This window comes from Schistocerca cancellata, chromosome 1 (assembly GCF_023864275.1).
Source record: "Schistocerca cancellata isolate TAMUIC-IGC-003103 chromosome 1, iqSchCanc2.1, whole genome shotgun sequence".
NCBI classification, from domain to species: domain Eukaryota; kingdom Metazoa; phylum Arthropoda; class Insecta; order Orthoptera; family Acrididae; genus Schistocerca; species Schistocerca cancellata.
The window spans coordinates 176,717,888-176,862,066 of NC_064626.1; the positions used below are offsets into that span (position 1 = coordinate 176,717,888).

General features: G+C 42.8%; 1 protein-coding gene across 1 annotated transcript; it reads left to right on the plus strand.

The window, feature by feature from the left end:
• Positions 1-11,031: 11,031 nt before the first annotated feature.
• LOC126161796 (neuropeptide SIFamide receptor-like) lies at positions 11,032-118,569 on the plus strand. Its single transcript, XM_049917926.1, has 3 exons — positions 11,032-11,226; positions 116,189-116,272; positions 118,198-118,569. Exons 1-3 carry the CDS (start codon positions 11,032-11,034, stop codon positions 118,567-118,569), a joined length of 651 nt encoding a protein of 216 aa, XP_049773883.1.
• The last annotated feature ends 25,610 nt before the right edge of the window (positions 118,570-144,179 follow it).

Sequence of the window (144,179 nt, forward strand, 5' to 3'; positions counted from 1 at the left end):
TAACTGCATAAATGATCTTTTGGATAGGGTGGATAGCAATGTGCGGCTGTTTGCTGATGATGCTGTGGTGTACGGGAAGGTGTCGTCGTTGAGTGACTGTAGGAAGTATACAAGATGACTTGGACAGGATTTCTGATTGGTGTAAAGAATGGCAGCTAACTCTAAATATAGATAAATGTAAATTAATGCAGATGAATAGGAAAAAGAATCCTGTAATGTTTGAATACTCCATTAGTAGTGTAGCACTTGACACAGTCACGTCGATTAAATATTTGGACGTAACATTGGAGGGTGATATGAAGTGGGACAGGCATGTAAAGGCAGTTATGGGGAAGGCGGATAGTCGTTTTCGGTTCATTGGTAGAATTTTGGGAAGATGTGGTTCATCTGTAAAGGAGACCGCTTATAAAACAGTAATACGACCTATTCTTAAGTACTGCTAGAGCATTTGGGATCAATATTATGTCGGATTGATGGAGGACATAGAAGCAAGTCAGAGGCGGACTGCTAGATTTGTTACTGGTAGATCTGATCATCACGCGAGTGTTACGGAAATGCTTCAGGAACTCGGGTCGGAGTCTCTAGAGGAAAGGAGGCGTTCTTTTCATGAATCGCTACTGAGGAAATTTAGAGAACCAGCAATTGAGGCTGACTGCAGTACAATTTTACGGCCGCCAACTTACATTTCGCGGAAAGACCACAAAGATAAGATAAGAGAGATTAGGGCTCGTACAGAGGCACATAGGCAGTCATTTTTCCCTCGTCCTGTTTGGAACAGGGAGAGAAGATGCTAGTTGTGGTACGAGGTATCCTCCACCACGCACCGTATAGTGGATTGCGGAGTATGTATGTAGATGTAGATGTATGTGGGGACTGGATAGGAGTGGAAGAGGAAGGTGACTGATACAGGAAATAAATATGCACTCCCACACTGCGTTTCCCTTCTCGAGACATAAGGACAAAGAAAACAATCTGTAGTATTTATTTATATCACAATTAACCAGCAGAGTGTCTGGCCAAGGTACGTATTTATTTAAATTTCTTCCCCCTCTTTCTGCCAGTCTCGTCTGCCTCTCTCGTTGTCGCCCTTCCCTCTATCCCTCTCAACCGCCCCCATTCTCTGTCCGTCTGCTAGTTTCACATCTTCGTCCATTCCCTCCTCCCCTCTCTCTGTCCATCTCCTCCTCTTTGCTATGTTCATCTCCTCTTCTCTCTCTACCTGTACACCACCACCTCTTTCTCTTCTCTGTGCATATCATCCTCTCCCTCTCTCTGTGCCTACAATGATATGATTTTGTAGGTACTTGCAGCGTCATACACTACCCTCCATAAGTTTGGAAACACCTAGACAATGGAAATAATAGACAGGAAGCTGCAACAGTTAAATTTTCAATTCCTCAAAATAGCCACCCTTTGCTTTCATCACTGCCCTGTACGCTCTCGGCATGCGCTGCGTCAGTTTTGCCAAGGTTTCAATTGGAATTAATCTCCATTCTTGCTGCAGGACCTCCCACAATTGTGACCCACTCATGATTTCCCGTTTTCAGATCCTCCGGTCCAATTCATCCCATAGCAGCTCAATTGGGTTACAGTCAAGGGATTGGGACGGCCATTCCATGTTTTTCAATATTTTACGAACCTCTAGAGACTTCACATATTTTTAACACAAGCGAGACGTATGTTTCGGGTCGTTGTCTTGCTGCAGGACAAACCCTTTCCCAATGACGCAAACCAGATGTCTTAGCATGTCACTGGAGAATGGCATGATAATCCTTTTGGTTCAGTTTTCCATCTATTTCACCAAATCTCCGACTTTATTCCCTCCAAAGGATCCCATAACATCACAGAACCCCCTCCATACTTTACAGTTGGAATTACGCACTGCGGAGTCAAGCGTTCATGGGGTAAACGGCATACAAACTAACGGCGTTTATTTCCAAATATTTCAGTGAACAGTGAACAAGACTCTCCCAATCCCCCGTTGTCCAATGTCGGTGTGTCTTAGCCCACTGAAGCCTTTTCTTCTTGTTAACAGGGTGCAACAGTGGTTTCCTTGTTTACCTAACCTCGGAGGTTGTTGTCCGCCAAGCGTCATATCACTGTTGACTCACTCACCGGTGTATCCCTCGTTGCGTTTAGTTCAGCAGTCAATTGACGGACAGTTTTTAATCTGTTATGTTTACTGTTCACTACCAAATACTTTTCCAGGCGTTCTGACATTTTCCTGGGTGCTCATGAGCGAGGACGATCTACATAGGAGGCTGTTTCTCGATGCCGGTGTATGGTTTTGACAACTCCGCTGATGGAAATCATCAGTTTCTTTGCTATTTGTCGGACACTGTTGCGTTCTTGGTGCAAAGTGATTATCATTACCCGTGACTCATAAGGAATCTGGCACTTTGGGGCCATATTCAATTACTTTTGCGACGTGTTATACCTTTATGCAAACGCAAATACAAGTGAACAGAAATGTAAACATCGTACCTCTAGATAGCCATGCAGCCTACTCGCGCCACCTGGCGTGTTTAGTAGAACTGCATAGACAGGTAACGTCGGCTTACATAAAACAGAGCAATACTAGTATGTCACTATATGTATGTAGATGTAAAATAATTAAGTGTACGTTACTGTACGCGTCATTATTAACCGTTATTTGAGCTTGCTATTCCGTATTCTAAGCAATAATTCACATAGATCACTTCCATCTCGCTCCGTTGTAATACGCAGCTTTGTGTTTCCAAACTTATGGAGGGCAGTGTATGTGGATATTATCTGCAAAATGCAGTGATAATAGATTTAGTACCAGAGAAGTAATAAATTCAACGTCACGCACAATGTGGAGTTTGGAGTTTTTCACGCATCTCAGTGTTTATAACGTCTTATTTTCCGAACTGTGTGCGGCATAATGATATAGTTTTGCACGTATATTCAGTGCTACATGTGAACACTGTCTGCAAAACGTTTCGTGAACGGAGTTAGTAGTAAAAAATAAGTTAATTAAAATTTTATGCCTGATGCCATAATTAACAGCGAAAATGTAGTACGCGATAGATCTTTTTCCTTTCATCATTATGTGGGGGCCGATGGATTTGTTAGCTAGAAAAATCTTTGTGAATGTTTGAAATAGTGTATAAAGTTTGTTGCAAGTCACTGTGCTCTCGTTCTCAAATACTGGGTGAATAAAATCTGGGTAGTCTCGAATCGTGGGCTACAGTTCTTTTACCCCTTTGAAAGATAGGTGGTTCTTACTCCCACAGCGATTCTTTCCAGACAATGAGTGAAATGTATACTAAGTTTGGCTGCAATCGTTCGAATGGTTTCACAGAATATGTGGAACACACACACACACACATACATTTTTTATAATATGTACTATTATCTCCCTTTTCGTGATCCGATTTTTATGAAATATGCTGTAATCGGTGCCCGTAATTACGCTGAAGGTATGAGTAAAAACCCCATATAATCTGTCTGGTAAGTTCGGAGATTAGCGTGTTCAGATAGACAGACAGACAAGAAAGTTTTAGTAGACCTTTAAATCACGATATCTTTTTTTCTCGTTATCCGATTTTGATGAAATAAGGCCTATACTGTGCCCCAGATGGTGTGCAAGTTACCTGCGAAAGCCCCATGGAAGCTCGTGCAGAAGTTTCGGAGGCGAAGGTGTTCAAAGACAGACAGACACGACGGTTTTAAAGATTTATTATTAGTATAGGTATGAATAAATCAGTAATGAAAGTCTGCTTGTACAGAGGTCTTTCAGTAGTTCCTGTAGTTCCCGAACAGGAGACAGTAGCCCGGGCTGCGGCGCCCTCGAGGCCCCTGCCTCTGGCCTCTGCTCGGCGCGCCCCTCCCCGTCCCTCCGTGTCCAGCGCTGCTCGCAGGCTTAACGAGAAAGTGAGCAAAGGGGAGGCGCCGGCCGCCGTGGCCCCGTTCACTTTGTTTAGCGCTTCGGCAGCCGCCCCGCTACAATAAAGAGAAGCACTCCCTGTAGTGGTCGGACGCCTGACTTCTCACCGGAGGATCATCGATCTCACCCGGCGTAGAGCAAAGCTCCTTTTTCTAGCTAGGCATTCAGTTTTTCTTAGTGCCTCCCTGATCGATACCCAGAGTATCGATCGTCCGCCGCGCTCAGTGTCGATAGAGACGCGCTGCAAGGCGCAATAGTGTCGGTAATGCTGAAAAAGAACAATTTCTGAACAAATTCCCGCTGTGGCCTTCTGCAGTATCCATTTGCTACACCCATGACGAAGCAGTTAAGATACGCCATCCCCAATACATCCAGAAGGAGCCAAACCGTCTAGGTTTGATTTTCGCTAAGTTATAGTGAACAACACGGTGTGATTGTACAGAGTAATTCTTGGTAGGAAGGACGCAGCTGTTCTTTTGGATGACGAGTCGTCCGCTGATTTGAATGTAGCGTCACGCGTGTCACACGGAAGTGTGTCGGGATCCTTGCTGTTCATGTTGTACATTAAAGACCACCGAGCGAGGTGAAAGATACTGCGAGATCAAAAAGTCAGTATAAATTTGAAAACTTAATAAACCACGGAATAATGTAGATAGAAACGTAAAAATTGACACACATGCTTGGAATGACATGGGGTTTTATTAGAACCACCCCATATTGCTAGACGCGTGAAAGATCTCTTGCGCGCGTCGTTTGGTGATGATCGTATGCTCAGCCGCCACTTTCGTCATGCTTGGCCTCCCAGGTCTCCAGAACTCAGTCCGTGCGATTATTGGCTTTGCGGTTACCTAAAGTCGCTAGTGTATCGTGATCGACCGACATCTCTAGGGATGCTGAAAGACAACATCCGCCGGCCGCGGTGGCCGTGCGGTTCTAGTCGCTGCAGTCCGGAACCGCGGGACTGCTACGGCCGCAGGTTCGAATCCTGCCTCGGGCATGGATGTGTGTGATGTCCTTAGGTTAGTTAGGTTTAAGTAGTTCTAAGTTCTAGGGGACTGATGACCTAAGATGTCAAGTCCCATAGTGCTCAGAGCCATTTGAACCATTTGAACAACATCCGACGCCAATGCCTCACCATAACTCCGGATAAGCTTTACAGTGCTGTTCAAAACATTATTCCTCGACTACAGCTATTGTTGAGGAATGATGGTGGACATATTGAGCATTTCCTGTAAAGAACATCATCTTTGCTTTGTCTTACTTTGTTACGCTAATTATTGCTATGCTGATCAGATGAAGCGCTATCTGTCGGACATTTTTGGAACTTTTGTATTGTTTTGGTTCTAATAAAATCCCATGTCATTCCAGGCATGTGTATCAATTTGTACCTCTCTATCTACATTATTCCGTGATTTATTCAGTTTTTAAACTTATACTGACTTTTTGATCACCCAGTATATGGAAAAGCGTAGAGAAATCTTTGCTGTTTTTATAGACTAAGAAAAGGCTTTTGACAGAGTTCAGTGGAACAAGCTGATGGATATCTTGAAGAGGAAAGGAGTAGATTGGAAAGAGAGACGACTGATACCGAATCTATATTTACACCAGAAAGTAAGGATAAGGATTGGAAATGAAATGTCAGAAGGAAGCAGCATTGGACGAGGTGTTAGACAAGGTTGTTGCCTTTCCCCACTGTTGTTTAACATATACCTTGAAGAGATTATAGCGAAAAGCTTAGATGGGAAAAGAGGAATATGTATTGGTGGTAGGAGAATAGAATGTATAAGATTTGCTGATGACGTGGTATTAGTGGCAGAAAGTGAGCGAACAGTGAATAACATGCTCAAAGATCTGAATGAAGCTTGTGTGGAATATGGGATGCAAATAAACACAGGAAAGCAAAGAGTATGGTCATCAGTACAAGACGCAGACTGTCCAACATTAAAATAGGACGATCTACCATTAGCCAAGTAAGTGAACTTAAATATCTCGGAAGCACAATAACTGAAAACTTGAGATGTCACCAGGAGGTGAAAACACGAATTGCCATAGCGAAGGAAGAATTCAACAGAAAGAGCAGACTCTCATGTGGCAAATAAGATAAAGGACTAAGGAAAAGGCTTGGCAAATGTTTTGTCTGTAGTGTGGCACTATATGGGGCAGAAACATGGACACTGAGACGAGGGGATGAAAAAAGATTAGAAGCATTTGAGATGTAGATGTGGAGGAGAATGGAGAGAATAATCTGGATGGAAAGAGTGAGTAATGAAAGAGTATTGGAAAGGGTTGGTGAGAGAAGATGTCTGCTGAAGGTTGTAAGAGAAAGGAAAAAGAACTGGTTGGGACATTCATTGAGAAGGGAGTGCTTGCTAGTAGATGCTTTGGAAGGATTGGTTTGTGGGAAAAGACTGAGAGGAAGAAGTAGATACAAGATTATAGGCGACATAAAGGGAAGAGGAAATTATGCAGACCTCAAGAGGATGGCAGAAGACCGGGCAGCCTGGAGAACTACCATGTGAAAACCTGCCTTTAAGCAGAACACTGATGATGAGGTGGCGCAGTGGCTAGCACACTGGACTCGCATTCGGGAGGACAACGGTTCAATCCCGTGTCCGGCCATCCTTATTTAGGTTTTCCGTGATTTCCTTAAATAGCTCCACGCAAATGCCGGGATGGTTCCTTTGAAAGGGCACAGCCGAATTCCTTCCACGTCCTTGCCTAATCCGATGAGACCGATGACCTCGCAGTTTAGTCTCCTCCCCCTAAATCCCATTAAAGACCTCTCAGAAGGTAGTAACCTCACACCTTTCGCACATGACATGGTCTTAAAAAAGCTGCGGAAGAAAAGCTGCACAAATATTCCGTCAGATCTTGATAAAATTTCGAAGTGGTGCAGGAATTGTCTATTTGCTTGGAATGTTCAGGAACGTAAAACTGTGCAATTTTAAAAACGAAAAATCATTTTATCCTATGATTACCATATGAGTGAGTCACGATTAGAATAAGACAACTCATACAAATATCCGGGTGTAATAATTCGTAAGAATATAAAATGGAAAGATCTCATCGACTCAGTCGTAGGAAAACCAGATGGTAGGCTTCGATTCAGTGGTAGGATACCAGAAAATTAGAATAAGTCTATAAAGGAAACAGCTTTGCAAAACCCTCATGCAACCGTCCTAGAACATTTCTCAACTGTGTGACACCCGCATAAAACAGGGCTAACAGGCGGCATTTAGCGAATACAAAGATGGAAAATTTTAAGGGACAGAGTTTCACAAATGGGAGGGTGTCGCGGAGATGCTGAAAATACTGAAATTCGAGGCGCGTGAAAATCTGAGAACGAAAGTAACTTTCGCATAATGTGTCACCGACATGTAACATAGCTCGATGAAACTTGGACCTTACATTGAAAGAACTGGTACAATATAGTAAAAGCACTCCGTCTTCAGGCCACGAGTGGCCTACCGGGACCATCCGACCGCCATGTCATCCTCAGTGGAGGATGCGGATAGGAGGGGCATAGGGTCAGCACACTGCTCTCCCGGTCGTTATGATGGTATTCTTGACCGAAGCCGCTACTGTTCGGTCGAGTACCTCCTTAATTGGCATCACGAGACTGAGTGCACCCCGAAAAGTGGCAACAGCGCATGGCGGCCTGGATGGTCACCCATCCAAGTGCCATCCACGCCCGAAAGCGCTTAACTTCGGTGATCTCACAGGAACCGGTGTATCCACTGCGGCAAGGTCGTTGTACATATCAAAAGGTAATTGAAAAAAATACGCAATGACTGAAAAAAGTACGCTATGAGACAAAAAAAGACTGAAATTTTTGCCGGCCACGGTGGCCGAGTGGTTCTAGGCGCTTCAGTTCGGAACCGCGAGACTGCTACGGTCGCAGGTTCGAATCCTGCCGCGGGCATGGATGTGTGTGATGTCCTTAGGTTAGTTAGGTTTAAGTAGTTCTCTAAGTTCTAGGGGACTGATGACCTCAGATTTTAAGTCCCATAATGCTCAGAGCCATTTGAACTGAAACATTTGTTCAAAGGCAATCATGCACGTAATACAGGGTAATTCTGATGTCCGCTGAACAATACAAAAGGTGGGGAATGGTCCTTAACGCTCTGGAAGATGGTCTCATGCTGTCCATAAGGTTGATACTAGTTCGTGTGGTACTGCGTTCCATTCCTCCACGAGTGCGGCTGACAGCTGCTGGATGGTCGATGGTGCATGTGGCGTGCTGCAATACGCATCCCCAAGCTTCCGACAAGTACTCGACTGGATTTATGTCGGTTGAACGGCCGGGCCAGCCCCTTCGCGGAGTATCCTCTCGTTACAAAAGTTCCTCCACTTTCGCAGCTTGACACAGTCGCTCATTTTCGTCTATAAAAATGAAGGTTGAATACACCCCTGCCAAGACGCATATGGAGGCGGAGTACTGTGTCACAGCAACATTGACCAGTGAGTGTGATGTGTTAGAAGATTTGGTCGTCAGTACCGCCTTACAACAACTCTCCCAAAGGAACTTCAACCTTTTCCCTCTGCCAGATCATGAACTCTGAAATGACATTTACTCGTGCTACCAGCTATAAGTCCACCCCACCCATTCCACCTCATCAGAGCTTCCTCTCACTCCCCTCCACACATTTCCTTAACCTCCTTTTTCCAATATATGGCTTTCTTTCCTCATCCCCTGCCCATTTTCCCAACAGATGTTGGCCCCAGTCTACTCGACCATTTCTTCTGTCCCATAAGCCACTCCTACTCTATCGCTGCTATGCCCAAGTCCTCCATCCTTATACCACCACCAGTTCCCTACCTTCCACACTGCCCAATAGTTCCCACTTTAACTACAGCCTCCCTGTACCTGGGCAGATCCTTCAGGTTCTTAATGACAGAAAAGGCTTCTTTTAAATGTCAGTACACCGGCATCAGCTTATAAATGTCTTTAAATATGCGGTTCTTGTGTTTCGTTGTACCTTTTATTCTCATTATTTATTACCTACTAATGCAAGAGGTCGTATCTCTCTTATACAGACAGGGTGGTCCATTGATAGTGATTGGGCCAAATATCTCGCGAAATAAGCATCAAACGAAAAACTACAAAGAACGAAACTCGTCTAGCTTGAAGGGGGAAACCAGATAACGCTTTGGTTGGCCCGCTAGATGGCGCTGCCATAGGTCAAACGGATATCAACTGCGTTTTTTTTAAAATAGGAACCCCCATTTTTATTACATATTCGTCTAGTACGTAAAGAAATATGAATGTTTTAGTTGGACCACGTTTTTCGTTTTGTGATAGATGGCGCTGTAATAGTCACAAAGGTATAAGTACGTGGTATCACGTAACATTCCGCCAGTGCGGACGGTATTTGCTTCGTGATACATTATCCGTGTTAAAATGGACCGTTTACCAATTGCGGAAAAGGTCGATATCGTGTTGATGTATGGCTATTGTGATCAAAATGCCCAACGGGCGTGTGCTATGTATGATGCTCGGTATCCTGGACGACATCATCCAAGTGTCCGGACCGTTCGCCGGATAGTTACGTTATTTAAGGAAACAGGGACTGTTCAAAAATGGTTCAAATGGTTCTGAGCACTATGGGACTTAACATCTGAGGTCATCAGTCCCCTAGAACTTAGAACTACTTAAACCTAACCAAGCTAAGGACATCACACACATCCATGCCCGAGGGTCCGCCGCTCGTGGCCTCGCGGTAGCGTTCTCGCTTCCCGAGCACGGGGTCCCGGGTTCGATTCCCGGCGGGGTCAGGGATTTTCACCTGCCTCGAGATGACTGGGTGTTTGTGTTGTCCTCATCCTTTCATCATCATCCAGGAAAGTGGCGAAATTGGACTGAGCAAAGATTGGGTAATTGTACGGGCGCTGATAACCACGCAGTTGAGCGCCCCACAAACCAAACATCATCATCAACATGCCCGAGGCAGGATTCGAACCTGCGACCGTAGCGGTCGCGCGATTCCAGACTGAAGCGCCTAGAACCGCTCGGCCACATAGGCCGGCCAGGAAGTGTTCAACCACATGTGAAACATCAACCACGACCTTGAACAAATGATGATGCCCAAGTAGGTGTTTTAGCTACTGTCGCGGCTAATCCGCACATCAGTAGCAGACAAATTGCGCGAGAATCGGGAATCTCAAAAACATCTGTGTTGAGAATGCTACATCAACGTCGACTGCACCCGTACCATATTTCTACGCACCAGGAATTGCGTGGCGACCACCACCACGTCGTGTACAGTTTTGCCACTGGGCACAAGAGAAATTACGAGACGATGCAGAATTTTTGCACGCGTTCTATTTAGCGACGAAGTGTCATTCACCGACAACGGTAACGTAAACCAGCATAATATGCACCTACATGATAGCAACTGTTCGTCTAAAATTGTGAGCCATATGTTTGTGACTATTACAGCGATATATATCACAAAGCGAAAAAAGTGGTCCAACTAAAACATTCATATTTCTTTACGTACTACACGAATATGTAATAAAAAATGGAGGTTCCTGTTTAAAAAACCGCAGTTGATATCCGTATGACCTATGGCAGCACCATCTAGCGGGCCAACCATAGCGCTATATGGTTTCCCCTTCAAGCTAGAAAAATTTCGTTCTTTGTAGTTTTTTCGTTTGACGCTTATTTCGTCAGATACTTGTCCCGGTCACGGTCAATGGACCACCCTGTATATAAAAACTTCCGTTTTATTTTTCCCCTCAAAAAATTCCTTTGTACCTTGCTTCTTTTTCATGTAATTAAATTTTACTATCAAGACCGGATAACCTGTATCGTTTATAGTTCACCCCTCCCCTCCCCCTTCCCCGTTCCCGTCCATATAGTGCGTGGGGAGATGAAACAAAAACAAGGAAAACGCTGCACTGAAAGCTTGTAGAAAAGTTCGCACACTTTCGACATTTGTTGCAAGTTGTCTTCACAGCGCTGCGCTCTGAATGGCCAGCTGCGCAGTAATCGATCCCCGTCCACGAGCGAGCGTTGCAGCAGGTGTTCCTCTGCCGGCAGGTTCCTGGCGATCTGGTGGCCGCTGAAGTTCCAGATCACGAAGCGGCGCGCGCGGCTGATCATCGCGGCCATCTGGCTGATGGCGCTGACCACGACGCTGCCGTGGGCGCTCTTCTTCGACCTGGTGTCCGTGCTGGACGACGTGCGCGTCTGCGTCGAGGTGTGGCCCGACCCCGCCGACGGCGCGCTCTACTTCCTCTTCGGCAACCTGCTCTTCTTCTACGTCGTGCCCTTCGCCCTCATCTCGCTCTGCTACGTTCTCATCTGGATCAAGGTCAGCCGCGCTTCCACGCGCTACACTCAGTTTCCATTTAAGAGGTTCCGATACTAAGAAGGCTATTTACACATACAGTGAGTATGCACTGCATTCATTAGACAGTAAATTACAGGATATTGCTTTCAAATGATAGAGCAGAGCAATCAGTCGTCCTTTTCTCGCAGGTTATATTCGGAAAAATCTAGATTTCGGCTAGTGCCTCACCATTATCAATGCACCATTTCACAGTATCAATGCACGTTCTAGTTAAGATCAGCCCTCTGTTGTACGTACTAGACCAGGGCTTCACAACATACGTGCTCGCGGAGCAAGCTGTGAGCAGCAAGGCGCGAGCACGGAGCAGCGCGAGCACGCTACCCCCACTACCGGACCAGAGCGGACAGTGGGGAGAGTCACGTGGGGCACACAACAGCTGCCGCCAGTCAATGTAAATCTGCGGCCACCTGCAGGGATATCACTCACGAATTATTACTGCGACAAATGAAACAAATAAAGGAGAATGTACACGTGCCACATAATTTTATTAGCTTAGTGTATGCCTCTACATTTGTATTAATTTGTGAACTGTTACACAATAAAAGATGTCACTGAAGTGTGGGATTCTCGGTTATCTTGTACTTTTTGCTCTTTACAATTGCGTCTATGTTCGGAGTAATTGTTCTTGTGCATTGTAGGCGCAGCGTGCAGTTTAAATTTCGATCAGACAATGCGTTTCTCAGGCGCGTCTTGTTACATTTCATTGCAGAGAACAGTTGTTCACAAACATACGTGGAATCGAACACAGATATTATTGTAGCCGCCAATTTGTGCAAACGAGGAAATCTATCCTGAGGGAAGTGTCTGTAGAATTCCAAAATGTTTTTCTTGTTCTGAAATTTGTCTCTGTATTCTCTTTCACACTGGAGGTCAATAATTTCTAGTTGCAGCTCAGGACGAATCTCTTCAATATTCGCTGAATATGGAGAGGAGAACAGATCAAAAATCACTGTCTAGTGCTGTCAGATCTTGAAAGCGTTGATCAAATTCTTCCTTAAGGGCAACTAAACTATGTGAATAACGTTCAGTCTTTGTGAACATCTTGCACGGATGATAATTTAGGAAAATGAGCTAGATTTTCTGTTTCCAGTTGACTCACCCAAAGCGTCAATTTCATTTTAAAAGCTCGTATTCGATCTATGAAATGAGTAATTAGCAGATCTTTACCTTGTAGTGAAATGTTCAAAGCATTCAGATGGCTAGTTGAATCTGCTAAGAACGCGAGATCACATTTCCATGAAGGCTCTTTCAATTCAGGAACACATATGTTATTTATTTCCATGAACATATTTATCCCATCTAATAGGCAAAAAAATCGATTTAATAATTCGCCACGACTAAGCCAGTGGACCTCGCTGTAATAAGGCAGGCTACCATACTGGCTTTCATGCTCAAGAAACCTTTTAAATTGCCTTTGTCGCCCATGCTTCCTTATATAATTGGTTGTACGAACAACAACACTCATCACATTTTTTAGAGTGATACTCTTTGCACATAAGTTTTCCTGGTGGATCACAAAGTTAACGCCCCTTATTTCATTCGGCACGGTCAGTTTTTGCATTTTATCCTTCAATAGCGCAACGAAATCTGACTTTTTCCCTGTCATCGCTGATGCACCGTCTGTAGACACTGAAACTAAAGAATTCCACGACAATCCTATATTTTCAACACTTTCTTCAACACTACTTAAAATATCACCTCCGGTGGTAGTGTTCTTCATGGCTACTGCATCGAGGAGCTCCTCCCTCACCTGAAGATCTCTATTAACACCTCTAATAAATATGGTAAGCTGCGCTGTTTCAGTGATATCAACACTTTCGTCCAGAGATAGACAATACGCCATAAAATCTTTACAGATGTTTGCAAGCTGGCTCTGGATGTGTCTGCCATGTCCTGTATGCGACGCATAATGGTCATGTTAGATGATGGCACAATCCGAAACTGTTCAACTTGAGATGGACTCAAATGTTCCGCTGCAACTACCAAACATACTTTTATTAAATCACCATAGTGAAGGGGCGCAGGGATTTTGCTAAAAGCAAAGCAATTTTGTAACTCACTCTGAGAGCTGCCTCAGTTGATTTTTCTTCGTCGTCCAGATCTTCTTCGGATAGCTTTCTTTTAAGTTTAATAACTTCCTGTGCACGATCTGGTCCATCGCATTTTCCACTTCCGTAGTCTTTCGCGTGGTACGACATATAATGTCGCTGCAAATTAAATTTCCTAAAAGAATTCAGCGTTTTGTGACATACTAAACATTTTGCAACACCATCTTTTTTCTGTAAACAGATACATTTCCTCCCAACGGGGGTTGAACTGCGAAAGCATGGTTGGGGTTACACAACGGCGACTTGACATGATTCTTAACCAGAGAAGTGACTGTTAGAGCTGATAGTAGTACTTTAAACGTTACACAGTCGGCGCGAATTCAATAGGCACTCTGCGGCCCTACTCGTGCGCGCGCATTTCCCCTCCCTCCCCTCCCTCCCTACTCCGCGACCTTGCACCTGCTCGCGAGCACGTGCCTGAGCAGACGCGAGTACTCGCGCTCAAAACCGGCCAGTTGTTAAGCCCTGTATTAGACGTACTAGAACATGCACTGATACTATGGAATGGCGCACTGATAATGACCAGGCACTAGCCGAAATCTAGACTTGCCGAATAAAACCTGCAAGAAAAGGACGACTGACTGCTGTGCTCTATGATTTGAACGTCATATCACAGTCGTTGGGTGCACCCACGTTCCTAATGGAAGGTACCTTGATACAAGATACTGGTTTATTCTGTGTTCTGTCAAAGGCATTTGACTGTGTAATCTCTTTTAACCCTCCAGCGGAATTTTCGTAAAGCGAGCGGGTGCGCGGCGTACTTTACACAGATGTAAATAATTTCTGTCTTTATGTTACCAAGGTAAATATGTATGAGCAAAATCACAGTGTAATCTTACTTTAATTAAACGAGGATAAAATAAACTTATAATTTATCAGTTAAATCACTGTTTATTTAAACAATAATTAAGTAAACTTTCGCCGAAGCACTCTGTTGCCGCATACAAGTGTTACTCCACATAAATGACCCGCTCGGACCATTTACCAGCGTACTTACTTCAGGTCCCAGCCAAATGCTTATTTGATTACTAATTATCTCGCAGACAGTTGCCTCATTGTGGGATTGTGCTGCTACCTCAGAATCTGGCTAATTTTCTTGCACAGATTGTAAATTTGTTTTGTCCTGGCTCTCTTTTTATTTTATATCATTGCTGCTCACTTGAACATATGACAACACAACTTGTCACTGTATTAGATGAAGCAGTAACGAAGGAATAGATACGGGATCGAAGTTTTAAAACAATAATGGAACTGTACAAGACAGTGTTATTTTTGGTTGGCGTACTTTATAAACAGGTGCGCCCACTCGTGGGTTAAGTAAATTTTTAATATCATGGTATAACAGGAAATGCCATAAATTGGTTCAGATCGTGTCCCTTTGATGGGTAACAAATGGTAATTATAGGAAAGGGTCCTGTAATTAAGCTATCAGTCAGCATCCAACTGGTTAATAATTTACACTTGTTGGCCCACAAAGTTCTATCTTAGAATCCTCACTTTTTCTTGCATATATCAGTGACCTTTCATCAGTAACATTACCAGATGTAAAGTTAGTCTCGTTATCAGATGATACAAACATTGCAATGGATAGCAAATCAAGTTCAGTTTCAAAAATCTTCGTTAATGAAATTCCTAACCAATTATTTGCCGCTGAACTTTGTGGGATTCATAATTTGTAAGATCTCCCCCCCCCCCCCCCCCCTCTGTATAATGCCATGCGAAGGGTAACCTTTTCATTTTGCAAAATACATCAAACAAAGAAGAGAGTCGATAAACCTAGTTCTACTATTTAGAAGAATATTTGTATATTATCTATCTTTCATTTCCTCTCTTATTTACTACATTATTGCTAGATAGATAGGCGCCTTTCTGTGTCTGTTCACTATCGTGATTCTTTACCGATAATCTTGCGTGACACTCACATACCACATAGGAATACGAAAGATCATTGCAAGGGAGTAATAAAAAATAAGTTATCTCTTTAAAAAACCACTAACTAGCCACTTAATGCGTGGGCTGCAATAACTTTTGAAAACTCGATGTACTTATAGGTCTTTAAGATTACCAGTTAAGTTAACATCTCAGTGAGAGCGCTTTCTCACTATTAAATAGACTCTTCCTTTTCTTTTGTTACTACCACCCAACAGTCACGGTACTGAGCGTATAAACTAAATTATAGAAAAAAACTGATACCACTTATTAGCGTGAACCAGAATGAATATGCTTCCCACAATACGGTATAATATTCATCTATCTGACTCTAGAATTAAATTTTCACTCTGCAGATGAATGTGCGCTGGTATGAAACTTCCTAGCAGATTAAAACTGTGTGCCGGACCGAGACTCGAGCTTGAGGCTTTTGCCTTTCGCGGGGAAGTACTTTACCAACTGAGCTACCCAAGCACGACTCATGACCCCTCCTCACAGCTTCAATTCTGCTAGTACCTCGTCTCCCACATTCCAAACTTCACAGAAGCTCTTCTGCGATACTTGCAGATGTAGCACTCCTGGAAGAAAGGGTATTGAGGAGACATGGCTTAGCCACAGCCTGGGGAAGTTTTCAGAATAAAATTTTCACTCTGCGCAGGAGTTTGCGCTGATATGAAACCTCCTGGCAGATTAAAACTGTGTGCCAGGCCTCGACTCGATCTCAGGACCTTTTACCTTTCGTAGGCAAGTGCTCTACCAACTGAGCTACCCAAGCATGCCTCACGACCCGTGCTCACAGCTTCAATTCTGCCAGTACCTCGTCTCCTACCATCCAAACTTCACAGAAGCTCTTCTCCGAACCTTGCAGAACTAGTACTCCTGGAAGAAAGGATATTGCGGAGACTCTGCAGCGGAGTGTGCTAGTTGTGCAAGGTTCGCAGTAGAGCTTCTGTGAAGTTTGGAAGGTGGGAGACGAGGTACTGGCAGAATTGAAGCTGTGAGCAGGGGCCGTGAGGCGTGCTTGAATAGCTCAGTTGGTAGAGCACTCGCCCGCAAAAGGTCCCGCGTTCGTGTCTGGGTTCGGCACACTGTTTTATTCTGCCAGAAAGTTTCATATCTGAGTGTGGTTGCAATTAATACACAAAGTCATCGTTTTAAGAATATTGGTGAATTTATTATGTAATGGGCGCTGATATAAAAAGCCTGATATTGGATTGTAAAGTTATCATTTTAGTTGCCGTACCTCAAATAAAATTATATTGACTCTTAAACCCATGTCAAAAGACACAGGAACCATTAAAATCGATTAAACTAGTAGCGTTATTAACGCTTATTATAATATTAATATGTAAGCACGAAAATTGAAGTAACGATTTTTAATATTAATTCTACAAGGAGACCAATGATCCTTATATATTTCTAAAGGTAGAAGTAAAACTATCGTATGTATGTAGCCGTTAAGAGTGGTAAAAGGAAGTAGAAGCTTTCACATTCATAACACTGATGTTATGTTCTCTATCACCCATCAAAATCTCCAGTAGCTGAACGTCGAAAATTGAAGAGCAACCATCCTTTGCCCTACGCACCATCAAGATGTTATGGTAGAAATGACACACGAAAGTAACAACATTTCGTGAAGTCGAATTCTAGAGGCTTTCAAGTTTACATGCTTCATTTCCAGTAAAACATGCATACAACGTCTACGTCGATGACATTCTCAGTAGTGTAAATCATTATATCGTAATAATTAAGTCTGTAAATAACGTTGTATCGGCGTCATTATTTCGCTTTCTTTTCTCTAAGGGTAACTGTGTGGTCATTTGATGTCTTTATTTTCTTCATTTTGAATAACTACGACTTCCCACTTCTCTTATTATGCGGAAAGTATAGTTTTTTTACGGTATGCCGAGAAGGAAAATGCCAACGAGTCAGAGTGAAAAACGCAGAGCTAGGCAGACAATTTTTGCGTAGAGAAAGTAATAGCAATGTGGACATTCATACTGATAATGCATCTGTTTTATTTAACGATCATAATATTAGTGCAATTAGCACCGAAAACTGAAGTACCGGCTTTTAAAATTAATTATACCATGAGGTCAGTGAAACTTACATAATTCGAAAGAAACTTTGCGCAGATGTGCACAAAAGAAAAAAATCATGTGTGTTCATAGCCATTACGATAGGTAAAAGAACGCAGACAACACATGGGAAAAGTTTTCCTTTGTCTGTGACATTGCGACCCACTTCTACCACGCAAAACGATCGGATGCTGTAATAGAAACGACAGACGAAAATGACAACGTTTCTGCATTCTAGGGACTTTCATGTTTAAACGTTACAGATAGTTCATGTGCAGGGACACACGCATACCAGACAGCTAAAATGCTGCAACTGCTACGGCGTTGATATTGTCGTCAGTGGAAACTGAAACGTAGTGTTCGTTTGCTGCCGTTACAACAAAATTTAGTGAGTTCCTAGTTTTCAGTATCTTTATTTTGAGTAGTTACAATGTCCTTTATTAAAGGGAAACTATATTTGTTTTTGGCTATGCCTCGAAGAAAAATATTAACAGGTTGAACTGAAGGAGTAAGAGTTGGATAGAGAAAATTTTTGTGTAGAAAAAGTAAGAGGAATAATACAAATATTGATAACGATAATTCTATTGTCGTTCTGAAAGACATATTTAAATGTGCACTAAACAAAATTCCAAATAATTTTGAGAACTGTAATTGCGGTTTGATGATTTTACAGTGCAGATTTTGTAATACAAATGATTCCGCGTCTGAGGTGACTTTACGCTCTACAAGGGCATTGAAATTGTGTTTTCATAAGGGAAAAGTTAATGTCCCGCCATTAACACAAAATTTACTTTTCAAAGCTGGGTATCAAAGACTCCCACCAAATGATCGAACAATTAAACAGAAATCTAAGAGGTTTTTCTTTTTCAAGAATACACGTAACTACAATGTAGCGTTTGCCACGAATAAGTTTTGCGGCTAAAATGTTAGACACTTGAAGATACACAATATTTGCTATCACAGATCAGGTTCACTGACGCAACTGGTCGAATTTCAACCACGGGCTATATTAGTAATAATTAATAGTCTGTAGTCATAGGCCATCACTACTTTACGGAACAGCCCTCTCTACAAAAATACATACTTCACAATAACCAAAGTTTTAACCATACATCGGTTTGCAAATATTTTATTGAGCTCCCTGCCGCAGTTGGATGAGCAGCAGCCAGCAGCAAGTCGCACTCTTAGCTCGCTTATTTGTTTTATAGTTTAATTCTTAATTTCTTTGCATGCTTTTTGGTACTTGCATAGTTGAATTAACAAATTTCGGGCGTATTACAGTATTTGAGAGTTGTAGCACCGCGTTTTAGTACCCGTATAGTGTAAATTCGCCTAGTCGTCAGTCATCTGTTTGTTTTGAACGGGTTGTGAGACAAAAGAGAGGAAAAAAAATTATTAGAGACGGGTAGGGACTGCGACTGTTGTGTACGGTTTAATGGGGAATTGGCCACCGTCCGCAAACACCTGGAAGCTGTGTTGGCCGTAGTCGACAGGCTCCAGGCTGTTGTCCTGGGCCGCGGTGACATTGGGACACCCGAGGCGAGCGTTTGGGCGCCTCTGGAACCTGTAGCATCGCCTGGGATCTCTGATGTCACTGCGCCCTCGGATTCGGACGTCCCTGCCGATCGACACTTACCTGACGGTGATTGATGAACCATGTCGGGGTCGCTAGTCCCTGAGCGGAAGGCGAAAGTTGGTGCTGGCCGCAAGGCTTTACCCTTACTCCTCCGTAACAGGTTTGAGGTACTGCCCACTGCTGAAAGAACTTCTGAGCCAGCAAGGGCGGCCTCGACTGTTGCGGCAGTGGCCGGTCTTCCTGAAAGGTCCGGACAAGCGAAGAGGATGGCATTGCTTATCATTGGGAGCTCCAGTGTTAGGCGGGTGATGGAGCCCCTTAGGGATATGGTAGCTAAGGACGGGAAGAAAGCCAATGTGCACTCCGTGTGTATACCGGGGGAAGTCATCCATGATGTGGAAAGGGTCCTTCCGGATGCCACGAAGGGTACAGGGTACCGCCAACTGCAGGCGGTGGCTCATGTCGGCACCAATGACGTGTGTCGCTATGGTTCGGAAGAGATTCTCTCTGGCTTCCGGCGGCGGTCTGAGTTGGTGAAGACTATCAGTCTTGCTAGCGAGATGAATGCAGAGCTCACCATCTGCAGCATCGTCGACAGGAGCGATTGCGGACCTTTGGTACAGAGCCAAGTGGAGGGTCTGATGCAGAGGCTCAGACGGTTCTGCAACCGTGTAGGCTGCAGATTCCTCGACTTGCACCTTAGGGTGGTGGTGTTTCGGGTTCCGCTAAATAGGTCAGGTGTCCACTACACACAGGAAGCGGCTACAGGGGTAGCAGGGGCTGTGTGGCGTGGACTGGGCGGTTTTTTGGGTTAGACACTCTCTGGAAAGATCAAAAAGGGCTCCAGCCTCAAAGGGTACGGGGCAAAGAAACGACTAGAATCGACCAAGCAACAGTCGGTATTGTAGTTGTAAATTGTCGTAGCTGTGTTGGAAAAGTACCAGACCTTCAAACACTGATAGAAAGCACAGAAACTGAAATCGTTATAGGAACAGAAAGCTGGCTAAAGACGGAGACAAATTCTGCCGAAATTTTTACAGAGGCGCAAACCATGTTCAGAAAGGATAGATTAAATAAAGTAGGTGGTGGTGTGTTTGTGTCTGTTAGTAGTAGTTTCTCTTGTAGTGGATTTGAAATAAATAGTTCCTGCTAATTAGTATGGGTAGAGGTTATACTCAACAGCCGTACTAAAATAATAATTGGCTGCTTCTACCGACACCCCGACTTAGACGATATAATAGCTGAACGGTTCAAAGAAAACTTGAATCTCATTACAAGTAAGTAACCCACTCATACAGTTATAATTGGTGGAGACTTCAATCTACCCTCGATTTGTTGGCGAAAATACATGTTCAAAGCTGGTGGAAGACAGAAAACATCTTCCGAAATTGTACTAAATGCTTTCTCTGAGAATTGCTTTGAACAATTAGTTCATGAGCCCACACGAATTGTAAATGGTTGCGAAAACACACTTGACCTCTTCGCCACAAATAATGCTGATCTAATAGAGATCGTCATGATGGATACAGGGATTAGTGAACACAAGGTCATTGTAGCGAGGCTTAAAACCATATCACTCAAAACCACGCAAAATACGTCTATTTAAAACAGCAGATAAAAATTCGCTTGATGCCTTCCTAAGAGAGAGACTCCATTCCTTTCAAGTTTATTACATAAGTGTAGACCAGATATGGCTCAAATTCAAAGATACAGTATCGACAACAATAGATAGATTCATACCGCATATTTTAATAAGAGACGGGACTGATCCACCGTGGTACAAAAAACACGTCAGAACAATGTTGCAGAAGCAACGAAAAAAGCATACCAAATTCAGAAGTACGCAAAATCCCCAAGATTGGCTAAGTTTCAAGGAAGCTCGAAATTTAGTGTGGACGTCAATGCGACATGCTTTTAATAGTTTCCACAATGAAACATTGTCTGAAAATATGGTAGAAAACCCAAAGAGATTCTGGTCGTATGTAAAGTACACCAGTGGCAAAAAACAGTCAATACCGTCACGGCGCGATAACGATGGAAATGTTACCGATGATGGTGTCACTAAAGCGGAGTTACTAAATACAGTTTTCCGTAATTCCTTCACGAAAGAAGACAAAGTAAATATTCCAAAATTCGAAACCAGAAGAGCTGTTAGGTGACATAAAAGTAGATATCTTAGGTGTTGCGAGACAACTCAAATCACTTAAGAAAGGCAAGTCTTCCGGTCCAGATGGTATACCAATCAGGTTCCTTTCAGAGTATGCAGACACAATAGCGCCTTTCTTAGCAATCATATACAACCGCTCACTTGAGGAAAGGTCTGTTCCTAAAGACTGGAAAGTAGCACAGGCACGCCAATATTCAAGAAAGGAAATAAGAGTAACCCACTGAATTACAGACTCATATCACTGACCTCAGTTTGCAGTAGGATTTTGGAGCATATACTGTACTCGGACATTATGAATCACCTTGAAGAAAATGACTTATTAATACATAACCAACACGGATTCAGAAAATACCGTTCTTGTGAAACAGAGCTAGTTCTTTATTCCAATGAAGTAATGAGTGCTATCGACAAGGGATCTCAGATCGACTCCATATTCCTAGATTTCCAGAAGGCTTTTGATACCGTTCCTCACAAGCGATTATTAATCAAATTGCGTGCGTATGGAATATCGTCTCAGTTGTGTGACTGGATTCGTGATTTCTTCTCAACATAGTCACCCTGGCGACGACAAATTTCTCCCAACGAGGGACCTGTTTGTTGATACCTAGAATATTTGACTTTATTGGCGGAGGCACAACCTCACCTCTGCTTGCACCGCCTCATTACTATCGAAGCGAGGTCCTCAAAGGTGTTCTTTCAGTTTTGGAAACAGATGAAAGTTGGATTGGGCCATGTCGGGGCTGCATGAAGGATTATCAATGCCAGTGAGTCCTAGGCGTCGGGTTGTTGCAGATGTCGCAGCCCCCGTGTGTAGTCTCCACTGGCATGCTGAAGGGGCATATACTGTACTCGGACATTATTAATCACCATGAAGAAAATGACTTATTGATACATAACCAACACGGATTCAGAAAATATCGCTCTTGTGCAACACAGCTAGCTCTTTATTCCACATGAAGTAATGAGTGCTGTCGACAAGGGATCTCAGATCGATTCCATATTCCTAGATTTCCAGAAGACTTTTTATACCGTTCCTCACAAGCAATTATTAATAAAATTGCGTGCGTATGGAATATCATCTCAGTTGTGTGACTGGATTCGTCATTTCTTCTCAGAAAGGACACAGTTCGTAGGGATAGACGGCAAATCATCGAGTATAACAGAAGTGATATCTGGCGTTCCGCAAGGTAGTGTCATAGGCCCTCTGCTGTTCCTGATTTACATAAATGATCTAAGTGATAATCTGAGCAGCCCCCTTAGACTGTTTTTAGATGACGCTCTATTTTACCGTCTAGTAAAATCATCAGATGATCAATTTCAATTACAAAATGATTTAGAGAGAATTTCTGTATGGTGCGAAAAGTGGCAATTGGCACTTAACAAAGAACAGTGCGAGGTCATCCACTTGCGTACTAAAAGAAATCTGATAAATCTTTGGTATACGATAAATCACACAAATCTAAGGGCTGTCAATTCGACTAAATACCTAGGAGTTATTACGAGCAGCTTAGATTGGAAAGACCACATAGATAATATTGTGGGGAAGGCGAAACAAGACTGCGCTTTCTTGGAAGAACACTTAGAAGATGCGACAAACCCACGAAAGAGACAGCCTACATTACACTTGTCTGTCCTCTGCTGGAATATTGCTGCGCGGTATGGGATCCTTACCACGTAGGATTGACGAAGGACATGGCAAAAGTGCAAAGAAGGGCAGCTCGTTTCGTGTTATCGCGCAATAGGGGTGAGAGTGTCACGAGTTGGGGTGACAGCCACTGAAACAAAGGTGGTTTTCTTTGCGGCGAGATCTATTTACGAAATTTCAATCACCAACTTTCTCTTCCGAATGCGAAAATATTTTGTTGACACCAACCTACGTAGGGAGAAGTGATCATCATAATAAAATAAGAGATATCAGAGCTCCAGCGGAAAGACTTAGGTGTTCCTTTTTCCCATGCGCCATTCGACAGTGGTATGGTAGAAAAGTAGTATGAAAATGGTTCGATGAACCCTCTGCCAGGCACTTAAGTGTGAATTACAGAGTAACTATGTAGATGAGGCGATACATTTTCCCGTAACGTCTACTCCCACCCCAAGTAGATATCTAAAGTATGACGAAAAGAATAGCAAAAACGTTGAGAGTGTTCAATTCTTTATAGTAAATCCAATTGGGAGGAACATATCATGATAATCTGCTAAAGCGACCAAATAAATATCCGTTTGAAACGCAGACGTTGCTATAAATCGGTAACAAAAAATGAAAAAGTTAATTAGCATGCTTTCACCTCATAACATCCCATGAAATAATTTTTTGGAGAAATTCGTCAAGCCAAAGTAAAGTTTTTCGTGTCCGTGCAGTACTAGGTGCGAATTCAAAAATATCCTGCTGAGGCCTGTTCCTAACTGGGAAACTTAAAATTGCTTTCTTAGTTAACTTTGTCACAAATTTATATGTCTGTTTTCCAAACTTACAACTCCGTTTATGGTAACAATACCAGAAATAGGAATAATATTCACAAAAATATAACGTCACCTACTTTGATCCAGGAGGATACACAATATTTTAATAGTTTCCTAGCCAGCATAAAAAATTTAACTACTCATAAACTCCAGTTTTAGAGGAGCCTGAAGGATTTATTTATTGGTGGCCAACTCGAGCTGCATTGACGCATTTCTTAGTAGAAGCGAGTGACGAGTGTACACACTGTATGGTCAAAAGTATCCGCACAGCTATTACTGGACATTAATATAGAGTGTGTCCACCCTTCGCCCTTTTCAGGGCTTGATATCCGCTTGGAATATGTTCAATGAGGTGTCTGAATATCCATGGAAGAATGGCAACCCATTTCTCCTCAAGAGCCGAAACAAAGGAAGGTAGTGGTTTCGGACACTGGGGTATTGACCGAAGTTACGTTCTAATTCATCGCTTAGATGTTCCTTTGCGTTCAAGTCGGGACACTAGACAACCCAGTTCATTGCAGCAATGTTATTCGCTACAAAAAATTGCCTCACAGATGCTGTTTTATGGTAAGGTGCATTGTCATGTTGGTACTGTCATCGACTCCCAGTACACAGTGTTGTAGCATGTATTCATATTCTTCCGCATTTAGCTTTTTCTTAAGAACAATGAGACCGCACCGTAACGACGAAAGACACATCCCCAAAAAATAACACCATCACTGTCGGCATCACATATAACTGGAGCTAACGTCTTTTCCAGGCGTTCCCCAAACCTAAACACTTCCATTGGATTGCCACAGGGTATAACATCATCACAAGTCATTCGTTTCCAGTCATCCACTGCACAGCGGCGGCGCTGTTTAAACCACCTCAAGCATCGCTTAGCGTTAACTGCAGAAATGTGTGGCCTATGAAGAGCTACTGGTAAGTCTACAGACGACCTCAGCAGTTTGGTCATTAAGGAATTCACACGTATTTGAACATTTGAACTGATTCCTTCTGCTGATTTCATGCAATGTTTTGAAACAACCGTTCGCAACCTTCGACGGTCCTCGTCCAGCATTATATGAGGTCCGACTGGTCTTTGATTAGTTATGGTTGTTTCTCCGCATTTCCCCTTCACAATTAGATCATCAACTGTTGACTTGGGCAGCTTTAAAAGGTGCGAAATGTGCCAGATTGATTTGTTTGTGCAATAGTGGGATCAGTCTAAATAAGTATTGTAACCTCATTGTCTGTTTGATGATACGTGACTGCAACAACTTAAAATCATTTAATGCAGATCACGTTATTTATTTATTTTGCATGTCCAGGAGTTATACATTTTTTTTTTTTTTTTTGGTCATCAGTCTACTGACTGGTTTGATGCGGCCCGCCATGAATTCCTTTCCTGTGCTAACCTCTTCATCTCAGAGTAGCACTTGCAACCTACGTCCTCAATTATTTGCTTGACGTATTCCAATCTCTGTCTTCCTCTACAGTTTTTGCCCTCTACAGCTCCCTCTAGTACCATGGAAGTCATTCCCTCATGTCTTAGCAGATGTCCTATCATCCTGTCCCTTCTCCTTATCAGTGTTTTCCACATACTCCTTTCCTCTCCGATTCTGCGTAGAACCTCCTCATTCCTTACCTTATCAGTTCACCTAATTTTCAACATTCGTCTATAGCACCACATCTCAAATGCTTCGATTCTCTTCTGTTCCGGTATTCCCACAGTCCATGTTTAACTACCATACAACGCTGTACTCCAGACGTACATCCTCAGAAATTTCTTCCTCAAATTAAGGCCGGTATTTGATATTAGTAGACTTCTCTTGGCCAGAAATGCCTTTTTTGCCATAGCGAGTCTGCTTTTGATGTCCTCCTTGCTCCGTCCGTCATTGGTTATTTTACTGCCTAGGTAGCAGAATTCCTTAACTTCATTGACTTCGTGACCATCAATCCTGATGTTAAGTTTCTCGCTGTTCTCATTTCTACTACTTCTGATTACCTTCGTCTTTCTCCGATTTACTCTCAAACCATACTGTGTACTCATTAGACTGTTCATTCCGTTCAGCAGATCATTTAATTCTTCTTCACTTTCACTCAGGATAGCAATGTCATCAGCGAATCGTATCATTGATATCCTTTCACCTTGTATTTTAATTCCACTCCTGAACCTTTCTTTTATTTCCATCATTGCTTCCTCGATGTACAGATTGAAGAGTAGGGGCGAAAGGCTACAGCCTTGTCTTACACCCTTCTTAATACGAGCACTTCGTTCTTGATTGTCCACTCTTATTATTCCCTCTTGGTTGTTGTACATATTGTATATGACCCGTCTCTCCCTATAGCTTACCCCTACATTTTTCAGAATCTCGAACAGCTTGCACCATTTTATATTGTCGAACGCTTTTTCCAGGTCGACAAATCCTATGAAAGTGTCTTGATTTTTCTTTAGCCTTGCTTCCATTATTAGCCGTAACGTCAGAATTGCCTCTCTCGTCCCTTTACTTTTCCTAAAGCCAAACTGATCGTCACCTAGCGCATTCTCAATTTTCTTTTCCATTCTTCTGTATATTATTCTTGTAAGCAGCTTCGATGCATGAGCTGTTAAGCTGATTGTGCGATAATTCTCGCACTTGTCAGCTCTTGCCGTCTTCGGAATTGTGTGGATGATGTTTTTCCGAAAGTCAGATGGTATATCGCCAGACTCATATATTCTACACACCAACGTGAATAGTCGTTTTGTTGCCACTTCCCCCAATGATTTTAGAAAATCTGATGGAATGTTATCTATCCCTTCTGCCTTATTTGACCGTAAGTCCTCCAAAGCTCTTTTAAATTCCGATTCTAATACTGGATCCCGTATCTCTTCTAAATCGACTCCTGTTTCTTCTTCTATCATATCAGACAAATCTTCACCCCCATAGAGGCTTTCAATGTATTCTTTCCACCTATCTGCTCTCTCCTCTGCATTTAACAGTGGAATTCCCATTGCACTCTTAATGTTACCACCGTTGCTTTTAATGTCACCAAAGGTTGTTTTGACTTTCCTGTATGCTGAGTCTGTCCTTCCGACAATCATATCTTTTTCGATGTCTTCACATTTTTCCTGCAGCCATTGCGTCTTAGCTTCCCTGCACGTCCTATTTATTTCATTCCTCAGCGACTTGTATTTCTGTATTCCTGATTTTCCCGGAACATGTTTGTACTTCCTCCTTTCATCAATCAACTGAAGTAGTTCTTCTGTTACCCATGGTTTCTTCGCAACTACCTTCTTTGTACCTATGTTTTCCTTCCCAACTTCTGTGATGGCCCTTTTTAGAGATGTCCATTCCTCTTCAACTGTACTGCCTACTGCGCTATTCCTTATTGTTGTATCTATAGCGTTAGAGAACTTCAAACGTATGTCGTCATTCCTTAGTACTTATACAATAGAAAACAATAAAATTCCAGCAAGCACAGCTGATTTTCTGTTAGATAGATCGTAAGCTCCGGAATTCCCCCGTCTTGATGGTCTTATCACTTGCTGCATGTAGATCTTCTGTTGTACAAGGATCGGGCAGGTTTCTACAGACCAGACGTTGTGGGTCCTGCAGGTTAGCGCACTCACAGGTCCCCTATTCCGTCACGAAGCCGCACTACCTGAGTTGTATTGTACTGTGGATTGTGACAAGCTTGTTAGTGTCTCGTAAATGAAAACCTGATTACAGTTTTTTACTTGTATTCTAGAACCATCAGTACCATTTCACACCGAACCTGTGCCAAGAGCATTAGCGTCTCTCTCATTTTTGTAAATATGTATTATGTACTGTTGTTCTACGACGCTGAAGATCTCCTCGCTATTCTTCCACGGAGCAAAAAGTACGTCTAATCTCTTTCACCAAATAATTGCTACTTCACAAAACAGTTATGTGGACCGCCGACAGAAGATTTGGCAATTTATATTTCCTTCTCGCGTGGTACACATCGTACTCGATGTTAAATCTTAGTTAAATAGTTTGAATTTGACTTTTTAGAATTTCACCTTCTGCAAAACACAATATTTTTCCTTTTCTAATACAGGACATTTAAAAATAATATAGCGACTAGAAACGGCTCTAACTATTTAATTTATAGTGCTGCATCTATAAGAATTACACAGACTGCAAAATTAAAAGAAAAATTTCGGTCGCAAGCACAGTGAATCGGAAGCCAGCGCATTCGCGGTGCTTCATAAATGTCGCAGGATTGCTCGTCCTGAATATGAGGACGCTGTTCTCTGCTCTTGGCCACCTGTCTCTCCTGATCTGACACCTGAGGACTTCATTTTATTCGGTTGTCTGAAATAGTTTGCGTATGTGGCTCCTTCGCTGAGAATAATTTCAGAGCTCAAAAACGCATTTCTAATATTTTCGCTTCGCTGATTCTACATATACCTCAGAATTACGACATGAAATAGATTACCGCTTGGATGTTGCACGTGTGATCAAGGGGAGTCATATACAGAACTCCAACTTTCCTAAACGTGTTTTGACACCTGTGTGGCATCCTCTGAAACACCATTAATTTTAAAGGTGGCATTATACATGTAAGCCCGCTTTGAGTCACTTTTTGACTTGACGACATGTAAAGTAGTGTGACATCTCTTGAAGAATGTTGTGACTAAATTTTTCCTAAATATCAATTATTTTTACTGAAACCTGTTATAACGAGTGAGAGTGAAATGAAAAAGGAGTGCGAAAAACAATGAAAATAATTACAACTGACATGGAAGCACAGTAGAGCTGCACAATGCGACGGTAAACACAACATGATGTGAAGCCGTAAGACTCCTGAAAACAGGGGAGCCTATACAGTCCCATATTTAAAATTCATGTAGTGTCTGACACAATACAAGACTCACTGAAGACGACATATATTCAAAACATATTTGGGTAAAGAGTAAAAGGTAGAACATTTTGTTTTGTGGAACGCTGAGTTTATTCGTCAACGGGTCGCTTACACGATGATATTTGACATCTAATCTTAACAAAAGGAGATAAACAATAGGCAGTTCTATTTATTCTTTCACTAAGATCAGGTTTAGCTGACAAAAGATTTATATGCTGTGTACAATCCTCTTTCGTATATACATATTTATAAACAAATTAACCACTAATCTCAAAGAGTTTAACAGTTCTATTCATTCATGCACTAAGGACAGGTTAAGCTGACAAAGGATTTATATCTTATGTACATTCCTCTTTCGTATATAATATTTATAAACAAATTAACCACAAATCTCAAAGAATTTGTTTTCCCATATGTCTTTCAAAAACTGAGTCACCATCTGTATTCAGTTGAGCAACATCTCGTACGTAGAAAAATCGAAGGAGGGTAGTATCACAGACCTGGGGCACAAGATTTTATAGTGCTCTACACCACATTTGAAACTATTCCTTTAATTATTTTTTTTATTAAGCACTGACCTACAGAATTTTCACTGACAAAGATAACTCAAACTTAACTTACTCACTTGTTGTTGTTGTGGTCTTCAGTCCTGAGACTGGTTTGATGCAGCTCTCCATGCTACCCTATCCTGTGCAAGCTTCTTCATCTCCCAGTACCTACTGCAACCTACATCCTTCTGAATCTGCTTAGTGTATTGATCTCTTGGTCTCCCTCTACGATTTTTACCCTCCACGCTGCCCTCCAATGCTAAATTTGTGATCCCTCGATGCCTCAGAACATGTCCTACCAACCGATCCCTTCTTCTAGTCAAGTTGTGCCACAAACTTCTCTTCTCCCCAATCCTATTCAATACCTCCTCATTAGTTACGTGATCTACCCACCTTATCTTCAGCATTCTTCTGTAGCACCACATTTCGAAAGCTTCTATTCTCTTCTTGTCCAAACTAGTTATCGTCCATGTCTCACTTCCATACATGGCTACACTCCATACAACTACTTTCAGAAACGACTTCCTGACACCTAAATCTATATTCGATGTTAACAAATTTCTCTTCTTGAGAAACGCTTTCCTTGCCATTGCCAGTCTACATTTTATATCCTCTCTACTTCGACCATCATCGGTTATTTTACTCCCTAAATAGCAAAACTCCTTTACTACTTTAAGTGTCTCATTTCCTAATCTAATTCCCTCAGCATCACCCGACTTAATTTGACTACATTCCATTATCCTCGTTTTGCTTTTGTTGATGTTCATCTTATATCCTCCTTTCAAGACACTGTCCATTCCGTTCAACTGCTCTTCCAAGTCCTTTGCTGTCTCTGACAGAATTACAATGTCATCGGCGAACCTCAAAGTTTTTACTTCTTCTCCATGAATTTTAATACCTACTGCGAATTTTTCTTTTGTTTCCTTTACTGCTTGCTCAATATACAGATTGAATAACATCGGGGAGAGGCTACAACCCTGTCTCACTCCTTTCCCAACCACTGCTTCCCTTTCATGCCCCTCGACTCTTATAACTGCCATCTGGTTTCTGTACAAATTGTAAATAGCCTTTCGCTCCCTGTATTTTACCCCTGCCACCTTCAGAATTTGAAAGAGAGTATTCCAGTCAACATTGTCAAAAGCTTTCTCTAAGTCTACAAATGCTAGAAACGTAGGTTTGCCTTTTCTTAATCTTTCTTCCAAGATAAGTCGTAAGGTCAGTATTGCCTCACGTGTTCCAACATTTCTACGGAATCCAAACTGATCTTCCCCGAGGTCGGCTTCTACCAGTTTTTCCATTCGTCTGTAAAGAATGCGCGTTAGTATTTTGCAGCTGTGACTTATTAAACTGATTGTTCGGTAATTTTCACATCTGTCCACACCTGCTTTCTTTGGGATTGGAATTATTATATTCTTCTTGAAGTCTGAGGGTATTTCGCCTGTCTCATACATCGTGCTCACCAGATGGTAGAGTTTTGTCATGACTGGCTCTCCCGAGGCCATCAGTAGTTCTAATGGAATGTTGTCTACTCCCGGGGCCTTGTTTTGACTCAGGTCTTTCAGTGCTCTGTCAAACTCTTCACGCAGTATCTTATCTCCCATTTCGTCTTCATCTACATCCTCTTCCATTTCCATAATATTGCCCTCAAGTACATCGCCCTTGTATAAACCCTCTATATACTCCTTCCACCTTTCTGCTTTCCCTTCTTTGCTTAGAACTGGGTTGCCATCTGAGCTCTTGATATTCATACAAGTCGTTCTCTTTTCTCCAAAGGTCTCTTTAATTTTCCTGTAGGCAGTATCTATCTTACCCCTAGTGAGACAAGCCTCTACATCCTTACATTTGTCCTCTAGCCATCCCTGCTTAGCCATTTTGCACTTCCTGTCGATTTCATTTTTGAGACGTTTGTATTCCTTTTCGCCTGCTTCATTTACTGCATTTTTATATTTTCTCCTTTCATCAATTAAATTCAATATTTCTTCTGTTACCCAAGGATTTCTATTAGCCCGCGTCTTTTTACCTACTTGATCGTCTGCTGCCTTTACCACTTCATCCCTCAGAGCTACCCATTCTTCTTCTACTGTATTTCTTTCCCCCATTCCTGTCAATTGTTCGCTAATGCTCTCCCTGAAACTCTCTACAACCTCTGGTTCTTTCAGTTTATCCAGGTCCCATCTCCTTAAATTCCCACCTTTTTGCAGTTTCTTCAGTTTCAATCTGCAGTTCATAACCAATAGATTGTGGTCAGAATCTACATCTGCCCCAGGAAATGTCTTACAATTTAAAACCTGGTTCCTAAATCTATCTGAAACCTGTCAGTATCTCCAGGCTTCTTCCATGTATACAGCCTCCTTTCATGATTCTTGAACCAAGTGTTAGCTATGATTAAGTTATGCTCTGTGCAAAATTCTACAAGGCGGCTTCCTCTTTCATTCCTTCCCCCCAATCCATATTCACCTACTATGTTTCCTTCTCTCCCTTTTCCTACTGACGAATTCCAGTCACCCATGACTATTAAATTTTCGTCTCCCTTCACTACCTGAATAATTTCTTTTATCTCGTCATACATTTCATCTATTTCTTCATCATCTGCAGAGCTAGTTGGCATATAAACTTGTACTACTGTAGTAGGCATGGGCTTTGTGTCTATCTTGGCCACAATAATGCGTTCACTATGCTGTTTGTAGTAGCTTACCCGCACTCCTATTTTTTTATTCATTATTAAACCTACTCCTGCATTACCCCTATTTGATTTTGTATTTATAACCCTGTAATCACCTGACCAAAAGTCTTGTTCCTCCTGCCACCGAACTTCACTAATTCCCACTATATCTAACATTAACCTATCCATCTCCCTTTTTAAATTTTCTAACCTACCTGCCCGATTAAGGGATCTGACATTCCACGCTCCGATCCGTAGAACACCAGTTTTCTTTCTCCTGATAACGACGTCCTCTTGAGTAGTCCCCGCCCGGAGATCCGAATGGGGGACTATTTTACCTCCGGAATATTTTACCCAAGAGGACGCCATCATCATTTAATCATACAGTAGAGCTGCACTTATTACCCACAATATACAAGCCCAACGCAGTCTGACTGCTATACATTGACAATATGACTTCCCATAATTAAAACAGAAGAATAGCCCGGATAGCAAGAAATCCTAACTATAATACAAATCCAAAAAATATGAAATTAAAGAAATACGAAACTATCTCCAACTCTGTTAATTGCCTAAACTCATTTCAGTCACGAAACCCGATAGTGGAAATCTCTTTCTTTTTCCTAAGTCACTTACCTCACAGAAAATCTTCATAACACGAACTATAGCAATTACAGCAAGTAGCAACAACGGCCAGCTAAATAAAAAAATTCTAACTGCTATAGACGCTAACTAGGAGGCATATGGTTAGCAAAAGAAAGATTTTATTGTAGAGTAAACAATGTGTCTAGAAAATTTTACCTTATCCATGCGACATCCAATACCAAAACCTATATACACTCCTGGAAATGGAAAAAAGAACACATTGACACCGGTGTGTCAGACCCACCATACTTGCTCCGGACACTGCGAGAGGGCTGTACAAGCAATGATCACACGCACGGCACAGCGGACACACCAGGAACTGCGGTGTTGGCCGTCGAATGGCGCTAGCTGCGCAGCATTTGTGCACCGCCGCCGTCAGTGTCAGCCAGTTTGCCGTGACATACGGAGCTCCATCGCAGTCTTTAACACTGGTAGCATGCCGCGACAGCGTGGACGTGAACCGTATGTGCAGTTGACGGACTTTGAGCGAGGGCGTATAGTGGGCATGCGGGAGGCCGGGTGGACGTACCGCCGAATTGCTCAACACGTGGGGCGTGAGGTCTCTACAGTACATCGATGTTGTCGCCAGTGGTCGGCGGAAGGTGCACGTGCCCGTCGACCTGGGACCGGACCGCAGCGACGCACGGATGCACGCCAAGACCGTAGGATCCTACGCAGTGCCGTAGGGGACCGCACCGCCACTTCCCAGCAAATTAGGGACACTGTTGCTCCTGGGGTATCGGCGAGGACCATTCGCAACCGTCTCCATGAAGCTGGGCTACGGTCCCGCACACCGTTAGGCCGTCTTCCGCTCACGCCCCAACATCGTGCAGCCCGCCTCCAGTGGTGTCGCGACAGGCGTGAATGGAGGGACGAATGGAGACGTGTCGTCTTCAGCGATGAGAGTCGCTTCCGCCTTGGTGCCAATGATGGTCGTATGCGTGTTTGGCGCCGTGCAGGTGAGCGCCACAATCAGGACTGCATACGACCGAGGCACTCAGGGCCAACACCCGGCATCATGGTGTGGGGAGCGATCTCCTACACTGGCCGTACACCACTGGTGATCGTCGAGGGGACACTGAATAGTGCACGGTACATCCAAACCGTCATCGAACCCATCGTTCTACCATTCCTAGACCGGCAAGGGAACTTGCTGTTCCAACAGGACAATGCACGTCCGCATGTATCCCGTGCCACCCAACGTGCTCTAGAAGGTGTAAGTCAACTACCCTGGCCAGCAAGATCTCCGGATCTGTCCCCCATTGAGCATGTTTGGGACTGGATGAAGCGTCGTCTCACGCGGTCTGCACGTCCAGCACGAACGCTGGTCCAACTGAGGCGCCAGGTGGAAATGGCATGGCAAGCCGTTCCACAGGACTACATCCAGCATCTCTACGATCGTCTCCATGGGAGAATAGCAGCCTGCATTGCTGCGAAAGGTGGATACACACTGTACTAGTGCCGACATTGTGCATGCTCTGTTGCCTGTGTCTATGTGCCTGTGGTTCTGTCAGTGTGATCATGTGATGTATCTGACCCCAGGAATGTGTCAATAAAGTTTCCCCTTCCTGGGACAATGAATTCACGGTGTTCTTATTTCAATTTCCAGGAGTGTAGTTGTCAATAATTCCACTACTCAAACATTATCAACCATACATCCATTATCATAAATTTCCTTGCGTCTCACCTTACAATACATGTCCTACCGACACACTGTCTCCACTAACAAGGGGAGGCCGGCAATTGTGAAATTCAGATTCGATTCATACTGCGCATAATAAAAGCTCATGGCCAGAGGTGTAATGTGGCAAAGCACCAAGATGCACTTCTCAGCCATTGTCGAGAAAATCGACAGTTAAAAGAAACCGTTGCGGTGAAATACTCTCTAAGAGTATAAATTTTCTGCAGCGTCGTGGTGCAGCGGTAAGCGCTCGGGTTCGTAATCCGAAGGTCGCCGGATCGAATCCCGAGACATTCAACCATTTTTTTTAGTATTTGTTTTTTGTAATTCAAATATATATATATATATATATATATATATATATATATATATATATATATATATATTTTGAATTACAAATACTAATATATATATATATATATATATATATATATATATATATATATATATATATATATATTCCCGGCCATCAGTTGCAACAATTATGCAGATAATAAGTTGTTGAAAGTCGTTTGTCGTGGAAAAACTGGCGACTTCGAACATCATTATGTTTTCCCCAAACAAAGTTGTATTTCACAAAGGTTATTAATTATCTTCATAATGTTAACCACGTATAGTTAACGGAAGACGTAGAAACGATATTCCGAAACGAATACGTATAGCGTAAGTCAAACGTTCGAATTAGAATAGAGACCCCACGAACACAAACTTGCTGTGGCAGGTATGAAATATAAACCCCGTTACTCGCTCGTTACACTTGAAGGACAGATGTTGAATGGGCCGAAACGAGCCGCCGCATAACAGCGTAGTTGCGTGCTAACTTCGAAAGAAGGTAGATGCGGTCCCTAGCGCAATTTATAACATCGTCGAAAATCAGTGCGGACGGGAGAGCTTTGGTACACACTGTAAACAAACGGAAAAATGGAGGCGGTACAATTGGAGAGCGATCCGCCTTCACCAACATGCATAAGCAATACATTAAAAAAAAAAAATATATATATATATATATATATATATATATATATATATATATATATTTGAATTACAAAAAAATAATAATAAAAATAAATTGCATGGCGCGAGATTCGATCCGGCGACCTTCGGATTACGAACTCCAGCGCTTACCGCTGCGCCACGACACTGGAGAAAATCATTAAGCGTAGAGAGTATTTCACCGCAAACGTTTCTTTTAACTGTCGATTTTCTCGACAACGGCTGAGAAGTGCATCTTGGTGCTTTGCCACATTACACCTCTGGCCATGAGCTTTTATTATGCGCAGTATGAATCGAATCTGAATTTCACAATTGCCGGCCTCCCCTTGTAAGAATATCATGTCCATACACTTCCCTGTCCACACGCTAACAGCTAGTCCGTCCAATCACAGAAATTCTTGCCGAGGGCGCAGAGTGCTGTCAGCGATATTAACACCGTCTATAGTGCTGCCGACATACAAACAGGCTACTTACACATTTAGTCTGCATACTCTGTGTTCTCTAAATAAATCATTGACTGTGTGGTAGTATAACATCTGCATCCACATACACACTCTTCAAACCACTGCGAAGTGAATATCAGAGGATATTTAGCTTGGTAGGAGGTGTTTGCTTTTCCTTCCATTCCAATTGCGTCAGGAGCGCGGGAAGAATGACTGCTTGAATTCCTGTGTGCACGTTATAATTACTCTAATTTTGTCTTTGCGATCCCTAGTAAAGTAATACATAGATGGCTGAAGAATATCTCTACATTGTTCATTTACTACTGAAACTTCATAAGTAAGCTTTCATGGACTGGCGGTGGCTATCTTCAAGCGTCTGCCAGTTCAGGTTTCTCGATATTTTCATGGCACTCTCCCGTAAGTCAAACAAACCCGTGACCATTGGCGTTGTCCTTCTTTGTAAGTGACCAATATCCTTGTTAGTTCTATTTTTATGGTCCCCACATACTGGAACAGTAACCTAAGATGTGACACACAAGTGATTTCTAACCAATGTCCTTTGTAGACTAGCTGCATTTCCCAGTATCCTACTAATCAACCAAGGTCTGCTACTACCTTATCTCTTGTAGTGCCTGTGTGGTTATTCCATTTGTCCCGAGTGGTTAGCTCACTGCGCTCGCATTCGGGAGGACGACGGTTCAAATCCGCTTCTGACCATCCAGATTTATGGTTTCTGTGATTTTCCTAAATGGCTCCAGGCAAATGCCGGGATGGTTCTTTTCAAATGGCACAGCCCATTTCCTTCGCCATCTATGAAACATTCTGAGCTATTGACCCGTCTCTAATGACCTACGTGTCGATAGCAGGATGTTAAACCCCAATCTTCCGTCCTTTCTATTCCATTTGAAACCTGTACTAGTTATTACGTCCAGCTATTACTACGAAATGACTGATCCAATTCTGGTAGAGTATTACGCTTTTGACTCTTCCGAACTGCACAATTTTACATTTTTGAAAACTTGAGACAAGAGGTAAGTCTTCTGCACTACGCCTCAAAGTGACACAGACACATGACAGTATTTTTCAACATAGTCGCCATGTCCCTACCTATCGATCAGTTCTTCGGCTATGTATTCCGCTCCATTTTCACAAAACCATTCGATAACCGCTCTGTGAATGTCCTCATCATTCGATAGTCTCTTTCCTCGCCAGATGTTCTTTAAGGCTGCCGAAAGGATAGAAATCGTGTGGTGTGAGGTCTGCACTTGTCGATCATCATCAGCTACGCTTGTGTGACCTTGGTGAAATTGCTGTCAGGCGCAACTTCGCATTTTATGCGAATACCTCCTGAACTGCATGGTGAATCTATGTGCAATTTAGACGTTTTGATCACAAGGATGGTACCGTCCCGCGTACCTCAGCTTTGTAGCACGCTTTCAGTTGCTGCATCATTTCACTCGCGCACTGTGATTCGCCTGTCATCCGTACAGCAGTAGAACTATGTCTACAGAAAGCTCTGAACATGTTGCCTTCTTCTGAAAACGCGCCACTATTGTGCACAATGCTCTTTAAGTGCGACAAATTGTGTAACTTTTTTTAGCGGCCCTATGTATCATTATAGATACCTGCATCATATGGAAAAATTTGACGTTTCTATTAACATCGGTTCCTTGGTTACTAATACACAATATGAAGAATAACGGTCCCAACGTACTTCGCTGAAGCAACTTCTGTCAATGACTATCCATCCAATATCTACTACATACTACCTATCAAAAAATCATCAGTCTGATGAGAAAGTTTCTTTGATATCCAGTTCATAATTATGGGTGTGTTACCGAGTCAAATACTTTTACGGAAGTATAAAAATACTGTATCCACCGTAATGCCTTGGTACATGGTTTTCATAATGTCAGGTGAGAAAAGCGCAAGTTGGGTTTTGCGGTATCCGTTCTGGCTGGCATGGACGAGGTCATTCTGTTCGACATCTCTCACTATGTTTGACCTCATAATATATTCTAGGATTCCACAACAGTGAACGTTAATGAGGCAAGACTGAAGTTTCATGAATCTTTTCCGCTACCCTTGTGATTTCTACCAATCACTGAGCACAGATTTTTGTTTGGGCGATCTAAAGTATATTACAGTTAAAATATGAGCTATCTGAATTGAAAATTTTGTGTAGAATTTGACAGTAATTGCTTCGTGCCCTGGAGCCTTATTTAATTTGTTTTTTATTAACCATTTCCGCTAAAACTTTCTCGTGTTTACCAATTTCAGAAGTGGCGTCTTCAGATAGTTTAAGTCTATTTCTTGTCGCTACATTTGACATACTTCCGTAACGAGTGAGCTTCCTAACGATATGTTACAGGTAGTTTCCAAAAAAGACATTTGCTAATGTTTCACAGGATGTCTTGTCACGCTCATCACTTACTAAACTCTAATTACCCCATTCAATTGTAGAATAACTAAAGTCTCCCCCAATAATGACAATATGATCGAGGAATATTCATCCTAGCATTATGTTTGGAGTGAGTCAGGTGATCGATAAAAAGATCCAGTTACATGTTTATTATCACCCTTGATACTGGCATTTTCCGAGACAACCTCGCATGCAACTTCTATTTTTATCTCTAAGTCTCTGAGTTTCTTGTTTAATGCGACAAATACACTACCTCATTTCTCAGTAGCCTTTCCTTTCGACATACACTTGAATTTATCACAAAACTCTCACAGCTCTCAATTTCACGGTTCAGCCAGCTTTCTGTACTTAGAATTATACGAGCCACACTACTTCTCAGGACTGTTTCAGACTTTAGGAATTTGTTGTAATGTGTTGCCAGTTGATGACTAGGATGTTAATTTGTTTTATCTGTGGCAGCCATTTCTTTGGGTCTTACTCTAATACACTACTATGACTACCAGATCAATTTTATGAGAGAGTAGCAGTTTAGACAAGGCTTCACTTTTAGCACGACTAATACCTTCAATGTTTAGTTGACACATGTGTAGGACAGATCCCAGGATCCTAGTGGTATTTCATCCTTAGAAGGACCCTTTGAGAAATCGTTCGTAATCGTCATAATTCTGTGTTGTATCTTGATCAGGAGGTAAAAAGAGACTTTATGTCTGATCGCCTATTCGTTGTTACTCACTTAGCACCACTCATGGGTCACATGTAGGGTACTTTAAGGTTAGACCTATGGGCATGAGCAACATTGGACCCTCAGTCCTGTGTACTAGGTCAGCTGGACTCCAGACCTCATGGTGAACACACTGAATGGAGCTGTTGCCTCAGATTGTTTAAATAAAGACTGCCGGCATAATAAAGACTTACATTCATTCTATCCAGCACAGGCTGAGTCTTTTTCCTGCCAATTCCTAGGAAGAGGTGACGGTCGGACGACTTAGGTTAGTGGAGGTAGCCCAACTGACCTATTTTCCTGCCATTCTTAGGTTAGTGGAGGTAGCCCAATTGACCTTTTTTCCCTGTCAAAATTTGTACTTCCTGCCATTTTCTGGGCGAGGGGAGGGGGTTAGGTTAGTGGAGGTAGCCCAATTCAACTTCCCACCATGACATAATTGCGACGTTGCCATCTATATCTATCGTCACCGTCTTGGATCCGCCATTTTAAATAAATTTGGCTACAATGGAGAGTGGTGCGACGGCGGCCTTGCCCTACTACTTACATATACACGGCTACTCTGCAATTCACACGTAAGCGACTGACACAGGGTTCATCTAACAACTTTCACGCTATTTATATACCGTTCCATTCTCGAAAAGCACATGGGGATAATGAACGCTTCAGTCTTTCCGTGTGAGCTCCGATTTCTGTTATTTTATTATGGTGATCATTTTTCCATGGGTAGGTGTGCATCAACATAACATTTTCGTATTTGGAATAGAAAGTTGGAGATTGAAATTTTGCGAAAAGATCTCGCCACGTCGAAAACAGGCTTTGCTTCAATGATTGTCACTCAGACTCGCGTATATCCGTGACGCTCTCGCGTTTATTTCGCAGTAGTAAAAAAACGAGTTGCCTTTGTTTGAACTTCTTCGATGTCTTGCGTCAATCCTGTTTGGTAAGGGTACCATAAAACACAACAGTACTCGAGCGGAAGACGGACAAGTGCAGTGTAGGCAGTCTCTTTAGTGGATTTGCTCCATCCTCTCAATGTTATACCAATAAGTGGCAGGATATTGGTTCGCGGTCCGCACAACGTTATCTCTATGATCGTTCCACTTTAAGTTGTTCGTAATTGTTACCGCTAGGTATTTAGTTGAACTGAGCCATTAGATTTGTATGGTTTACCGTGTAATCGGAATATAACGATTGCTTTTACAACTCATGTAAATGACCACACATTTTTGATTATTTAGAGTCAATTGCCGCTTTTCGCATCATACAGATATCTTGTCTAAATCGTTTTGTAATTTGGTTTGATCCTCTAATTACCTAACTGGAGGGTTAATGACAGCATCATCTGCAAGCTATCTAAGAAGGCTCCTCAGACTGTCTCTTAAATCATCTTTATAGATCAGGGACAGCAGAGGTCTTGTAACACCTACGTGGAGAATGCCACATATCACTTCCGTTTTACTCTACGACTTTCCATCGGTTCCTACTTCATTATCACTAAACATAACGATCGTTAACATAGTAACTTGGGGACAGATCTCTGCTTAAGCGAGTACATCAAAGAACTCACACCTCTTATGAGACGCCGGCATCTGAACAACCCTGAACCTGGATTAGAGGTGCATAAAAAGAAGCTGGTGAACCAGATTCATTGACTGCCTGCTGTTTGCAATGGTGACAAACTACCTGTGTACCTGAATTCAATAATGAAAGTATCCTGAGCTTCTAAAGCAACCTCCAAAGACTTGGCAACCCGAAGAATGTCAACAGGACTAGAATCGAATGTGGCTAATGATTTACTCGTCACTTTCCTGTTCGAGGTTATGTGTACAACCACATCACGTATCTATGATTCTGCACAGAAAAGTTTAAAATTCTGAGAAGTGAAACTGCACTGGCGTGCGGGACCTGCAAGTTTGGTACCCCAGGCATCGTAAGCCCATTCCTGTTGTTTACGATACCGATTAAATATCAGCTCAGCTACAACAATTGGTGCATCTAATGGTTGTATTCGGTTAACAGGGAACGTAGTTCATTGACACATAAATCGCTTATGTTCGCGAGTGGTCACAATTTTTGCGTCACTTACAACAAACTACTGGTAAAACAAAAAGAGTAAAGCACATTGTTGCCTATAGGAAATGCTATATGAAAGACAAAGCAGTTTAAAACGTCGGAAGTATGCCTCCCAGCTCTCTAAAGCCTCGTCAAAGCAGGTGAACGGCGGTCGGCCTACAGTCGTGACAACCGTCTTGCTGCTGTTGAGACAAGAGCTATACAATAGTAATTGCAGTTTTTCTTGTTCCTGTTGCTTTTGCTGTTGCTTCTGCTCCTGCTGCAGTGACACCTGTAGTTTGAAAAATTCAAGAAACTTCTGATCCATAGTAACCGCACTGGATGCGAATGTGTCGCAGACTGCGCGATAGGGGAAGTCATCGTCGTCACTTTTCTGTCCACTCCTGATATCAGTGCGTAAATCGAAAAGTGAGCAAAGGCCATCGATAGTTGCGCACTGAATATACACTGGAGCGCCAAAGAAACTGATATAGGCATGCGTATTCAAATAGAGAGATAAGTAACAAGCAGAATGCAGCGCTGCAGGTGGCAACGCCTATATAAGACAACAAATGCCTGGCGCAGTTGTTACATCGGTTACTATTGCTACAATGGCAGGTTATGCACGTGGTGTTATAGTCGGCGCTGGAGCAATGGGACACAGGACCTCCGAGGTAACGATGAAGTGGGGATTTTCCCCTACGACCATTTCAGGAATGTATCGTGAATATCAGGAATCCGGTAAAACGTCAAATCTCCGATATCGCTGTGGCCGGAAAAAGATCCTGCAAAAACGGAACAAACGACGACTGCATTGAATCGTTCAACGTGACAGAACTGCAAACCTTCCGCCTTCAGATTTCAGCAGTGGACCATCAACAAATGTAAGCATGTGAACCATTCAACGAAACATCATCGATATGAGCTCTCGGAGCCGAAGGCTCACTTGTGTACCTTTGATGACTGCACGACACAAACCTTTAGGCCTCGTCCGGGCCCGTCAACACCGACATTGGACTATCGATGACTGAAAACATGAAACTTCCTGGCAGATTAAAACTATGTGCCGCACCGTGACTCGAACTTGTGGCCTAGTTCGCGGAAGAGCCTCTGTGAGGTTTGGAAAGTAGGAAACGAGGTAATGGCAGAACTGAAATTGTGAGGTCGGGTCGTGTCTCGTGCTAGGGTATCTCAGTTGGTAGAGCACTTTCCAGCGGAAGGCAAAGGCTCCGACTTCGAGTCTCGGTTTTAATCTACCACAAAGATTCATATCAGCGCACATTCCGCTGCAGATTGAAAATCTCATTCTGGACTGGAAACATGTTGCCTGATCGGACGAGTCTCGTCTCAGATTGTATCGAGCAGATGGACCTGTATGGGAATGTAGACAATATCATGAATCCATGGACCCTGCATGACAGCAACCTGGTGGAGGCCCTGTAATGGTGTGGGGCGTGTACAGTTGGAGTGGCATGAGATCCCTGACACGTCTATAACGACTCTGACAGGTGAAACGTATGTGAGCATCATGTCTGATCCTTTACATCCATTCATGTCCTTTCCGACGGACTTGGGCAATTCCAGCAAGACAATACGACATCCTGCACGTCCTGAATTGCTAGAGAGCGGCTCTAGGAACACTCTTCTGCGTTTAACCACTTCCGCTGGCCACCAAACTCCCCACACATAAACATTACTGAGCATATCTGGAATGCCTTGCAATCTCACGGATTTATGGACAGGCCTGCAGGATTCATGGTGTCAGTTGCCTCCAGCACTACTTCAGAGATTAGTCCAGTCCATGCCATGTTGTTTTGCGAGGACGAGGGTGCTACACGATATTAGTCAGGTGTACCAGTTTCTTTGGCTCTTCAGTGTATAGGCGTATACCAATAGCGAAAACCAGGCGGTCAGAACAAGAGCAGGATCATTGTGTTGCTTTTGTTGTGTTCAGTTGTAAGACCGGTTTCACGCAGCTCTCCGTACTAGTCTATCCTGTGCAAGTTCTTCATCTGTGCGTCTTCAGTCATTATGCTGCCATAGTAGTAAAACTCATGTACTTCTTTTAGCGTCTCATTTTCTAATCCAGTTCCCTCAGCATCGTGTGATTTTATTCGATTACACTCCATTACTCTTGTTTTACTTTTGTTAATATTCATCGTAAAAACTCTTTTGACGACACTATCCATTCCATTCAACTATTCTTCTTCATGAATTTTAATTTCCTTTCCTAATTACCGTAACTGCTTTCTCCATGTACAGATTAAATACAGTCCAGCACTACTAATGCGATTACCGCCTGTGTTCGACATCAACGTGCAATAACCACTCACAGACGGCAAGTGGCAGCACTAACAGTGGAGGGTATGTAAAGCGTGTCGATGGGCTGCGGACAACAGTGCAGTCCGCGGAGACGGAGCGATTTATCCGACGTCCCAAAGGGCAGCATAATCATTGGCTTTCGAAGCTAGGGTGAAAGCATATCCGAAACGGCTAAGTTTTGAACTGTTCGCGTGCCGCCATTGTTAAAGCATATCGTGCATGGCAAAATGGCACAATCCGAAAGAGGCACAAAGGCAACTGTGATGCACCACAGATCCCAGATGGCAGGGCTGAACGACGGCTGCGGAGATGAGTACGGATGAATAGACGTGCAACTGAAATGCACCTGACCGCCCAGATGAACCAAGAGTCTACCAACAGTGTCTCCTTAACGATTGCTCAACGAACTCTGCCTGATTGATGCACCCTTACTCACTGCTGTTCGTTGGCTACGGAGGCTGTAATGTGCACTAGAGATGGGGGATCCGCTCTTGAACTAATTCATAGAGTTCAATCTTTCAAAGGACTGAACAATCAGTGATTCAGAAAAAAAGAACGGTAGCTCCAAACGTTTCCCACGGCAGAGAGAGAGAGAGAGAGAGAGAGAGACGGAGCATATCAGCAGTGCCTCTGCTGGTCAGAGCACAGTGCACGCCACACAACACAGCCAGCGCCGGCCTCTGCCCTGCTTCTACCTTGTCTGCCTGCATTGTGCAGTGCCCCATTGGATTTTGTGTTTCACATATGCCGTGCCGTCTCTGTGCGTCGTCTGCCACTTGCAGTGTCTGGCGCAGCTTAACTTCGCATCGCACTCTGTCGGCGATCGTTTCAGTCGCACGTCCTGCCCTCTGGGCAGTTTATGCGAGCAACAGGACAGAGAGCCACCTAGCGGATAACATAGGAACTACTTGCAAAAACCTGCTCGCAAGGGAACGGACGATTTGTCTCGGAGCGGGTGAGTTCACCGCTCCCCCCCCACCCTCGGAACTCGCCCGCTCAACGCTCACCCCGCCGTCTCGACTCTAGCCAGAGCGTCGAGCAAAGCGACTCAGGTGTCACTCTGGTCTCTGCGGTCTCAGCTCACGCAGTAATACAGCTCGCGGCTCGACCTGCTCGACCCAGCGCCCCTGCATCGGAGTTCGTCCCCACTGGATATTGTTCTTCGTAGTAATACCGCTATGTATACATCAATTGTTTTTATTTTATTTTTATTTGTTTAAACTGATTAGATTAGGTTCCTGATGACTCCTCTTACTATAGGATTTTTATTATGGACACTCGGATTTACGCTTTAATTATGAGCGAACCGATAAACGTATCACAAAATGTGGTACACCAATATTTTCCTTGTTTTATTCTGCGTAAGGCTATATGCAGCACTTTCGTTTTACAGTCAAATTTATATTTTTTTTCTTATTCTGGTACGGATTTTGCGATTTTAGGCGTCTTCGAAAGGAAACGTTCACTTTAAAAATATATGGCTTGCGATGTATTTGTATGAGGTTAATGAAATTTTAATACATTATAGCCAAATATATTGTTAATGTAAATCTCAAGTTACAACATTTTCCGATCACCCAAAAAACCACGATAGTGCAAAATAAATCAATAATCAAAAACTTTGTCATATCGTGGAAATTTCAATAAGCAATACAAAATTCTTACTCATTATCTGTGTTACTTCAAAATAGGATCAAATAAGATCAAAATACAGGTATAGTACTGGAATAAACAAGTTTAAAGGGCAATGTGCCTTCCATTTAGTTTCTATTGTAAATGAGTGGTGAGTCATGAAAAAGAGCTAATTCATTTCAGGGAGTGAACAGTTCTGATCCAATCTCTGAAAAGAACAGTTTTGCCCATCTCTAATGTGCACGCCAGTAGCGCAGCTGGTCCTCCACTGAGTGGTGACAGGTGGCCTTTTCGAATGAATCATGTTTCATGCTCCTTCGGACAGATGGGAAACACCCTACAACAGTCGTCGAAAGGGTCCAGGACGGAGGAAGCAGCGTTATGGTCTGGGGAATATTTTCGTGGCATTACCTGTATGATGTCATTCTACACTCATGCTCCATAAATTAAGGATAAACAACGCTCTGGTGGGCGGTTTGCGGGTTTAAATCACCTTGGGGTATGACCACGCGGTGCATTTGACCTGCAGTCGTCGCACAGTGGCGCTGGCAGCAGTCCACGCATGCAGAGGTGTGTTGGTGCATGTCAGAATACGGTGCATCGACTAAGTGTGCAGACGGTTTAAGACGTACTAATGGTGACTGTGTGTTGAAAATGGCTCAAAGAACACATATTGATGATGTTATGAGGGGTAGAATACTAAGGCGACTGGAGGCTGGTCAAACACAGCAGGTCGTAGCATGGGCCCTCCTTGTGCCACAAAGTGTGATCTCAAGATTATGGCAACGATTCCAGCAGACAGGAAACCTGTCCAGGCGCTACAGTACGATACGTCCACAGTGTAAAACACCACAATAAGATCGATATCTCACCATCAGTGCCCGCAGACGGCCACAGAGTACTGCAGATAGCCTTGCTCGAGACCTTACCGCAGCCACTGGAACAGTTGTCTCCAGACACACAGTCTGCAGACGACTGAACAGACATGGTTTATTCGCCCAGATACCTACAAGGTGCATCCACTGACCCCTGGTCACAGAAGAGCCCATAAAGCCTGGTGTCAGGCTGAACAGACGTGGTTTATTCGCCCAGAGACCTGCAAGGTTCATTGCACTGACCCTTGGGTACAGGAGAGCCCATAAAGCCTGGTGTCAAGAACAGAGAACACAGTACATGGTCCTTGGAACAGTGGTACCGGGTTATGTTCACGGACGAGTCCAGGTATAGTCTGAACAGTGATTCTCGCCGGGTTTTCATCTGGCGTGAACCAGATACCAACCCTTTAATGTCCTTGAAAGGGACCTGTATGGAGTTCGTGGTTTGATGGTGTGGGGTGGGATTGTGATTGGTGCACGTACACCCCTGAATGTCTTTGACAGAGGAACTGTAACAGGTCAGGTGTATCGGGACGTCATTTTGCACCAGTATGTCCACCTTTTCAGCGTGTAGTGCGTCCCACCTTCCTCCTGATGGATAATAACGCACGGCCCCACCGAGCTGACATCATGGAGGAGTACTTTGAAACAGAAGATATCAGGCGAATGAAGTGGCCTGCCTGTTCAAAATGGCTCTGAGCACTATGCGACTTAACTTCTGAGGGCATCAGTCCCTAGAACTTAGAACTAATTAAACCTAACTAACCTAAGGACATCACACACATCCATGCCCGAGGCAGGATTCGAACCTGCGATCGTAGCGGTCGCTCGGCTGCAGACCGTAGCGCCTAGAACCGCTCGACCACTCCGGCCGGCGCCTGCCTGTTCATCAGACCTAAACACCATTAAGCACGCCTTGGAAGTTCTCGGTCGACGTATCGCTGCACGTCTTCAGACCACTACGACACTTCAGCAGCTCCGACAGGCACTGGTGCAAGAATGGGAGGCTGTACCCCAGCAGCTGCTCGACCATCTGATCCAGAGTATGCCAACCCGTTGTGCATGGTGATCATATGCCATATTGATGTCGGCCTACAAAAAAAATGGTTCAAATGGCTCTGAGCACTATGGGACTCAACATCTTTGGTCATAAGTCCCCTAGAACTTAGAACTACTTAAACCTAACTAACCTAAGGACATCACACATACCCATGCCCGAGGCAGGATTCGAATCTGCGATCGTAGCAGTCCCGCGGTTCCGGACTGCAGCGCCAGAACCGCTGTCGGCTTACATGCGCAGGAAACTGGCGTTTTATAGCACATGTGTTTCGGAACGGTTTTCTCAACTTATCACCAATACCGTGGACTTCAGATCTGTGTCGTGTGTGTTCCCTATGTGCCTATGCTATTAGCGCCAGTTTTGCGTAGTGCCACGTTGTGTGACACCACATTTTGCAGTATCCTTAATTTATGAGCATGAGTGTAGAAGGCAGAAGTGAACAACACAAGTACGTCTACGCGTAAGTGCAGTTTGTTTTTCCTCGGCACGAAGTCATGTGCCAGCAGCACAATGCAACGTGTCACACAGCTCGCAGTATTACGGCGTGGTTCGAAGAGCACCAGGACGAGTTTACCGTTGCCTGAGAAACAGCGTGCTATAATTAAGTTTCGAATTCTAGAGCACGCTCTCCTTCAACACGACTGTGTCAGACCACACACGAGCCCTGCGATATCTTCGAAAACCCGGCGCCGTGTGTTCACTGCCACCGATCGTTCTCCGTACAGTCCTGACTTGGTTCAATCAGATTTTTTTCTGTTTCCAAACCTTAAAGAGCACCTCCGAGGACAGCTATGAATCCGTGTAAGCAGGGTTGAGGTTGTGACTCCATCGTTCTATAGTGACCGCATCAACAAACTGGCCTCTCGTTGGGAGAAATGTATTCGTCGCCAGGATGATTATGTCGAGAAATAAATATGTAAAAGTTAATAAAGCATTTATTTAAAACTTTAAGTCCCTTCACATAATATTTTAAAGGAATTACTTTTCAGCACACCCTCGTAATTATTTCTCAACAATTAAGTTACATTTTTCAGTTTATTAAACGTCAATTCAAAATGACACAGCAATATTCATCACACAGCAATATTTCAGTTCAATAACTCCGAACTACGAATCATAACCAGAACTTCTGTCATGCAGTTCTGGTACAGTCTGAAAAACGCGAATTACACGCAGTGCTCGTTATACTGCTGACTGGTCCTTACGTATTTCAATTAATTCCAGGTTCGATTCAAATAAGTGCAATAAGAGCTTTGGCCAGGCGTAATATAAAAATTCACGCCAATCGAGGAAGTACTGGTGTACAAACGCAAGGCTGACGGTACATAATTAAATTTCAAGCTTCTTGATCAGCAGCGTGGCGACCGACAATGCACGGCTGCCGGTGTATTGTCGCCCTGCCGTCGTCAATCACGTAATCTAGGCCAAGTAATTTTATCTTGCCCAGCACCTCTGAATACTGCCGGGCACCGTGCTATTCTCTTTCTAGAACACATTTTCACACACGTTAACACATGACATGTCCCAATCTTGTGACACTGTCAGGCCGCCTAGCAACCATTTTGACCGCATTCTCCTGCCTTAATTATTTTTACAAGAATTAGATTTACATAGCGACGGTCGCCATAGGCCATAGGCGAACCGTTACAGCTTCCTCTCGGTCGGTTATAGGCTTTTCCATTCTTCCGTAAATAATTCGTGTCAATATTTTGCAACCTTGATTTAAAAAAAAATGGTTCAAATGGCTCTGAGCACTATGGGACTTAACATCTGAGGTCATCAGTCCCCTAGAACTTAGAACTACTTAAACCTAACTAACCTAAGGACATCACACACATCCATGCCCGAGGCAGGATTAGAACCTGCGACCGTAGCAGTCCCGCGGTTCCGGATTGAGCGCCTAGAACCGCTAGACCACCGCGGCCGGCCCTTGATTTTAAATTGATGGTTTGGTGGTATTCATATTTGTCAGCACCCGTGATTTTTTTTTCTTAAATTGGCGCTGTTACATTCTTCTTGAACTGTGGGGAAATTTCGCTTCTCTCATATATCTTACACATCACCAGGTGGAACAGAGTCGTCGTGGGTGGATCTGTCATATTATTAGAAGGTATGCGAAGTGATGACTAAATACTGATCACTTTATACAGCATGGAACAAGTGCACTGGCCGCCCGCCCGGCCTTAAATCCGTGCGAGTGGAGTCGTCCTCGTTACACGAATGTTCTGCCTTTTGCGGCCGGAGGCAGCAGCTATCGTTATAACGAGGTGCGTCATCACTATCGATACACACTGTGGGTGGGGATACTAGAGCCTTAAAGTTCTCAACCCTTTGGCGTGAGTTCACGAATTTACGGCCTAGTAGATCCCTCAAAGCATCTGGTTCAAGCCTGCCACTCTGCTCAAAACCAGAGGGTCCCGCCCAGTTCTGCTGCATTTTGTGTGATCCTCTCCTCGCAGTTCGAATTTTGCACAGGATATTTCGCAAATTTTTGAAGGTCCTCGCCTCCTCTTAATCCATTGGCACTCTCTTCACATACCGTAATGCTGATGGATAGGAGAAAGAAGTAAACCTATTGTCTTTGACAAAACAAAACCACAAATGTAGGCTACATGCGATAAATACCCATTCATTCTTGGGGGAACCACCATTTTCATTCATACTTATTACTGGACACGCTGACGAAGGCAAATTACTCAATGTTGCCGAAGGTACTTTAATCTCATAAACATGTCACAAAAAATCTAAATAACAAACCAAAGTAAGATAAAACTCTGCCGAGGTGTTAGATAAACACATTCACATCTTAATGGAAGGGAAAATGTATTATTACAATATTTCTATGTATTCCTTTCCTTCAAAATTGTTGATGGTCCCAGATATCATGATTCCTTCACTTGCTCCAGCAGATAAAAGCTTGGTGACGTAATATCTAACTATATATACTTTCATACTATCTCATCACTGAATTTTACAGCAACAGTATCTGTAGAACCATTGTTCTTACATCATCGATACATAAAATTATATGATTAAATCCAATGAACAGAATAAGAAATATAATACTTTATAAACACTCTTTACTTGTAGCTGAATGCCGGCCGGTGTGGCCAAGCGGTTAAAGGCGCTACAGTCTGGAACCGCGTGACCGCTCTGGTCGCAGGTTCGAATCCTGCCTCGGGCATGGATGTGTGTGACGTCCTTAGGTTAGTTAGGTTTAAGTAGTTCTAAGTTCTAGGGGACTGATGACCTTAGAAGTTAAGTCCCATAGTGCTCAGAGCCATTTTTGTAGCAGAATATGAAACCTATTTTATATGATTACTGTGTAAGTGTCCGCGTTACTATGGGAGACTAAAACTAATTTAATGAGAACATGATAATAACACAAGCAATAAAGCATTAGTGTGTAATTATGTGCGATACGATGAGTAATTAAGGCAAGCTAAGAATGTAAATGCATATGTAGAACATCTCATCAACCTCTCCTTTCTTAATTACCCAGGTGAAACGAGACTGTTCTGTCTGAGATAGACTGGGGCGAAAGCCTACTGAAAATAATATCTTTCAGTTCTGTGTGTTAACACCCAAATGTTACCCTTATCAATAAAAATCTCTATCACATTTACAGATACAATTAAGCCGGTGTGGGTCTTGGGCAACAAACCTTTATAGGCTAAATATGTCAAACGACTCGATGAGTGAGCAGTTATTACATACAAGCACAAAAGATGACCAGATACGATAAAAATAATATAATTCGTGTCAGTAAGTTCCCTAGAAATCCGCAAGGGCACTGTTTGCAATACATGAAAACGTCCTAGCTGCACCTGGCGTGAGTGACACTTCTGTCCGCTACGCGGTAGTTCTAGCGTTTTCACTTTCGCGTCCGCCAAAGATTCTTCGGCTCTGGAGTGCGACTCAGGATTCACTTTCAGGAGAGGGCAGAATCTTGTCACTCGTCGTCATCTGTGCTCCACGAATCTAGACGTCTCGGCAAGGGGGAGTCATCCTTCCTTCACGGCAATCACCCATCTAGAAGACAGGTTTCCCTCATCTCGTGTATCGGATTCTGGCGGAAGCAAGTGTCCCACAAGTGGTGAACTAGTTCTGATCTTTGCGCCTAAATGACTTTGCAAGAACTGGGTTTCAGTTAGCTTGCTGTCCCTAAATAGTGCAGTGTGACTTTGCGGGAAATCCATCTACACTCTTTGGCCCGTTACAGTTTGCGTCCACATTGCATAAATGCAGGAAGATGCAGAATGGCTCTTAGGAAAGCGAATATCATGTGATAAAGTCAGTGTAGCGCTACCTGGTGCGGTGCTGGTATTCGTGTATTTCTAGGACAGGATATGGGTTGCTATTCAACTGCTCATTGCGCGGTTGAAATCGGGTAATTGGTTCTCACTAGGAGAACGTTTAATCGTAGATACATATCCCTTGACAGTGTGCTAGCATGTGTTGTAGTCTAGGCGACTTGATGTCCTACGAGAAGGGATGGTCCCTGTCACTCCGCTGTGGGAGTTTATCGATGTGTATCTTCTGCCAAGCCGTAGCCTAGTGACAACCTTCTGTGATGGAGTGTCATCAACCCAGGACTTGTGATTCGACCATCTGTTTAGCCAGCTTGTCTACCGATGCTGTCATGCCCCACTCTGGTCCCAACGGTGTGCTTCTGTCTTCCTCTTGTAGCGCTGCGTGTGCCGACCAATAGGACAGTTGACTGCTCACATTTCACTGTGCTCAGGGATCATACAGTGGGCGGCGCCCTACTGTTAAGCCGTCAGCTGTCACTCGATTCGCTTCAATGCGTCCCGCATGTGTCTCTCCCACGTGTGCTTGCCACTGTGGAGCTGTCCTGAACAGGTCACTGACCGTTCTCACCCACGCGTACCTGCACAAGACTCATAACAAAAATTTTACTTATTTATCCGTAGATGGCTATTCTAATATCCGTTACTGCTAATATTTATAACGTTACAATTCATTTGTATTCAGTCTCTGTTTCTCATTCTGTCACTTACATTACATTATAATGACTTGTTTACACAAAATTTTCTAATTTATATCATATCTGTTTGCTTTCCTGTGCACATTTCTAGTATTAGCAGATTAGTAATTAGTACTGTCATTGGTTAATAAATAATGCTGTTGTACAACCCTTCTTTTATGTACATACAGCTTCGCCTTCATGTTTCACAGGTTACTTCCTCTCATTATCTACACTTTCGGTAATTATTACCAGTTCAGACACAGAAAAGATGATACCATCCATCGCCTGATATGAGTTACATGCCAAGATTGGCCCTTCTTTCCTACATTCTGTTCTCCATACTACCACCTCTTTCTTTTTGCATTCCTTTAACAATTCCGTCATTCCCACTCTATTCATGCTACCATGTGTGGGACTTTCCCTATGTCGATGTCGCCATTTCGGTGCAACTAGTTCGTTCCTGTCAACATCTTTCAAAACAAAATAACAATACAATATAACCTCTTACTCGACCTCATTACTTTTTTACCTTCCAGATACGTCCATTAATGGGATATCATTTTCGTCTTTGTTCATCACAATCCCCAATGATTTGTACGGCTTCCAGGGTCGGTTACTCGATACCCTTTTTGTCTTTTTTCATGACGATGATTAATAACCTATGTAGCCTCCCGGGATGGTTATGCCTGTTCTCCTTACATTTCGCATCATACACAACAGCGAGAACCTATTTTCGTATCTAAGAATAATTATTCTGAATTGGAGTTAACAGTTTTGAGGAGAAAGCAATAGGTATGTCTTGCGCACCAATTGCGTGCGAAAGCACAGTGTCGGTGCCGTAGGAAGAAGCTCGACTTGTGAAACTATTGGCTTGGCGAGGTCAAAATGCGCTACACATCTGTCACTAAGCAAAGCATTTTTGAGTTCCAGAAATGCGTCTTGACAGTCTTTCGTCCACACAAAGGGTACATTTTTGCGACGCAAGCGATACAATCGAGCCGCGATCTGAGCAGCATACGGTATGAACCGAATGTAGTGTTTCACTTCGCCTAATACTGACTGCAGTTCAGACACAATGTGAGGAATAGGCAGGGCACGGATTGCAAGCAAATGAGAATGGAGGGGGTGCACACCCTGCTGTTTATCACATCACATAAGTACTGTAGTTCAGTTTGAAGAAACACACTTTTCGAGACGACACTTGAGTCCTGCTTTCTGACAACACTCGGAAAAAAATGGCTCTGAGCACTATGGGACTTAACTTCTGAGGTCATCAGTCCCCTAGAACTTAGAACTACTTAAACCTAGATAACCTAAGGACATTACACACGCCCATGCCCGAGGAAGGATTCGAACCTGCGACCATAGCGGTCGGGCGGTTCCAGACTGTAGCGCCTAGAACCGCTCGGCCACCCGGCCGGCAACAACACTCGAAAAAGCGTACATACATTTGAAATGAGTTCCTCTGGTGCGGTTGGGAATAGTTTTTATATTAACCTGAATACTGGGGACCCCGCAATCGAAAGGAACTATTGTAACTTTACAGTACCTTTAACATGATGAACTTGACAATGTGCTCGGAACTGAGTAAGATAATCAATCCATTCCTCTTCTGTTTCCTTATATTTCCTAACGTTGCTTAAATTTCCTTTACTTCGCGTCTATGGTCACAAATTTTTTGTCGTCAGACTACCTGTTTCGGTCTGTAAGGGCAATCTTCAGATCTGTTCTATGAATGTAATGCAGTGGCTTGGTGGGCCACCAGCCATCCAATAATAGGTCAATCTTGGTACTGTTTTAGGCCTGCTTTCTACAAATGTTATTTGCGCCTGGAACCGACTCTTTTCTGACCCATAGATGCCGAAAGTAATTCTCTGAAATCCCTCATACCAGCGGGAAAGTTTTTCCGTTAACCTGTGAGCACGCAGTATGGCCCGAAAGTTATTCTGGGAGAACAAGGAAAGGTTGCATTTGATCATCATCGCTGCGTCTCTTTTATTTTGTCCCCCAGCACTAGTGGTTCCGTATCCCAGTACCTTCCTGGCAGCTGAAAAAAGTACCATTCTTCCACTCTCCCTTGGTCATCAGTTCACTGTCCAGCTTGAGTGGACACTACCTTCTTCACCCCGAAGGATGATCCCTGGCGCGGTCGTCAGTCTCTCTTCAGTAATCACCCTGCCGTGACAATTTCTTGTATACCCGTCCCCATCATTACTACAGCATGCACGCAATCCAATCAGAATGAGCCGGCTGCTGTGGCCGAGCGGTTCTAGGCGCTTTAGACTGGAACCGCGCGACTGCAACGGTCGCAGATTCGAAACCTGCCCCGCGCATGAATGTATGTGTTGTCCTTAGGTTAGTAGGGTTTAAGTAGTTCTAAGTTCTAGGGGACTGATGACCTGAGACGTTAAGTCCCATCAGAGCCATTTGAACCATTTGAACAAATCAGAATGTATAGCTACAGGATGTACTGCCACTGAAATCAGTGTCGTACCGCTCATGTTTCACTGAAGGACTGACATTATGATATTGGTAACAAATGCTGAACGTTCTACATCTACATACATACTCCGCAAACCACCATACGGTGCGTGACGGAGGGTACCTCGTACCACAACTAGCATCTTCTCTCCACGTTCCACTCCCAAACAGAACGAGGGAAAAATGACTGCCTACATGCCTCTGTACGAGCCCTAATCTCTCTTATCTTACCTTTGTGGTCTTTCCGCGAAATGTAAGTTGGCGGCCGTAAAATTGTACTGCAGTCAGCCTCAATTGCTGGTTCTCTAAATTTCCTCAGTAGCGATTCACGAAAAGAACGCCTCCTTTCCTCTAGAGACTCCCACCCGAGTTCCTGAAGCATTTCCGTAACACTCGCGTGATGATCAAAACTACCAGTAACAAATCTATCAGCCCGCCTCTGAATTGCTTCTATGTCCTCCCTCAATCCGACCTGATAGGGATCCCAAACGCTCGAGCAGTACTCAATAATAGGTCGTATTAGTGTTTTTTAAGCGGTCTCCTTTACAGATGAACCACATCTTCCCAATATTCTACCAATGAACCGAAGTCGACTATCTGCCTTCCCCCACAACTGCCATTACATGCTTGTCCTACTTCATATCGCTCTGCAATGTTACGTCCAAATATTTAATCGACGTGACTGTGTCAAGCGCTGCACTACTATTTGAGTATTCAAACATTACAGGATTGTTTTTCCTATTAATCTGCATTAATTTACATACATCTATGTTTAGAGTTAGCTGCCATTCTTTATACCAGTCACAAATCCTCTCCAAGTCATCTTGTATCCTCCTACAGTCACTCAACGACGACACCTTCCCGTACACCACAGCATCATCAGCAAACAGCCGCACATTGCTAACCACCCTATCCAAAAGGTCATTTATGTAGATAGAAAACAACAGCGGACCTACCACACTTCCCTGCGGCACTCCAGATGATACCCTCACCTCCGATGAACACTCACCATCGAGGACAACGTACTGGGTCCTATTACTTAAGAAAGTCTTCGAGCTACTCACATACTTGGGAAACAGTCCCATATGCTCGTACCTTAGGAGTCTGCAGTGGGGCACCGAGTCAAACGCTTTTCGGAAGTCTTGGAATATGGCATCCGTCTGATACCCTTCATCTATGGTTCGCAAGATATCATGTGAAAAAAAGGGCGAGTTGCGTTTCGCAGGAGCGATGCTTTCTAAAGACGTTTGGAGGCACCTTACAAAGATTTGTACACGACTCATTGAAAAGGGAGATTCAAGGACAGCGCCAGCTCCAAAGAGGCCCTCTCTCGTCCCGAACAGTCAAACCGAGCGAGGTGGCGCAGTGGTACACACTGGACTCGCATTCGGAAGGAGGACGGTTCAGTCCCGCGTCCGGCCATCCTCATTTAGGTTTTCCGTGATTTCCCTAAATCGCTCCAGGCAAATGCTGGGATGGTTCCTTTGAAAGGGCACAGCCGACTTCCTTCCACATCCTTCCCTAATCCGATGAAACCAATGACCTCGATGTTTGGTCTCTTCCCCGAAAGAATCCAAATCCGAACAGTCAATACGCGAACTACCTGGAAAAAATTTTGTCCGAAATCTCTAGCAAACATTCTGTACAGGTACCTCAGTCCCCGCAGCTGTCCGTCATTCGAGTTTTTTTTTTCTTTATTGAATTCGAGTCTCCCCGAAGGGCGCTGGCTGGCAGCAGCTTAGTACGCTGCTCTACAGCCTACAGACTTTTTTTAAAAACGGAAGAAGAAAATAAACAAGAAAACAGACGATAAAACGGTGACCTAAAGTGTAAAATGGCGGAAAATTGCGGAAAGTTAAAACAGAAAACAAAGGGGTTGGCAATGTTAATAAAATACACTGGAATCAGACAAGTAACATAGTAGACACACAATCAAAAAAAAAAACATGGCGACAGTCTGGTTTCTGTTCGCAAGAGATAAAAAATCGCACCCAGCGACAGTATGATGGCCGTTCACAACACTTCCCAAAAGACACACAGCACTGAACACTCACTGTAAAACACTCATTGTAAAACACTGCACGAAAATTTCGGCACAAAGATGACACTCCCTAGCCAAGGGCAGATGGGGGTGGGGGACCTGGAGGAGGGGGAAAACAAGGGGGGAGGAGAGGAAAAAAAAGGAGGGAGAACGTAGAAGGGAGAGGACTCATAAGGGGGGAGAGGGGCAGGGCAGATGCGAGAGGGAATGGGAAAGGCAGAGGTGGGAAATGAAAAAGGACTCGGGGGAGAGAAGGGGGCAGAGAGAGGGGAGGTGGGGAAAAATGAGGATGGAAGGGGGGAGAGGGAGCCCGGGAAAAGGACAAAGGAGGGGGAGTGAGGATTAGAGTTGATAGGAGGGATAAATGAAGGGAGGGGGGGCATCATCCGGGAGGGGGAGTTGATGAAGTGTGTAGGGATGAAGAGTGAGGGGGACACAACAGTGAAGGCATGGCAGGGGGCGGGGACGGGAGAGGGGAGGAGCAACCAGGGGGTGAGGGGGAGTCATTCGAGCACACACAGAAGCTCATGAAGCTTCAGTGAGCAAGAGCAGCAACGAGAATGGAATCCCCGCCAAGGGTCACAGTGTGTCGCTTAGGAGCCAAGAGTGCCGGCCTTGGGCATTTTGCAACTAGTGCGCAGCGCGACTAATCTGGCCATTTTTCCGCCGCCCCAGGCGCCGCGATTGCACCCATTGCGGGCTGCGGGTCCTTCCGCCGCTTTAAGCAGCGTCAGCTCTTCAAGGGCTGCGCTATCCGTCACCCGCGGCGAGCCGACGCTCAGTCCGCGGCGGCCACCTCATAACGGAGAGTGCCTCAAGTAGTATAAATGAGATACCAGCGTCACCGCCGAGGAAAGGTCAGCTCGACTGGCGGGCGCCCGCCCTGCGCCCACACGAGGTAATCCTCCTCGAGTTTCACTCCAAGATTAATGCGCCGCAGAGCCGATGGCCCTTTGTGTCGCTGTACGCTAGTCATGCAAAGCAGCACTTAAAAGTAATGGCCGCGATACGGGTCGCAAACTCGCAGCGGGAAATGATGCTCCCACCGCACAAGGGCGTAAATAAAATTTGTTTACTGTAGAGGAGAGCGCTCAGCGCAGTACAATCCGTAACTTACAGAATTAGCTGTCCAGACGTTATTATTCGAATGCTGTGCTCAGGCTGTTTACTGCACGGGACCAGAAATTCCTCGATGTTTTGACGGTTTCTAGAAGCATTCCATTTCATAATAACTACGCAATCTTTCCGTTACGGTCCGCCTCCGAAGCTCAGTGGTCAACGTGTCTGGTTGTTATAAAGAGGACCCTGGTTCAAATCCCGGTAGTGCTAGATATTTTTCCTTAGAGAGAGGACTGGTACGGTGTGCATTCAGCGTTGTGAGGCCAATTGAGGAGCAGAGGCTCCAAGGTCAAGAAAGCCAACAACGGCTGATCCCATGCCCTTCCAAGCGCATCCAAGTGACGCTGTGGTGAGCGTACTGTAAGACCTTCAGTACACACACCATCAGATTATTTGACTCGTCGCTCTAACGAAGTAGGCGAGTGTCAGCAATATGTCTCGTGGTCTTATCGTGGCATGTTTATCTTCTGCCATTAGGTAAGACGATAGAAATTCCACTTGCACGCTTAGAGTAGCAGATTGACGGTGACCAACTTTAAACAGAACATGATTAATTTTCACACACATTTATTAAAATAATAACAAGCATAAAAATTACTTAACTTGGTTCTGGATGCTATTTACAATTGACAATCTGAAGTTCCTTTGGTATTGGTATGTTAATCTTATTCTCACATATATCTCTGATACTTGACAAAAGTGTCATTACATTCATCTTCATGGCTATGTACAGGAATATGGTAATCTTATTAGGCGCAGACTGAAGCTTGACTAGAGACTGGTACAGACAAATGTAGAACTCGTACAGACTGGTACAGACTAATGCAGACTGGTAATCGGAGATCTGTACACTCGTTATAATACCGTGCATGTTCATGTATCACTGCACGAGTGTGATCCACGAGGAGAAAAGGTTCTACATTAGCAGCAATCTCATTGGCTGCGTTACATACTAATACGCGTATAGGCGGAAGCAGAATTTGGTCCGTCTCTATGGCAGCGCCATCTCATAGTGCAGAGACGGACGAGCGTTGCGCCTGCGCTGTTGTGCTTAGCGGGGCGCGCTCTAGTGGAAAAGTTGTGTACACTCTGACTAGGCGGAACTATGTACGCAACAGACTCAAATGTCAGAAAATGTCATGGCGAGCGGCCGTTTCTCATTCAGCTATAAGGGCCAGAATGCGGAGCTTTGCTTTGCTTTTTCCTGTGAAACTTCACCGAAAAAGATCCCTTTTACAGGTTTTAGTGTTGTAACATTGTATATGGATTACATGAAATAATTACACTTATTGATCAATAGGACAAGCGGTACTGAGGTACTAGATATCGACACACACTATAAAACCCACACTAGTACGTGGTGTAGACTCCATGGGCGGCAAAACAAGCGCAGGCTCTGACATCCAGTCGATTGTACAGCTGATGAATAACGCCGTGGGATACGTTATGCCACGCCCACTCGACCAGGTCACGTAGTTCTGTGACAGTTGTTGGTTTACAAGCCGCACGAGTACCTTCTCGCCCATCATATTCCACACGTGCTCAACTGGAGGCAGTCCAGAGATCGTGCTGGTCAGGGGACTTACTGCATGCCTTTCAGAGCATATTGGATTTGACAAGAAATGTGTGAGTGAGCATTATCCTGTTGGAAACACAAATCACTCTTCTGTCGTAATGACGGCAAAAGAACGGGTTTGTGAACATTCTGCACGCGGGTTAGCGTCCGTTAGAAACACCAAAGGTAAACGAGAGACCATAAGGCCTGGGGTGAAGCCAATGTTTCCCAGGAAAATGTGCTCTACGAGGTAGCGCTCAACAGATCTTACGTAGTATGCGCAAACGGCCATAACTTGCGTGCAGGCAGAACCTGCTTCCATCGCTGGAGACCACTGCGCGCCATTCCATCTCGCAAGTGTACCTCTGATAGCATCAGTCGAGCCGTGCAGGTCGGGGCTGTGGTGTGGAGATTTGCATGCCCATAGTCCCACCGGTAATAATTGGTTCGCAAAAGTTCGTGCTGACACGTATCGGCTCACAAACCCTCTTTATCTGTCCTCTGATAGCTATACGATCTGCCACTGCTGTCCCTATAATATGAAATCATTGTAGGCACCCGTGCTGTTTCGACAACCAGAAACGCATCTACAAATGGGACAACATTCGCATGACCAGTGATACCAGCAACGTTGCACAAATGACACAGCACATGCAAGTTGTGTTACAATTCTCCGAAAGAACCATCCCGCCATTCGGAATGTCACAATTTGACACCTTTCAAACCCGAGCAGTTGGCTGTAGGAAGCACAAGTGCATCTCTGTGGCATGGTCGCCTGCTTGCTTCATACATTTGCACCACACTGAGCCTTCTGGCTGTGAGAATTCCCTATTAAATGGTAGACACAGATGGCGCTCTTGTAGCTACGCCACTACGCTGTCTGTTGTTGGACGACGTTGACACCATTATGAATATATCTACTATCCCCAAAAGGCCATGTGCCGCCATGACATGAAAATCGACGCCATCTTTCGCGGCATACTAATTTTCTTTACCAGCAGTGTATAAATTAATCACCACCTTAAAAGATCATGCTCGCCGCTTTGGAGCGCTGTGGATGGTATAGAACTGGTGTCACGCCATTATGCGACTCTCCAACACTAATTTATGGCACTGAAGTGATGTGTACGTTGCAGTCAGTTATTTGGAATTAGCGCAGTAAGGAGGTCCATGTGGTGACACGGCAATCGCAGAAAGGAGTGCCCAAGACCACACCATGAATGAAGTTGCACAATTCCTTGGTGTATCACTAGAGATTGTCCAAAGTGTCTATAAGAAATGGTGTACCACACGCTGCCAGTATGGTGTTTAAGACACTTACTCTTATGAAAACCCTAAGCGACAAGGACTGGAAGGGAGTGTCACACCTAGTCGATGACAGTCGGTTTGAAACCAGTCTATAATCGATGTCCACTATCTCAACCAGTTTACGAGTGAACTTTGAGAAAGGACGTGCATGAAATGGATCTCGGGTGGTGGTACCTAACTAAGGATCGTCGCTGAGAGTATCACATCTGTAGAGAGGAACTGGAAAGTAGATGAGTGGAGACAGCCGGCCGGAGTGGCCGTGCGGTTCTCGGCGCTACAGTCTGGAACCGAGCGACCGCTACGGTCGCAGTTTCGAATCCTGCCTCGGGCATGGATGTGTGTGATGTCCTTAGGTTAGTTAGGTTTAATTAGTCCTAAGTTCTAGGCGTCTGATGACTTCAGAAGGTAAGTCGCATAGTGCTCAGAGCCATTTGAACCATTTGAGTGGAGAGATGTGGTTGACAATGTTTATTTCAACAGTCTCGGTGACGAAGTGTTCCATACTCTCCATATCTTCATGATGAGTGTACTGCGGTCAGTCCCGCCTTTCAAGATGACAACAATCGTGTTCACAGAGCTGCACGTTTGTGACTCACGAATAATTAGGCACAATATCAGACCTCAACTGTTGTGTAACTTTATGGTGTCCACATTGAGTGCGAAAATCATGCGATACCTCGTGATACCGTGTCGGACCTCCTTTTGCAGCCACTAGATGTGGCATGGACTCAACAAGTCGTTGGACATTCCCTCCAAGAAAACTGAGCCCTGCTGACTCTATAGCCGTGTATAGTTGCGAAAGCGAAGCCAGCGAAGTATTTTGGGCACGTACTGACCTCTCGATTTTGTCCCATAAATATTCCATGGAATTCATGTCGAGCAATGTGGGTGGCCTAATCATTCGATCGGGTTGTCTTGAATGTTCTTGAAACCAATCGCGAACAATTGTGGCCCAGTGATATGGCGCATTTCATAATTACTTGGGGACATGAAATCCATGAATGGCTGCAAATGGTCTCCAAGTAGCCGAACATAACCATTTTCAGTCAGTGACCGGTTCAGCTGGACAAGAGGACACAGTCCACTGCATGTAAACACAACCCACAACACAATGTAGTCACCACCATTGACTTATTGACTACCTTTGTCGACGGCTTCGTGGGGGTCTGTGCCACACTCGAACAATACCATCTGCTTTTACCAGCTGAAATCGGGACTCATCTAAACAGGCCACCGTTTTCGAGTGTCCAGAATCCAACACGTATGGTCACGATCCCAGGAGAGGCGCTGCAGGCGATGTCGTGCTGTTATCAAGGCACTCGAGTTGGTCGTCTACTGTCATAGCCCATTAACGCCAAATTTCGCTGTACTGTTCTTACGGATACGTTTATCATACGTCCCACATTGATTTCTGTGGTAATTTCACGCATTGTCGCTTGTCTGTTACCACTGGTCCAATTTTCATCAAGCTGTATTACTTAGCAGTGACACTTCATGCGAAAGGTTACTTTCGTTAGTTTTGTTCGTCAGTGTATACTTCGTCCACAAAATGTGTCGATGACTAAGTTGAGTTTCTAAGAAGAATTGGTAAAGATTTAAATTAATAACACGATGAAGCAGTTTCTCAGGGTCGTTTGCTACACCAGAATATTAAGTTTCCTTTATTTCGAATTTGTTATTTAGTCCTCCGATAATCCGGTCTCACAATGACGAACTGCAGGAGAGTATTTATGTTAAAAGTTATGGGTAGCCTAAATTGTGTTAAAAGTTATGGGTAGCCTAAATTCTGAGCTAGAGGAGGATGGAAAAAAGTCAGTTGATGCCTGAATATACACCCTAAGGTCCACGGTTTTTATCATCAGTTGCTCTAAGAAATTCTATCTGCTGTTTCAAATGAGTATGATTATAATTTTTCGGCGATGGCTATTTACCATTTCTCGGTCCTCTATGATCATCTGGGATCACATTTACGTTCGTCTACGGGAAATTCATAGTCCTGCATGCCCATCACACCAGTTACGTTTATAGTACTGAAGTGGCCCAGTAATTGAAGTAATTGATGTATTTATGAGCAACAGATAAAAAGGCTGAGTCTTATTTCTTCTACGAAAGGCATGTGGGGGAGAAAGAAGGTTTAAAACTCAAACACGCGGCTTTCCTGAAGAACTTGAGGACGTTGGAGTTTTGGGAAAGAACGAAACTCAGTTTCAGATCTGAATCTTTAACCCTCTGCTTTCACTTCTTTCGTCAAATATCAGACTCGTTTACACGAGGAGTTGTTTTTGATTGGCACAGTGATAGCCGGAGGCCTTTTCTTTTGTGACTTTCATAAACCAGGCCAATTTTTACGCAGTTCTGGACTCATTAGCAACTTTTACAAACCAGCGCAGCCCTCAGAACATCATTGGCTCCTTGAACAAGTTTTTCTTTACAGCGAAAGAGTAGCTGCTGTGACGCTAAAGAAAACATCAAATAAAGACCCTGTAAAACCTTCTATGTATCCTCAGATCAGTTTAAAACATCTCATCTATTTTTATGAGTTGTTCCCTCTAATAGAAAGTAAACTTCTTCTGACACGTCTGTTGTAGTGTCTCTTTCCGCCAAGACTAGATTTGACAAGTATCTTCGTATCTGAGATAAACTTCTGCGTACTAGTGTACTGATTTTCGTACCTGAAATAGGTTCATGGTAGCCCAAACAGGGAATTCTTGGCGAAACCGAGCCATTGAAGTAAACTGAAAATTGTATCTTCAGTAGCGTTTTCTACTTCACAAGAGTATATTTCTAAGCACAGTTCCCTCATCAGGCCTTCAAAAGATTATCGCTGGACCTTCAAAGTCCTATCAACATACCAGAAACCCCAGTATGTGGGAGGATCATAGTTCGTTCTTAACTGACATTTGCGACGTTGGTATAGAACATAAACAGCATTACTGAAGAGAATATCAAGATTTTTGTTGAAAACTATTATGTATCTATGACTTCATGAGCTGTTGCATATTACATCGCAACACATGTATACGTTCCACCACAACGTTGGAAATTTCAATTAAGAACGCACTAAAACGCTTTTTGGCCTGTAGACACCGCAATGTAGGTTCTTCGGTAACAACGGAAGCCCTGACGATTTGAATCTGTGCTTCGAAGTAATAAACGCTATAGAAAGGATAGTACATGAAATTAATTGTTAAGTAGTTCGAAAGTAGTTGCTTTTAATCTTGGTGGTGGAAGAAATTTTCATCGCTATCATTTGGTTCACAAAGAAAAGAGATATGAAGTTGTAAATGTCCCGCTCTGCTAACTCAGCTCCTAGATCACAGGTTAATTTATTGCTTTTATTCTATTTCTGGCTTTTGGCAAGTGCCCACTAGCCATAAAATAAATAGTGGAATTTCGATTATGACTATATGAACGTAAGGACAACACAACACCCAGTCCCCAAACGGAAAAAAATCTCCGACCTGGACGGGAATCGAACGCGGGCCCCTTCACTTCTCAGTCCGCCACACTGACGGTCCAGCTAAAAGGCAAAGGGGGTTAAGTTACAGATATTTCCGGAACCTCTCACAGGACTAGGGCATGAGGTACTGTTGCTGATTGTGTGTCTTCAGTGGGGTCATCAGAACATCTGCCTTGGAACTATGTTTCTTCGCCGCAGAATACGCAGCACACGTCTGGCAAAACTCTTCACATGCTAAACATGTAGATACAGCCCTGAACGAAACAGGACGGATTGTCACAGGCTGCTTCCGACGTTCTCCTGTCAATAATCTGTACCAAATTATGGGTATGGTACCGCCACGCATTCGAAGGCAAGCTGCAACAGAAGTGGAGAAGAAAAAACAAGAAATCGACCCTAGACATCCTTTGTTCGGACATGACCGTCAACAGCCAAGACTGAGGTCAAGAAAAAGCTTCCTACAGAAAACTATGGCAACTCGTTCATCTCCCAAAACTCGCAGAGAGGAGCTTTGGTGAGACTCCCTAGCTGAAGACAATCACGTAATGTTCAAGGAGTAAATAGCCGAAGGTTCACACCTGTCATATGTGACCTGGAAGACTTTGAACAGATTGCGAGTTTGGGTGTCAAGGTGCAAAGCCAACCTCAGGAAGTGGGGCTTCAGTAATGAGGAGGAAACTTGTCAGTGTGGTGACGTACAGGACGAATAACATCTGCTAGTCTGCAGGAACCTACCGGCTGCATGCACTATCTGTGATCTTGCTACAGCCAGCGAAACTGCTGTGATAACCGCCGAATACTGGGCCCGTCAAAAAATATAATCATCTTGCTGCCTGCTTATCTTCTGCTTGTTTGTATATATTATTGAATCTGTGTCATAAATACTACTGTACATATTTAATTTTGCAAATTCGTTATGTGAATCAATACTTACTAGTTTTTGTAATTATTTTATGACCTGGACACGACATATAAAAATAAATTAAACGCGTCGACGTCATCGTTCAAGAGGTGAATACTACTTGGTTTTAGCCCTCTTCACTCCCTTTCAATCTCATGATCAACAATAACGACACAGCACAGCACTTCTCACAGTCATCAAATCCACGAAGTTTACTCCGACGCATCATCAGTAAATTGAGAGGAGGCAATGGCAAGCTGGATCTGCTTGGATATTATCAAGAGAACATTGTCACCTTGCCCAATATCGAGCATTAGATTGAGTTAGCTGTTACAGACTACATTCTCACCAACGTCAGTATTTTTTTTTTTTTTTATGTAAAGGAAATTCGGTCAAGAGTGGGCATCGTCTAGGGTACGCATTTTTAGTTTTCCTACTGTATGTTTGTTGCACTTGCGGGAAACGCATTGGCTGACCATTGCCTTATAAAGATCAGATTCTGCTCTTGGTCCTCTATTCCTTCTTGGCATTCATGTAAGAACGCACACACACACACACACACACACACACACACACACACACACACACACACACACACAAAGCAGAAAAAACACACACATTTCACAGTTTATGCTGTTTTAACCAAACAGTGACTATAGTGTACTTTACATCAACGTGGTTCCCTATCCCAGACGGTAGCAGCTTTCTGTCTGTCATGTGGTGGGATCATTTGTCAAGTAGTCACTTCCGTTTTCGGGTAAGAATACTCATCACTGCGGCTGTTGACTCAGAAACAAACCTGCCGGACTGCTACAGCAGAGCAGGCAGCAAAATCATCTGAAGAATGGGAATACTCCCATCCAGGCCTAATGTTTATGCTGCGTAAGATTTTCTTCCTTGTCGCGTAACAGCAGAAGATGACGCTGCAGTTCAAAACATCGAGTATAATAACACAAACGGAACAGCGGTCCGCGAAAAAGAAAAAACTCTCAGGAACGTCTAGAGGAGTACAAGAACTCAGTGTGACAAGATTGCAGACGCACACGCCCATTTCTGACATAGGTCTTCGGCCAAAACTGTCATCAGTCGACCCAAGCGGAGAGCCCTGAAGTTGGAAATGTTCTCCCCATTAACGGTGAATAATGCTCAAGAACACAAACAGAAGCATAAAGCATAAGAACTGGAAAGAAAACTGAAAGCGAGAGAAAAAATGAGAACGAGATATTCTAAAACTGAAAAAAACTCGTTCCGCATAAAGAAAATTGTTCATAGCTTCTTAAATTCCACAAAATAATGTATTCGGCAAGGGTACCTATGTGATTTTGATGGCTACGTTAAGTGTATATGTGTGATAAAGGTGAAGAAAGGAGAAATGCGGATTGTACGGATTATGAATGTAAAGAGCGCTACGCCATGACCACTGCTGAAGAATTTAAAGTGCGAACTATTGGGCCACTGAATGCGTACTCTATCCGTCTCCGTAGATAAGAGAAGACTGTTACCGCTTTTGTACTCACAAGCTCATTGTGTCTGTCTTAATGAGGAAAACTGCATTTACTTTTGCAATGATTAATATATAAGCCTTTAAAAGTCACACTGGTGTAAAGATACAGTTGATTACAGCTGAAGATTAAGTGGATGTCTTCATTTCATTCTTAACAGCATACTTTGACCCAAAGCTCCCATACGACGTTTTTTTCACTTCAGTAAAATCTTTAGGTATTACGTATCACCATTTTTAATCAAAAAATGTCGCAAAACATGGCGACATGAGCTGTTCGGGCAGAACAGATTCGGCGTGAATGAGGCCTTGCAATTGTCAACTACTAATAGCAAGTTACTACCGTCACCTACATCCTATGATTAGGAAGGAAAACATATTAGTTCCACATTGAAGATGCCGTATGCAATAGATTCATGAAATTACAGAATGAGATCATTTTCTGTACAAGTATGGAATGTGTTCAGGATCCAGAAAGCGCGTCCGTTATAAACTGGAACAAAAAAACGTGAACTAAAAATAAATAAGCCCAAGCATACTTTTGGTTGACTTTCATTACTTCGTCAGCCTTCATATTTAGCTGAATGAGATGAAAACCATAAACCTTCGTGCTTGTAAAAGTCGTTTCACATTCGTTATTCCCAAAATTCTTTTACAAATGAAGTGACTCATTAGTCTCAATATTTACCAATATTACACTGTTTATTTACTTTCCTCAGTATATACGAGGGTTGGAACTCAAATAGTGGCAACTACTTATTCACAACCAATACAAAAGAGTTACATGTTTGCACATGTTACTGTCCTTCAAAGTAGTCACCATCGTTGTGTAGAACCCGTTGCCAGCGATGTGGAAGGTGTTGTATACCGTTAGCAGAGCCTGTTCTGTTGATGGTGCGAATAGAGCGGTCTATTGCCTGTCGAATCTCTGGGATAGTTCTAAAACGAATGTCACGAAGTGGTTCCTTCATCTTCGGAATCAAATCAAAGTCACAAGGATTTAAGTCCGGGGAGTATGGTGTATGGTACAGTACTTCCCAGTCCCATCGACCGAACAGAGCAGCCACAGCTTGCGCTGTATGCGCCCGCGCATTGTCGTTCAAAATCATGAGTGGGTTGCGCAGAAAGTGTCGCCGCTTCTTTCGCAAAGCCGATTGCAAGTGATGCTCCAAAAACGAACAGTAATACTGTGCATTCACGGTCTGCCGTGGAGGAACGTTAAGCGTTAGGATAACACCATCACAGTCGTACACGAGGATCACCATAACTTAAGACCGCTCCATTCGCACCACCAACAGGACAGGCTGTGCTAACGGTATACTACGCCTTCCACATCGCTAGCAACGGGTTCTACACAACGCTGGTGACTACTTCGAACGACAGTAACAGGTACAAACATGTACCTCTTTTGTATCGGTTGTGAATAAATAGTTGCCATTATTTAAGTTCCAACCCTCGTAAAACATGTACAAATTATACAAATATAATTTACTAGTGGGCACAATTGAAAAACTGGAGATAATCTGGGAAAATTCTTCTCATTATTTAAGAAGAATCTTTGTACGGTAATGATATGAAACTGTCTGTAAATGCCACGCAACATCGAATTTCAAACCTAAATGTACAATAAGTAAAATAAAACAGCAATTTTCATGCAGCACAATTTTATAAAAAATAAAGAGCGATAAGGAATTGCCTAAAACATTAGACTAAAAGCATAGTACTTGAGGAAGAAATGATCGCCTTCACATAGCGAAAATTAATTACAGGTATCGGGGAAAACTTCAGTTTGTAAGAAAAATAACAAAAAAGAAAATCAACTGTGCAATAAAAAATTTCCACGACGATGTGGAGTGAGACATTAAATACTCTACGCTAAATTGTCACACAGGTACCGACGTACCTCTCGCTTTTCAGAAAGCATTCGCAATTTCTTCCATCACTGAACTTGACAGGTTGTTGTAGTCAAGAAACACATGCCTCATAGTATGTTAGCAATGTAGGAGATATGAATGCGCCTGGAAGAACAGTACTGGGTATAAAGCTCCTGCATTGTTTGGAACACAAATGTACTACTATTTTTAGAGAGTCCTGAGAAGACGAGCGTGGTTAATCACACCACTGTTGCCTCACTTAGAAACAAGGGCTTTACAAACTAGGCGTTCTGCTTATAGTAGCTTCAGCTGCAATTAATGCCAGATATAAATAAATGCGTGATGCTGATGTTGAGACTGTTGTAGTCTTCATTCCGAAACTAATTATCTCCACAATAGTCTATTCTGTGCCAGTATCCTCGTTTCTGCGTAACTACTGCACCCTACGTGTATTTGAACCTGCTTACTGTATTCGAGCCTTGGGTTCGACTCCACACTCTCATATGCCCCTCTCTGACACACATTTCTCTTCATTACTAAATTAACTATCTCCTCGTTCGTCAGGATGTCATAAATATCTTTTTTGACCATTTCAACTCAGTAGCACTTCATCACTTTCTTGATTTACCCATCTAATTTTATGCATTATTCTGTAGCGCCAACTTTCAGAAGCCGCTGTTCTCTTTTTGTCAATGCTTTACTTCCGTAAAGGGTGCACTTCAGACAGGTCCCTCCAAAAAGTACTTCAATTTATACACAGTTTTACCAAATTTCTGATTTTCAGGATCGCTTTTCTTGCTGTTACTAGTCTGCACATTATATCTGTACTTACGTCCTCAGTTATATTGTATTCCAAACAGCAAGTATCATCTACTACTTCAATATCTCATTTGCTGATCTAATTTCATCAGCATCGTCTGATTTTATTCGGTAAAATTCCTTAACATTTACTTTTGTTGCACTCATCTCTCAACCTCATAAGAAGAAAAGATCTTTTTCGTTCAACTGCTCATCCACGTCCTTTACTATCTGTGACAGAATTATGCCAGCTCTGACAGTATTATAACGTCATCAGCAAACGTCAATTTTTTTATTTCTTCTTTTTTAACTGTTATTTCATTTCTAGATTTCTCCTTGGTTTCTTTACTGATTACTCATCTTACGGATCGAATAAAATGAGGAAAATGCCGTAACCCTGTCTAATTCCCTTCTCAGTTGATGCTTCCCTCTCATTTCCATTCATTCTTAGAATCCGCGACTGGAGGTGTCAGTATTCATTGTCGGCATGAGGACTTGCCGAAAATAACAGATTCACTGAATCTGTTACAGTAATAATTTCGGCAGAGTGATGTCTGTCGAAATACATCGGGCAGATTATCTTCTCCTAGTCAAGAATAAGTTTTGTTTAAGGAGAGAAGGAACACGAGAAACACGGCCGGCTGACAGTAAGACCTGGGAACAGTGCTTCTTTACGAGAGAGACCGTTAGGCAAGCCCTTATGGAGCCTATTATTCAATCCTCTTCATGTCTGTTATCTGATTGAATCCACAATGGCGATCGAGCGGCTCGCGATGCGTTCGTTTAATCAACATAAGGGCGGCACGAAAACTCCCGACCATCTTAAAGTCGAACGACTGTAAGAGAACCTGACTTTCGATTGCGTCAAAAGTTTTTGAATATTTGTAGTTTGTCATTATTGTACATTCATTTGATACGACATTCCAGCCTCCTTTCTGTGGCCCTTTTCCAAGAACCGGACGTTCACTGTGGCACTCTTCTTTTTTTTAATGTTATTTCAGTTCTTCAAGGAGAGTCGGCTGGCAGGGAATGAAACGACTCTTGAACCAAAGGTTATACATTTATACAGAAGTTTTTAAAATTCATTGCCGGAAAAAAATCACAACAACAAGGAGTTGAGTAACGTAAACAAAAGTTGGTATGGGTGTTTCTACATCTGAAAGATGATGTCTACTAGAATTTCGCACCAGTCGCATAAGAGTGACACGCTGTAACGGTCGTGAGCGTTAATTACCTTTGAGACTGGACGTGGTGATTTGGTGTTAGTCAAGAAGCCCTTAAGGCTACAAAGACGCCATTATCAACACCTCATTGAGTTTGAACAAGGTCGTCAAATAGGGCTTCGAGAAGCTGGATGATCCTCCTACGATATTGCAGAAAGACTTGACAGGAATGTAGCCACTGTGCATGGTTGCTGGCCTTGGTGGACACGAGAATGTACAGTCGCAAAAAGACCGGGATCCAGATTCTAACAATACCACCACTTGCAAAGTAGGTTAGAAATCAGATTAATAATGTTGCTCACGCAGCATATGTCCGCTTTATCGGGCAACAACAAAGTTATTGACTGAGGATGGTATCATCAGAATGGAAATAATGAAGTCACTGTAAAAAAGTCATTAATTTTGGCACTTATCTTGAATGGATTCCGACTCAGATTTCGTCGAAGTTGTTATGGCTCATCTTGTAGATTCTAGGGTGATTCCACTTTGACTGCTAGAAGATCCAGATGTGTATTTTAGCAATATTTGAAGACCTAGCAAATGCAATTTTCAGGAAATTCTTAATGATCAAACAATCCCAGATCAGAATAATGGTATGGTAGAAATAATTTTTGACTTTGTGTTCACGATTCACATTCTTATAAACTTCTTGTAAATTCACATATACTACTTCTTAATTGTGACATCATCAAGAAAACAGTTTTGTGTCAATCTTCATATATTTAATTTCCACTTTAACCAAACACAAGACTTGACTGTTCTTTTACAAAGCGAAATAACAACTTAACTTCTGCAAAATGAAACAAAGACTGCCCTGTGCGCATTCGCGCCAAGACGGTTACAAGTAAGTCAAAGATTATGACAGTCTCACAGAAATGAAGACACACAAGAACCATATCACTGTAATATATCAATACATCGGAGTACCTATACATTAATAAAACCAAATGTGAATATTGTCACAAAAATATGTCTGTTACTTCGCAGAAAATACTTTTCCCACCTATCTACCCTGTTCCCTGAATTTATCAGTGGACTTCCTATTGCATTTTTAATGTTACCACCCTCACTTTTAATTTCAACAAACATTGTTTTGACTTTCCTACACACTGAATTAGTCCTTCTGACTATCATTTTTTTTTTATTTCTTCAAATTTTTCATGCAGTTATTTCATGCTAATCCCTGTTCCTATTTATTTATTATATATATATATTTATTATATATATATATTTATTATATATATATTTATTATATATATATTTATTGTATATATATTACTGGTATCGAGAACTGGGGTTGGAGTGCCGTAATGGTCACGTAAATAAAGAACCATTACAAGATGGACCGAGAGGGAAGATCACTGTGTTCGGCATGTGGCCCTGACGCATCATACTGCATCTCCAGCAGCAATTTGGGCAGCAGTTGGCACCACAGTGACCCATCGCTTACTTTGAGGACAGCTCCGAGTCAGACGTCCTGTAGCGTGCATTTCACTCACCTCAAACCAAGCAAGAGCTCATTGGAGGGCAGAGTGGACGTCTCGTACGTTTTCTGTTGAAAGATGATTGTGCCTCGGTGATGGGTGAAGGCTGTGTGTTGGTTAGGAGGAGGCCGGTTGAGGGCCTGCGACTAACCTGTCTGCGTGCTAGACACACTGGACCTACACCTGGACTTATGGTCTAGTGTGCCATTTTTGATGCCAGCAGGAGCACTCTCGTCGTTATCCCACGCATCTTGGCTACAGAGCTCTACGTCGATCCGGTGATTCCTGTTGTGCTGCCATTCATGAACAGCATTGAAGGGGTGTTTTCCAACAGGATAACATTTGTCCGCATACCGTTGTTAGCCAAAATGTGTCGACATGCTGGCTTGGCCAGCTCGATCACCAGCAGATGAGGGACAGCATCGGACGACAGCTCCAGCGTGATCCACAAACAGCGTTAACCGTTCCTTTATTGACTGGCCAAGTGCAACAGGCATGGAATTCAGTCCCACAAACCTACATCCGGCACCTGTACGGCACAATGCATTCAAGTCTGCATAATTGCATCAACATTCTGGCGGTTACACCGGTTACTGATGCACTTGCATTTCACATTTGCAATGGCTTTTCTCTATCTTACATTAACCTGTGATCTTCCAGTGTTAATCACATATGTTACCTAGAAAAATGTATTCCAGAGATTTTGTTACTCTACATTAATTATTCTTTGGTATTTCGAATTTTTCCGTCAGTTTATACAGAAATGACAATAAATGATGTTTTTAGATGTTTCTATACTACTGCTAGAATTTAATCGGTGATGATATTGATAATAAAGTATCATGGTATAATTTTGATGTTGGTGATGCATGAAAATGATCAAATTCGAGATAGAGTTGATACTATGAATATGGATTTGGGACCCTGTGGAACCGCAGGTAGCGACTAAAACTCTTTGAGGGGGTGGAGAAAAATGGAAGGATTGTGTGATGTCGAACGCTGTTACTAGGACTCGCAAGAGGCGTACAAAAATGGACAGATTGTTGAAGCGCTGGCGGGAGGTGACGGATAAGACATAAACGGGAATTAGTACCTATGGGGTTTTACAATGGCAGATGTTGATGGACTATACACGTTTCCATGTTTCGATTCATAACACGAGCCGTGGCATAATTTCACAACGGGACAGGCGTGTCAGAACAAGTAGAGAAATCATCCACTGCGTGTTTTTGCATCTTATTAGTTCGTGCCTGCAGAGAAGCAACCGAATGAAACGGGTTTCCAAACCGCACTGTGTTCGCCTTCCCACAGCAGCGACTTCAAGGAGGAAGATTGTGGAGTGGATGAGGTTGTATAACACGCGAATTGGAGGAGATGGGTGGATGCGAAAGGTGATGTACGATTTAAGTCCTTCCAGGATTTCAAGAAATTTGCAGATTTTAGGGGTAGCGGAGGGCAGAGATCTAGATCTAGACATGTTAGAATTGGGCAGAAGAGAGAGTTTTAGGTGAGCGGAACACTGTGGAACTTGTGTATCGCAAATATATTAAGCCTATTCGCAAAGAAAAGTCGGATAGGTTGCGAAATGGAAACGACAGTCAAAACCCGATGAAGCTCGACACAGAAGTGTTGCATGGAGTCTCTAGTGTGCCTGTGATCGCATCACGTGGCTCTTTTCAGTTCTGAGCGTGCAATGAGTACATAAAGATTCCTAGAACAATAGTGTCTCCAGCCAAATATGGGTACCCACTACGAGGTTTCACCTGATTTCATACAATCCCACGTCACGTACCTGTCATACATTTCCTTCTTCATGACAATTCTCGGTAGCTCATTGCAGGGACAATGAGGATTCCCCTGCAATGTTTTCGATGAGAATTGTTTGATGATACAGTCCAGATTTGCCTCCCTCTGATCTTCATCTTTGTTCACATGACCCACTGGCTGTGAAGACAACATTTTGGCACAAGCAACCAACTGCAGTCCACCGTAGAGAATAAGGCTGGCATGACGCTACGACAGATGTTTGAGAAATTCGGAGCAGCGACTGTGTAGAGAAGTAACTGGCAATTGTAGAAAACGGCTGCAAATAAAACTTTTTTGATTTCCACTGTGGTGTCCACTTAGTAACCGATCGGATCTTACATTCCGAAAAGCCCACGTAGCACTTGTTGCGTTTATCGCCATAGGTGTTAGTGGTTGGATACTGACTAACGCTGCTGTGAGTGGTGAGGGCGTTCACCGTTGTACTAGGGAGGGGCGTGAGTGGCGCCATGTTTGTGCTTATGCTTGCATATTGTGCCGGTGGCGTGCTTGTAGTACAGAGGACAGGCAGCCGCGCGGCCGGTGGTTTCAAGCCATCGCCATGATTTGAACTTTCCGGGCGTCTAGTAGATCCGACTGCCTTTCTGATTTTTAGTTGACGTAGATATGGTGCACCTGCTAAAAATCGACTGTTAGCAAAGTCCATATATCAATCACGTTTTTCACTACGTTCAGCTACGACACACTCGTCGGTTACTCGAGGCGCACTCCTGTGTCACAGCTGCTGTATCGTGTGGTCAGCGTTTTAAAGGCTAAATTGCGTACACTGTCAGGATAGCGAAATCAAAGAATTGCTTAAAAGTCCATTATCTAACTGCAACTACAAGTCTCTTTTACTGTTGAATAATTCCTATTTAAGTTTCATTACCGACTTCTCATGCGACATTCACACTAACAGTCTTTAGTTACATCGAACTCATAGCCTTACGTTACTAAATCCCTGTTCTGTTAGTTTTTGAACAGTTCAAATTTCATTCGACGTCCAGTTGTCGTTATGTTCGAAGAAAATACTACGCATTTAGTTACTAACAAATGCAATTTTTGCAGCATTTTATGAAAGTCATTTGAGCTACTGCATACACCAGCTTACGCACTGGTGGCTACATTGCACCCCATTATTGTAGCCTGTGCACTATTCCACCCGGCTCCAGAACACGGGAACACGCTCTTCTCTGTTTCACTTATTCTAGCTATGGCCAGTGGGAGTTGTATATGTTTCAATGTAACCGAGAAAATCCTGTTACTCTCCACCATAATTCTTAAATTGGGTTTATCTTAACTGTCAAAATATTAGTTCGTAAACGTCAAATGAACTTCAGACAATAATATACTTACTCATAGATTGGAGTAAAGATGTTGCTTCCCTAGTATTGTTACCGCCTTTTTTACATTTTTCCCACTCCATTATTGGTAAACTTATATTTCTATTAAGACTCACAGTCTGGCGTATGCTTTAGCTTCTCGCTACAGTGCCAAGCGCTGCAGCATGTCCGATGACGAATTGTATAGCGTGTGAACCAGCGAGCTGGTCCCATCTCTGTATCGTCTCGTGAAAGGCACAAGGCTGCCACTGCTAAACTAAGCATCTTTACTCCACAAAAGGTGTTCATGCTCTTTTAAGCCACTTTTAACTGATCCTGTCTTTCCTGCTAACACTGCGTAACAATTTCACCCGTTCCAGCAGACTCCCTAGCGGGTCTCGTTGATCTTTATCACCCGCCGATGCGGTCATTTTGGCCGCTATATGAAAATTATTATTTTCGTTCTCATTATCATCGTTTCCAATGTCTATTTTAGGTTTCTGAAACTAAAAGAAGATGCATTATATAATTTTTCTCAAATTTAATATTGAATGAGCTTTTAGAAACGTTTTATCTAATTGACAAACACAGTTTTTATATCAAATTCTTGTAGTAAGAAGCTGACGTATTTATTATGTACTCATTATTATAAAATTAATTACTGTGATATTTTATGTAGTGAGCTTATAGCCATGAAATCTGTTTGCAAAATCCACATACCACAACATATTTGGAAGACACGCTGATATGCATTACATATCTTTAGTGGCAGGAACTACATACCACGTCCTTAGTTATGTCCTTTGAACAAGAACCAAACACTCGCTGTTTGCACTTTTTGCTGATATAACTTGTCTTATTCCTACACTTCATTTGACGTTGTCTCCTCATTTTATTTTCTTCCACATAGTTTTCAGATTCAGCTTCTGTTTCCACTACGTTGCTTTTCGAGTCCGTGTACCCCATACGAAGCTTCTAGCTTCAGGATATAATTTCCACTAGTGATCTTCATCCCTGCTACTTACTTGAAAATAATCCATGAATTGATAGCTGCCAAGTCAAGAATATTATAAAATACATGAACTGGCCGTCTACGAGTGCCAGCTCGAACAGTGTATTTTCTTGCCATTTGATCCACTATTTTGTACTGTTGTAGAAATCTATTGTATCTGGAGTTTTTTTCGGGCCAGTTTGAAGTTAAACTTCTGAATGCAAAGTGTCATACAGAAGCACATTCTTGTTTCGTTTGTCTTGATATACAGTAAGAGTGACACTGGAATGTTTCAAGAGACCTGAGTCGTAAAGATTAGTCTTCACTGCCTTCACAGCATTAGGGATTTCTCTTCTTGATCGTCTAATTGTTCCAACAATGCTAGTACAATTAGTTCTCAACTTCTCGCCAAGTTTCACTGTTGTAAAAAATTGTCCGTAGTCACGGTTTAACGTCTTCTTTTGAAACGCCTCGATCAACTTCATTACTAACTTTCAGGGAAAGTCTGGTCACGTGATCTGTGGTCACCATTTCCTAAATAAGGGAACCCCTTGCACAGAAACTTTGAGTCAACATCGACAAGAAGCCAAAATTTTATACCAAATTTATCTAGTTTGTTTGGCATATACTGTAAGAATGTACACCTTGTTTTGCTTGGAAAAAGCTGTTCATCAGCAGTCAAATGTTCACTGGAAATATAGGTGAAATGAAAGTTTTCAATTAATTTGTTCCAAACTTTTGATACTAAAGCGAATTTACCTGTCTTCAAACGTTCTCATCTTGTGTTTCTAATGTCGAAGCGCAAAAATCTTAGAATTTATCGAAAGTAGTTTCTCCCCATAGTATCACTGAAGATACTTTTCAGACCACAATTCATCAAGTTCAGTACTATTGGCTCCAAGAACACCATGAGCATACAACAAAGAAATAAAAGTCTCCAGTTTCTCCAAACTTACATTCCACATTTCATTTCCAAGAACATGTTTTGCCTCCGTTTCCGTACAGTGTTTTATGTCTTTCAGTATTGATTCATCAATAAACAGACGCCATGCACTGACTACACTGGCGTCAGAAACATACCGCTCTGAATATGGTGTAGTTCCTGGATTTTCTCTCACGATGTTATGACTCGCCAATCGGCCAGATGTGGTCTTTCCAAACACTGCTACAGTTCTCTCTGTGATGCCACAGTACCTAGCAACATATTACGTAGTGTTCCAAACTTTTGATACTAAAGCGAATTTACCTGTCTTCAAACGTTCTCATCTTGTGTTTCTAATGTCGGAGCGCAAAAATCTTAGAATTTATCGAAAGTAGTTTCTCCCCATAGTATCACTGAAGATACTTTTCAGACCGCAATTCATCAAGTTCAGTACTATTGGCTCCAAGAACACCATGAGCAAACAACAAAGAAATAAAAGTCTCCAGTTTCTCCAAACTTACATTCCACATTTCATTTCCTAGAACATGTTTTGCCTCCGTTTCCGTACAGTGTTTTATGTCTTTCAGTATTGATTCATCAATAAACAGACGCCATGCACTGACTACACTGGCGTCAGAAACATACCGCTCTGAATATGGTGTAGTTCCTGGATTTTCTCTCACGATGTTATGACTCGCCAATCGGCCAGATGTGGTCTTTCCAAACACTGCTACAGTTCTCTCTGTGATGCCACAGTACCTAGCAACATATTACGTAGTCCTGGGAGGCATGTGTTGACCTGTCCCGTCTGATATCTTTTTTTACTTGATACATTTTCGGTACAATCTGCAATCTTACGGGGAGGAGATTTGCAGATTGTACCGACGCCTTGACCAACGACGGAAGAAGAAAGCGCGATTGATGTCCACTCTCGCCTTTCTGTCACGGTGCCGAGATGAAATGTGCTACACCGAAGTTCTTGAGATGTAAGCGCCTATTCACCACCGCCCAAGCACATCGTATCTACGACAGAATGGAACGAGCTTTTCTTCGTGAGCGAATACATACAACACGGAGAGACTTGGCAAGAACGGATCAGGAACTTCTGGACATTTTCTATCAACTAAGTAGCAGAATGCATCGAGACGACTGGGACAAGATCGACAGCATCACTCACAGGAGCATGCAGAACGAAGTCGAGCGCTGCACCGAGCGGCAGAAGAAAAAGTTTGAAAGATGCCGGAAGCAGACCAACAAGGCGATTCCCGACATGTCACACACAGTGGTCAACCTCACTGAACGACAATTGTCCGAAGAGGAAGTGTCTGTTCTTCAAAAAGGAGGGAATTTCGCTATTGTCCCGAGAACTATACCTATGGAGGACATCATTGCCAACACCGAAGCAGCCATTCGGATCCTTCCTTGTGAAAGGGCAGAGGAAATACGCACGGAAACAGCCAGGATACTACGCCGAGCAAAACCACCAGCTTGCAACCTGAAGAAAGAAGAGGTACAAGCCATTAAGAATCTCAACGCCGACAAGAGTATATTGGTACTGCCTGCCGATAAGGGGAATGCGACCGTCGTAATGAAGACCGAAGATTATGAGCAAAAGATCCGAGACCTATTAGATCCGACGACGTACCGAAAACTAAGCGCAGATCCGACGCAGCGTATCACTCGGAATACGAATCGATTAATCAAGGCGTCTTCTCTCCCGGCGGACATACAGAGAAACCTGCGCAACACGGAAGCCCTACCACTTCGGCTGTATGGATTACCCAAGATCCATAAGAACAACGTTCCACTGAGACCGATCGTTAGCGCTCCTGGCTACCAACGTATAAACTGGCAAAACACTTGGCCTCTCTGCTCCAGCCACACGTGGGGAAGACCGACACATACATTAAGGACTCAGGACATTTCATTGAGAAGCTGAAGAAACTGAAACTTGCACCAAACGACATCCTGGTCAGCTTTGATGTTGTTTCGTTATTTTCGAAAGTGCCACTCAGTGACGCTCTGGAGCAAATCGGTTCCATGTTCCCGCAAGACATCAAAAAGCTCTTCCATGCATGTCTCACCACGAGCTATTTCACGTGGAATGGCGATTTCTACGAACAGCTGGAAGGCGTCGCCATGGGTAGTCCTCTCAGTCCAGTGGTGGCCAACTTCTTCATGGAACAATTCGAAGCACATGCACTGGACTTGGCGACTTGCAAACCTAAGGTGTGGTACAGGTACGTCGATGATACTTTCGTGGTGTGGAGCCATGGTGAAGAACAGCTCGGTGACTTCCTAAGACACTTGAACAGCCTCCATGCCAACATAACATTTACCATGGAAGTAGAAAAGGACAAGAAACTGCCATTTCTAGATGTGCTGGTCACAAGGGAAGGCGAAAACCTGGGACACAGCGTGTATCGAAAACCGACACACACGGACCGATACCTGCACAAACTATCAAACCACCACCCAAGCCAGAAAAGAGGCATGATTAGTACGCTCGTAACGAGAGCAGGACGAATATGTGAGCCACAACACCTCAAACGAGAAATGCAACACCTGGAAACTGTTCTGAGGAGCAATGGGTACTCCACAAATTACATTAGAAGTGTAACAGAGCCAAACACTCGGCGACGTAAGGAACCAGAAAAAGAAATGTCGGGTACGGCCTTTCTGCCATACATTCCCAGAGTGACGGACAGAATCGGCCGTATATTGCGCAAACATGGCGTAAAGACGATTTTCAAGCCGACAAGGAAGATCAAAGAGAGTCTTAGATCGGCGAAGGAGAAAAGAGACGCACTTGCAATGTCGGGAATATACCGTATACCATGCACAAGCGGAAAAGTTTATGTCGGAATGACTGGACGATCAATTAACACCAGGATCAAAGAACATAAGCGACATTGCAGGTTGAGGCAGGTGGAGAAATCGGCCGTGGCAGAGCACGCACTGAATGAGACCGACCACGTAATAAAATTCGCCGACACGGAAGTTCTGGCTGTAGAGAAGCACTATCACACGCGCTCGTTCAGAGAAGCTGTGGAAATACAAAAACACGCGAACAGTTTCAACAAGAAAGAGGAAAGCCTTAAGGTAAACGGATCCTGTCTTCCCGTACTGCAGCGAACGACCGTCGCAGGTAGCAAGAGGAGAACCGCACCGGAAATGACCGCGGAGAAGCCCTCGGACGTTGGCGCGCCAGATACATATAATCTGCGGCCGCGAGCTCGGCTACAGTTCACCACCGGCAATGGAGGGTGAAGCTTTGACAATGCCAGCCACTCGTGCTGGCGAAACGTCAGAAAAATCATTAGATGAACGTCGGCCGAAGAACCCGAGACAGAAGCAAATAGACAGTTTGTCACTGTGCGTATTATTGCTGTTTAGAGACTGATGGTTAACAGATTTAATCTCAACCAGAGGAAGAAGGACATATTGTAGGATATTTTTATTACTATAATCAATACAGCGGTCCAAATAACCGCTCTCTCGGTTCTAGGTATACTTGTTAACAACGTCCTAACCATTTTTCAAAAAATAAATGTATTTAGTACTGGTGATTCTGACCTTTAACCTGGAAAACTCACTGAAGCTCATTGCAACACGGCCAAAACTGGAATCAAAATAACGTTTTGAAAACGTGTTGTGGTCATTTTGACCGCTCTGGCGGTTCTAGTGTTAACAGATTTTAAAATATCATCTGTTTCATGATTGCTCGAAAAAATTGGCTTTAAAAGATCGGAGAGCTTTTCCCTTAGTGTCAGTCACACTCTTTATATCTATGACAGAACCGCAAATTATTTGGTATTGTGACCTCTTGAGTCGCTGCATACTCCAGCTTATGCACTCATACTTACCTCCGCTTCAGAACTCTATTTATGACATAGCCACTTGTTATTAAATATTTTCCGTAGATAGCTTATCTCTTATTCTGAATTTTCTGCGTCAGTAATTCGGTATGCCGTTCCCACCAACGTAATGAGAACAACTTATTCTGGGCAGGGCGATGGTGGGTGTCCATACGTAGGTATCAAGAAAAAGCACATCGCAGCTACGCACTCTTCCCTGAGGGAAACTGACTTTGCGTGAATGTTGTTGAGATACCTGTGGATCCCCTGCAGCGTCTCTTCTGCTTGTGGTCAAACGACGAAACTATAGTCCACACAACGTAGCCAGTGAGGTGGTTTTGAAGGCGTTCCTTGAAAGTCCTTATTTCGAAAGCCTCCATGAATATATCTGCAGCCGAAGGTACGATAGGACAGTCCATAGCTACTCGGTCTCTCTGTTTATAAAAAATTCTTCTCCACCCAAAATTGACAGTGCGCAGCCAGTTCCTGGTGGACGGCCGCAACGACAGATTCTAAAAGAATGACGCAGTACCAATATTCAAGAACATGTAACATCACCAACAACTGCAGCGGAAACCTACGTTCTTAAGCTGATTTTCCGGTATAAATGTTCGTAAATAGGACCCCAAAAACGATCTTCAGAGGCAGTCGTTTGAGGTTGCACAATATCAATAGTATTTCTTCTGCTCTAAAAATGTATGAATGACTTTATCAACCAAGAAAATGCAGTTATGTAGTCCCTACAGTCCCCTAATCAGCAGGAAACGATTCTAAAACAATTTAATTGTTTATTGTGTACATAAATCTACTGGAAGTGTAACTGCCCCTGTGTTCTCTATTCCCTATAATTTGTTATCAGACATTCTACCTAAACTGAAGTCTGTATTTGTAACACGGGCGGCAAATATTAACACATACTCAGAGGGCATTTAAAACATGTGTATGCTGCAGAACATCTCAGCTGTCACCAGTTTTGAACAAATTTTTATTGAAAGGAACACCTATTTTTAAAACAGCTTCTGCCGGAAATAGTCCCGCTTTCGATGAGACTGGAATGCCGTCACCCTTGTACAGACCACTGGCCTAGGAATCGAGTAGCGGGCAAGTAAAAAGAGCGGTAAGAGCACACTTTATCGCTGCCAGACCTCAAGTACATGGTTCTTGAACCATGTCCGAGCTCATGGAGACAGAATGTTCCATTCATCATCCCGTGAGGGATGTATCATGAGTGACGAACGACAATTTCCAAAACAATATTTTTTATCCGTGTACAAATTATTTAATGTTCAGCTTGTGTTCAGGACTAACCCATTATCAGGACATTTTAATTTAAACATGCAGATCATAGCCTAAATATATTGATCCCTTAGTATTCGCGTCAACCATATCCAAAAGATTTCGATGAATTTCTAAAGGTATAACATAAGAATTTTACACTCTTTTATTCATAAGTGTTTCATCTCTTCTGACAGACAAATTAAGACACAACCAATTTTACGTCTAGAGAGTTTTCATCAGAAATAAAAATCTAGAAAAGACAAAAATGCAAAATAATATTAACCATACACTGTTACAAAAACATTACAAACTACAAGATAAAGAGCAAATGAAAACATACGCCGCATCTAGTTTCAGAAATAACAGATCAAGTCTCAGTCAAACAATTATTGTGATCACATAAAATTTTCATTTTATTTTTTTCTTTTATACATTTTAAGTTCTGATGATGACAGTCTAGACTTGAAACCGGTTGCCTGTAATTTATCTATCAAATAATTCCTGGATAAAATTTTATCTTAGATTACATTTTTTAATGTTTTCATAACTGTTAATATTAAATAATTATTTGCATTTTTGTCTTTTCTATATTTTAAGCTTTTATGATAACTTTCTAGCGTTGAAACCAGGTAGCAGCAATTTTCTATAAAATGCGATCAGGACATGCATAAATAAAAAGATTACATTCCGAACATAGCGCACGTTCCAGTTCAAAATGTCATATTTCATTTAATGAACTGAGATGAAAGGAAACATATGAATCAAGTAAAACGTATAAATCTAACAAAATATAACATATTTAAATAAAATAAATTGTGAGAAAACTCAGAGATAAGATCAGCTAATGAGAACCTAAGAATGTCACAGTACTTGTTACAAACGTAAAGTAACATACCGCATTTATAGGAGGAATAGGACCATTTGACCTAAATAGAATTATAGCTTCAAAAACAACAAAAACAAAAATCCAATTACATCAAAAGAAATATAATAACCTTTATCATTAAAAGAAAAACCAAAATAGAAACTATAATCTCCAGACACAGAATATCAAATAAACGAAAAGAAGAAGATGCAGGTAAACCAGTAAAACTAATACAGGAAAACAGTAACGAATAATTCAACTCTAGTAGTCCATTCCAGGATATAAATCCTTAGAAAAACACCAGCTAAATAAGGCATACCACAAAGATACAAATTAGAACATCAAAACACAGATATCATATTCAAGCCAGTATCGTATATACTACCTACCAACTGTTACCTTCTTTTTAATCTTTGACTTACCAAGCAAGAATTCAAATGAAAAACTAAGATATAAAGAAGGTAGGTTAACAAACCTGAACATTTATAGCAAACTAAATAAAATGGGAGAGACATAGACGTGAGAAATTTTTTATCTCAAAAGTCTACTTATTCCATGGAAAATGATCCACCCATACAATAAAGTTAGAAAGCAATGTGTCAGTATTTTCAGAGAAGTGGAAAACATTATAAACGAAAAAAATATACAAAATACTTATTTAGTTGGACTGATTGACTGGTTTGATGTTGTCTAACAACGAACATTATTTGCAGATTTATAACAAAATACTTTTTCATATAGGTTCATACTTCGTTACGGGCAACAGTACATGCGAAAACATCGATTACGAATCCTTCATTAGCTCCGTGCGAAGCCGGGTAGTCATTAGGATGACATATTTTATATGGGAGGTAATAGTATAGCGATGATACGACGTCTGTCGACTCTGTTTGGTGAGTAAGAGTAGATACTGATGAGAAATAAGAAACGGTCGGACAACGGTTTTTTTATGCTACTTACTTCGTGGACGCACCAAATATTCTTATTATTTTTTCCTGTGATGTCTTATTTGGCATATGCCTCACTTACAACCCGTTTTGTGTGGCCAGTTCATCTTAAATCTGTCTGAACAAATGCCCGTAGACATTTTATCGTTGCGACATTTTTCAACGATTTATCGTCTATGGTGTAATCGATGGTGCCTTTATTGCACCATAAAAACTACCTAGAAAAAAGAGATCAGTACAACAGAGTATGAGAAGAGAACGCTTCTGATTTCGCGGAGTCTTACATTACCACAACGGTTCCTCGAAACCAGATAATTACGGAAGTAATTCTAGGTTAATTTTGCTCCATTGTGAATCTCTAAGAGACAGAACAATTATCGGTTCTCTTAAGTACTGTCCGGAAAGAACTGCATTCGCCTTTTACAGACGTCTAACAGAGATGAAAAATGTCGGTGAGGTATTGTTATCCCAAAACTGTAAATGGTCCATATTACACCTCTTTTATTCGCAGCAGCTTTGTATCCAGTTCCTTTCTTTACATCCAGGAAACGTGTAAATGTACATTTGATTATGATGTATTTGTCTAGGGTTCTGATGTAATTACCAGAATTCCTCCCGCGGGAGAGAAGAAGAGCAGACGATGTACAGTTGCTGGCCACTAGATTGTCCGGTAGTACCCTGCAGTAAATTCCACTCCCCAGTGGAGTGTTATAGGGCCATTACTGATCACATTATACATAAATTTAAAAATGTAAATGTCGTATACCTTTGCTGACTGAGAAATCCCACAGGGTAGGTTCAGCCACCTGGCGGAAAAGGTATTTTTCCACCGTGCACATTGCCCCTATCCTTGCAGAATGTGAAAGGTGTGTCGTTTGTGTATTTATAGAGTGTAGAAGAATGTAATGAAATCGTGTATAGTGTAGCCTGGTTTTGAAGGGGGAGAGTGAAACCCAGTGCCAGCACATAACCTACTCCATTCGAAAAGCATCAAGGGTTACCAAGCTTAAGCCCCATCCGACAGACAGATCACCATGAACAATATCACAAGCTCTCACTTCACAAGACACAGCGGAAAGGTTTGGAATTTAATCCAGGACAGTGGCACAAAGTTAGGTGATCAGGAACTTCACATGACTGCTTCTTCTCACCCACCACCAAGATTCAAAACGGTGTACCTCTGCATCGAACATCACCGCAGAGGCGGGCGTTAGCGGCTTCGGCAATGGAGGCGTGAACTTGAATGATCTAGTGCACAAAAATGGTTGAAATGGCTCTAAGCACTATGGGACTTAATATATGAGGTCATCAGTTCCCTATACTTAGAACTACTTAAGCCTAACTAACCTGAGGACATCACACACATCCATGCCCGAGGCAGGTTTCGAACCTGCAGCAGCGCGAATCCGGACTGAAGCGCCTAGAACCGCTCGGCCACAGCGGCCGGCTCTAGTGCATTACGTCGGAAATTCCAAGGGGGGCTTTTTGCAGACGACGTTGTTGTCTGCAGAAAATACTTCAGTGAAATGCAGGAAGACCTGCGTAGGGACTGTCCTTTGATTCTGAACGTAGCATAAACCGCGTAGATAGGCGGAGGTTACCCATTAGTGTTCGATTACGCTATCGACGAAAAATCACTGAAACAGTAACAGCAGTAAAATTTCAAGGAATAGCCGTCCAGAGCGATTACTCAAAACTGTCATTGTAGGAAAAGCAAATGCTAGACTCAAATCAGTCGTAAGAATGTTAAGAAATGTGCTGTTTGTTTACGAAAGAAGTGACTTACTAAACACTTTTTCGGCTGATTCTTGAGTACTGTTCAACAGTGTGAGATCCTTACCATGCAAGAATACGAAAAGGAAGAGAAGAAATTAAACGAAGAGCTACGTTTTTAGTAGTGGCATCGTTTAATAAGCGCGAGGGCGCTACGAATATTTTCTATAAACTCCGGTGGCAATCACCAGAAGAACAGCTTTCTTTATTGCTGGGAGGGTTAGTGTTGAAATACCGAGACCGAACATTCGATGGCGAGATGGTCAGCATACTTCTTCCTCCCACATATGTCTCGCGAAATGACCGCTACGAGAAAATCAGAGAAAGTAGAGCTCAAACGGTAGTTTATCGTCTCTCGCTCTTCCAGCGACCGAAAAAGGCAGAGAGGAAAATGACAGTGATGTCAGCAGTGCCCTCCGCGACATACCGTAAGGTGGCTTAATTAAAGTTTTTTTTTTTTTTTTATACCGAGGGTAATCTGTTGTTTGACCGCAACTGGTAGTTTCATTTGAGTTACCTACAGCTGTAGCGGAAATTACTGTTACCAGTGGTTTGTAGCCAAAAATATAATCAAACTTTAGTGATTTTCTTCGCCTATTTATGCCTAATACGTAGCATTTCTTTTTATATTCAGAGTCAACAGGCCGTTCCTGCACGATTCGTCGATCCTCTGCAAATCTTCCTGCAATTCGCTACAGTCTACTTACGTTACAACCTCCGTAAAGACAATATCATAAACTGTGATTAGCCTCACGAAGCCTCCAACGTTGTCCGCTACGCCATTAATATACAGGGTGTAAATTTTAAATTGGCAAACTAGAATAACTCGAAAAATGAGCTTCATACGAAAAAAGTGCAGAATCCAAAGTTGATTATTTTCGAGGGGGACATCTGCTGGTGCTAAAATTAGCAAGACATCCCAGCACCCTGGGGATGGGGTGGGAGGCAACTTTAAAATTTCAAATGGTAACCCCTATTTTTTACTGCAGAATCAGATTCTACATAAAAAACTACACACATTTTGTCTTATACATTTGTTTTGATTCTTGGTAGTTGGCGCTATAATTCAATAAAATCCATGTTCTCATTTTTCTGCGGAAAATGGTTATGGATAAATAAAAAATACTTATTTCAAAATGGTTCAAATGGCTCTGAGCACTATGGGACTCAACTGCTGAGGTCATTAGTCCCCTAGAACTTAGAACTACTTAAACCTAACTAACCTAAGGACATCACACACATCCATGCCCGAGGCAGGATTCGAACCTGCGACCGTAGCGGTCTCGCAGTTCCAGACTGCAGCGCCAGAACCGCGCGGCCACTTCGGCTGGCCAAATACTTATTTACTTCATAAATTTTTATTCACTAAAACGTAAACACTCCCTCTCTCACTGTAGGGTGGGGTTTGAGAGAGAGAGAGGAATTAGAGTTTTACAAATTTTGACCCAAATATTAATTTTTTCCTCAGTTAGTCTTTTACTTTGTTTACTCTGTGAGTTAATGAGTTCACTCGTTAGTAAGCAGGATGTTTGGTTAGTTAGTTAGCTAGTCAGATGATTTGTTTGATAATTAAAAATTGTCTGGCCTCATGACCATGAAACTAACAAAACTTATCCGGATCTGCGGAAAAAATTAATATTTGGGTCAACATTTGTAAAACTCTAATTCCTCTCTCTCAAACCCCACCCTGTGGAGGGAGAGTTTTAGTTTTAGCAAATCAAAATTTACGAAGTAAATAAGTATTTTTTATTTATCCGTAACCATTTTCAACGTAAAAATGAGAACAAGGATTTTCTTGAATTATAGCGCCAACTACCAAGAATCAAAACAAATGTTTAAGACACAATGTACGCAGCTTTTTATGTAGAATCTGTAAGGAAGTATTTATGACCTGTAGGCTTCTCCTACCATTTGTATTGGAAAAAGCGACTTTTATTAACAAATATTTTTTTAAGCGAGATTACTTGCCAGAATAAGTCTGCTTTCCTACAAGTCTCGCTGCTGACGTAACGGGTGTTCCCATTTCCAACCACAGTGCTTCATTCCATCGTCCAGTAGCAACACCATATCACAGTATAGACAGTATACAGAAAGATGAGCTGAGGGCGGCTCCTTTGATTTGTATGAAGCAAAGCGTTGCGCTCAACACCATACATAAACCGAGTAAACGCGAAACGTTAGTTGCTTACTACTACGCTTCGAAACGGACATTCTTACGAAACAGAACTAATCTAACCGATTAAATAAAAAACTTTACGAAAGGAAACCCTCCTGAGACAAGCTGTGATAAATCTTCAGTTAAAAACTTATCATGTGAGTTTTCAATTTTCTGTTCACATGTACAAGCTGTGAACTGTAACTGCTTTTAGCTTCAGATAACGGCCGCTGTGGCCGAGCCGTTCTAGGCGCTTCAGTCCGGAACCGCGCTGCTGCTACGGTCGCAGGTTCGAATCCTGCCTCGGGCATGGATTTGTGTGATGCCCTTAGGTTACTTAGGTTTAAGTAGTTCTAAGTATAGGGGACTGATGACCTCTGATGTTAAGTACCATATTGCTTAGACCCATTTGAACCATTTTAGCTTCAGATGACAATGAAGCTGTTTTGTTTTGCAAATATCGAGTGGTTACTTGCAGAATTTTTTTCCTTAATTTTTCTTTTCTGGGCCTGTGAACTAATAAATCAACCTCATTTCCAATAGAATCAGCTTTTATTGAACACTGCAGGAGTTTCAAGGTATGCATCAGTGTTAGAATTTCCATTCATGTTTTAAAGCTGAAAATAACGCATATACATTACGAAGCCGTTTCGACGCCTGATAAGTGTCGTAAAGAAACTTTCGTCCATTTTTCTCCTAAATATGAGATGTGTATGTTATCCAGCAATAAAAACTACAATAAATCGCGATCACTAGTTTAAGAAACGAGCATTTAGTTCCATAAACTGTTCAAAATAATTGTTGGTACAAATCTGATCCCAGAAAGTGTAAATTATCAACTGTAAAATACTGAAAGCATCTAATTTCATACGCGAAGTTATTGCAGCTTACAATCGCTTCGTGGAAAATTATACCAAACCCAACTTTTTGTTGCATTTCCTTTTCTTGCCTTTCCTTTTCTTACATTTTATGAAAGAATTAATAAATAAAATATATTAAACATTATTTTTGCTTGTTTTACAGTGTAAGTAACGTAAAAATTCAAAATATGAAATAGTTTTCACAGACAGGTTCGAACCCGCGACCCTTGGCTTACCGTTCAACGCCCTTTCCACTATGCCACGCACTTGTTGTAAGCGGTACAACATTATAAATCTGGAAAATAAGGTAATAAAATGTGGCTTGAACAGAAGTGGTGCCTTACGGGCATTGACAGAATTTAAGAGGTGGAGGCGAGTCTTGGATCGTGCCTGGTTGCCTCATCCTCTAAGACTATTTCTCGTAAAATAAAAAGATCCGATTTTGAGTTTTGGTCCGGCACACAATATTTATCAGTCAGGAAGTTCCGTCCTCTACCTCTTTAGAAACACGCCACCGTGATCCTTTCATTTTATACAGTCTTCAGAAAACAGAAACCGGAACTCTCTCTGTCATGTGTTCATACTTTTAGCTTTTGGTGCTGATCATTCTTTAGTCAATGAAAATGAGAATTATCTGAAGGAAGGACTAAAGGCTGTTCCCTGGTATGTATTGTTTTCTGACCACCAATAAAGACAAGGAGAGAGACACATAGTACGAGAACAAGTAAACGTCGAGTATCAGTTCTACACGTTTGTGTTAAATGCGCTTAAATAAAATCCAGATTCCTGCCACAATTTCTGAGTCAGTTTTACAATTTCGACTGCGCACCCATTTCTCTTGTAATCACACTAAGTATAGAACTGTTACTCCACAGTTGCTTGTTCTCGTACTGAATAGCTCTTTCCTTGTTCTTACTGGCAGTCAGACAACAATACATACCAGGGAACAGTTTTAGCACTACCATCAACTAATTCTCGATTTATTTAGTATTTCATGTCATTTCTATGTTATAGTATTATTTAAGTGCATTGAAGGACATGAACGTGCATGAACATGCATGTTTCCATGCATCATTTTTAATATCTATTTTAATATACTGATAAGTAACTACTCTCTGTGATGTCACAGCCCGACAGTCTTCGAAGTCTCTAAATTGCGTCTGTGGGCCATTGTCCGGAGAATATTGCCTGCTAGCATTTAGTTCACATTCTGCAAGAGTGCTAATTGTCATGCCTTTGAGCAACTGAAAACAATACCATTATCATTACCTGGTGATAGTTTGTGATGAACATAAGTAAACTCCAAATAGACAATAGTGGTGGAAGAAAACTCAAGATAAACACTACGTGTTTTCTTCTGGACAAATGCAGTCTGAGGGTTTTACCTGGACAAATGCAGTCTGAGGATTTTACACGTTCTCTGTTAACCAACTCAACAAATTTAAAACAGGCCGAGGAAAAAAATAAAAATTAGAACCCCATGACTAACCGAATACTGATTAATTATGAATTTAGAACACAATGAAAGAGAACAATAAACAAGAATGTTTATTACTTCGAAGTTAGAGACCGAGCGAGGTTCAAAATGGTTCAAATGGCTCTGAGCACTATGGGAGTTAACTTCTGAGGTGATCAGTCCCCTAGAAGTTAGAACTACTTAAACCTAACCAACCTAAGGACATCACACACATCCATGCTCGAGACAGGATTCGAACCTGCGACCGTAGCGGTCGCACGGATCCAGACTGTAGCGCCTAGAACCGCTCGGCCCCCCCGGCAGGCGCGGCTTAAAAGCAAAAGCTTGTGGTACCCTTAACCTTGGCATCCTTTCTCGACTTCAGCAGTCTCTGCAGTTTTCTGGAGTCAATATCAGCCAGATCGCAGAAAAATCACACGCTTGTCGCAGATCGGATATGAGTAACTGGCTCCCTGGACTTTTTCGTTTCTGTAAAGTACTTTTCTGCTGAATTATGGCTGCTTCATCGATCAACTGACATTCTCGCCTCTGTGCGTCGTACATCCAGAATTTCTTGGCTCACGTCGTTTCCAACATTTGTCACAGGACGGCCTGTATGGTCTTATCTCGTCGTTTTATAATTTTAACTCTCTCTCTCTCTCTCTCTCTCTCTCTCTCTCTCTCTCTGTGTGTGTGTGTGTGTGTGTGTGTGTGTGTGTGACAGAGAGAGACAGATGTGCCACAGTTTCTCTTCCGTTATCTCTCAATCAGAAAACTTATCGGCTTATTAACGTTACACACACACCTAGACTCTCTTCGTTGTCCCACGGTATCAATTATCATTCCTCCATAATGCTAATTAATTCTATGCCATTTTTAAGAAATGGTTCAAATGGCTCTAAGCACTATGGGACTTAACATCTGAGGTCATCAGTCCCCTACACTTAGAACTACTTAAACCTAACTAACCTATGGGCAACACACACATCCATGCCCGAGGCAGGATTCGAACCTGCGACCGCAGCAGCAGCGCGGTTAAATTATGATTTTTTATCCCAGTGCGAACCCAGTGCACCCTCATACCTTCCTATAGACGGCACATATTATCGAGTTAAGATGCTGTATAGCAAATAAAACACAAAAGAGTGGGTCATTTGTAACGTATCCTAATACTCGAAGATGTTTTCTTTAACCAGGCACAGAAGTAACTGTTCCTTTTGTTCTTGTTCCGATCTTCAGACTTATTGACACTTCAGAACTCTTCCACATCGCTTTGCAAGAACTTTTAATTACTCCTTGCCTGTACTTCTTATTATCCACGTTTTGAATCCATATTTGAATGTGCTCCAGACAAATATTTTCGAAGATACTTTCTAACATTGAAATTTATACACGGATGAGCCAAAACATTATGATAACCTGCTTACTAGTTTGTTTGTTGTTCTTTGTAACGAAATTCATCACTGATCCGGAGTATCAGGGATCAAACAGTTTGTTGGTAGATTTGCGGAGGTATGTGGCACCAGAGGTCAACGCACAGGTCGTGTAATTCCTGCAAATAAAGGTACGCAGATTTGGGTAGTGGTGAAGGTGCCCGTTGGCGAATAAGATGGATATCATAGGATTTACATCAGGCGAATCTGGTCGCCGAGAAATCAACGTGAGTTCACTATAATGATCTTCAAACCACTGTAGCACGGTTCTGGCTCCGAGACACGTACAATTATACTTCTGAAAGATGACGTCGCCGTCGGGGGGAGACAGCAAACACGGAGGGATATAAGTGATTCGCAGCTGTTGGTGTGTCCTCGATTACTCCCACAGGTCACAAGCAAGCGCAGGAGAATATCTCCAATACCTTAATACTACTCCCAGCAGCCTGCGTACGTAGCGCGCTGCACGTTTCGAGCCGCCGCTCATCTCGACGAGGGCGTTTGTGGAGACGACCATCGACCTAACGTAGCAAAAATGTGAGTCACTCGAAGGGCCGAGACGCTCCTATAAATTGACGGACGAATCGCAATTGTCTGATGTCCACTGCAATCGTAACTGACGACGTCGTTGGGGCACCATGTGAACACGTAGTGGGGATCTGCTGCAGAGCTCCATGTTCGACAATGTACGATGAAAGGTGTGCACCGAACATTCGTGCGAGCACCATCATTGTCCCCTTTCGGCAGACATGTCACGTATCACCATCTATCCTACTTTACAGAGCAGACAAGCCTCCGAACCCCACGCTCTATGAAGATTCCTGTACGTCCAAATATGCAAATATTTAGCACCGAGTGGTAGTTCCACTGTCCTACTCCTTTCCGCAGATGCCTACGACAGTAGCACGTGAACATTCGACCAGCTTCGCCGTTTTCGAGATACTCGTTCACAAGCTCTGCGTAATAACACGAGGGTGAGTCAAATGAGAACCTTAAATATTTTTTTAAAAGCTGTATCACTTTTCAACATAATCTCCCCCACGCTCAATGCAAGTCCTCCAGCGCTCACAAAGTGCATAAATTTCTTTAGAAAAAAATTCTTTTGGTAGTCCGCGCAACCACTCATGCACCGCGTGGCGTATTCATCAGAACGGAACTTCTTTCCTCCCACTGCGTCTTTGAGTGGTCCAAACATATGGAATCACTTGGGCCAAGGTCTGGTGAGTATGGTGGATGGGGAAGTGGTTGGTGGAAGTGAACCCATGTTTTGTCCCCAGTAACGATTCTTGCGAGGAAGCCATCACCTTCTCATTCAAAGCGACGAAGAAGTTCTTCACAAGCATCAACACGTCGTTCTCTCATTTCAGGTGTCAGCTGCCGTGGCACCCATCCTGCAGACACTTTGTGAAACTGGAGCACATCATGCACAATGTGGTGTTCTGACCCATGACTAATCTGTAAACATGCTGCAATGTCATTCAGTGTTACTCGGCGGTTTTCTTTCACTATGGCTTCAACTCCTGCAATGTTCTGTGGAGTCACAACTCGTTGTGCCTGACCTGGACCAGGAGCATCTTCCACTGAAGTCACACCATTTGCGAAGTTCCTACTCCATTCGCAAACTTGCTGCTGTGACAAACATGCATCACCGTACTGAACCTTCAAAAAATGGTTCAAATGGCTCTGAGCACTATGAGACTTAACATCTGTGGTCATGAGTCCCCTAGAACTTAGAACTACTTAAACCTAATTAACCTAAGGAGATCACATACATCCATGCCCGAGGCAGGATTCGAACCTGCGACCGTAGCTGTCACGCAGTTCCAGACTGAAGCGCCTAGAACCGCACGGCCACACCAGCCGGCCTGAACCTTCATTCGTCGATGAATTTCAATAGGTTTCATACCTTCACCACGCAAAAACCGAATAACAGAAAGCTGTTCTGCCCTGGTGCAAGTCGCAAATTGGGCGGCCATCTTTATACTGATACTGCGACGGTATGTGTACATCTGCACTATGCTGCCACCTACAGGCCATTCTGCACGCTGTTTGTAGCACGCTTACCATCTTACAGGATAACGGTGCGAAATTTCTATTTGTTATTACAAATTTAAGGTTTTCATTTGACTAACCCTCGTAATCTGCTCTTTGCCAAAGCCGCTTATCGCAACGGATTTCTCCGTTTGCAGTCCGTATCTCTGCTAGGATGACACTTCGTTCCTGTCTGCTCCACTTACATACTTTTGCTACTGCGTCACCTGCCCGCAACGCCACTCGTGGGCATCCAACGTCGCGGTAGGCAGTGGTCATAATGTTTTGATTTATCAGTGTATTAGATGTTAACATACTTCCCTTTTTCAGAGTAGTTCTTGCTAATGTTACACTCTCTTGTGTACGACTTCGAACACTGCGTTAGAGAGAGGTCGGCTGCAGAATGGTGCGGCAATTGTCGGCGTAGGAAAGTTGAACAGCAGAAGAAATGAATAGTGAAGATGTTATAACACAGAAAACAGAAGGTCTACTTCAGAACATACGAAGGCTCATTACAAACAATGCAACAAGAAGTACAGTCCAGCCGTCGAGGTCGACCGGCAGAGGCTGCAGGCACGTGTGTGGTGAGCGGCTGCCGCCAGCAGTCCTACATCGTGGCATCAGAGGGCGCTCGTTGCATGCGGCCGCTGCAGGCGCGCCTTAGAGGGGGCGCTTCAATGGGTTTGCCCATCCCACATCGAACGGAAACTTGCAGTTACCTTACCAACGTAACAAGCTCGTGGGGTGGTCTCGATACGTGATACCACACACTCCATTTTATATCTTGTCTACTTTGGCCATCGTCAGTAATTCTGCTGCCAAAACACCTAAACCCTTCTTCTATTCTTAGTTACTCATTTTCTGATATAATTCCTCAGCAGAGCATGTTTCCAGTCGACTGCGTTCCATTACCTTTGTTTTACTTTTGTCAACGTTCATCTTACAGCCTACAATGTAGGGAAAAAATCGCAACACTAAGAAGGATTTTGGCGACATAAAGGAAAGTTGGTAGTCGTGTTTCTACATCTGAAACGTAATGTCTATTCATATTTCGCGCCAATCGTATAAGAGAGACGCTAGCAGCGCCACTATGAGAATGCACATCAGGTTTGCTTTAAATGCGCGCTGTAACAGCCGTTTTTGTAAATTTTTTGTAAGTCCTGTGGGACCAAACTGCTGAGGTCCTCACTCTTGTAAGGTGTCAGGCAAATCCAACACCTTCCATGAAAACCCTGACATGATAAGCAAATCCAGTAGTATGTCACATAGCTCCGAATAAATCGTGACATTAAATTAACCAAAGTAATACGAATAACGAGTGAGCAAATGGAATACCACAGACTAACACAAGAATGCCTAAATGCATGTCATACCTTCCCACCGTGAGACAGACGCAGTTCCAAGGGGAGAAACGAGCACAGAAGCCGAGAGCAGAACCGTGTTAAGTTAGAAGGCCCTACGATAAGGGACGGACGCCCACGTCTCCAGCTAACCGTTAGGACCACCCCCAGCCCATGTTAAAAGCTAGAGCCTTAGCGTGAGACTTTTTCGTGTCTCTGTTACGTCAAGACCACCCCCAGCCCATGTTAAAAGCTAGAGCCCTCCAGAAGAAGAGTATAGATCTTACGATAACACAAAAAGGGACACCCCAGCCGTATGCTTTAGCGCGAGACTTTTTCGCGTCTCTGTTACGTCAGGACCACCCCCCAGCACATGTTAAAAGATAGAGCCCTCCAGAAGAACGGTATAGATCTTACGATAACATTAAAAGGACCACACCAGCTGCAAGTTTTAGCGTGGGACTTTTTCGCATCTCTGTTAGGTTGCAAACTTTAAAAACATTGCCCCACCACGAAAAGTATAACGTTTCTCATTGGATAGACAGAATTTTTGTAGGCGGAGCTTAAGGTTAACATTGAGACCCTGATTGGTCAGATGAAAACACAGCCAGATAGTTTTTTTAAACCAACTTCGGTAAATTGTAGTAAGGAGAAGTTAGGAGAGAGTTGCTTCCGAGATGGCGAGGTGAGTGGAGCTGTGCTGCTCGCCTCCCCCCTACGAACACCGACAAGGTAATGAACGCACACGATGCCGCATAACAGCGCATAAAGCTTCACTCGGAACTGCAGAAGTCTCATCTGTTACACCCCCTTTTTGCGTAATACTAGTGTCGATCGTCAATTAAAGCTCATGGTGTTCACATTTGCCACTAGAAGTAAAAATCTGAAACGCGATGATTTTTCTGTTACATCGTTATTGAGAAGCCACATCAGCTACTGTCATTTACGACAAGTTAGATAAGTAATTAAAGATAATGGAGGGTCACTGTAGACCATTTTGATAGTTTTCTCTTTTGTGAAACTTAATTTAGACCTAGATTATAGATGTGATATGGCATAGGTCATCCTTCGATCCATTGTAGACCTTGGAAACCCATTCAGGGAATATTCGTTCACATTTTTGTTGAACGCAGTTGGTTTTTATCATCCTGTATTAAAACATTTCCTTTTATCAATAGTGCAATTTATAAACAACGTTTTGTGTGTAGAGTAAAAATTCCAAAGGTAAACTTAACTGCTTTTTCGACGTTATTTTACCAGCTAACTAAAAATAGGAAAGCCTTGAACCCCTTCCACTAAATTTAGTTAGTATTAAGATTCTTTCACAGGGAGTGCAGTGGAGCTGACGCTGAAATCATTAAGTATTTGGTTATATCATCGCTAGTCTCACTGAACTCTTCTGAATTCTACATGTCATGTGTGGTCTGGTGTCTCCTTACCAGTAACAGGTCCCAGGTTCAAATTAGTCAATTCCCTAAAAAAAAAAAAAAAAAAAAAAAAAAAAAACGCTCAGAGCGTCGCTGCGCGAAAGTGGTAGGGAGACACGATATAGAACAAACAGACACCACGCAGAATGTTAGACTCTCTATAACGGTCGTGAGCGTTCCTTACCTTTGAGAGGATGTGGTGAGTTTATGTTAGTTAGGACTGCGTCAGGCGACAAAGATGCCGTTATCAACACCTCACTGCAACTGAACGAGGTCCTGTAATAGGACTACGAGGAGCTGCTTGCTCCTTCTGCGATTTTAACAAAGACTTGGTAGGTACGTAGCCATTGTACATGATTGCTGGTACCGGTAGTAACGAGAATGTACGGTGGCAAAAGGACCGGGCTCCAAATGGCCACCTAGCATTACCGAGAGGAAAGACCATCGTGTTGAACATGTGGCTCTGGACACCGTACTGCATCTGCAACTTCAATCCGAGCAGCAGATTACACCACAATGACACAATGAACTACCGAAAATCGGTTTTTTAAGGACGGCTCCGAGCAGGCTCCCTCAAGCGACGTTCCACTGACCTCTCACCACCGCCGTTTGCAACTTCAGTGGTGTCAAGCGGGAGCTCATTGGAGGTCTCGGTGGAGGTCTGTTGTGTTTTCTGATATGAGCTAATTCTGCCTCGGTGCCAGTGATAGCCATATGTTGCTTAGGAGGAGGCAAGTTGGGAGTGCTGGACACCTTGGGCCTACACCTGGTGTTATGGTCTCGGATGCGATTTTATATGACAGCACGAACACTCTCGTAGTTATCCCACGCTTCTGACCACAGAACTGTACGTCAGTTTGGTGATTCAACTATTTGTGAGCCATTCAAGAATAGAATTGCAGGGGTATTTTCCAACAGGATAACGCTCGCCCACATATCACTGTTGTAACCCAGCAAGCTCTACAGAGTGTTGCTTTGTTACCTTCGCCTGTTCAACCAGCAGATCTGTCTCCAATCGAGAACATACGGGGCGTCATCGGAAGACAACTCTATTAAGTGCAACAAGCATGTAACTCCATCCCAAAAACTGACATCTGGAACCTGTACCACACAAAGCACGCACGTTTGTGTGGTTTCATTCAGTATTCTTGCGGTTAAACCGATTATTAATGTACCAATGTTCCACATTTACATTGGCTTACCTCGCGCTTACTTTAACCTGCGATCTTAAACATGTTACCTAGACAAATGTATTCCCGTAACTTCATTTCTCTATGTTAATTATTTTTTGACTTTTTCCGTCAGTGTGTTTTTAAAATAATATTCATTTCGTTCAGTTTACATTTTGAGTCCTTTGCGATTCTGGTAGAATTACGATATCAACAAACTTTAAAGGTACTACAGTGTCCAGTCACATTAATGTGACTGCCTGTCCAAAGCCTTTGCAGCGCTGAAGGCTGTGAGACGTGCAGAAGGGTATCATTGAGGTTCTGGAATGTACCAACAAGAATATGAAGCCATGCCGACGCCTTTGCCGTCGTCAGCTGCACAACTTCTCGATTAGGTTTCAATTCGGGGAGTTTGGTGGCCGCGGGGGTAAAGAACACTCGTTCTGATGCTCTTCAAACCACACACGTACACTACGAGCTGTGTGACGTATTAACTTGTCCTATTCTACACCTACATCCACATAGAAACACTGCAAATCACGTTTAAGTGCCTGGCAGAGGGTTCATCGAACCACCTTCACAACTGTCTATTATTCCAGTCTCGTATAGCGCGGAAATAACGAACACCTATATCTTCCCGTACGAGATCTGATTTCTCTTATTTTATCTTGGTGATCGTTTCTCCGTATGTAGGTCGGTGTCAACATATTTTCGCATTCGGAGGAGAAAGTTGGTGATTGGAATTTGGTGAGAAGATTGCGTCGCAACGGAAAACGCCTTTGTTTTAATGATATCCAGCCAAATCCGGTATCATTTCAGTGACACTCTCCCCCATATTTCACGGTAATACAAAACGTGCTGCCTTTCTTTGAACTTTTTCGATGTACTCCGCCAGTCCTATCTGGTAAGGATCCCACGCCGTGATGCAGTATTCTAAAAGAAGACGGGCAAGCGTAGTGAAGGCAGTCCCCTTAGTACATTTGTTACATTTTCTAAGTGTCCTGCGAATAAAACTTAGTCTTTGGTTAGCCTTCCCCACAACATTTTCTATATGTTGCTTCCAATTTAAGTTGTTCGTAATTGGAATTCCTAGGTATTTAGTTGAATTTACGGCCTTTAAATTTGACTGATTTGTCGTGTAACCGACGTTTAACGAATTCCTTTTAGTACTCTTGTGGATGATCTTACACTTTTCGTGATTTAGGATAAACTGCCGAATTTCGCACCATTTAGATACCTTCTCTAAATCGTTTTTCATTTTGTTTTGATATTCTGATGACTTTATTAGTCGATAAACGACAGTGTCATCTGCAACCAACCTACGACGGCTGCGCAGATTGTCTCTCAAATCGTTTATATAGATAAGAAACAGCAAAGGACCTATAACACTACGTTGGGGAACGCTAGAAATGACTTCTGTTTTACTCGATGACTTTCCGTCAGTTGCTACGAACTGTGACCTTTCTGACAAGAAATCACAAATCCAGTCACATTTCTGAGACGATAAACGCGCAAATTCACTACAAGCCGCTTGTGTGATACAGCCTTCCGGAAATCCAGGAATACGGAATCAGTCTGAAATCCCTTGTCAATAGCACACAACACTTCATGCGAGTAAAGAGATAGTTGTATTTCACAAGAACGATATTTTCTAAATCCATGTTGACTGTGTGTCAATAGACCGTTTTCTTCGAGGTAATTCATAATGTTCGAACACAATATATGTTCCAAAATCCTGCTGTATATCGACGTTATTGATATGGGCCTGTAATTTAGTGGATTACTCCTACTACCTTTCTTCAATTTGGTCTGACCTGTGCAACTTTCCAGTCTTTGGGTACGGATCTTCCGTCGAGCGAACGGTTGTATATGATTGTTAAGTATGGAGCTAATGAATCAGCATACTGTGAAAGCAACCTGACTGGTATACAGTCAAGACCAGAAGTCTAGCTTTTATTAAGTGATTTAAGTTGCTTCACTACTCCGACGATATTTACTTCTACGTTACTCATGTTGGCAGCTGTTCTTGATTCGAAGTCTGGAATATCTACTTCGTCTTCTTTTGTGAAGGCATTTCGGAATGCTGTGTTTAGTAACTGTGTGTTTAGTAACTCAGCTTTCTCAGCACTGTCTTCGATAGTATCTCCAATGCTATCACGCAGAGAAGGCATTGATTGTTCCTTGCCACTAAGATCACATACGACCAGAATCTCTTTGGATTTTCTGCCAGGTTTCGAGACAAAGTTTCGTTGTGGAAACTATTATAAGCATCTCGCACTGAAGTCCGCGCTAAATTTCGAGCTTATGTAAAAGATCGCCAGTCTTGGGGATTTTGCGTCTGTTTAAATTTGGTGTGTTTGTTTCGTTGTTTCTGCAACAGTTTACTGACCCGTTTTGTGTACCAAGATCCGCAGATCGTGGTCGTGCGGTAGAGTTCTCGCTTCCCGCGCCCGGGTTCCCGGGTTCGATTCCCGGCGGGGTCAGGGATTTTCTCTGCCTCGTGATGACTGGGTGTTGTGTGATGTGCTTAGGTTAGTTAGGTTTAAGTAGTTTTAAGTTCTAGGGGACTGATGACCACAGCTGTTAAGTCCCATAGTGCTCAGAGCCGTTTGAACCATTTTGTGTACCAAGGAGGATCATCTCCGTCGTTTGTTAATTTATTTGATATAAAATTCTCAATTGCTGCCGATACTATTTCTTTGAATTCAAACCACACTATGTTCACTAATCCCTGTATCCGTTTTGATGCTCGTTATTAACTCAGGATTATTTGTTGCTAAGAGGTCAAGTGTGTTTTTACAATCATTTACCATGGCGTGGGCTCATGAACTAACTGCTCGACATAATTTTCAGCGAATGTGTTTAGCGTAATTTCGGATGGTGTTTTGTGCGTACCTTCAGGATTAAACATGTATTTTCGCCAACATATCGAGGGTAAATTAAAGTCACCATCAACAATAATCGCATGAGTCGGGCACCTGTCTGAAATCAAACTCGAGTTTTCTTTGAACCTTTCAGCAATTGTATCATCTTAATTATGAGGTCCGAAAAGGATCCAATTATTATTTTATTTCGGGTGCAAACAATGACCAACGCCCATATTAACTCACAGAAACTACACTCCTGGAAATGGAAAAAAGAACACATTGACACCGGTGTGTCAGACCCACCATACTTGCTCCGGACACTGCGAGAGGGCTGTACAAGCAATGATCACACGCACGGCACAGCGGACATACCAGGAACCGGGGTGTTGGCCGTCGAATGGCGCTAGCTGCGCAGCATTTGTGCACCGCCGCCGTCAGTGTCAGCCAGTTTGCCGTGGCATACGGAGCTCCATCGCAGTCTTTAACACTGGTAGCATGCCGCGACAGCGTGGACGTGAACCGTATGTGCAGTTGACGGACTTTGAGCGAGGGCGTATAGTGGGCATGCGGGAGGCCGGGTGGACAACCCGCCGAATTGCTCAACACGTGGGGCGTGAGGTCTCCACAGTACATCGATGTTGTCGCCAGTGGTCGGCGGAAGGTGCACGTGCCCGTCGACCTGGGACCGGACCGCAGTGACGCACGGATGCACGCCAAGACCGTAGGATCCTACGCAGTGCCGTAGGGGACCGCACCGCCACTTCCCAGCAAATTAGGGACACTGTTGCTCCTGGGGTATCGGCGAGGACCATTCGCAACCGTCTCCATGAAGCTGGGCTACGGTTCCGCACACTGTTAGGCCGTCTTCCGCTCACGCCCCAACATCGTGCAGCCCGCCTCCAGTGGTGTCGCGACAGGCGTGAATGGAGGGACGAATGGAGACGTGTCGTCTTCAGCGATGAGAGTCGCTTCTGCCTTGGTGCCAATGATGGTCGTATGCGTGTTTGGCGCCGTGCAGGTGAGCGCCACAATCAGGACTGCATACGACCGAGGCACACAGGGCCAACACCCGGCATCATGGTGTGGGGAGCGATCTCCTACACTGGCCGAACACCACTGGTGATCGTCGAGGGGACACTGAATAGTGCACGGTACATCCAAACCGTCATCGAACCCATCGTTCTACCATTCCTAGACCGGCAAGGGAACTTGCTGTTCCAACAGGACAATGCACGTCCGCATGTATCCCGTGCCACCCAACGTGCTCTAGAAGGTGTAAATCAACTACCCTGGCCAGCAAGATCTCCGGATCTGTCCCCCATTGAGCATGTTTGGGACTGGATGAAGCGTCGTCTCACGCGGTCTGCATGTCCAGCACGAACGCTGGTCCAACTGAGGCGCCAGGTGGAAATGGCATGGCAAGCCGTTCCACAGGACTACATCCAGTATCTCTACGATCGTCTCCATGGGAGAATAGCAGCCTGCATTGCTGCGAAAGGTGGATATACACTGTACTAGTGCCGACATTGTGCATGCTCTGTTGCCTGTGTCTATGTGCCTGTGGTTCTGTCAGTGTGATCATGTGATGTATCTGACCCCAGGAATGTGTCAATAAAGTTTCCCCTTCCTGGGACAATGAATTCACGGTGTTCTTATTTCAATTTCCAGGAGTGTATCTACTTAAATTTCGCGGATAAACTGCTCCTAACAGCAACAAACAGGCCCCCCCCCCCCCCCCCGGCAGTGTTTAGCCAATCCTTTCCTAACACCGTTAGGTTCATAGCAAAAATTTCGGCTGAGCATATCTCCGGCTTTAGCCAGCTTTCAGTGCCTATAGCGATTTGGGTATCAGTGCTTTCTATTAGCGCTTGGAGCTCTGGTACTTATTCAGCGGAACCCGAAACCCGACCACCATTTGGCGCAAGTCGAGGAATCTGCAGCCTACACGGTCGCAGAACCGTCTGAGCCTCCGATTCAGACCCTCCACTCGGCTCTGTACCACAGGTCCGCAATCGTACCTGTTTATTATGGTGCATATGGTCAGCTCTGCTTTCATCTTGGAAGCAAGGCTGGCAGACTTTAACATTTCTGTTGTCCGCTCGAAACCAGAGAGAATCTCTTCTGACCCGAAGTGAAATACATCATTGGTACCGACGTGAGCCGCCACCTGCAGTTGGTTGCACCCTGTGCTCTTCATGGTATGCGGGAGGACCCGTTCCACGTCTGGAATGACTCCACCCGGAATGCACACGGAGTGCACATTGGGTTTTTTTCCCTTCTTGACAGACATATTCCTAAGGGTTCCCATAACGCGCCTAACGTTGGCGCTCCCAACTATCAATAATCCCATCCTCTGTGACTATCCGGATCTTGCAGGCTGAGAGGTTTCCTCTGAAATAGGGCAGGCGACGGCATCTGGCTCAGAGGAAGTGTCAGCCACAGACAGCACCTGGAACCTGTTTGTCAGACGTACCAGGGAGGCCTTACGAGCGGCCGCCTGGGATGTCTTTCGCCTCCTGCTACGCCACAGGGCGACCTCCCATTCGACCACAGGTGGGAGGGGGGGGGGGTCAACCTCCGTTCTTTAAAAAAGGTGTTCGGTGCTACGGCGGTTGTTAAAGATTTCAGAGAAATTTTCATAAGTAATGGTGGTAATCTGAAGGTCGATAATGCCCTTCCCTACACAGTTTATGTCCGTTGTCACGTAAGCATCTTATAACGAGGTGGAGTTGGAGTTGACCTAAGCCTGGGAGCATACATTTAGATTAGTTGCGCATGGATATGCTGACAACTTAAGGATACGTGACAGATTAATACAAATAAAGGTTATACATTAAAAAAATCGGTGGATACTATTCACAGTCTGTAATTATCATACATATTATGTCCCACATTACTTAATCAAAATTAATATCATTTTCAAGATTTCGTTCGCCACTAAAGACCAGAAAGGCACATATTGTTTAAAGTCATTTTTTCGTTAAAATTTGTTTTATTAAGACAAAGTAGGAAGTTCCGTCTAATTATTTTCCGTTTAATTAGCATGCACAGCAGCTTTTAAAGTTGATTATATTCTTTACGCAAGTGTAGACTGTCAATCGATTTCAATCACAATGTCGTAAAGAATTTAAAGTGTACCCCCTACTGACAATCAAGTTTATTGTAATTCACGACAGCGGTAGGAGTTGTTTACGTTCAAAGACGCGCCAAGCGTTGTCGGTCGACTTTTGAGGGACATCGTGAATAATAATCTCCCTTAAGGAGGCAAAACAATTCTGTTTGATGAAGATTTCCGTCAAGCATTTTCCGTCGTTTGACACGCCAATAGAACAGCAATTGTCCAAAGTACAATTAAACGATTGCCTTTATGGTCTCATTTTCAAGAGGGTTGTTTACGTGGCCTTTTCACGAGTTCGCACATTCTCTGATATGCTGCACATACAGCCAAAAAGTAAACGGTTATCATATTATAAAGCTAACTTCCTTTTCAAAGCATTTTAGTAAAATAAAGAAGTTTTAAAAAATAAAATTAATCACACACACTATCTGCGTTCTATATGTTTCACAATTAACCATATTTTATATAATTACATCAGTTTTCTACAGTGAGCATAATAGTATTTGCTATTACTATTCAGAATATAATACCTTTTATTAATAAATACATGCATTCACTTATTTGTCCCTCACTATTTACCTGTCAGTGACTGATAGAATGCGAGTTAATTGCAGGGTGTACTAGTAAATATAAATACAAGACATTGCTCGCTGGGAAATCCAACGGGCTGGTTTCAGCTGCTTGACGGTGAGGGTGATCTTCATACACGCGCATTGGCCCCTTGCCGTTCGGATGTGCGAGAGTCGTCTCGAAAGTGTATTTGTGGAGTGTACGTGAGTGTAATGGATGCATTTATAGTGGAACGTTACATTTGTGTTGTTGGATGACGATGAGAGAAGAAAGAGCGTAAAACTCGGTGCCGTCATAGAGTCTACTCCTCTCAATAATTCCAAGGGGCCGCCAAGCTTAGTGTCCGAATCCCACAGACGTAACACCTCACTTATGTTATTAATTACTCTAGGATACTGATATAAAGACTGATCACCACCTCTCCTGGCTTTGCCAATAAAATACTGACAGTGAAAATTTCATTCACCACCAGGATTCGAACCTGCGTACCTCTGAGTCGAGTGCCACCGCATTGGCGCGGATTAGCGACCTCGCTTACGGAGGCAGGTTTTCGTGTCCACCTCTCGACAGCATGCAGAACTCCAGGACGGGACATTATGATTTCGCATGGCAATATAAGGAGTTGGCTTCACCAACCCGTTGGTGATAGAATATCATCTATTTCAAGGTACAAGATAGTGCACAACTGATAAACAATAGCTCAACCATCCATACCTTTCTTAAAAAAATTTAAAAATATATAGAATTTTACTCTCCATAAAACTCTAAAACTGAAGAATTAACAATACCATCCAAATAGCTGCAATACGTTAGACAGCACTTGAATATGTATAACTCGTTTCATTTACAAATACTGCAAAAAACACAACATCAAAAACAGTAGAAAATTTTGGTAGTCTGTGGTGCACATTCTTCAACTTATTCTAAAATTGGTCACTATACTCAGACAACGACCAGGAAATATGTATTCCTAGGTACAGTATTCTACAGGCGCAACACTCCATATTCTGATTTTATTGTTTTTTAATGATTTGAATAAATTTGCAACAACAGAGGCCACCATTATTAGGTTAATGACAACCGATCTTTGGAGACTACAGATGCAGATCGAGGAATTGATTTAGGGCTGGTGACGTCATTCTAGATGTTTAGCAAGGCATCGGGCAGTTCCTCAAGTAACTGTCATTTGTCGATTGACAAATGTCCTCTGTCCATGATGGATCAATAGAGATTGAATTCCACAAGTGTTCCTGGCTGGGGATTTATCTACCTTAGGCTTCTATCCATGAAATACCCATATATCTTCATTTGGATTTGTCAGATCTGTTGGCAAACCATTTCGTTACCGGAATCCCCACTGCATTGAGATGATCCCTGATGCCCCAGATGATGTGAGTGCAGTCAAAATGCTGTAGCCTCAGGAATGAAGAACATCTCTATTATCGCAGTAGTGCCGTGTGTTCAGTGCTGGAGATGGGATGATGAAGGGTATTATCCAGCTGTGCCTGTTTCCCCAAATCATGACAGATCTGTACCTAAATGTGATTTGTGTGGAAATTACTTCCAGATGATTCCTCACTTCCACATCCCAATGCCAACATGGATCCGACTGTCAAAGCCCTCACTACAGAAGCGTGACTCATGTGTGAAGAGCCCACAGATGCTCCATACCTCATTGCACATGCTGTCTGGCAAAACAACATGGCCACATGACGTGCGTTGCAGGGCTGTCTGTGCTGACCCCCTCGAACAGTAGTAGCTACATAGCATGGCGAACAACTAGAGTTCGTGCTGTCACTTCTTCGTCCATAGATTGCGTGTTTCCTAATAGTGTGATCCTCCCACAGCGTAGTGCAGCAGCAATGGCACTGACCAGGATGTCGTGTAGTAAAGTCATTGCATCACCCTCCTTACCACATTCTGAGACACACATTTTTGCAATATACTGCTATGACCTGCCATGTCCAGACAGAGCAACGGCTTAGTAACCTCGGCAGAAGATCATACCATAATTCTGTAAATCAGAACAAACATTATAATTCCTTTGTTCTCGATAAGGCCAAGCTTAAAGCACACTTTGTTATTCGCAGAATCCTTTCCATCTACTAAAGACAACGACAAAAACACGAGAAAACAATGCACCACACAGTTAGAAAGTTTTCCGCCAAATGATTTGACGTTGCATCAAAATAAGACAGCTGAGTGGCACTACGCCGCTGCACCAGCACTCGCTTGCACCAGCTGCCTGCAAAATCTGAGGGGTATCAAAAGGGCTGCCTATCCGAAATGTTTGAAAATGAACACCCAAGAGAAATGGCAGTTTCATTCATGCCCTTTAAGGCGCCTCCTGGGACTTTTCCGTGGCGACTCTGAGCAGCGGTGTGCCACAAGTGTTTTCCTCGGCCATTCATAAGAAAACCACATGCTTTCGACGCTGGGCATCTCGGTTCTGACCTCCCTCATAGAGCCATGGGTGAGGTGTGAGTAAGGGAAGGTGTGATGAACTTCCCAGGGGGAGTCACTGAGAATGGGACTATCCCCGCATGTCGTCATGCTTGTGCATCATTACAGGATAGGTGGTAGGCACCTTCGAGCCAAATTTTGTAACTACTGCGCCGCAATAGGAGAGAACGACAGGATTTTTAAAAAGTAACTTTTAATTTTGTTGCGCTTCATAGCTATCTTCGTCAATATAACGTTTTAATCGAATGAATTTTGACTGTCACAGGTAACATTTGTTCTATAAATTATTGCTTTTTTACCCTTTTTTGTAGCATAAATACTGTTAGGTTTACTCATAAACCTACAAGTAGGAAATATAGTGACCGACTGTTTTGAAAATAGTTTCTTGTGACGCACAATCACACTAATTTCAAACGGAGTGACTGAACCACGACATGCATTTTATAAACTAAGGATAGTCAATTCCGGCTTAAACTGGTAATTTCGTTTGATATTAGTATGATTGTACCTGACAAGAAATTACTTTCAGAACTTAAAAGTATTTGTGCTACGAATAAAATAGCGGAAAAAGCCCTAAATTTCAGAAGAGAAGACAGCTGTAGAGTTCAGATTGAAATTAAGGTAGATGTTAAACTGTGAAAGATATAAATGCATCACGTCAGCTGAAGACAGGTAGAAGCCTGAAACGCACCTTGTTATACATAAAGCTACACAAAAGGTAGCTGTCCACATCTAATACGTGGTCTCGTACTCACACTCTCAAAACTAAGATTAAGGTCTGAAACATCAAAAACTTTCTAAATGTGATGTAGGAGTGAGGTGGTTGGTCATCATCTCTCCTCTTCAAGTGTATTCTAGACAAAATCATGATAATCTGGAACAAATTATTATCAGAACAAAGTTTCAACTATGGAGAAATAACAAAGTCGTTAATGTAAACATTGCATTTGCTGATCATCCTCAAAGTCTAACAAATTTGGTGACGTAAATCGATGAGGTAGGCAACAAACAAAACAAAAAATGAAAAAATCAAGTATTTGGAAGAAATAATTCAAGAAAACTGTTTGGGAAAACATGCTGTGCAACAGAGGGTAGGGAAGAATTTACCTATCATATTACGAGTAATGTTTATGACAGAAACTACTTATTTAGCAAGCTTAAAATAAGGTACTAAAGCGGTAAAACCAAAATACCTAAATGCAAGTGAGCACCTAGTAATGGATTTTGTTCTTTATAAACTTTGAATATTGAAAAGAAAAATCATTAGGAAAATAGTCGGTCGTTTAAAAATGATAGACCCCTGGAAAAGATGAAAAAATGTTGAAATGTATGAAAACATAGCAAATCTGACAGAAACAGTAAGACTGACATTCTCGATCTTTTGTGTAAATCAACAACAGATTTATAAAACAGTACTGCTCCATCGTTTCGGATCCTAATGAATCTATATAATGAGCAAGCATGAAAGGAAACGAAAAAAAAAAAATTGGAGTAGGAGTCAAAATCCATGGAGAAGAAATAAAAACTTTGAGGTTTGATGACGACATTGTAATTCTATCAGAGGCAGCAAAGAACCTGGAAGAGTAGCCAAACGGGATGGACAGTGTCTTGAAAGAAGGATATAAGATGAACATCAACAAAAGCAAAACGAGTATAATGGAATGCAGTCGAATTAAATCAGGTGATACTGAGGGAATAAGATTAGGAAATGAGACACTTAAAGTAGTAGATGAGGTTTGCTATCTAGGAAGCAAAATAACTGATGATGGTCGAAGTGAAGTGGATATAAAATGTAGACTGGTTATGGCAAAGGACGCGTTTCTGAAAAAGAGAAATTTGTTAACATCCAGTTTAGATTTAAGTGTCAGCAAGTCCTTTCTGAAAGTATTTGTGTGGAGTGTAGCTATGTGTGGAAGTAAAACATGGACGATAGACAGTTAAGACAAGAAGAGAACATAATCTTTCGAAACGTGGTGCTATAGAAGAATGCTGAAGACTAGATGGATAGAGCACGTAACTAATGAGGAGGTACTGAATAGAATTGGGATGAAGAGGAATTTGTGACACAACTTGACTAGAAGGGATCGGTTGGTAGGACACGTTCTGAGGCATCAAGGAATCACCAATTTAGTACTGGAGGGAAGCGTGCAGGGTTAAAGTCGTAGAGGGAGACCAGGAGATGGATATACTAAGAAGATTCAGAAGGATGTAAGTTGCAGTAATCACTCGGAGATGAAGAAGCTTGCACAGGATAGACTATCATGGAGAGGTGCATCAAACCAGGTCTCTGGACTGAAGACCACAACAACATCACGTAGACGTGACTAGTCGGTAAAGGCGACATGAAAAATTTAGAGCATTGGTAATCAAGGATCAGTGAACCGTTCTGCTGTAATCATTGCATATATCATGTAGGAATGATGTGAGTAAAACAAAAGAGAGTCATGAAGACAGTAAACTTTATCTTACTCAATACTCAAATGGAATAGGATAGAAAGTCGTTAATATTTGTTAGAAATATCCTCCACCATGCACTGTACTATTACGTCAGATGACAAGTGAAGCAAGTCCACACTGCATGCTGTGTTTCAAACTTTTGTAGTTCCATTACACCAATCAATCATAATTATGGACAGGGACGACTGTTCAGAAGAAAATGTAATTCAAAAAGTACTGCGAAACATAAGTCATGTTTTTATCACTTATACCATTTTTGTACATGGTTTGGCAACGATATTACCTCTTTTAAAACTTCTGATGCAATATAATGCAGTTATTTGTCTCGAATTTTATTATTAGTGTTTGTAATAGCAAATTTTATTACATTATTCTTTTAGGTCTGAGGGAAAGGTAGAGAATACCCAGTCATCATTAAAGCAGACAGGAAGAAAACGTACACAGAATGTGAAGATCTGGTAGACCGACAAAAAGAAAACTCTCCTAAATACTGTACAAGATTATATAACCAGGAAAGGACAATTGACCAAAAGAAAACGTTTTACCAACAGACTTGGGTCACGTCGATTAAAATGATCTGCAAGAATAACGTCAGCGCAGTCCAGCAAATTGTTTGATTCTTTCTGAAATCTAGGTGGCTTCTCACGAAGAACAGTGCAGTTATTCAGCGTACAGAGGGTACGACCGCGAAATACTTCTGGAAGTCAGAAATCATTGTCATTTAAGTATTTCCTAGAGATGGAAAACCAAAGCGTCCAGGTTTGTAAAGGATTGTGGTAACTTCCGCATACATCGTCCTATCCACTCCTGGCGTGCTAAAGCTTTCGTACTTGCGCGTTTCACTTATTGACAAACATCCCACAACTTTTGGCGAATTTTTTCCTGAGCTCATTTAAGATATCCGACGGACGACTGCCCCGTTGCATATCAATGCCGGACGTTTGTGCTGTAGTTAATTCTTGTGGAAAGAAACCCCAAGCAATAAAAATTGATGACAAAAAACACCAGTAAAAGAGAAATTCCACCACCATGTCTTTTCAACATTGAGCTACATTTCAAGCTACATCAAAAGACATGTGTATTTTCTGTGATGAAATTAACGTGAAGAATTCAATGGAACAGAATGAAGCTGCACTGCTGTCCATGACGCAAGAAAGAGACGTGCACTTAGGAAAAGCTCCTCTGGCTAGGGAGAATTTGAAATCTGACGCGGCAAATATTTAAAATGACTCATAGACATCGACCTTTGATATACAGAAGACACTCCTGTTCCCATAACTGTCCACATCAGTAACATACTACAAGAGGAATAGCTGTATGTGTACAACTTTAAAATACTTTCATTTAAGGAAAAGAATGGTTTTATCTACATGTGAGATGAAACGGAAGGGAGAAGATGAGGATCAGAAGATCTTTCAACTTGTCTAGTGAAGCATCTTAAGGAACAAGGAAAAAACTGCAAGCATGTGATTTTACATTTCGAAAGCTGCACAGAACAAAACTTCAACGTAAAAATGACACAAGCTTTGAAGAAGCTATTACAAGAGCTTGTTATGGAAACAGAAATCAGAGAATATAAATTTCTTGTGTCAGGGCATTCGTACCTGCCAAATGATGCCGACATTGGCTTGATAGAAGTAAAGGGCAGAAAAGCAACCCACATTTATTCGCCAGATGACTGCATAACCATTGTGAAAGAAGAGAGGAAAGATCTGTTTAAAATAGTACACATGTTGCGTACTAATTGAAAGCAGCCATTGTAAATCGGAAGAAAATTTTGATGGTCACAAAGTGAATTGGCTAGACATTCAGTGGTTGAGGTACGAAAAGGGACGTACATATTCACAAAAATACAAAAATAGCCTCGATCTTGAAATACAAAAAAAAAATGATTCAAATGGCTCTGAGCACTATGGGACTTAACTTCTGAGGTCATCAGTCCCCTATAACTTAGAACTACTTAAACCTAACTAACCTAAGGACATCACTCACATCCATGCCCGAGGCAGGATTCGAACCTGCGACCGTAGTGGTCGCGCGGTTTCGGACAGTAGAGCCTAAAACCGCTCGGCCACCTCGGCCGGCCCTGAAATACAGTTCCATCAAATTGGTGTTGGTGCTTGCCGTCGCTCAACGCCGAAGTTATCAGTGTTCATGAAACTTTTCTGGCAAAGAAAGGTAAGGGAAGAGCAGCACGTCAGCTACCAGCAGCGACGTGCAAGAAGGATGTCTTAGATTTTCTGTCTTTTATTTCTCCTATTCAGCACCGTGTCTTCATGTTCATTGCAAACGCATGTCAAAAACGGTTTGCTGAAAATGGCGCCGAGTCTGAAGACAGTGATGATTGTTCTCTGTGCGAATGCGTGGGTAAATATAGTCAATACAAGAACGCACATGGAAATATCTAACATGGAGCTGTTATATTGTGTACTACTTTGTTTTCAATTATTTTAAGGAGAGTACTGTAGCAAGTTCCGTTTCAAAGATTGTTGCAGTCGCCAATGTTTCTTTTGTGTACTTCATTTTGCATCGATAAAGTGAAATATAATTGTCTGTTTCAGAATGAAGCAAATTTATGTTTGTAGAGCTTATGCTGATTTTTTGTTCATATGTATTTTTATTCTCTGGTATCTTAGAAACACTTTCTGTGGACTTACACCACTTGTATTCTGAACACCTCCTGCTGGAGGACTGGTGGAACGTAGTGTAAGTGGCCACTACGTCATGATGCTCCATTTCGCTGCGATCTTGAGTGCCGAGCTGAAACGTCGGTATGGGGCGATCATTCCCACTTGCCAGGTTTGTTCTCATGTTAGCCTTCAGTGATTAAACCTACACCGTCAAAGGTATTTTACATCACCTTCACGTGAGGGAACTTCTCTTGGACCACATTCCTGGTCACATGTCCATGTGACCTTTTTTGCTCTTTATCCTTTCAGGGACAGTTTCCTGCAGTTTGTTCCTTGAGGCAAATCACAACTAAATCTACATCATACTCCGTAAGCCACCTAACGGTGCGTGGGGAACAGTAATTTGGGTACCTCTAACTGACCCGCCCTCCCTTCCCTCTTCTGCTCGCGAATAGCGTGTGAGGAGAATGATTGTCGGTGAGCATCTGTACGAGTATTACCTCTGATTTATCGAATCCTCTCAGCGTGGTCATTTCTTGAGATGTATATGAGAGGAAGTAATGTTGTTCGACTCTCTCCGGAAAGTGATCATTCGAAATTTCAATAGTGAACATCTCTGTGATGCATAACATCTCTCTTGTAACGCCTGCCACTAGACTCTATTGAGCATCTCTGTAACGCTCTCGCACTGGCTACAGGAACCCGTGACGAAACGCGCCGCTCTTCGTTGGCTCTTCTCTATCTCTTCTACCAGTCCTACCTGGTAAGGATGATGAACAGTACTCAAGAATCGATCGAACAAGCTTCTTGTAAGCCACTTCGTTCGTGGATGAGTTACATTTTCGTAAGGATCTTCCTACCTGGAATCTGCTTTGCCTATTATTTGCTTTACGTGGTCATTCTACTTCAGGTCGCTCTGGATAGTTACTTCTAGATACACTCCTGGAAATTGAAATAAGAACACCGTGAATTCATTGTCCCAGGAAGGGGAAACTTTATTGACACATTCCTAGGGTCAGATACATCACATGATCACACTAACAGAACCACAGGCACATAGACACTGGCAACAGAGCATGCACAATGTCGGCACTAGTACAGTGTATATCCACCTTTCGCAGCAATGCAGGCTGCTATTCTCCCATGGAGACGATCGTAGAGATGCTGGATGTAGTCCTGTGGAACGGCTTGCCATGCTATTTCCACCTGGCGCCTCAGTTGGACCAGCGTTCGTGCTGGACGTGCAGACCGCGTGAGACGACGCTTCATCCAGTCCCAAACATGCTCAATGGGGGACAGATCCGGAGATCTTGCTGGCCAGGGTAGTTGACTTACACCTTCTAGAGCACGTTGGGTGGCACGGGATACATGCGGACGTGCATTGTTCTGTTGGAACAGCAAGTTCCCTTGCCGGTCTAGGAATGGTAGAACGATGGGTTCGATGACGGTTTGGATGTACCGTGCACTATTCAGTGTCCCCTCGACGATCACCAGTGGTGTACGGCCAGTGTAGGAGATCGCTCCCCACACCATGATGCCGGGTGTTGGCCCTGTGTGCCTCGGTCGTATGCAGTCCTGATTGTGGCGCTCACCTGCACTGCGCCAAACACGCATACGACCATCATTGGCACCAAGGCAGAAGCGACTCTCATCGCTGAAGACGACACGTCTCCATTCGTCCCTCCATTCACGCCTGTCGCGACACCACTGGAGGCGGGCTGCACGATGTTGGGGCGTGAGCGGAAGACGGCCTAACGGTGTGCGGGACCGTAGCCCAGCTTCATGGAGACGGTTGCGAATGGTCCTCGCCGATACCCCAGGAGCAACAGTGTCCCTAATTTGCTGGGAAGTGGCGGTGCGGTCCCCTACGGCACTGCGTAGGATCCTACGGTCTTGGCGTGCATCCGTGCGTCGCTGCGGTCCGGTCCCAGGTCGACGGGCACGTGCACCTTCCGCCGACCACTGCCGACAACATCGATGTACTATGGAGACCTCAAGCCCCACGTGTTGAGCGATTCGGCAGTACGTCCACCCGGCCTCCTGCATGCCCACTATACGCCCTCGCTCAAAGTCCGTCAACTGCACATACGGTTCACGTCCACGCTGTCGCGGCATGCTACCAGTGTTAAAGACTGCGATGGAGCTCCGTATGCCACGGCAAACTGGCTGGCACTGACGGCGGCGGTGCCCAAATGCTGCGCAGCTAGCGCCATTCGACGGCCAACACCGCGGTTCCTGGTGTGTCCGCTGTGCCGTGCGTGTGATCATTGCTTGTACAGCCCTCTCGCAGTGTCCGGAGCAAGTATGGTGGGTCTGACACACCGGTGTCAATGTGTTCTTTTTTCCATTTCCAGGAGTGTATTTTATGATAAATACTGTTTCCAGCAATTTTCGTATTGTAGTGGCAACTTCTGCCACCAAATGTATCAGGATGACCAAATGTAGCGGGAAGAGGTAGAAGGCACAGTATCAAGACTCATCTGTGCTTTCCAAGTGATTTATTGTTTCCAACCACAGTGCCATGTTCCCCTCAGTCTGTGTCACCTGGTACCGCAATGCTGAGGTCACCACTTTGCTGTCTGTGAAATGGCCTGGTGTGGAATGGCTGCCTCAGAGACCCGTGCACGCACTGTGTGTCAGCCTTGTATGCCAGTGGAGTTGTGGCGTCGTCAGGATGCCGGCAGTCGACATGGAGGTCTGTGTCCCTGCTGACTCAGCGCTGCTCGGTGTGAGCCGTAGGCGGCCAGCTGCATGCTTCTCGCCAGCATGGCTGAGATCACAGCGACAACAAGCACCTGCGATCCGGCATCCGAATCTGTGGCACTCACCTCTGGATGCCTCCGGCGTGTATTGGAAGCCGGGCAGTGGTGAGCCATGGAGTGGCCCACTGCTGGCTGGCTACGGACCCCACGTCGGCCTCGGAGGGTCGAACTAGCGACCCGCCGTGTACTGGAACGCTGGCACCCCATCTGCTGCTGCGTGTAGCTGGTGGTGTGACATGTCCTACCTTCCAGGAGAGCTGTCACACTTGACTGAATCTCGTTAGAAACCCGCACCTATTTATATAGGGCTGTGCACCTCTGTTTTGCCATACAAACTGCTTCACGTCACCTACTCATAACATGCTAGGTTGGCTAGTGCGTCCCTTCTGCCTGTGATTTGCGACATGCAAAACCACTACGTATACTCTTTCAGTAATTTGACGGCCCTGTGGCCTCTGTTCTACTTCGCAATTGTTGGTATGCATAACTTACTGCAATCTGGCCTGCACCTGGCTGTAACTTGTGCTCAGAGTATTGCACAAAATTAACTTTCCCTATCCTAAACGGCGGTGCTGCTACACTATGTATGCGCAATACGTTATGTGTATTTATTTTCAGTGTCAGTTGCCAGAGTCTGCACCATTCATAAATCCTCTGCAGGTTTATACTGTCTTCTGGCTTTGCAACGTTCTTATTGACGAACTATAGACACAGCTTTAAAGACCACCCGACACTTCCTATTAGACCATTTACATAAATTGTAAACATAAACTGTCCAGCCACACTTCCTTGAGGTATTTCACAAATTACGTTTGTCGATTTTGTCCAGTTAAGAGCGACGTGTTGAGTTCTATCTGCAAGAAAGTCTTGAATCCAGTTGGAAATCTGGTCTGATGCTCGATGAGCTCGTATTTTTTTCAATAAACGGCAATGCAGGGTGTCAAATGCCTTCCTGAAGTCAAGGAACACATCATCAACCTGAGCTCAATTGCCTATAGTGCTATGGATCTCTTGGAGGATCTGAGGTAGCTGAGTTTCGCAAGATCTCTGTTTGCAGAATCCATGTTGATTTTTTAGAGGAGATTTAGGTTCTCCTAAAACGTCATAAATCTTGAGCCTAAAACATGTTCTGCAGTTTACGACAGATTGACGTCAGCGATGTAGACTGCTCGTGGAAGGAAGAACGATTGGGTTTAATGCGTCATTGATAATGTCATTCGAGATGGAGCACAAGCTCAGACGGTGTCAAGGATGGGGAAAGAAATCGGCCGTGACCTTTCACAAGAGGCATCCCGGCATTTGTCTGGATTGATTTAGGGAATTATGTGCATCTTTCTTACGATCGTTCTTGAAAACGGGAACTACGTACGCTTTCTTCCAGTCACTGTATCTCTTTCGTTGTTCCAGCGATCTAGAAAAACTGCTGCTAGAAGCGGAGCAATTTCTACCACATAATCCTTGTAGAATATTTATGGTACCTTATCTGATCCTAATGCCTTTCCTCTAGTAACCGATTATAGCTGCTTTTCTCTTCCGCTGTCGCTCTGTATCTGCCATTTTGACTTTCGCACGATGATAGACGGAATGGACAGTGCTATGATCATCCGCAATGAAATAATTTCGGAAGAGCAAATTTAGTTTTTCGGCCTTCTGTCTGTCATCTTCCGTTTCGGACTTAAAATAACGAATACAGTGACATCAAGCTTGTTAATGTTGTCATTGAAAGCTCTAGCAAAAATGTCCGTGGAATGTGAAAAAATTGAAACTTAAGACGTCTCAAATCGTCTATTGCGGAGGTAACAGCAGCAGGTGTGCCTACTTGTTTCCACAAAAGCTGTTCTCTTAAGCGTACATAGACACATTTGAATTAGTTTTGTTATGCCCCTTCTGTTACCTTAGAATTTAGCATATAGTCCCATTTACAACCATCGTAGTTAGCCCCATATCTATGTCAAGTAAAGCAGATCCAAGAGCAAATATGGTTAAACATTTTGTATTAGTAGCTTATTTGCTGCATATAGTGATGCTGGCATGAGATCCCAGCTTGGGTCGATACCGACCACGTTGTCTCTGGATTTTACCACATTTTTCTGATACTTTTGACAAAATTTTCAGGGTCGAGCTTCACGACACTGTGTTCGTCTTTCCTAGAGCTTTTGAATGCTGTTAAATATATGGTTCCATCAAAAATACTTGCTCCAGTATCTCGGCTGATACAAGAGTTTACAGAATCGCCCATACAACAAAACATTCCCTCTGCCTATAATCATCTGCCGAAATCCTCGTTTCGATAACTTGAACCGTCATGTGAAAGAGATCCAAATTTTAGACAATTCACATTGTATAGACAATAATCATAATAAAAATGTGTCTATTTTTTATACACCGTTTGCCATACTTGCACACGACATTAGAAGGAATGAGATGTCAGTGGCACTAACATGGATTCGACTTGTTGCAGGTGTGCAAGCGGGATATCCCTGGTGACTCCACGGATGCACAGCTGGAACGCATGCAGCACAAGAGCAAGATCAAGGTGGTCAAGGTGGGTATGCGGTATCGACTCGCACTCACTTCCTATACCCCCTCCATAATGACCCTGCTATGGCTGCGTACAGACGAAGTTATGTACAGGAAAAAGTACGGCCTTCTTTTTCTCCACTGCTTGCCACCGACTGCAGTCCGAAACTGCGTCAGATCGAGTCACCCCTGAGATTTATACTTGTTTTCTACCTTAGTAATATGTGACATACCTTAGGTCCTTCCTTAATTTTTAAAAAAAAAGGCTAAATGTACTGCAGCGATGAGTGTATAGGCAGCAGTGTGATAGGCCCAATATGGTGCCACTGCAAGCAATTTTACCCGAGCTTGCTATGGCATAATGATAAATTTGTGCCTCTATGCGATCTCTGGTTAATGTGTTTGGCTTGTCTCTGCACCATTGGGGTCTTGGTCTGCTCCTCACTATCCACAAGAGCTATCTTAAAACTAGAGGTATCACAATGCGCATGCTGAAGCGCTGATTAAAACAACGTATCACAATAATTTTTTAGATGAATAACTTGCACGCTACGTTGCCAGGTGACGAGGGTATAGAGCGCGCGACTTACTGGGCGCTAGTAGCGTCACTGCATGAAATACAAGTGGCGCGCTGTACATCGTGTTTCCCTGGAATCGTAAAGAGTTGCCACACTCTCAGTCTAATGTTTGCTCTTTTAAAAAGCTGTACCTGTTGTAACAATATTTACTGTTTCCAGGGAGGACTTTATTTGATATTTTCTGCTGTTTGACTTGAGCTCCTTAGCTCATCATATATGTTTACAATTTGAACATCTTTTAATCTATGTTCTCCTTTTCACTAAGGTCCAGTATTAATTATTTTAGATGTTTATTTCATAATATGTTTCACCTCCCACCACCTTGATCCCCCTCATCCCCTGGTTGCTCCTCTCCTCTCCAACCCCCACCCTCTGCCGTGCCTTCATTGTTGTGTCCCCCCTTCGCCGGCCAGGGGGACTGATGACCTCAGAAGTTAAGTCCCATAGTGCTCAGAGCCATTTGAACCATGTTTTGTTCCCCCTTCCCTCCATCTCTACACCCTTCATCTCCTTTCCCAAGGTGGCCTCTGTCAACTCCCCCTCCCGGATGATGCGCTCTCTCCCTCCATTTGTCCCTCCTATCAACTCTGATCCTCATCTCCCCCTCCTATTTCCTCTATCCTTTCGCTGGGCTCCCTCTCCCCCCTTTCCATCCTGTTTTTTCCCCACCTACCCTCTTTCTGCCTCCCTTCTCCCCCCCCCCCCCCCGAGTCCTTTTGCATTCCGGCATTCCCCTCCTCTGCCTTTCCCCATTCCCTCTTGCGTCTGCCCAGCCTCCCCCCCCCCTCTTTTGGGTCCTCGTCCTCCATAGGCTCCTTCCCCCCTCCCCACCCACTTCGTTTTTCCTCTCCTTCCCCCCATTTTCTTTCCCATCATCTGTCCAGGTTCCCCCCTGTCTACCCTCGGCTGTGGTGTGTCATATTTGTGCCAACTTTTTAGTGCAGTGTTCAAGTGAGTGTTGTGCAAACAGAAATCATGTTGGCACTGGCTGTGATTTTTATATCTCTTGCGAACAGATACCAGACTGTCGCCATGTTTTTTAATTGTCTGTCTATTATTTTACCTATCTGCTTCCTGCGTATTTTATTAGCATCAGCAACCCTTTGTTTTATGTTTCAAGTTCCACAATTTTCCGCCATTTTACCATTTAAGTTACCGATTTTATCTCCTGCTTTCTGTTAGACGACTGAAACTCAGAGAATTTTTACTGAAAAATAACGAAAAAAGCCTTCTCTGGCAAACTCACTGAGAAATATGATGCGTATAGTATAGCTAGACTCACCATTTCTCGGGAGACAACAGCACTATTCAGGGCACTTTGCCGTCCTGGTCACTTTACCCCAGCTTCCCCTAAGAGAGGTACTGTCGGCAGATGCTGGTGGTGGTGGTGATCCTGTTCGTGGCGTCGTGGCTGCCGCTGTACGTGATCTTCGCGCGCATCAAGCTGGGCGGCGAGCTGGCCGCCTGGGAGGACGAGGCGCTGCCGGTGGCGACGCCGGTGGCGCAGTGGCTGGGCGCCTCCAACTCGTGCATCAACCCGCTGCTGTACGCCTTCTTCAACCACAAGTTCCGGCGCGGGTTCGCCGCCATATTGCGCTCGCGGCGCTGCTGCGGCCGCCTGCGCTACTACGAGACGGTGGCGCTCTCCGGCTCGAGCGTGCGCAAGTCGTTCAACAACAACAACTCGTCGACCCGGCGCCCCGACACGTCCGTGTCGTACATCTTCAACAACACGGGCGTGTAGCGAGCGCCGCGCGCCGGCCCCCGCCCCAACTATTGCACTCTCAAGCCGGCCCTCGCGGCCGCATCGGACCGGCGTCGGCCTCGACGCGACGGGTTAGTGCCGACGCGCGACGTCGCAGCAAAATAAAAACAAACAAAAGTTTCCTCCTCCGGCTCTCCGTCCCTCTCTGGCACACGAGCGCGCACACGCACGCACGTACACACACACGACACACGTTCACATACACGTACAAACACACACTCGTTCAGTTCACACACGGCGGTTTGACACACGCGCAGAGAGGGGCGCGCGCTCGGGAGCATTAGATGGTTGTAGTTGTTTGGTGAGCGGCGCGGACAACGGCGGCCAGCGAGACGAGCCTTCACAGCAGCGACCGGCCGTCCCCCTCGGGGACGAAAATATTTTGCTGCCGCCGTTAAGGCTCGCCTCGTTGATCGCTGTTGTCGTTTTTTAAGGCTAATTGCGCACTCAGAGGAAGTACAAGTCACCTGGTGAGTGAACCTGGGGATTGGCACCGGCACCCTTTTTTTTCGCACAGGGCTCGCGTCTCGCCTCGGTCTGGTGGCCGCAGGTAGCTGTTAATTCGTGCCTCAAAGTCAGCACCCCTCTGAAAGAACAACCGCCACGGCGGGCTTCCAGTGCGCCATCATTCACTGAAGTGAAGATGTAGAGAGCGATTCAAGGTGGCTGAGTATGGCAACATCTCTTCTGTCATAGGTACACTAGCTGTGAATTGTACTCTTACCAATCGACATGTATTCATCTGATCATAACTGCCACAAAGGGCAGTTAAAACTGATTACTTATTACAGTCACAGTTGCTATATAATATATGCAGTTGCTTACCAGTTGCGGCCATCAGCTGACCCTGCGAACTCTGTTCCGCCTTAAAGCCAATAAATAATCAGATTTTGGATGTTAAGTTCAATTTTTTATTAGGAAATACAAATAAAAAAATTAAGTATTTTAATGATTCTTTATTCTTTGTGTTTTTTGGTGCATAGCTTCCACTCTTCAATTAAGTACCTTGTCATACACGACATTTTTTTGTTTTATTATCAGGCGCAAGAACAAACAACGCAGATGGTCTTCCGACCCGTGAACATGCCACATATAATTGACCATGTTGTTCGCTCGAGGATTTCGCATTGCCAACCGAGCCGTTTCACGGGCTACCTCACTTGTGATTGAGAAGCACGAAGTCGAGCGGCGCTCTTCACGGTCAATTTGTTGTTGTTCTTCAGTCCTATTCTTCGCAATGTTTTGTATCCTTCGTGCATTAAGGCTTTGTAGAGAAATATTCTATCGTCTTGGTCGCGGCGTTGTTAATGATGATCAAAGAAAATACAAATTACTTCTTTAAATTTTTAATTAGTGATAATACTGATACTTAACCGTAGACGTTTAACTGTCATTGCGTTTTGTTATTCCATGTCAGATGCGTTTTTGTTATACCGCGTATTATAGTGACGTTTAGCTCACATTTGCGTTTTGTTATTCCATGCCAGATGCGCTTTTGTTATACCACATTTTATAGCGGTCGAACGGGATAATAAGTTTTCTATGCCCGTCTCCTGGTTCTAAGCTACCTCTCCACCAATTTTCAGCCAAATCGGTCCAGCCGTTCTTGAGTTACACATAGTGTAACTAACACTACTTTCTTATATATATATATATATATATATATATATATATATATATATATGTGTGTGTGTGTGTGTGTGTGTGTGTGTGTACCCATATTCGCCTCCATAACTACATGGTCGGTGTGTCTGCTACACAGAGGACCCGTTCAATTCCCGGTACTGCAAGGGATTTATAGTTGTAAGGAGGGGGCAGTGGGTCGTGAGGATGGCGGCACCATTCGATTTGACATTCCAATTGCGGAGATGCTTGAGCGTGAAGTAGACTCCAAGGCCAGGACAACTGGCAACGGCCGCGAGGTAAGCTGCGTGCTGACGGTCATGCTCCACTGTAACGCATCTGGATGACGTCATTAGCCATCACCGTCAATACAACATTTCTTATATCTGTAAGCTGGTAGCTCATCACACGGTCCTCTTTACAGATTATCTCCACTTTTGCCCAGTCTTCTGCTTCTCGGAGTACCCAGACTAATGTTTGCTTTGTCTTCTTCTCCATCTGACGCATCCATCGTCTCGGTGGTCTTCCCTGCAAGCTTTTCCGTTCGACTTTGCGCTGGACGATAATCTTTTCCAAGTTATTCTCGTGTCGTCTAACAATGTAACCAAAGAACTGCAGGATTCAGTTTTGTCATTTCTTTTTTTATTTTACTTGGTTACAGGGGGAGTCCATTTCACCAGATATAGTTATTGCAAATAATGATGCAAACAGCACATTTGTCTGGATTCATTACAAAATATAAAACACAATTAACCAGCTAAGGGGTCAACAAAGTACATTACAAGGAAAGCCACAAAATTTTGTCATAAAATCCAGTTATATAGGATGTCCCGTTTTAATCTATACCGGCCGATATCTCTGGAGCGGCATAAGCCTCTAGTAAAAGTTGTAAGGTGTGAAAGAGGGAGCGGCTACCTCGAAATGACCTTCAACTCTTTTTTTTTTCAAGGTCAAACCAAGGTCAAGTTCATTTTTGAAAATGGTAACCCCTATTTTTTATTTCATATTCGTATTCTACGTCTAAAATTACGCATTGTTTATAGAGTCAAGGTCAAGCTCTTTTTGAGAAAGGTAACCCCTATTTTTTATTCCATATTCGTATTATACGTCTAAAATTACGCATTGTTTACAGGGAACATTTTTTTTTTTTTGGAAAACCAATGGTTTGTCTCCAGGTGGCACTTCATTGTAACTTACCCAGGCTACTAGTATCTCGAGAACGAAGCGAGATGGGGAAAAATTTTCAACGAAAATCTTGGATGGTTTCGTGAACTAGAAATGACCTTGAAATTCTTCAGTAGTGATTAACCTGAAAGCAAATACCGTTGGCATTAACGGAACCCAATGTGCACCACGTGCAGGTTTCCCAGCGGACTTCGCATATCGCTAGCCCTGACAATGACTGATTACCATGGTTCCCACAGGAAATTTAGGACCTCAGATACTCGACCAACTGCCTATTTTACCTAATGCACATGTTCACTCTGTCGGAAACTGGTCTCGACATTATTCAATGTCTGGTGGGTGATTGCCTGGAAAGCCGCCACAATCCTTCTGGCGCCGTCAGGGGACTAGAGGACACCATCTGCTTCACAGCTCCCCATAAAAAGAAGTCAATGGTGCTAAGTCTGGAGATCGTGGAGGGAATTCACGAATTGCACTACCAACATCAGTCCATCGATTCGGCCTGACACGTAAGGCCTGATGTGCAGGGGCGCCGTCACGTTGAAACCACATACGTGCTTGTGCGTATGGGGGGATATTTTCTATTAAAGGAAGCACCAGATTCTGGGAATTATGAAGATAGCGCAAGCCATTCAACGTTTCGCCATAAAAAACAGGAGCTATCACGTAGTCTCCAACTATGCCTACCCAGACATTGATTGACCCCGTGACAGTGTTCGGTGATCTCGTTGCCAGCGAGTATTTGCTTCCGCCCAGTAGTGTGCGTTGTGGAGATCGACTCCTCCCATGTTGTCGAAGTTTGCCTCTTCTGTAAAGAGAGTGCGCACGAAGAGAAAGGGATCACGACGTATTTGCGTATCGTCCCATCGACAAAATGCCAGGCGTCTCCCAGGATCCCCAGGCTCAATTGCTTGGGTGATATGTAAGCGATATTGGTGGAATGTTAAGTATCTTAAAACACGATCTACCGTTGATCGAGGCACGTCATGCATTCACTGAATCTGACGAGTCGAATCGTGTGGATCTTCAGCGAAGATAGCACGAACTCCCAGCGCAATCGCCTCTCTCGGGCCCGTCTTTCGTCTCTGCCTTTCCAAGGTCCCTCTTTCAGCTGTTCTTACCAGAGACCTAGTTGTAACCTCCGTGGGATGACGGCCATCAGGATACCATTCGGCAAGCAATCTGTGCGCGCCACCATAATTATCACGACACACGCCAACAATTTTTATCATTTTCACTATTTCTAACGGCGTCTAATTAGCCATTTCGGACAGATTAGAGCCGAAAAATAAATTGTACTGACCACTTTTACTATTATTGGTTTTCTTCGGTTTTCCAACGAAACGTGGGGCAAGCGTGTTGCAACTGACTCATTACACTGTACGCGGCCTTTTTGTTTACAGACGCTCACCTTTAGAGCGCCCTTTCAGAAAATTACTTAGGTGTCTAACGGATGTGTCTTTTGAGAGGGCGCCTTTAAATATCTCGGAATAGACGTAATATATAAAATAATGAAATACCCCACGGTAATTCGTCCTTCTCAACTACGGAGAGAAAGTAGAAACGAAAGACGGGCCCGAGAAAGTCGATTGCGAGACAGGGTGACTCAGATAAATTTTTCTGTTATGGGCTCCAAAAATTCACGTTGAGAATAATTTTGGAAAAATTTCACTTCGCAGGAACTCAGTAGAATCTCGCATATGAGATTGTTCTGAGTCCCAAGAGGCGAAATTCGTCAGAGTTCGACAAGGAGAAATTTTTCCAAATCTTTACACACACATTTTTTCTAAGTCCATAATAGAAAAATTTTTGAGTCACGCCAGACAAGAATCATTCTAAGCGAGCACAGCCGAGAAATTTCCAGTGTGTCCAAAGGTAAAATTTCTCTGACCCCCAGAAATGATTTCAAATTCCCCGGCAATGACGCTTATTAATTAGCCTCAAAGCTCCACTATACTCTTTTCTGATTGTGCCAGCACAAGCACGATGTTGGTCTCTGGTTGGGCACCCTCCAAGTGGTGCACATTGGGTTCCGCTGATGCCGACGGTATTTACTTTGAGGTTAATCCCTACTGCAGAATTTCAAGGATATTTCAAGTTCCAAAAATTTGACCAGTGGACAGAGTTCAGAAACCATGCAAGATTTTCATTGAATATTTTTCCCGATCTCGCTTCATTCTAGAGATACCGTTAACCTGGGAAAGTTACAATGAAGTGCCCCCTGGCGACAAACCATTGGTTTTTCGAAACAAATGTTCCCTACAAACAATGCGTAATTTTTCACGTAGAATACGCATATGGAACAAAAGTAGGGGTTACCAGTTGCAAAAATGAACTTGACCTGGGTTTGACCTTGAAAACAGAGTTCAAGGTCATTTCGATGTAACCACTCCATGACCGCCTTCAAAACTTACAACATTTACCGGAGACTTTTTTTGCAGTGTTCTGCTGCTCCACAGATATCGGCCGGAATAGATTAAAGTGGATACCCTGTATACATACATACTTAATGAAACATTAAACATATCCTCAAATTTTGAAGTTCCCTTTTACAAAGGCGAATGAAATGCAAATTCATTTGACAACGGACCTATTCATGGAACTTAGAGCTTCCCTAAGAGAAAAATAGTTCTAAATTTTTTGAATATTGCGAAGTGTAATTGTTCTTAGATTATGGTATTTGTCACATTCTGTGAATATATGTACAATGTCCCAGCCGACGAGGCAAGAATCACAGTTTAAAGAAGGAATGAACTTTAAGAAATGTCTCGTTATATTGAATTCGTTTGACCTGCTCTTAGTCTGTTAAGAGTAACAAAATCTTCTAATGAGCGCCAATCTGGGAAACCAAGGGTGGCGTGTAATCCGTTGCAGAAAGCTCCCACGTGCCTTTCGTATGACCATCTAAGTCCACTAGCTTTGTTCATTCATTATTTGCCTATCTGTCGAGTCTACTAAGAAAATCATTTTATTGCATGGATATGTCGATAGGAAATAGATGCTGCACCATTTTCGCCAGTCGATCTTCACGATCTTTGCCCCCATTTCCACCAGGTCCCGGTATGAAGATGAATTCATTGACGCAGCTGCTTTGCTCGACTGAGACCTCACAGTTTATCGTGTGACAAAAGATACACAGTTTTGCCTCCGGCTATCCTGGTAAGACTGCTGGATTTTCTGGAAACAATTCTGCACAGTCTTGAAGGACTGATTTGGTTTTCTCACCAACTTCCAGTGTATCAACATCTCAAAAGCTTCAGTTCCTTTCTGGTCCCTTTCAGTTATTGTCATGTGTTAGTACCACAAAGGAAAACTGGAAAGCACTTTTAATTTAGTAAGTCTGGTTAGTGCTCGGTCCAAGTCACTGTCAGCTATGCTGCAGCTTCCCTACCCAGAACAGTCTACGCCGTGTTTCTGCCGTGTTTCTTCTGAAGAGCCACCTGAGGCCAGGTAGACAAAATGATCAACTTCTTCGTATTTCGATAATACATCATTAGCTGGTAGTGGCTCGCACCTGTCGATTATCATTATCCAGGTCGTCTTATTATTTACTAACAATCCAAGTATCTCACTTTCTCTGGTAACTCATTTCCACCTGTGATTCGGGTGCATGGCGTGTCTATCGTCGGTGAATGATAAATTACTAATTTTTCGCGCTCCAGTTCGGATACGACCGGTACACCCATGAAGACTTTGTATTACACATTTTCCATAGACTTTAAATAGAACTGGTGATAGAATGCATTGTTTAAAAAGACTTGAAATTGTCTTATTGAGTACGATTACTGCGTTACTAACATAGCAGAGATTCCTGATAAGGGTGATAATGTGATCAGGAGTGGCCATTTCTGCTAGCAAAGTCCACACTTCTTCCAATTGAACGCAGTCGAAAGTCTTATTATAATGCAGAAACAAAGAACTAAAGGGGTGTCGCACTGGCAGACGATGACTTTTCAGTTTGATGTCGGTGTAGAGTATTAGTAGCCATTCGTGTGGACAAACAGCAAGCGCATGTTCTTGTAATGAATCTTGTAGCGTTCATGACACTAGATGGTGTCAGAAGTATCCGCGCTGTGAAAACACTGCAGAGAGCCTCTAACTCATGTTTACTGGTTCGTCGCTCCTGTGGCACGTGTTAACCCCTGCGTCTTCGACGCTGTGTGGTCCGCTAGACTGTCTTCGCGCGCACTGTTCTTATCCTAAATTGTTTCCTTAAGATACCCTCTACAATGGCTACGATCTTCACAGTTTTCTAAACCCAAGTTGAAAAGGTATATGTTGTAAATGGTAGCATATATTTAATCACACAGTAAGACATCTTGATGTTTTCTGTATTTGGAATTTGTTGTTGATTCTAGTATATCTCGAACTGGCCCCTAAAGCGCGTCCCAGTAATCGATTGTAACACATCGCAACTGTGACTGCAATAGTCAGTTACAACGCTTCCTGAATCTTTGATAGGCGTTGTGTCTACCTTTATATGGCAATTACATTTCATTATTCCAGACCTCTAGGACTTGTAGGTGACCAAGGGAGGCTTAATCACACACTTATCTTCTTTGTAATCGGCCGAGAATAGATACTGTTTTGAATGAGATCGTATGGGCGGAGGACTAACGTTTGTTTGCTTCAAGTAAAACAAATTTGGATCATGCGTCCGACGGATTATCACACCGTCGATGTGACCGGAATAAATGCGAGCTGGGCTTCTTCCGCTTCTTTCTGGTGTACGTGTCTTCCTAATCGTGGTGACTAATACAAGCTAGCTCGCTCCAGATTCAACATGAAGGAATCCGATTGGACACCTAGTAGTAAAAGAGAATTTCAGTACCAATATTTGGGTAAGAATTGGAGGAGAGATGTTGGCGTTAAGTACCCGAGCACTAGATTATGCCCCAAAGTCCTGGGTTAAATCCCAAACCTACGCGGTTTCTTACGCAGTAAGGAAATTGTCCTTAGCATTAATACGTTCAGTTTGGGAAACTCCGTGGTACTAATTGATACGAGACAGGTATGGGTCAACACTGCGACTTCCCTTCTTCCTTCTCTCTCAGACATCACCTACAACATGACGTTGCATATCCACACTCACCATGCTCATATATGTCAAACAGCGACAATTAATGCCTCACTCTCAAACTCTGTAAAAGGAGCATGTCCGTTGGGTGTGTCTACATTTCTATATACAGTGATAGAGATGTTATAATAGTTAGGCAAGTCAGTGTACAAGCGAACGATGGTGAATATCATAACAGACATAAAGTCTCAAGTCTAGATACTCACAACTGTTCTATATCGATAGCAAATACACATTCGAATTTGCTCTTTGGTTGTAGAAGAAGAGATGCTTTAGGCACGTGATATGATTCAGTTTCATTCTTAGCCTGGAAACGGTCAAGTGCAGTCCTAGAAGTCTGTTAAATATATTTCGAAACTCTCAGTATAATGCGTTTTCCCTGACAGTAGATATTTCGTATTCAGCCGCCTTTGAGCATACTCCCGTCTTTACATCTTCTTCTTATTACTATTTTTTAAAGAAAAAGAATAGCAGTGAGATGTTATGTACAACCGCAATGAGCTTAGAGTCCTACATTTTCTCTCATTGGACGGTACTGAACAAATAATTGTCATTTCGCTGTCACACATGTTGTAACTTCCCACCGCGTCAATCTCCAGCCATGGTGTTTGCTATCGCCCACACTATTCAAATCCACAACCAACTAGGGATTTAATTGTCTCATCAACAGCTAGCTAATTATGATCCATCGGTATATTTGGTTCACTGACTACCGTTTCAAGGCATGCACAAAAGTTTACAGTTTTCCGGAAGTAACATCGTGCTGGAAAACACTGGCGAAATAGAGTACTGCTATACCGAAAACGAAACCGACGCATGAAGAGATACGGACGGAGTACCATTGTTGTGAATAATGACGTAAACTGCGTGTCACACCCGAAATCAAACCCAGATGTCTTGCTTTCACAGTCCCTACCCTACCAACTTATCCGTCCGTGCAGAGTTACCAGACAGCATAAGTTTCACCCAGTGTGTCGGCTGTATGCGGGTATCACAGTTTGTAGAGCGCTGCTGGCGAAAATCAATGATCAGAGGTTCGTTTCCGGTGCCCAAAAAACATTTAGCTGTCATGATGATACATTTCATGATACATTCAGCTGTACTGTGAGGGTCGAGTAATGGTACATTATCTTGCTGAAATGTATGAAACGCTCTCAGCAATGCCTCATGAGACCCTCCATACAAGCAGTAACATATGATCGTTTACGCTGCATGAATGAATTAACATGTGAAAAACTTCAAGTATCAACTTCTGTTACAAGCCAGCCTGTTACCTACGAAGTGAAGAAAGGAAACCAAACAGTAAAGACTTGCCAAATATTTATTTTCGTTATTATGATCCTCACAGACATCTAATACTATATTTGAATGTCCTTTAGACTCTTTCCATTACTAAAGCTGATGTTTCTTTATCTTCTCTGTTCAGTGTCGAAAAAGCTTTCAACAAAGACTACCATGATATAAATCCACATCATAAAAATTTTAGTTGTTACTTACAGTAAATTAAAATTAAAACGCCATTGACAGGGCGAGATTAAAACTGATGCTGTCACAGTCCTCGTCGTACCGTTGCCACAAAACCAAACATATCTTTTTAGACGGAAATAAAACTGCCATTTTGTGTGAATCTGCCTTATGCAATCCACAGGGTATTTTTAATTGCATGTCCAAAGTGATCAGTGCTGTTTGCATAGATACTGGAACTTCATATTTGTGTTGTTGTGCCTCAAAAAATTCAAAACGTTTTGGGCAAACATGAACATTCTGAAATTTGCTACAAAACAAAGTTAAATGTAAATCATTTTGTCTAACACTCAAAACAAATTTTAATACATGTAAAACTGTAATGTTAGATAGATTTTTATAACTTCCTTCATGATGGGTTTTGAACCTAGATAGGTATTTAAATGTTACCTTACCAAAAATACATTTTAATGCAACTATAAATTTTTAATGTACAGACAATAACATTTATAAAAACTACACATCGAAGATTTGTGTTCTTTAAAAGAATGCAACAACAGAAGTCAGTTCAAACTGAATTGTGACTACTGGCCTTGTCAGACTGAACATAATAAAGCATTCAAAGTAGTGGAATAATTTTTTCTAATGAATAAAATGTCTTTTAGAACTAATAATATAGTTTTAATCGAATTCAAGTAGTAGAGGTTAAAGATACATGCTGCATAACAATAACAATTCAAATAATATTTTTACATCAAGCATTAACAGAATCAGCTGAGCAAATAACATCCTTTAAACTAAGTTGTAATTATGCACTAGAACATACAAACACATGATGCATTTCATTTTGTTAACTAGTTTGCAGCTGCCACAACTCTGCAAAATGGGTGGTACATTTTGGCTACATCTAATGTTACTGGAACTTCTGTTCTAAGTAATTGCACTGCTGTTCTTCTAAAAAAAAAACTATATAATTGATAGAAACATGGTTGCTGATACCAAGACATTAGAATATCTTCATTCCTGTACCTCAAAATAAATTTCAAGACTGACTCAAAATTTAAATGCCCTGTTCTACTAAAGACAGGAACTTCATCTAGTATTATATAATTGCTTTCAGAAACACAAGTTTTGATGCTCCAGATGACTTAATTTTTTCTTATTTTGATTCTTTTAACTTAAACTGATTACTATCAGTAGTCACAAATTTGTTGAAAACTAGGCAATATAAATTGAAAAACTGTATACTGTTGTAATAAAAAAATGAACATATATTAAAAGTATTATGGTAACTAGCCGTTGCATTTTACTTAAAAATGTATAAAGAAATACACTGCTACAAATATAAAATTCATTTCATATTAAACTAAACCAACCAGAGTACATATCACATTACAAATAGAGACAACTCAAGATGTACATGGTTAAAGTAAACATAGGGGAATCATAATAACCATTGTAATAATACTATTTAAGAAAAATATGTTAATGGTAACATTAGTTTATTCATAGTGATGCAAAATGAAATTGATTTTCCTGTCGAATGTGAAATCATTCTGTACTAATATTCTTTCACTGATTTTTATACATTATGACACGAAGTATGTGAGGTACAATCTTCCTCTAGTACAACAAATCACATACAGATTGCTTTAAGTCCTAACCAAACACCTGAAATTATATTTTATCTACCAAAGAGTTTATCAGAAAGAAAATAAAACTTCGAAGTACAAACACAGATCAATCTCCCCTATCATAATTTGCTTCATCTCTATCACTTCCTCTCTCTTTCATTTCTGCTGTACAGTCAAGGCTAATTTCCCCTGTTCTTCCAGTTTATTCTGAAGTTTCCAAAACCAAACTATTTATATTAGTAGCCTGAACAAGTTGTCACAAGATATTCCTTTACTATTCTTCGAACAGACTATAAAAACTATCAGTTTTTATCTTAATCACTTCCTTATCAATCTAGCACTTTTCTTCATCAGAATGAACCTCAATTAAAAGTTACACAATAATCACTTGCGTTCTCATTGACGACGACTGTCATAATTAAGGTCACCCAACTGTTGTCGTCACCAGATGGAATCTTCCTGTGCTGATGACGATACACAAAGACGCAGAGTTCTGGTTTCCACTGTAAACTCAAAGACACAAATTCCATCTTCTCGGCACAATTTGTCTTACGTGTGCTGTCATGATACATGCTTGGGCTACATTGTTAGATATCCGCTACCAATATATCATCCAGCCATCTTATGTATTTGACAATGTTAATAATATAGGCCTATTATTGCCGATTTCTTTGCTACGCTAAATCAGGAAGTAGCTCTCCTTAATAAAAAAAAAAAAATTCGTCCAGAAACAGCAGCTACCATTATGCGTCTATATGACCAAGTAATGTCTTCCTGCCGGCAAGAGAGAGGAGGGCTGGACAATATTGAGAAAATAGGATTACTTTAAATGATCCTACTCAAATGCCAGAAAATGTGACAACTTTCGTCGGACAAAGAATACAATTTCTGTTGAACAAGAGAGAGTTCTCCGTAACTTCTTTGCACTTCAGAAGAATATCGTGTACAGAACGCTGATAGTTAAATGTGCACTCACTTACAGCCGCCGAATAGGAGGTGCATTCACTTACGTGCAGTGTAACGTACACAGAAAATAAAGCAATAATGGTTTTTAAAAGATGTAAAATAACGCCTAATAAAATAAATATTTAGTAACATTTACCTTTTCCATCACCCAGAGCCAAACATTATATCAGTGGGCGTTATGTAAATATAGCTTTATATAAAAAAAATTGTTAAAAAATCAAGCACTTCCATACACATTGAATTAAATTTCTTGCCAAGCAGGATCAGTGTTTCCGAAGCCTATATGGTAAACACCTGATGATTACAGCAACAGTCTGAGGATTATGTTTACAAAAATATGCATTGAAAAAGGGGCGATAACATAATGTGCACTCTGTAAGTAGTCCGGCTTGCACTAAAAGAGCAAGTAGTAATACAAGCAACTGTTGAGTTGAGTTACTCAATAAACGCACAATCAGGGATGTTCCAAATAGAGCTATTGTGATTTAATTCGTATTATAAGTATATAACAATTTATCCTGACGAGACCTTCTTCTGTGTAACAGGGTGGTTTTACTGCTTGTTTCGACAGTTTTCTTGCTCTTTAGGTGACAAAGAGTAGAATATTAGTCGAGATGTTGCTAAAAGACAGCCTTTTTACTCGCTTAATAGCGCGAGTCGATTTCATGGTAATTCTGCAGCAGATCAGTTCGATAAACCAGGTACCAAAAAGATTATGTCAGATGGAATTATGATATCAATTTATCTGGAAGTTTAATTGAGCGCTGTCAGTACGCACAAGTGCAGTACGAAAGAGTGTTTTTAGTATATTTCTTTTACAACGATATGAAGTGTGGAAATCGGAAACGTTCTAAGCGCCATTTTTTTCAGAAGCGTTTTCAGTGGTGTTGTGCTCGGGGAACGGTGTTGCGTGTCCCTAAGAGTCGATCCAGGTGCAAAGCCAGGGGGAAAGTCTTTCAATCATGCGTTAGTAGATGGTGCATGGTCTTTCTGCCAAGTTGTGATCCCCTCTGGAGTACCAAAAGTAAAAGGTATGAGAATTATTTTTGTTGACTACAGTTCTACTAGCTAAAAATCTAACGCGGTATTTCTGAACTAGTATTATCCCAAAGAAACCGTTGTGCCTCAATAGTACTGGCACTTGGAACAAAGACTTTCTTGCTGATACGTTGTCGAAAACTGACTTTTTAAGACCGTGACGATGTACAAAATACAAGTTGATTCTTCCAAAGAAGAAAAGAACAACCCGCCGCGGTTAATGAGGCTACTTATTTAAAAAATATCTCCATTATCGGTTTCGAACCGACACATTAATCTTCATACGGTTTCTCGCGCTTCTATTACATTTATTATTATTTACGTTAGTTGTTGGCTGTTTCTTTAACAACAAATGTAATACAAACCGGTAACGGTGCTATTTGCGTAAATTAATAGCATACTTAACAGCAGGCGGTTGCTGTTTTCTTCTAGCATCACGTCGTGAAAACTTTTTATTGCCGTTTAGAACGACTTACGACGTTCTAAATAAAATATTTATTTTGTAATTTGTTTCATTATTTTTTGCAGTTATGCGGTGAGCAGCATAATTCTCAGTTTTTTGGATAAAAATCAGTCAGGCACAAAAAGAGGTACACTGGTTTTTCATTCTTCTGAGAGACTCAGATTTGGCCTTATAAAGTTTTCCGTTTCCACTCTTGAAATAATCTCATTGCACGTATCTGATTTACAAATCATGCTATAGTTATTCATAAGGGAATTAAGTGATGATACATCAGCAGAAAGTGGGAACGTGCTATAGGAAATTACCTAGACTTATGTTAGACGAAACGGCACGTCAGTTACGATCTCGCTAGAGAAAATGTATGCGTTGTTTTATAGTGTCCCTGTAGGTCTGTTTACGTATAAACATTTGTCTTTAGTCTTTTTCATGCTCCTTACTTATGCAAATAAAGCAGTTCATCTAGCTGACGTATGTTCTGACCTTTGCAATAAAGCGGTTCACCTAGCTGACATTTGTTCAGTGGCTTCCCCGCGTTTCTTTTTTTGTGCAGTCGTACGCGGAACTACTTCTGTCTCGCTATATTGACAACTCACTGGAAAAAAATACAGTGTGCATTTGGTTATTCTCTTCACTCAAATCGATTAATCGTTTGTGTATAAAATCTACCCTTTTGGTCGTTGATGAGAGCTTCAGAATAGCACGCAATGGCGATCTACCACGGGAATCAGAACATAAGACTCGTCGGTTATCCAGTATTTGGGCTGATATGGACGACATATAAGTAGTTTTGCGTACCGGAAACATAGATGCTACCACCTTGAACGTAGATATCTTATATTTCTGTGACTAAGGTGGCATAAAAACTGATAACAGCCTTTCGAGATGACAAACTACCTCTTTAAATTAATCAGTATAGAAATGGATTCGACGTAAAGGTGAAGTTACATGGTTATGTATGTGAAAAATGCAGCGCTTGCCCTTGATACTTACAAAATTCATGTGTGACAACAAAATAACAATATTTTTCTAAGATTGTCCAGTAATGGCACATTCACCACGTCGTTGGTATGTTGATGGACACCGCTGTATTCTGTTCGCAATAGAATCTCCCGCTGCCCGTGGCAGCCTGCCAGAAGCTGCCTTCAGTTTCTTTCAGTAGAGAGAACGCGAGTTGGCGTTTTCCGTGATTGGGACCAGTGTTTCCGGCCGAGCGGCTGCAGTGGGCTACCCCACGCCTCCCCGTGCCACGACGCGCGCCTACCGTCTACCGCGGCACCCGCCTGCGCCCGATCCATCATCCTTACATCCCCAACCGACATACCTGTACTTACATCTCGTTTCGGTGCAGAACAATTACTCACCGCTTTCCTCGTTAACACACCTTCTACATTTAAGAATGTTAAATGAAAGACTCTTAGTAGCATATCATCTCATGTTTTCGTTTTGGCTTTTAGTCCGAAAACTGGTTTGCTGTAGCTCTCCACGCTAGACTACACCGTCCAAGTCACTTCATTTCTCCATAACTACTGAAATCTACATCCATTTCATCCCGCGTATTACCTTTGGTTCCCTCTATAGCCGCCATCATCCCTCCTTCCAACACATTCTCCCTCCATTACCACGTTAAAAATTCCTTAACGCATCATTATGATCGCATCCCTTCTCTTATTCAAGTTGTCCCAGAATGCCCTTTTCTCCTCAGATCGATTCAGTGCCTTTTTGTTAGTTATTCAATCTACCCATCCCTTCTACAACTCCACATTTCAAAAGCTTCTTTTCTGGTCTCTGCTGCTTATCATCCAGAGACCACACTAACACATAAATTAATATAGCACGTTAAATTATTTCTCTCTTTCATAAATACTTTTCTTGCAGTTAGAGGTCTACATTTTATACCTCCAATTAACCGTCGTCAGTTATTTTACTGCTCAAATAGCAAAACTCCTCTACCTTTATTTCCCATATTTCCGCATTATCTGATTTAATTCGATTATATTCCATTGCCGCTCTCCACCTTTGTTAATGTTCATTTTATAACCTATTTCAAGAAAATCCATTCCACTCAACTGCTCTTCAAAGATCTTCTCGGTCTCTGACTGAATTATAATGTCGTCGACAGTGCACAAAGTCTTAATTTCAACACCCTGAACTTTAATTCCCTTTCCTTCAACGAAGGTCACGTGTCACAGAAAACTCGTACCCTCAACTCCCCCATTGATCCCCAGTAAGTGTGTATCTGAGACACACTCTTCGTAAAAAATTTACCTGTGCCTTTAAGTGTGAACTCCACAAACGAAAACATATTCTAGAACTACTCCAGTTCCCTAAAAGTAGCACAGTTTTTTAAAAAAAATTGAGCAGTGTAACTGCATTTGTTTCTGTAACTCAGTACAAATAACTGTCATCTGTTTTCGAACGTGGTAAATACCATTTCTGGAGGTCGATAAATTAGCTGTGATTGCAGTTTCGACTGTTTGTTGTTTTCAAGCATACGTTCACGTTCAGAAATTTCTTAAAGGAAAAGAAAGTTCATGATTTCCGCAAAGCTGTTACTTTAAATGAGTACTTGACTAACCAACAGAGGCCAGTTTCCAGTGCTCGCACATTCTCAAGAGCACCGATATATGTGGGCACATCATCCTCGTAGCGGTTGTCGACCCTCACTTCACAAACCATTATCTGTTTGTTTGTCCGTTTCTCACGTCTTCCCCTGGCCTTCCTCCTTTTCTCTGCGTCTTATATGAATGATTTGTCGATATTGTGTTTAAATTTCCTTAAAGCTTACCTGTTTATTCTCATCCGTTTCTATTTAGTTTCAGCCAGTTCCCAAGGTAACGTAGAATGTCTCGTCAGAGAAACGGCATTCCGTACCAATCATATACCTCTATCGGAGGTCACAGTCTCGCATGTACACATCACTTCGAGTTCACAACGCGTAATATCAAACAATTTAGAGATCTTGACCACTGTCTCAGTGATGCTACTCACACTGACATACAAACAGAACACAAATTTTCTTAATCTAACAGTTGGCAACAGCCTCATACGAGAAGCGCTAACAAACGACTTATTTCTCTCTCAATTTCTAATTTGCTTTCTCCACGATCACCGGAACTCCACAACCTACGTCGTATATAACGGATAGCTGCAACCACCTTCTTCCAGTAAACGTATCCGAAAACTGCTTGAACGTGAATATGCAAGAGATTACACAAATGAGCCTTCCTCCGTAACCTCCACCAACATTATCAGCCTTGTATTTCTCATCAGCCTTTTGACTCTCATCTCTTAAAGCTACGCTCGGACTTACACTTTAAACACCATACTCCTTGAATCTTCGCATGTTGTATTCTTAACACTATTCAAATTTTCGGAAGCCCATAGCTGAAAGCTTCCCACAGAATTTATTAATTTCATATATAATAAGCGCCTTGAGCGTGCTTGGAACTAGATGACTAACCCTGAGCGAAATCCAAGACCGATGTTTCCATATTTCGATTTCGGTTTGGAAACAACTAGTGACTGAATACACAAATTTCGAATGAAAAGTGCACTTTATTTATCCCAGTAAATCAGTGCCGTGAAGTATAACTAACCTGAAAGATAATGCTTTACATACCTTCCAGAATGCACGTTTCACGTAAGCTGCTCTATACCAGAAGGTTTTAGAGATCGTGCAATTTGCCAAAGCCACTTTCTACAGCGTACCCTCACTCCTTCATATTATCGTGCAGCATGAAACTCTCAGTGACAGTCAGTTGATTACTTCCAGTTCACATATGAGAAGTGATAACCAACCTGCTTTCTGAGTTTCCCAGAGTTCTGCAGTCATTCCACCAATCCGATGTTCGATACAGGAAGTTCAAGATGAAATCGAAAGTCGAACTCCAAGCGCTGGTCATCGTAGGTTATTTTCCGAGCATTTTCTTCTTTCCTATTTTAGCACCTACTGTGCATCTTGTAACTCTATCATTAGACTTTATACGCATGTTGGCATTTACACAATTTCACACTCATATCTGTAGACCTGATTTTGAAAATCATCGTCTTTCATCCACGACAAAAGACATTTCCAAACCTGTTTCGTTACATATATCTTTATGAGTGTGTATTTCCGACGCCCTACTTCAGATACATCAGGGTTTGTTACTATAATACCGCTCTTTTTGTCCATCCCGCTCCAGATGTGTCAATACCACAAATGACTTTATCAGCAAGGATTCACACTCTACCCCGCCTCATCATAGACTGGCAGTACGTTCCCATCGTTTCATTGCTTTCTTTTTGTATTACCATTTTACTTGTTGCATAGCCCTCTTTAAAGATTATAGGTTTTTTTTCTATTTAGCATCTTCTCCAACAAACAGAGCTGTATAATCAAGGAATGGAAACATATAAGCAAGGTTAATGGGTTTTAATAATAGTAACCAACTTCCATCAGGGTTGCAACTTGCTGCAAAACGTCATGAACTCTGTTTCACTCAGCAAAATTTCAGATTTACAGTGTTCCATCATTTTCTTCATTTCAAAGTACGCCTTATCTAGTGCTCTTTCTGAGGCTGAAACATCTGTTTATCACGGAAAATAAGGGCATACGGAAGAAATTATTGCTGCTGCCGTTGTTGTCAATACATTGTCAGATGGAGTCATCACATTTTACATTAAACAAAATACATGGTCAGAACAGTCATCGCTGACAGAGATGTCAATGTTTCCCTGTGTAACCAATCCTAGGTTACTTCCAATACTAGAACTGGATCGCAGAAGTGTTTCAGTACATCTATAACGTGTTCCGGAGTTAATCTTCTATGCATAGTGCGTCCGAGTTTGCTTCTCAGTACCCCGTCTGAGGGTTTCACTATATTCGTCAGAAAGCTTTATTTTTAATATACTTGTATACTTGATTTCGAGAGCTTTCTCTTTCTCTGTTGTCAAAATGAACTCCTTTGCCGATAAGTAGGCTCTTTCTCTTCCTCCCAACACGAGCAACAACATTTAACTGATAGAATGATAAAGTGGCTGATGAAGCGTAAGCCAAACAAGGTAACTGTTCTATCTCTACAAAGAGTTCGGATTCTAAAAGTGGTTCACACAGTAAATTTCGTTGAGCTTACACTTTAAACAATTACCATCTATTCTAAAATTATTGTTGAACTATTGGAAAATGATAATGGCAACAGCATATATTTTGTTTCCCCGTTAAGTCTTGCTAGTACGTCTGGTAGTTGTATCACCTAACAGTATTGATAAAGTAGTGTTGAAATCTTGAACTGCAGCTGAGATGCAAAAAAATCAACAACATTCACAGTAACAATGTTGTAACACCTTACACCATAGTAGAGACATTTTCTGCTGTCGACAGATCAATTTTACACTAAAAGTACCTGTTTGCTTCTCGTATCTTCAAATGTAGAGTTGTATCGTGTTCAGTGGAAGCCGTTTGTCTAAACAATCCGTTGAATCATTCCGAAATCTCAAATAAGGCTTCGTTTTAATAGGGCCATTTCAATACATATGACCTGTCAGTATTAACCATACGCCCTATCCAACAACTATTATAATCTGTCCATTGATTAATTTTAACTTTGCTTTCTATCATCGGTAAATTGAATAGCGGTGTGTGAAATAACAAAAACTTTTTTAGTACTAGATTCTTTGTTCCCCTTGAATTGCACTCACCGGGACATCACTCCAGACAGACAGTTTCTCCGTAGCTGTCGATCACAGGTGATCGGTTGGTTGTCTTTCTTTCCGTGACACAGATTTTATTCAAGTCCAAGTGTTAATATTTACTGCAGAAATCAAATCAACATCTCTTGTTTTGCTCATCGGCTTGGAGCAAAAAATTTAAAAAAAATTCGTAATGGAGTTCTGTTAAAAATTTTCTCTTCCATCTCTTAATTTGGAGTTTATCCACTATTCTCGATGAACAAATTTTTCCTTACCACGCACATCTGAGTATTTACGTGCCGCCGAATCGAAAGCTCGGACGTATTGGACTTAAAAACCTCCAAAGTGTACTGCTGTCGTTCCAGACGCACATTGGGACACTACTGTAGATGCGTTCTCTCCTGACAACTCCCAGCAAGGTACACATTACCTGTCAATTTAAACTGAAGTCCCATCTGCAAATAGTGTATAACCGGGAGAGAAAGAGACTAAGCTAGAAAGATACTACGTCCAGTATCACCAAAAGTGAATCCTGTCACACACTAAACATCTGGTAATAATTAAACGTAGATCGGTACTTTTACACACATCTCTAATTTCGTTACCATTTATTCACTTTATATTAATCCATATCTAAGTAAGCCACTGGCCGTTCAACCACCAATGATTCACTTTATATTCTGTTCAGATTTATAGTAATAAATATTTAAAATATTGCTTTGTTAGAACAATGAGATCAAGCAGAAAATCTTAGGCCATTTTTTAATTTTCAGTTTAGTTTCCATTGATTGCTTCTTCTCTTTTCTTGAATCGTGGAGAAAATCGAAACACGGAGACCTTCTTCGACGCTGTCTTTTGCAAGGTCATCTTTCCTCGTTGTTCTCAATACATGAGTGGTCCTTTAACGACATATATTGACTGTTTTATTTCATTTTATTTCATACATATATTTGACGTTGCGTTCATTATTAATTCCACCTCGTCATAAATCTAAGTAACATTTGTACTTCAGATGCTCTAATTGCTCCAAAGCATTTTTAAGATGTGATGGAGATTAGGCCATGGAAGTGAACATCTACATACTGAAGTACTGAACAAATATGGGTAACAGATATGTCTGACAGAAAAACACACACACACACATACATACAAACACAAATACAAGAGTAGGTTGCTGCTATTTCTTTTGTAAAACTCAGTACTTTTACGTTTAACGAGCTTCACCTCCTATTGATGTTGTTGCTATTCTACCCTTCGGTTTTTCACATCCGCATAACTACTACATCGTACATTCATTTCAGCCTGCTTTGTTTATTCGTGCTTTGGTCACAGTCAACAATTCTTACGTTCCCTCCTCATTCGCCTCTCGCCCATCCCCCCTCCCCCTCCCGTTACTACATTAACAGTTCCTTGATGCCTCTAGATGCGTCCTATCAACCTATCCATTTTTATAGTGAAGTTGTGCCATGAAATTCTTTTCTCCACACTTCGATTCACTACCTCTTCATTACTCATTCGATCTATCCATGTGACACTTAATTTCTTCAGTGACATGAGATTTGAAAAGCTTCTAATCTCTTCTTGCTTGTACTATCTATCGGCCATGTCTGACTTGCATTAAGATTACACTCCAGATAAATACTTTCTAACATATAAATTTATATTCACCGTTGAAATATTTCTCTTTGTCAGAAATGCTTTTCTTTTCACTGTCAGTCTGCAGTTCACACCCTCTTTACTTGTACCATCACCGTTTACTTTCTTGCCAAATAGCAAAATTAGTCAACCACTTTGGGCCTCTAATTTTCTATTCCGATTCCCCTAGCATCACCTAATTTCACTTGACTACATTCCATTACTCGTGTTATACTTTTGTGACATTCATCTTAATGGTTCAAATGGCTCTGAGCACTATGGGACTTAACTGCTGTGGCCATCAGTCCCCTAGAACTTAGAACTACTTAAACCTAACTAACCTAAGGACATCACACACATCCATGCCCGAGGCAGGATTCGAACCTGCGACCATAGCAGTCGCGCCGTTCCAGACTGTAGCGCCTAGAACCGCTCGGCCACCCCGGCCGGCTGACATTCATCTTACAACCGCTTTCAAGACACTCTCCATTCCATTCAACTATTCTTCCCTTACCACTTCTGCCGGCCGTTGTGGCCGAGCGGTTCTAGGCGCTTCAGTCCGGAACCGCGCTGCTGCTACGGTCGCAGGTTCGAATCTCGCCTCGGGAATGGATGTGTGTGATGGCCTTAGGTTAGTTAGGTTTAAGTAGTTCTAAGTCTAGGGGACTGATGACCCCATAGTTCTTAGAGCCATTTCAGCCTTACCACTTCTGACAGAATTACATCGGCATTGAGGTTTCTTTCTATTGGCTCAATGTACGAACCGAATAACTTGCGTGAGAGGCTACATTATCATCTCACTGGATTGCCCATCTACTGCCTCCCTACTATGTTCTTCGATTCTTATACCTGCGACCTGGTTTATGTACATGTAATCGATACCCTTTCGTTCCCTGTCTTTATCCCTGATAACTACAAAATTCCTTAGAATGCATTCCAGCCGACAATGTCAAAAGATTGTTGTAAAGCTATGGATGCCACACACTTTTCCCGTTAAAGCCGGCACCGCCCAGTACGGTGTGAGGGGTACGCACACAGGCAGCTAGCAGTGCTGTGCTGTGCCGTGCTGTGGTGCGGGAGGCGTGCTCGTGCAGCCGCAGGCCTAATCGGCCGCTGTGTCTCGCGGCGAGACGCGGGCCCTACCGGGCCGTCTGTAGCGGACACGTAGAGGCGCAGCCATTCTGACACTTATCCAGGAGTCCAACGTGAATCATTAGCAATAACAAGCCCCGAAAGTAGTGCTCACTTTATCTACAGACACACCATCCTGAGCCTATATACAATATACATATATTATATACAATATACATACATACATATATAATTATATTTGTGTTAATGTTTGATGTTAGACGTAATGACTAAGGGATGTATCTAGGTGAGAGAAAGATGTAATAAAATAATAAAAAAGTACTCTGGAAATGTTTCATTGTATACAAAATGAATAAAAAAGATAAGATTGTGAATTATTTATACAAAAGACTGAATATCAAGATGGTTTGTATAATTTTCGGAATGGGATGTACGATAATATATTGTCCAATGTACCACAGTCTGATGCCTGCCATATGTTGTTCGTGTTAAAATAAAGTTGAAGAAAATCATATTTCAGTGTTTGTGTGATTGCTCTTGCTCCCAGTCGTTTCATAAATACTTTTTTTTTTTTTTTTTTTTTTTTTGCTGTTTCTCAGCGCGCTGCGTCTTCATTGCTCGCAGCGGCGAAGGTAAGTCAGTCAGCCAGGAAATCGGCAAAGGAATGGGAAGATACGAGAACGCGCACAAGTTTTCAGTTTCATGTACACCCATACTCTGGAAGCCGCTGACAAGTGCCTATCAGAGAGTATATCCCACTGTACCACGTATTAGTGTTGGCATTCCTTTCCTGCATGGAGCACGGGAAGAATGACTCCTTGAAAGCCTCTGTGCGTGCTGTAATTAGTCGAATCTTCTCCTTGCCTTGCGCACGGAACTCAAATACACATTTAACTGACAAAAGTCGTGAGATACCTCCTAATATCGCATCGGACCTCCCCCTCCCGGCGTAATGCAGCAGCTAGAGCAACGGAAGTTCCATGCGGCTTTTCGCGGATGATGCTGTAGTATACAGAGACGTTGCAGCATTAGAAAATTGCAGCGAAATGCAGGAAGATCTGCAGCGGATAGGCACTTGGTGCAGGGAGTGGCAACTGACCCTTAACATAGACAAATGTAATGTATTGCGAATACATAGAAAGAAGGATCCTTTATTGTATGATTATATGATAGCGGAACAAACACTGGTAGCAGTTACTTCTGTAAAATATCTGGGAGTATACGTACGGAACGATTTGAAGTGGAATGATTACATAACATTAATTGTTGGTAAGGCGGGTGTCAGGTTGAGGTTCATTGGGAGAGTCCTTAGAAAATGTAGTCCATCGGCCGCGGTGGTCTCGCGGTTCAGGCGCTACAGTCTGGAACCGCGCGACTGCTACAGTCGCAGGTTCGAATCCTGCCTCGGACATGGATCTGTGTGATGTCCTTAGGTTAGTTAGGTTTAAGTAGTTCTAAGTTCTAGGGGACTGATGACCACAGATGTTAAGTCCCATAGTGCTCAGAGCCATTTGAACCATTTTTGTAGTCCATCAACAAAGGAGGTGGCTTACAAAACACTCGTTCGACCTATACTTGAGTATTGCTCATCAGTGTGGGACCTTACCAGATCGGGTTGACGGAGGAGATAGAGAAGATCCAAAGAAGAGCGGCGCGTTTCGTCACAGGGTTATTTGGTAACCATGATAGCGTTACGGAGATGTTTAGCAAACTCAAGTGGCAGACTCTGCAAGAGAGGCGCTCTGCATCGCGGTGTAGCTTGCTGTCCAGTTTTCGAGAGGGTGCGTATCTGGATGAGGTGTCGAATATATTGCTTCCCCCTACGTATGCCTCCCGAGGAGATCACGAATGCAAAATTAGAGAGATTCGAGCGCGCACGGAGGCTTTCCGGCAGTCGTTCTTCCCGCGAACCATACGCGACTGGAACAGGAAAGGGAGGTAATGACAGTGGCACGTAAAGTGCCTTCCGCCACACACCGTTGGGTGGCTTGCGGAGTATTGATGTAAACGTAGAACATGACATCACATGGATTGAGCCGGTCATTAGAAGTCCCTTGCAAAAATATTGAGCCGTGCTACCTCCATAGCCGTCCATAATCGCAAAAGTGTTGCCAGCGTAGGATTTTGTGCACCAGCTGACCACTGATTATATTCCACAAATGTTGGATGGGCTTCATATCGGGCGATATCGGCGACCAAATCATTCGCTTGCATTGTCCAAAATGTTCTTCAAACAAATCGCGAACAATTGTGCCCTGGTGACATGACATAGTTTTTTAGCAACATGAAGGCCATGAATGGCTGCAAATGGTCGCCAAACAGCCGAACATAACCATTTCCAGTCAATAATCTGTTCAGTTGGACCAGAGAACCCAGTCCATCCCATATAAAAAGTCAACAACATTATGAAGCCGCCACCAGCTGCCACAATGTTTTCTCCATTGCTTCGTGGAGTCTGCGCCACACTCGAATTCTACTATCAGCTCTTACCAACTGAAATATGACGAGGCCATGATTTTCCTGTCGTCTAGGATCCAACCGATATGGTCACGATCACAGGAGAGGCGCTGCGAGCGATGTAGTGCTGTTAGTCGCATCGGTCGTCTGCTGCCATTATCTATTTCTCTTTTGAACACCGCTAATGATACTGGTGATAATTATTTTTCTTGTTCATACTCAATGCGGTAGAAATCCCTTAACATTCTAAGAGTCGCTGAAGGGGAGTAAGTCGCTGAAGGGAAGTAGTACGTTTCACATCAGGCTATTATATTCCAACTGTTGAGTGCAAGTCGGCATAATTCCTCCAAATAGAAAAAAGAGAGTGGCAAGGAGAATTGACTTGAAAGAATTTTTAAATGCAAACCCATGTGACTAATATCCAGAAAGTAATTCAACTATGTAAATGCGTGTAATGTAAGTGCACAGAAGATAAGTAGGACGCAGAGGTCCAGTACGTAAGAAGATCAAAGTATACGTAAGCCTTACAAATAGCGAAATGAGAAACATTCACTGATAGGCAGTGTGACAAAATTTACCATACTATCATTCGGCTGAATTAATAGCCAACCGATTCTGTACCAAGCCTCGAACCATACTTTCCTCACAAAGACACAGATACCGAATCTCCACAGGAGACACTTTTTAAACCGCATCATCGTGTTGCTAATGAAGAAAATATTTATGCATGAATCACGTGTCCATATCCTAAGCGGCATTATAGTGTGCAACATCTGCTTTATTATGCAGCGACAGCAGCGAAGCCGACCACGAACAATCACTAAATGGAACACATTCCAGAATATCGCACGTACTATACAGCAGTGACCTTGAGATACTGAACGTATAGAAAGAAAGGTGGCACAAATGGTACAACCTTTCTTTAGTTCCCGGAAGAGCGTCACCAAAATTCTGAAAAAACTTGAAGTGGCAGACGCCAACTATCTCGTGAAAGTCTACGTACAAAGCTTCGAGAACTAGTTTTCATCCTGGATTACTAAACTCCCGCAAATTTTACCATTACATCTGATACTAGTTCTCGGTTTCCGCCAATATCGTATCGTCAGTACAGGTTGTAAAACAAGACATTTTGTACTTATTTTGAATGTGACATATCATTGGGGTCCTTATAATTACAATTAACTAGTGAATAACTATAAGTTATGATATCATTTGAATAAAAAGTGGAGTAGTAAAATTTGCAATGGTTTAGTAACAATGCCACATTTTCTCCTCTTAAGTATCC

Bases quoted from the DNA above. Each gene is read 5' to 3' on its own strand.
- LOC126161796 (XM_049917926.1), top strand. From the start codon at position 11,032: ATGGCGCTGACCACGACGCTGCCGTGGGCGCTCTTCTTCGACCTGGTG. The intron at 11,227-116,188 runs GTCAGCCGCGCT...GACTTGTTGCAG, and splicing joins ACGTTCTCATCTGGATCAAG to GTGTGCAAGCGGGATATCCC. The intron at 116,273-118,197 runs GTGGGTATGCGG...TACTGTCGGCAG, and splicing joins GCAAGATCAAGGTGGTCAAG to ATGCTGGTGGTGGTGGTGAT.